We start from the raw sequence: 135,136 nt of genomic DNA on the forward strand, positions 1-135,136 counted from the left end.
CCAGCGCCGCGGCTCAATGGTCTAATCCTCCGCCTTGCGGTGCCGGCACACCGGGTTCTAGTCCCGGTCGGGGTGCCGGATTCTGTCCCGGTTGCCCCTCTTCCAGGCCAGCTCTCTGCTATGGCCCGGGAGTGCAGTGGAGGATGGCCCAAGTCCTTGGGCCCTGCACTCCATGGGAGACCAGGATAAGCGCCTGGCTCCTGCCTTAGGATCAGTGCAGTGCGCTGGCTGCAGTGCGCTGGCTGTAGCGCACTGGCCTCGGCGGCCATTGGAGGGTGAACCAGCGGCAAAAGGAAGACCTTTCTCTCTGTCTCTCTGTCTCTCTCCCTCTCTCACTGTCCACTCTGCCTGTAAGAAAAAAAAAAAAAAAAGAAAAGAAATCTTGATGTGAATGGAAGGGGAGAGGGAGTGGGAGAGGGGAGGGTTGCGGGTGGGAAGGAAGTTATGGGGGGGAAGCCATTGTAATCCATAAGCTGTACTTCGGAAATTTATATTCATTAAATAAAAGTTTCCAAAAAAAGTCACCGTATTAATATTAAGACGTTTGCCTGGGGCTGGCACTGTGGCATAGCAGGTATAGCCACTGCCTGCAACACTGGCATCCTATATAGGCACCAGTTCGAGATCTGGCTGATCCATTTCTGATTCAGCTCCCTGCTAATACACCTTGGAAAGCAACAGAAGATGGCCCAGGTGCTTGGGACCCTTCAACCACATGGAAGACCAGAAGGAAGCTCCTGGCTCCTGGCTTTGGCCTGGCACAGCCCTGGCCATGCAGCCATTTGGGGAGTGAACCAACGGATGGAAGACTTCTCTCTTCCTCTCTCTGCGTAACTCTGACTTTTAAATAAATCCTAAGAAAAGAAAAAAGACTTTTGTCTCTCAGTTTTTTTAAAAAAATATTTATTTATTTATCTGTGAGGTAAACTTACAGAGAGAGAGAGAGAGAGAGAGAGGTCTTCCATTCACTGGTTCACTCCCCAGATGGCTGCGACAGCCAGAGTTAGGCTGATCTGAAGCCAGGAGCCAGGAGCTTCTTATCAGTCTCCCACGCGGATGCAGGGGCCCAAGCACTTGGGCCATTCTCCGCTGCTTTCCCAGGCCACAGCAGAGAGCTGGATTGAAGTGGAGCAGCCGGGACTTGAACCAGTGCCCATATGGGAATCTGGCATTGCAGGCAGCAGCTTTACCTGCTACGCCACAGCGCGGACCCCACCAAGGCTTTTTTTTCAAACCATTATCTTGGAAGCAAAGTGCAATTTTGCCTCCAGGCCGGCCGTGACAGCCCTGGGAGCACCGTGAAGTCGGGGAGATGTGCCCAAGTCCCCAGAGGGAGGGGCAGCTATTACTGGGTTGTCAGCAGGTTTAGACGCAGTTTCTGGAACTTTCCTCACCGCACCCCTCAGCTTTGTCCTACCAGGAGCCCATTCTGTCCTTGTTCGAGGACAGAGCAGAGTGAGTGCAGCCCATGCTGGGCCCCAATGCTGACGGGACACCTGCGGCAGGCAGCCTGCCCGTCATCTTGATAGTGCTTTCTCATCAGACGCATTTAACCGCGATGCTAACCTGAGCAGCAGACACCACCCCATTCCACTGACAGGTGAACTGAGGCCCGGAGACTTGCCCAGAGGTCGCACAGCCCCCAACAGCCAGAGCTGGGATTTGAACCGAGACCTGTGGAACCCAAGGTCTATGCACCAGGGGAGACAATGAGGCCGGTGGACTCCAACCACTTTACAGAGGATCCCAGGCCAGATAAGGGACAGGCCCTCCAGCACGGCCCAGAAACACCCACGAAAGACCAAGAGTGCCCCTGACTCCCTGGCCTCGGAAGGGAAGTGGGGGTACACGGCCTTGTCTGGCCCCAGGCTGCTTCCTAAATCTGAATGGAGCAGGCAGGGTCACCCAGCTGAGCGTTTGGCGCCACCTGCTGGAGAGAGGGTAGCAGCACCTTCCTCCAAGAGGCCCCTTCTGGGAGTGGGAGTGGGAGGGGACCAGATCAGCTCCTACACTTGACACTGTGATCAGGTGTGGGGATTCCACCTGCTGCTAGAACCTCAGAGAGTGGCGGCTAAGAGGCTCAAAGCAGGGACACGACCTGGCAAGTGTGGATGAGTGGTTACCAAACCTTTGTGCGTGTGTGTGTGTGTGTATGGTGTGTATTTATCAACATGATTTCTTCATTTGGAAGACACAGTGACAGAGAAGAGACAGAAAAAGAGATCTGTCATCCGCTGGTTCACTCCCCCAAGTGGCCACGACAGCCATGGCTGGCCAGGCAGAAGCCAGGAGCTTCATGCAGGTCCCCGTGGGTGGCCGGGGCCCAAGCACTAGGGCTATTCTCTGGCTCCCTTCCCAGGCGCATTACCAGGAAGCTGGATTGGAAGTGGAGGCCAGCGCTGCGGCTCACTAGGCTAATCCACCTCTGGCGCTGGCACCCCGGGTTCTAGTCCCGGTTGGGGCGCTGGACTCTGTCCCGATTGCTCCTCTTCCAGGCCAGCTCTCTGCTGTGGCCCGGGAGGGCAGTGGAGGATGGCCCAAGTGCTTGGACCCTGCACCCACATGGGAGACCGGGGGTGGGGGGGCGGCGCCTGGCTCCTGGCTTCGGATCGCCGGCCATTTGGGGGGCAAACCAATGGAGAGAAGACCTTTCTCTTTCTCTCTCTCACTGTCTAATGCTGCCTGTCAAAAAAAAAAAAAAAAAAAAGACTATAAAGGAAGTGGAGCAGCCAGGACTCGAATCGGCGCTCCAAGGGGAGGCTGGTGCCGCAAGCCGCTGCCTAGCCCGCGGTGCCACGCCGCAGCCCCGGCCTCTTCACATGGCTCCTGGGATGGTGGTATGCGTTCTTCACCACCCAGTGTGTGCCCGGAACTAACCTTTTGCCACTCCACTTAAAGGGCAAGCACTTTAAGACACTATCCTTCCCTTCAACCTCCTCCCGCCTGCTCTCCTTGTTACATATTCAGTTAGATTAAACTCCCCGCGTAGAAAGTCGGTTTTTTTAAAACAGCTGTCTTTCATGTGTGTCCAGGTGCTCCTCATTTCTGGGCCTCCCCATGCCGTGAGGAACGAGTCCCCCCTTGTCGCTTTCCCTCCAGTCTGGAGCATTTCATTGTGCAGACTGTGTTGGGATCACTTTTCTCGGTTCTTTCTTGTCTGAAGTGGTATTTTTTTAAAGATTTGCTTATTTATTTGAAAGTCAGAGTTACACAGAGAGAGGAGAGGCAGAGAGAGGAGAGGCAGAGAGAGAGAGAGAGGTCTTCCATCCAATGGTTCACTCCCCAATTGACTGTACCGATCTGAAGCCAGGAGCCAGGAGCTTCTTCTGGGTCTCCCACACAGGTGCAGGGGCCCAAGGACTTGAGCCATCTTCCACTGCTTTCCCAGGCCACAGCAGAGAGCTGGATCGGAAGTCGAGCAGCCGGGACTCGAACTGGCATCCATATGGGATGCCGGCACTGCAGGCCAGGGCGTTAACCTGCTGCACCACAGCGCCAGCCCCAGGAGTCTTTCTGTTATCCTCCTCACTGAAGGAGATGTTAGCTGGGTGTAGAAGTTGGTGTTAGCCGTTGTTTTTCTTTTGGCCTTTGAAAGGGGTCATTCCATTGTCTTCCAGCCTCTGCTATTTCTGACAAGGAAGCAACTGTCAATCTCTACCCAGATTTCCCCAGCTGTCCCCAAAATGACATTGTAGGACTGCTCACTTGAAATCAAGATCCAAAAAGCGGCCGGCGCCGTGGCTCACTAGGCTAATCCTCCGCCTTGCGGCGCCGGCACACCGGGTTCTAGTCCCGGTCGGGGCACCGATCCTGTCCCGGTTGCCCCTCTTCCAGGCCAGCTCTCTGCTGTGGCCCGGGAGTGCAGTGGAGGATGGCCCAAGTGCTTGGGCCCTGCACCCCATGGGAGACCAGGAGAAGCACCTGGTTCCTGCCATCAGATCAGCGCAGTGCGCCGGCCGCAGCGCGCCTACCGCGGCGGCCATTGGAGGGTGAACCAACGGCAAAAGGAAGACCTTTCTCTCTGTCTCTCTCACTGTCCACTCTGCCTGTCAAAAAATTAAAAAGAAAAAAAAAAGAAAAAAACAAAAAGCATCTTTATATTGTGTTTGGTAATTCCATCTTTTTAATCTTTTAATCTGAAGAGCTCTTTGTCCCCAACACTGCGTGTGTACATGTGTGTGAGTGTGTGTACATGTGTATGTGTGCATGTGTGTCGTGCACATGTGTCATGTATGTGAGAGTGTGCATGTGTGTGCGTGCACGTGTGTGACATTGACATTGACTTTTGAAGGACTGGGTCATTTGTCCCACGGAATATTCCTCATTGTGAATTTGCCTGATTTTTTTCCTCGTGAGGGGAATTTCTTCCTTCAAAAATTTTTTAAAGGTTTATTTTTTTTTGAAAGTCAGAGTTACACAGAGAGAGGAGAGGGAGAGAGAGAGAAAGAGAGAGAGAGAGAGAGAGAGGTCTTCCATCCACTGGGTTCACTCCCCAATTGGCAGCAACGACCAGAGCTGTGCCAATCCAAAGCCAGGAGCCATCTTTCACTGCTTTCCCAGGCCACAGCAGAGAACTGGATCAGAAGTAGAGCAGCCAAGACTTGAACCGGTGCCCATATGGGATGCCAGCACTGTAGGCGGCGGCTTTACCCACTACGCCACAGCGCCGGCCCCCCTTGAGATTTAATTTGTTCCCATGTCCTCTAAACTTCCTGTGAGCTAGACACCAAGTCTGCCAGCCTCATTAGCTTCAGGTTTGTTATCTTTGTATTTTATAAGGTCTGATATTAATTCTTTAACTTAATTAATATGTTTGAGAGGAAGAGAGAACAGCACACAGCTCCCATCTGCTGGCTTCTGCCCCAAATGTGCACAGTGGAGCTGGGAGCTCTGTCCAGGCCCCCACATGAGTGGCAGGGACCCAGCCACTTGAGCCGTCACCTTCTGCCTCCCAGGGTGAGCATTAGCACGAAGCTGGAGTTGGGAGTGGAGCTGGGGCCAGAACCACACTCTGATATGAGATGCAGGCCTCCCACTGCTGCCTAAACTGCCAGGCCGAAGGCTCCCCCGCGACATGAGCTCTTTTGAGCTATAGTAGCACTTCATCAGCAGCCAAGACACGACTCAGGACGCCCACATCCCGTGACAGAGCCCCGGGACCGGAGTCCTGGCTCCGCTGTGCACCCTGGGAGCCAGCAGGGGGCAGGGCAGGTGGTTGCGTGCCTGCTGCCCACGTGGGAGATCCAGACTGAGTAGCAGGCTCTGTGCTCTGGCCCGGCCCAGCCTCCATGAGTATTTGGGGAGTAAGGCAGCAGATGGGAGGTCTCTCTGTATCTTTCTGCCTCTCAAGTAAATACATCTTCTTTGGCAAAGTTGCTCTTCTTTTACCTCTTAGGGTTGTGGAGGCAACTGAATTATCTGTGTTTGCTGGTGGCACGGAACATAACCGCTGGTGGGTACCACTGTTCTGGTTAGTCAGTTACACCTGCGGGGTGCGGCCAGACTATAGACGTGTCTGGTTTTTAAATTACAGGGCCAGCACTGCAGCGTAGCAGGTAAAGCCAACGTCTGTGATGCCGGCATCTCATACATGCACCAGTTCGAGTCCCGGCTTCTCCACTTCCAATTCGGCTCCCTGATAATGTGCCTGGGAAAGCAGCAAAAGATGACCTAAGTGCTGGAGCCCTTGCCACCCACATGGGAGACCCAGATGAAGCTCCTGGCTCCTGGCTTCAGCTTGGCCCAGCTGCCCTCCTTCTCCTGGCCCGATTCACATTCACAGGAAGCTGGCTCAGAAGCCAAGTAGCAGGGACTCTGACCAACACTCCCGAGTGGTATGCAGGAGTCCCAAGAAGGACCTAGCACAGCGGCACGCCCACAAGGCTTTCTCCCCTGTGAGGGCCGCAGCCACGTGACCCAGCGCGCTCACCGCACCACTGCCCGAGCAGCTTAAGGAGAGGCCGCACAGGTGGGAGCCAGGGTGCAGCCTGGCTGAGGGCAGAGCCAGGACTCCAGGCCTCGGAGCCCCGCAGCGGGCGCGGCTATCAGCGTCCCTGGCACTGCGGGGAAGGCCTGCTGCCCAGGTCCTGCACCTGCAGCCTCCGCCCTACACTCTGGCCTCGCACGTGGCCCGTGGAACCTGCCGCACGGCGGCCACCAGGCCAGGCCCAAAGCCACCTTGGCGATCCTGTCGGCACCGCCCTCCCTGTGTCGTGCAAGCAGCCGGTGCACCTCGCGTGTGTCGCGCGGGGTTTCCACCTGCGGCGCACAGCCCGGGACGGAGAGGGCCCAGGACGGCCCCTGTCTCCACTCAAGCCACAGTCCCTGCCTCCAGACACTCCTTGGCCACGCCCGCAGGCCACGCCCATCGCCCCGGGTCACCCACCGCCCCTCACCACCCTGCTCTCGGGTCCCCTGCGCCGTTCCAGCCCCCTCCTGGCTCCGCCCCTGTGGGTCTGGTCCTGCCCCACCCCGATGGCAAACCCCACCTCAGGCCACACCCACTCAGACCCCGTCCCACCGCGGCCCCGCCCAGGCCCTGGCTCTGGCTCCGCCCTCAGGCTCCAGTCTCCTCTCAAGCTCCGCCTTCTGATCCCGCCCAGGCCCCACCCAGTCACCTAACCTGGATCTCCTAACCTCAGGCCCAAGCCCCGTCCATGCCCCAGGCTCCACCCCATTCGACTCCTGGACTCCTGGTCGGTACGCGCCAGTCACAGCCCCCAAGCAGCTGGCCCTGCGTCCCCAGCACCTGCAGCAGGGCGCTGTGGGCTGCGATGCTACTGAGCCCACCCCGTCAGAGGACACAGTCCCCTGGGAGCAGGGAGGGGCACAGGGCTGGAAGTGGCTTGGCCCGCCCACCCCACTGAGCGAACGGGAGCTTCCAGGAGCTGCTGACGGCCATTCTGGAAGTGATAGCCCTAGGATGGCACCGGCCAAGACCCTCATCCTGGTTCTCGGCTGGACTGGGCCGTGTCGGGGAAGCCCACCCAGCGGGATCTGGTCCTCGTGAGCCCGGGACTCATGGGCTGCAGAAGGAGAGATGCAGCCTTTTGGTTTCCTTCAGTTTTAAATTTTGCCTGAGCTCAGGTGCGTTCCAGCTAAGCCCACTCACCTGTGCCAAGCCTTCTACCGAGGCTGTGTGGCCGGGCACCTCTGTCCAGTGGGTCAGTGCCCAGGCTAGGAGCCCACAAGTGCCCACGCTGTGCGAGTTCGGTTCCTGGCTCTGTATCGCACCTCTTCAAGCCTCAGTGCGCTCCTGTGTGGGAAGACCAGGCGATCCTCCCATAGCACTGCGCCGAAGACCTAAGATCATGTTTACAGGATAACTGATGAAGGACCCGGCGTTCAGCCAGCACTCGACAAATACCTATTGTCAGTACTCACGGCCAGAGGAAGGCTGGGGCAGCCCCTCCCTCCCTGACTGCCCTTTTTAGAAAAGATTGATTGAGGCCGGCACCGTGGCTCACTAGGCTAATCCTCCACCTGTGGCACCGGCACTCCAGGTTCTAGTCCCAGTTGGGGCGCCGGATTCTGTCCGGGTTGCTCCTCTTCCAGGCCAGCTCTCTGCTGTGGCCCTGGATTGCGGTGGAGGATGGTCCAAGTGCTTGGGCCCTGCACCCGCATGGGGGACCAGGAGGAGGCACCTGGCTCCTGGCTTCGGATTGGCACAGTGCCAGCCATAGTGGTCATTTGGGGGGTGAACCAACGGAAGGAAGACCTTTCTCTCTGTCTCTCTCTCTCTCTCTCACTGTCTAACTCTGCCTGTCAAAAAAAAAAAGTGATTGATTTATTGATTTGAAAGAGTGACAGAGAGGGACACTCACACACATACAGAGAGAGAGAGAGAGATCTTCCATCCACTGGTTCACTTCCCCAGTGGCTGGGGCGGGGCCCATCAGGTCTTCTCGTGGGTGGCAGGGGCCAAGTGCTCGGGCCGTCATCCACTGCCTTCCCAGCGCCATTCCCAGGAAGCTGGATCAGAAGCAGATGCAGCACTCAGATACGGGATGCTGGGGTCACAAGCTGAGGCTGTTTTTTTGTTGTTTTAGATTGATTTATTTATTTGAAAGTCAGAGTTACACAGAGAGAGGAGAGACAGAGAGAGACAGAGAGAGGTCTTCCATCCACTGGTTCACTCCCCAGTTGGCCGCAACGGGCGGAGCTGAGCACATTGAGCCAGGATTGAAGAGCTTCTTCCAGGTCTCCCACATGGGTGCGGGGGGCCAAGCACTTGGGCCATCTTCCACTGCTTTCCTAGGCCACAGCAGAGAGCTGGATCGGAAGTGGAGCAGCCGGGACTCGAACCAGCACCTCTATGGGATGCCGACACTGCAGGTGGTGGCTTTACCCGCTATGCCACAGTGCCGGCCCCGACCCCGGCCCCAGTCTTTGTGCTTTTTAGTGAATGGAAAGCAGTCCACTCTGTCCACTGGGGCGGGAACACGACTCCACAGAGCAGAGGCCGTCATTCAATTCCTTTGAGCATCAAGACAACCTCAGAGCTGGGTCAGAGACATCGGTTCTTTCCGGGAGAACTGTCCGGTGAGCTTTGTGGAGGTAGGGGCAGCGCACCTCTGAGTGCCCCCAGGAAACCGGTTAGGACTCGCATCTGGGACATCCCCACAGCCACGGGGCTCTTGGGCCCCCGGCCAGCCAGTACCGCCCCCGACAGAGCCATTGTTCTGATGCTAGCACTGTAGAGAAATTAGAGACTACCCATGTTCTCTAGAAGGTTCCAGGATGATTCCGGCATCCAGGCCGGGTGGAGAGCCAACGATGGGAGAGGCTGAAGTTCCCGAGCGCAACCTGCACGCGTGGCTAGAGGCTCCGCACTTGTTACCCAGCCCTGGTCCTGTTCTCCAGGCTTAGGACTTGCGTTTGAACCCAGTGGGGAGACACCCATTGACAGCACCCCCTTCCTCAGCTGGGCTCCCTGGGAAATGAGGACCAGGGTCAAGGCCACCTTGGCCTCTGCTCAGTGGCCCTGGCCCTGGGCTTGCTCCCCACCGCTCCCACCACCCCATGCATCTGCGGCCTCCCCTGCCCACAGCTCTCGGCCTCCACGTGCTGGTGGGGGAGGCGGGATTGACGGGAGGAGGAGGCGGGGTTGGGGGGTGCAGGAGGCCGCCCCCACAGCAGGCTGGTGGTGAGGACCATCAGCTCGGCCTTGCTGCTCCTCGCACCCTAGCCCCCGATCTCCCAGCGGTGCTGGGAGGAGACAGGAGGAAGACAGGGCCCCCCGAGCCTGAAGTTCCCCAGAATCCTCCCAGACATGGCATCCCGCGTAGACTGTGGCACCTGTGTGCTCCCGGGTGAGGCAGCTGCTGGGCCTGCAGGAGGCCCAGGGCTACCTCCTGCCAAGCCAGGTGTGGCGTTGAGAGCAGTGAGAGATTCCTTGGGGTCTTTTAGAAGCCAAAGCAGTGAGCTGAGCTCAGAGCCCGACTCCCAGGGCACACGGAGACGCCACTCCACCTGCTGCTGGAAGGACTCCCCCACTGAGCCGTGTCCAGCCCCACACCAGGTGGTGGACACACACCCTGCCCATCCCTGCCTGACCGAGGCCAGGAGGAGCGAGGCCTGCAGGGCATGGGAGGCCAGCAGCACGCGGGAGGCCCCAGGACGCGGCTGCAGGACAGAGCCCCGGGCCCAGCCGAGGCTGTGCCCCCGGATGACCAGGGGCAGGCTGACTCCAGGGACGGGGACCAGGGGCCCCAGCGGAGTTCAGGAAACAGCACCGAGCTCCCGGGCTGGGCAGCTGCACCCAGGGTTCCGGGGGGAACCTCATCGGGAAAGCCGGTTCCAGCCCCCACCCCGCCCAGCGTGCTGCCTGGGCGGCCTTGGTCCGAGGCCCCACCTCTTAATGCCAAAGGATACACCATTCTGAAGACGGGAAAATAGCAAGATAAACTCTAAAAAAAACTTGACATATGTACGTATGATAACTTAACACATTCATTTTGTATATGTCATTCAGAGAAAGAATTTTTCAAGCTTTTTTTTTTTTCCGTTCGAAAGGGTTTCCTGGAGCGCCGGGCGCCACCCCGGAGATCTCCGCGCCGCCCCCTGCTGGTGGCCGCGGGCACAGCGCGAGCGCGCGAACCCAGGGGCTTCCGGAAACCGGAGCTGCGCGGCCGAGCCCGTCATTTGCATACCCACAATGCACTGCAGGCCAAGCCGTTTCCCCGACCTTAAAATCACGAGTCCCCGTTTCTCCCTACCCACTTTTAGCCTAAACGAGATCGCTGTTGTGTGCGTGTCTGAGATAAGGCCGGGCTTCGGCGACTGCTGGGGGCTCCCAGTCGCCGTGAGAGAAATGGGGATGGCAGCGGGGTGAGGGCGGCGCGCGCGTGGTGCAAGGCATACTCTGGTTTCTCTTCAGATCGTATAAATCTTTCGCCTTTTACTAAAGATTTCCGTGGAGAGGAACAATTCTGAGTCGTTACCCAATTTTTTGAGGCCTTGCGTTTTGCAAGGCTAATAAAGGTGTTCTAAAGATAGTCGTAATAACTTACCTAATTGTTATTTCATACGTCCAGTCTTTATAGGTTTTTGCTGGGGTCAGTAGGGGCTGTTCTTGCTGTGCCGTCGGTCCTGGCATCACGCACTCACCGCTGTATCGCACAGCACTGAGTTCTGAGCTGGGTGGTCTCTCTCTGCACCCGGTGTGATCTCACCCCGTGCCCTATTCCTACCGGGGACGCAGCCGCTCGGTCTCCCAAAGCCGAGCGTAGCAGGTAAAGGCTGCGTCTGCAAGTGCCGCCATCCCATGTGGTCGCGGGTTCTAGTCCCGGCTGCTCCTCTTCCCATCCAGATCCAGCTTTCTGCTCTGGGATAGCAGTAGAAGATGGCCCAAGTGCCTGGGCCCCCGCACCCGTGTGGAGGGCCCAGAAGAAGCTCCTGGCTTCGGATCGGCGCAGCTCCGGCCATTGCGGCCATCTGGGGAGTGAACCAGAGGATGGAAGACCTTTCTCTCTCTGCCTCTCTGTAATTCTTCCAAATAAATATTTTTAAAAAATTTATTCACTTGAAAAAATATGTAATGGGGTGGAGGGAAGAGAGAGAGAGAGAGAGAGAATCTTCCATCTTCTGGTTCACTCCCCAAATGATTGCAACAGCCAGGGCTGTACCAGGCTGAAGCCAGGAGCCAAGAGCTTCATCCGGGTCTCCCAAGTGGGTGCAGGGGCCCAGGCCCCACGGGGCCATGATCTGCCGCCTTCCCGGGCGCATGAGCAGGGAGCTGGGAAGAGCAGATCGGCAAAGACTCTAATCAGAACTCTGATAACGTCAGCCCCACACATAGAAAATTTTTAAAAAATGAAAACAGGTTGTTTGTTGCAGTATTATTCATAACAGCAAAAATGTTATCAACAACCTGAATTCCCATGAGCAATGACTGGCTGAGTAGACCTCGTTATGGCCACACAACAGCGTCGAAGCCAGAAAAAGAGTGAAGACTGTCTCTATGAACTGATGTGATGTCCAGGATAAATGCATGAAGAAAGGGCAGGGTGTGTATAGTGAATTCGTCTTTGTTATAAAAGAAAATAAGAGGCCAGCGCTGTGGTGTAGCAGGTAAAGCCACCTCCTGCAGTGCCAGCATCCCATAAGGGTGCCGGTCCGAGTCCAGCTGCTCCACCCGGTCCGAGTCCAGCTGCTCCACTTCGATCTTCTCCCTGCTACTGCACCTGGGATGTGATGAGCTTCGGTTTAACCTGCTGTGCCACAATGCCTGCCCCCTAGCCTTTTCAACGTACAAATCAGGGACAATAAATATATTCATGTTACACAGTCACCACCACTGCTTCCAACATTTCTCACCACCCCAACAGAAACTCTGTACCCAATAACCCCTGCTCGCTTGCTCCCAGCCCCCGGTACCTCCAGCTTTCTCGGTCCTTTGCCTGTTCTAGATAATTCACATAAGTGACTCGAACAATAGAAGGCCTCTCTGGCTGGCATCGCTCACTTAGAACGTCCTTGAGGCTTGCCCACGTAGCAGCAGGGGTCAGAACTTCACTCCAAGGGCCTGAGTGGTGGCGGGCCGGGTAAAGCCGCCACTTGCAGTGCCAGTGTCCCATTTGGGTGCCCGTTTGAGTCCAGGTGCTCCGCCTCTGATCCAGCTCCCTGCTAATGGCCTGGGGAGAGCAGCAGATGGCCCAAGTGTAGGAGACCTGGATGAAGCTCCTGACTCCTGGCTTTGACCTGGCCCTGCCCCAGCTGTTGCAGCCATCTGGGGATGAACTCAGTGGATGGAAGAGCTCTCTGTCTCGCCCTCTCTCTGTAACTCTGACTTTCAAATAAATCAGTAGCTCTTTTTTTAAAAAAGACTGTTTATTTGAAAGTCAAAGTTACACAGAGGGGAGGGGGTCTTCCATCGCTGGTTCACTCCCCAATTGGCTGCAATGGTGGGAGCTGTGCCAATCTGAAGCCAGGAGCCAGGAGCTTCTTCCGGGTCTCCCACGTGGGTGCAGGGGCCCAAGCACTTGGGCCATGTTGTCCTGCTTTCCCAGGCCATAGCAGAGAGCTGGATCAGAAGTGGAGCAGCTGAGACGAACCAGCGCCCATCCGGGATGCCGGCACTGCAGGCAGAGGCTTAGCCTATTATGGCACAGCGCCAGCTCTGTTTCTTTTGAACGAAGATATTTGTTAGTGTTTTGTTTTTTGTTTTTTGTTTTTTGTTTTTTTTTTTTGACAGGCAGAGTGGACAGTGAGAGAGAGAGAGAGAGACAGAGAGAAAGGTCTTCCTTTGCCGTTGGTTCACCCTCTAATGGCCGCCGCGGTAGCGCGCTGTGGCCGGCGCACCGCGCTGTTCCGATGGCAGGAGCCAGGTGCTTCTCCTGGTCTCCCATGGGGTGCAGAGCCCAAACACTTGGGCCATCCTCCACTGCACTCCCTGGCCACAGCAGAGAGCTGGCCTGGAGGAGGGGCAACCGGGACAGGATCGGTGCCCCGACCGGGACTAGAACCCAGTGTGCCGGCGCCGCAAGGCGGAGGATTAGCCTGTTGAGCCACGGCGCCGGCCTGTTAGTGTTTTTTTTTCCTAAGACAGAACGACCGTGACTGGTTTCCCCACTCCCTAAAGGATTAGGCAATTCCCCCACTCCTCTCCTCGCGCCCCTCCTCCCTCTGTCCTCTCTGGCTTGCCATAGCCGTTGGCTGAGCAGCTGGGGAGGGTTCTTCGTCCACTCCTGCAGCTCCGGGGCGGGGGTGGGGCTCCAGCACATCTGGTGTGGGTCGAGGGTCTCTGTCCTCACCTGGCGCGCGGGGTGGGGGGGGTTGGGTGTGATTCCGCTCTCTCAAGCCCTTTTATCTTTTTATTTTTTTTTTAAGAATCAGATTTTGGAGCCAGCGCTGTGGCACCGGGGATAAAGCCACGGCCTGCAGTGCCGGCATCCTATATGGGCCTGGCTGCTAGTCCCAGCTGCTCCTCTTCCAGTCCAGCTCTCTGCTATGGCCTGGGAAAGCAGTGGAGGTTGGCCCAAGAGCTTGGGCCCCTGCACCCACGTGGGAGACCTGGAAGAAGCTCCTGGCTCCTGGCTTCGGAGCAGCGCAGCTCTGGCCATTGCAGCCATCTGGGGCGTGAACCAGTGGGTGGAAGACCTCTCTCTCTCTCTGCCTCTCTGTAACTTTAACTTTAAAAAAAAAAAAAAATAACTATGAGAGAGAGAGAGAGAGAGAGAGAGAGAGAGAGAGTCTTCCCCAGAGGTCTAAAACAGCCAGGGCTGGGCCAGACTCAAGCCAGCATCTAGGAACTCAACCCAGGTCGCCCACGCGGGCGGCAGGGACCAGGTCCTGGAGCCACCATCTGCCGGTGGTAAACCCGCAGAGCGAGCACCAGACGCGGAGGAGGAGCAAGGACTGGGACCCAGGCACTCCGATGTGCGCTGCAAGTGTCCCAAGCTGTGTCCCCACCTCTGAGACAAACGCCTGACTCCTCCCCCAAGTCCTCTCCCCAAGTCACAGTCCCTGGGACCCAACCACGAGTCCCCCCTGTTAACACTGAGCGGAGGGGAGGCGGGGGCGCAGGAGCGGCCTGGGGGCGGCGGGGCGGGGGCGTGCACGCCCTCTGGGTGAGTGGGGGGGTGTCTTCCCCGGCTGGGGGCGGCGGGGTGGGCGGCGTGCACGCCCTCTGGGTGGGGGGGTCTTCCCCAGCTGGGGGCGGCGGCGGGGCGGGGGCGTGCACGCCCTCTGGGTGGATGTGGGGGGGGTCTTCCCCGGCTGGGGGCGGCGGCGGGGCGGGGGCGTGCACGCTCTCTGGGTGGGTGTGTAGGGGGGTCTTCCCCAGCTGGGGGCGGCGGCGGGGCGGGGGCGTGCACGCCCTCTGGGTGGATGTGGGGGGGTCTTCCCCGGCTGGGGGCGGCGGCGGGGCGGGGGTGTGCACGCCCTCTGGGTGGGGGGGTCTTCCCCAGCTGGGGCGGCGGCGGTGTGGGCGGCGTGCACGCCCTCTGGGTGGGTGTGGGTGGTCTTCGCAGGCTGGGGGCGGCAGGGCAGGGGCGTGCACGCCCTCTGGGTGGGTGTGGGGGTCTTCCCCGGCTGGGGGCGGCGGCGGGGCGGGGGTGTTCACGCCCTCTGGGTGGGTGTGGGTGGTCTTCCCAGGCTGGGGGCGGCGGCGGGGCGGGGACGTGCACGCCCTCTGGGTGGATGTGGGGGGGGTCTTCCCCGGCTGGGGGCGGCGGCGGGGCGGGGGTGTGCACGCTCTCTGGGTGGGTGTGTAGGGGGGTCTTCCCCAGATGGGGGCGGCGGGGTGGGGGCGTGCACGCCCTCTGGGTGGGTGTGGGGGTCTTCCCCGGCTGGGGGCGGCGGCGGGGCGGGGGTGTTCACGCCCTCTGGGTGGGTGTGGGTGGTCTTCCCAGGCTGGGGGCGGCGGCGGGGCGGGGGCGTGCACGCCCTCTGGGTGGATGTGGGGGGGGTCTTCCCCGGCTGGGGGCGGCGGCGGGGCGGGGGTGTGCACGCCCTCTGGGTGGGTGTGGGGGGGTCTTCCCCTCTGGGGGCGGCGGCGGGGCGGCGGCGTGCACGCCCTCTGGGTGGGGGGGGGTCTTCCCCGGCGGGGGGCGGCGGGGCCTGGGAAGGTGAGGGCTTCTGCCCTCCCAGTGAAGCTCCTGGGCAACCAGGGGCCCAGCCCGGGAGCGGAGGCTGAGGCGGGGCCCGGGCGGCGCTGCGCCCGGCTGTGGCCGAGCTCCGGACACAGCTGTCCCCTGAGGGCCGCCTCCTGGGGTCCACACTGAAGGGCGGTCAGCAGGTCTCGGGGAGTGCCGAATAGAGAAGTTCTAAAGGAACGGATCCCCAGAGCGCGGCCAAGCCACACCCCGCCGGACTCGGTGCCGCGGCCTCCGCGCCGCCCCCTGCTGGTGGCCGCGGGCACAGCGCGAGCGCGCGAACCCAGGGGCTTCCGGAAACCGGAGCTGCGCGGCCGAGCCCGTCATTTGCATACCCACAATGCACTGCAGGCCAAGCCGTTTCCCCGACCTTAAAATCACGAGTCCCCGTTTCTCCCTACCCACTTTTAGCCTAAACGAGATCGCTGTTGTGTGCGTGTCTGAGATAAGGCCGGGCTTCGGCGACTGCTGGGGGCTCCCAGTCGCCGTGAGAGAAATGGGGATGGCAGCGGGGTGAGGGCGGCGCGCGCGTGGTGCAAGGCATACTCTGGTTTCTCTTCAGATCGTATAAATCTTTCGCCTTTTACTAAAGATTTCCGTGGAGAGGAACAATTCTGAGTCGTTACCCAATTTTTTGAGGGCCTTGCTTTTGCAGGGCTTATTAACGGTGTGCAAAATCAGACAACACAAAGCTTGTGAGTGAGGTAGTTGCTCTTACAGTTTTTTGGATGTAGGGCAGTTTTCTGGTAGTTAATGGGGTAAGTTCTTCTGCCTTTTTTTTGTTAAATGTTCCATTTGGGTGTAGGAGAGAAGCAGCACTTGGACTTCGAGCAGCCAAAACTCAATCCGGTGCCCAAACCCACTAGGGTCTGGTGGCGGCCCTGGTGGCATTCTGAGTTCTCTGTTTGCGGGGCGCTCACGGGGCGTTTCCAAAAGCCCGTGGCAAAGGGATTTAAAGATTGTATTTTGTTGCAAAAAGTATCTGAAAGTCATGGTTTGGGAAGGTTTGGGAGGCCCTGGTGAAGTAGGCTTGCCGTGGACAGTCGAACCTGAGTCTGCCCAGTGCTCTGGATCCGACCTCCGAGGGACAGCGGCCTGAGGGCAGGGGCGCACGTCCATCACCACCCAGAGTCCAGGCTGGAGGGAGCGACCAGGGAAAATTTGGGAGAGGGAGGTAAAATGAAACTCCCAGGGCAGGCGTTATGGCGCCGTGGGGTTTGGACAGCATCAGGGTGCCTGGGCTCAGATCCCGTCTCTGCTTAAACACAGCTGCCCGCTGATGTGCCTGGGAGGCCATGGTGATGGCTCAGGGGGGCCCTGCCACCCACATGGGACACTGGGATTGAGCTTTCGTCTGGCCCACCTAGGTGTTTCAGACATCTGGGGAGTGAGCCCTCAGGTGGAAGATTGCGCACGCTCTCTCTCTCTGCCTTTCAAATAAATACTTTTTAAGAGTAATAAACTTTTTCCTTTTATATAAAATTAAATGGAAGAGATAGGTACAGATGGAAAAGACCTAAAAGACATATTGACCCATCTCAGTGTCAGGAGCTCAATGGAAACAAACACTATTAAAGTTGACTACATGGAGCCAGCACTGTGCCCTTGCGGATGAAGCCGCCGCCTGCAGTGCCGCCATCCCATATGGCCACCGGTTCCAGTCCCAGCTGCTCCACTTCCCATCCAGCTCCCTGCTAATGTGCCTGGGAATGGGCCTCTGCACCCAATGGGAGACACCGAAGAAGTTCCTGGCTTTGGATTGGCCCAGCTTCAGCAGTTGTGTCCCTTTGGGGAGTGAACCAGTGACGGAAGACACCTCTCTCTCTCTCCCTCCCTCTCTCTCTCTCTCTCTGCTGCTCTGTAACTCTTTCAAATGAATAAATAAATCTTTTTTTTTTTTAAATGCTGACTCCATATGGGGCTGGTTTTGTGGCACAGTCGGTGAAGCTGCAGCCTAGAGTCCAGGGCTGCTCTGTGTCAGAGCCAGCTCCCCACTAAGGTGCCTGGGAAGGCGCTCGGGCCCCTGCCACCCACGTCGGAGACCAGGATCTCGTTTCTGGCTCCTGGCTTTGGCCTGGCCAGGCCCTGACTTGGCAGCCAAATGAACCAGCAGATGGAAGATCTCTTTCTGTCTCTCTCTCTCCCTCTCTGTCACTCGGCCTTTCAAATCGTAAAAATAAACCTTTTTTAAAAGATGAATACATTATGAGAGATCTTCATTTTCATTTTTTCAAAATATTTATTTACTTAATTGAAAAGCAGAGTGAGAGCGAGAGCTAGAGAGAGCTCTTCCATCCCCTGGTTCACTCCCCAAATGGTCGCTATGTCGAGCTAGGCCAGTCAGAAGCCAGGAGCCAGGAGCTTATTCAGGGCCTCCCACGTGGGTGGCAGGGCCCGAGAGCACCTGATCCACCTTCCGCTGCCTTCTTGGGGACATTAGCAAGGGCTGGATCAGACGCAGAGCAGCTGGAACCCAAACTGGCGTGCGATGCCGGCGCTGCAAGCGGTGGCTTCACCAGCTGCAGCAGAGCGCGGGCCCCAGGAAGCGTGTTTGGAAGACAAATCAGATCTGGCCACACGTCTGCTTCCTTATTTGTAGACTGAACACTGGGATCGAGAGGCCAGCCTATCATAACACCGCCTCCAGGTGCCTGGCGCCGGTGGACGGTCAGGAACGGGCTGGTGTGTGATCCGCTGTGACCGTGACACGGGTGCCTGAGCGGATCGCGGGAGAAAAGGCGAAGTTGCTCTTAGAGGCGGATGAAGCTGCTTTTCTGGCCCAGGCTCTCAGACCCGAGGGCCCCGGGTTTCGAAGCGCCGGTCCGCATTCCTCGGCCTCCTGCGGGTGGAAAACCTGAACCGATCAAAGCCCGTTTATTAATGCATGGCCACTCGCGGGGGCTTTCCCGCCTCTGACGGCGTTGGAACCTGCTAGTAGGCCCCTTTTACAGGTGGGGATGTAGAGTATAAAGCAGCTCACTTGGTTGAGGTCACACAATAATGCCAGAGCTGGACATGGGACCAGGTCCCCCACTCCCAGCCTGCGCGCCCTCCCCTGGGAGTGCAGCTCGGGTCCTCTTCTTCAACAAGCTGGCCTGCCCGCTTTTATAAAATGTAATTAATTTATTTATTATTTATTGGAAAGGCAGAGAGACATTGATGTCACTCGCTGTTTCACTCCCTCACCTCCTGCAATAGCAGGGGCTGGGCCAGGCAGGAACCAGGAACCTGGAACTCAACCCTGTCTCCCACGTGGTGGAGGGGGCTTGCTGCCTCCCCGGGTGTGTGTCAGCAGGGGATTGGGACGGACTGCAATGCCGCCGTGCCAAGGGGCATCCCAGCCACTGAGCCTCGTGCCGGCCCCTGGCCTCTCCGGGGACACCACGGAGCAGTCGTGGGGGTTCTGATGGCGCTCGTGGGCATCCGGGTGCCCGTGCCCTCCGCAGTGTTAGCAGAAGCCAAAGATAACCTGGCGCTGGGAGCTGGCAGATCCAAGGCCCTGGCTGCGGACTGACTTCCTTCTGACCTTGGGCAAGTTCCTGGGTCTCCGCTTTTCCCCCCTGGGACTCACTCTGTGAAACAGAGGCTGAGATTTCGACCGTCCCCAGGGAGGAGAAAAGAGATGTCCATGGAGGAACCGCGGCCGTGAGTCAGGGCTTGGCTGCCAGAGGCCAAGGGTGTGGGTGAGCAAAGCCAGCTCCGAGCCCACCACCCACTTTCTCCCCTTCTCGGCCTCTGGGCTTGAGCGCACCGAGGAGCTGGTGTTCCCTGGCCGCAGCCTGGGTCTCTGTAGTCTAGCGGGGCTCTGCCCACACGCTGGCCCAGCTGACACCTGTCACCCTTCAGTGTCCAGCTCCCAGCTACCTCCCTGCTCCTGGAAGCCAGCCCTGGAGGGTGGGTGCGCCGGCCCCAGGCCCTGCGGCCACGTGGCAGTGGGGTCATTATCCGGTTCCCCATTTGCCTGTTTCTGCTCGTGCTGGTCTCCGGAGGCTGGGACCCTGTCCGTGTTGTGCCGTCTGTGTTCCAGGGCAAAGGCTCACTCAAGGGGACCTGGGCGCTGTTGGGGGCTGGGGTCCCACTTCACATGTGTGAGCTCAAAGGTCAGATGACCCGCCGGATCCCGCAGCCGTCTTTTCTGAGCCTCCCCAGGCCCGGCCCGGCCCAGAGAGATTCCTGGACGGGAAAGGGGCAGCCTCTGCCCAGCAGAAATTGGACACGCAGCCCACGGCGGCTCTTTCTGGGTATGTCCACCCCAGCTTGGGCTGGTAAGGGGAGCATCAGGTCTGGGAGCTGGACGGGCCCGGGAACTCATCCTGGACGCCACCTGTTTGTGTGAGCTTAGTCCCTTAGTCCTGCTGACTTAGCAACTCAGAGCCTCAGTTGTCCTCATCCATGAAATGGGAATGAAATCCATCCTGCCAGGCAGATGGAGGGAGAGAGAGAGAGAGAGAGAGAGAGAGAGAGACTCTTCCTTTGCTGGTTCACTCCCCATTTGGCCACAACAGCTGGGATTGCTATGAGCCAGGAGCTAGGAACCGCTCCGGGTCTCCCACATGAGTGGCAGGGGCCCAAGGGCTTGGCCCATCCTCTGCTGCCTTCCCAGGAGCATTAGCAGGGAGCTGGATTGGAAATGGAGCAGCCACAGCCAGGATTCGAACCAGCGCTGCAGTACCGGAGGCCGCTGCGCCACACCCTGGCCTGGGAGGCAGCGCTGCCCAGCAGCACTGCCAGCTCCCTCCCGGGTGTCTTCCTCCTGCAGGGTCCTGCGCACCTGTGCCTGCTGGTTGTGGTCCCCACCAGCACCTTCCCCCAGCCAAGGCTGCACCTGCGCCTTGGGAGGCGGCACTGCGCACCCAAGGTGGGGGGTGTTGCAGGCTGCAGGAATTTCTCCTGATCCTGGAGGCGGGAAGTCTGGAGCCAAGGTGCCCACATGGCTGCTTCTGGGGGTGGGGTGGGGGGCTCCTCTTCTGCGCTTTTTTTTTTTTTTTGACAGGCAGAGTGGACAGTGAGAGAGAGACAGAGAGAAAGATCTTCCTTTTGCCGTTGGTTCACCCTCCAATGGCCACCGCGGTAGGCGCGCTGCGGCTGGCGCACCACGCTGATCCGATGGCAGGAGCCAGGTGCTTCTCCTGGTCTCCCATGGGGTGCAGGGCCCAAGGACTTGGGCCATCCTCCACTGCACTCCCTGGCCACAGCAGAGAGCTGGCCTGGAAGAGGGGCAACCAGGACAGGATCGGTGCCCCGACCGGGACTAGAACCCGGTGTGCCGGCGCCGCAAGGCGGAGGATTAGCCTAGTGAGCCGCGGCGCCGGCCTGCGCTGTCTTCTTGGGGCGTTCCCGTGTTAAGCAGAGAACAGGAGCACGCTGAGAGTGGGGGGGGGCTTTCACCAGGACACTAACCCCACGGGCCCCGCCCCCTCCCAAAGGCCCCACCTCCTAACACCGGGGACCAGGACTTCAAGCTGGGACGTTTGGAAGGACACAAGCTCTCAGCCCATAACATCGTCGGGAGAAGCCAGTGTGCTCTCGGAAGAATTCTCCGGAGGAGCCACGGGCCCGGGGTCTGTGTTTCAGCCTGGGAACCCGGGAAGCAGAACCTGAGCTTTGGCCTTTGGTGTGCAGGTGTTTACAGCCCGGGGGAGGGGATAGCAGGGAGGGAGGGAGGGGCAAACCAAAGGGCGAGTGGGGCACGGCCCTGGCGTGGAATCGCCACCCAGGGACCAGAGAAGCAGTGCTTCCCGAAGAGTGGGAGGGGCCAGAGCCAGCCAGGGGCTGCACAGGCTGCTTGACCACCCCCCCACCGCGCCGAGCTGGTTGCTGTAGCAACAGCCGTGTCAAGGGGGGGGGGCAGGCGGCTGGGACACAGGGCACAGAGGCTGCCGGGCGGTTTCTAGGGAAACCGTCTCCAAGCCAGCTTTTCGGGCGCCATTGCACTTTCCACACCTGATCCTAGGCCCTGATCAAGCCTGCTCGTGTCCCCAGGTGCCCGCCTTGCTCCCTGTGCGCTGCCAGCGGTGCCAAGCAGACCCGGCTGGCACCGAGAGCGTCCGGCCTGCGGCATCGCGTGTCTGCCAGGGGCCGGCCTGGAAGCAGTGCCCCCAGTGTGCTGGCCTCCACAGAGGAGCCCCGACGAGAGATGCGGGTCTGGGCAAGGCCTGCGCCTGTATCCAGCCCACCTGCACTCCACAGCCACGCGTGAGCTTGGACAGAATCACTCACCACCCAAGGTCCAGGTTCCTCACCTCTCAAACTGGGATCTTTCTCTTTTTTTGGAAATCGGAGTTAGAGGTCTTCCATCCACTGATTCACTCCCCAGATGGCTACAATGGCCTGGGCCGGGCCGGGCTGAAGCCAGGAGCTTCATCCGGGTCTCCCACACGGTGACAGGGGCCCAAACACCTGGGCCATGCTCTGCTGCTTTCCCAGCATTCTCAGGGAACTGGATCACAAGTGGAGCAGCCGGGGCAGGAACCGGCGCCCATATGGGATGGCAGCATCAACAGCAGCAGCTTTACTGCCACGACTAATGCTGGTCCCTCAAACTGGGATTTTAATCCCCAACAGCCGGCCAATGGGGGGTGAGGCGGCCGCAGTGAGGGGGGCGCAGCAGGGCCCTCCCCAGCCCCGACAGCTGGCCTCGCAGCAACGCCCAGACGGCCGGCCCCTTGGAGAAGGGGAGAAGCTGTGGGAAGAGCCATCGTCTGCAATGGGGCGAGGCGCGGGGCCTTCTGCTCGGTCCCTTCCAGGAAATCTCGGGCTTGGGGGCGGGGCAGGGGCGTGACAACCACACACACCAGTCTTGCAGTTTCACAGATCTTTATTTAAAAACAGAACAAAAAGCTTTGGTATTTCAAAACCCAACAATCATCAATCACCAGAAAGTTCACCAGCTCCCCCAGAGTCCCGCAGTACAAACCCACGGCCCCACAGGCTACGTCAGCGGCGTTGGCGCGGAGCCGCGGCGGGTAGCGGGGGGCCCCAGTGGGACACCCCCTGGCCTCAGGACCGCGGGGCCTCGGAGGGGGCGCCCCTGCCACCCCCATGACATCAACAAAATAAATTAGAAGTTCATCCAAGAAAGAACACATTAAAGTTAGGAAGAGACACCGTGGCTCCCAGGGGAGGCTTTGAGCTCTGCTTCCCGGGACAGAGCAAGGGGGCGTGGAAGGAGTGAGTTCAATTTCAAGTATTTTCCACATGGGTTCATTTTATTGAGTGGAAAGCGTACAAAAGCCCCCGGCCCTCCCCCACTCCCGCGTCCTTCCCTCCACAGCTAACTGGAGTCTCCGCACGCGTCTGCGTCCCTGGGCTCCCCCAACAAGGCACAAAGGGTGGGTGCTCGCAGCAGCAGGGCGCGCGGGCCGGGCGCCTGTGCAAATGGCAGCTGGAAGCAGGGCTGTCGCCTCCCTCACACGCTGGGATCTTCCTGTGCGGGCGACAAAACAAGCCGTCACCGTTCACCGCCACGCCTGCGGAGGCCACGGAAATGTCAACACGGAGACGGCCCTGGCGCCCCCACCTGGGCTCTGCCCCGGCCTCGGGCTCGGATCACCAGGCTCCGTGGCCCGTGACAGCGGTGTGGCTGTGTCCCCACCTGTGTGGGGAACAAAGGGGCACACAGAGCGGGAAGAGCAGAGAAGCCCCGCCCAGGGGGAGCAGCAGCCTGCCCCACGGAGCCCGCCAAGGCTACAGGCTGCTCCATCAGCACCCTGTCTCCTTTTCCAGGGCCCGGCCTGGGGCCAGAAACTAGAACCCAGAGGCCCCAAGGCGCCTGTGGCTGCGCTGGGCTCTGGGCACCTGGCGGGTGTCACTACCGTTCAGCAAAAGAAACTGGGCAGGGGGGTGGGGGTGGGGGTGGGGGTGCAGGGCTGAGCTCGGCTGAGGGGGGGCAACAGCTCCGCCCCTTCGGAAACACTTCCTGCAGGCTGGCTGCCGAGCGGCTCCCTTGGCCTTTCTCCGGAGAAGCCGGCACTCACAGGCACAGAGGAGTGGCTGCTCACACCGCAGGCAGCCCGGCCTGACAGCTCCCAGGGCACAGTCTCACCAGAACTGCGGCAAAGGCGTTCTGGGAGCCAGGAGGGGAATGGTGTTGTCCTGTTGTCCTGCGCTGCCGGGACGAACACCCGCCACTGATAAGGGGACCGCGTCCAGCTGGGCCCACAAGGGGACTGACTGAACCCCACGGGCAGGTCCTTGGGGCGGTGGGCCCCACAGCAGCTCAAACAGAGGCTTAAGTCCTGAGATGTGGGGGCGGGGGGCGAGGCGGGGCAGGGAACGGGCCTGGCCGTATCACAACTGGATTTCCACAGCCACCCCTTCCTTGGGATCCCCCCCGGGGGGGTCCACTTTCTTTTCTCTGATCTTTTAAATTTCCTTTATTTATTTGAAAGGTAAAGAAACAGTAGAGAGAGACAGAGACAGAGACAGAGAGGGCTCCCACCCAATGGTTCACTCTCCAAATGCCCACACAGCCAAGGTTGGCCCAGACAGAAGCTGGGCACCAGGAACTCCATCCAGGTCTCCACGTGTGTGGCGGGGACCCAAGCACTTGAGCCATCACCTGCTGCTTTAACAGGAAGCTGGTGCTGGGAGTGGAGCCTGGACTCAAACCTGGCACCCTGACACAGGCCATGGGCACCCCAAGTGACGGACCCCACACCTGCCCAGGGGAGGCCACTTTCTAACGTCCTCTCCCTCTCCAAACACACTCGCTGCTCTCTGGGTTTGAGGCCACTCCTGCCCAGGCCTCCACCCCCACCAGGCCAGGCCAGGCCGGACCGAGGCCCGGGCAGCGCCAGGGGCCGCCTACCTTGCTCCTGAAGAGGGGCTTGGCCCCGGGCCCGCAGTACTCGTTGTAGATGAGCTTGAAGAGGAAGAGGTGGAAGAGGGTGATGAGGGAGGCCACGCTGAACCAGAAGAGGAAGGGCAGCCCGGGGTCCTGCTGGGCCATGTGCTCGTCGTGGGCCAGGATGGCCTTGAGGTGCAGCGTGTGCCGCAGGTCCTGCAGGTGCATGAGGTCAGTGGAGATGTACAGCAGCGGCGTGATGGGCTGCGTCACCATGACCGAGAACGTCTGGCCGCCCGGCACGGAGGTCAGCTCCACGGGCTCGTCCAGGCAGCCCGCCTCGCAGGCGTAGATCTTGCCAGGCTGGCCGCGGGGCTCCACGGCCACGTGCAGGTAGGGCTTGCCCTCCGCGTCGGCGAGCACGGCCAGGTCGATGAGGTCGTCCTTGTAGCGGATGCCGTGCAAGGCGTAGCTGTTGTGCAGCACGTCGGGGTCGGCTTGGAACTGCAGGTGGTTCTCCGTGAACTGCAGCCCCCCGAAGCTCAGCACCATGCCCTGCAGGATGCCCGGGGCGCCCGCCCTCACCAGCCCCTTGCAGCCGCGCTTCTGCAGGGTGAGCCGCCACAGGTCAGACAGCTGCAGGATCTGCGGCACCGAGGACAGCTGCCCCGGCCACAGGTTCTCGGCGTGCATGGTGGCGTGGCCGCTGAAGCAGTGGTCTTCGTAGTTGAGCGTCGACTCCATCTGCTCCCGCTCTCTGTGGCTCAGGGAGGGGCTGAGCAGCGGGGCTGGGGAGCAGGAGAGCATGTAGTACAGGGTCAAGTTCACGGTCAGGCCGGAGGGCGTGTGGGCGTCCGTGATCTTCTTCATTTCCACTCCTGTAGCAACATGAAGGCTGCAGTTAAGGCGCGGGCGCCGGGAGGCGGGGGGGGGGGGGTGACACAGAGACCAGGAGCATGGGGACAGCAGCCCCAGTCTCCCTGCAGCGGGGGAGAAAGCCTTCAGCCCGTCCTACGGGACAGACCTGAGCCTGAAACCTAACGTCCTGCTGAAAGGCAGAAGGCCTCCTGCCCGGGCCAAGAACACAGACAGGCCACGGTCGGGCCCCCAGGCCGGAGCACTGCCCCTGGCCACATCCGCTGTCCCCTAGCCCTGCAGCGGTCAACGGCCTCCCAATTCAGAGGAACCTGGGTATCAGGTAGGTATTTCCCAATCTATGAATTCGCGACTCCAACAGCTCACCGCCTGCCCAGCACCCTCACCTGGACACGACAGGCGTGTTAAGCCTGACCTGGTTGGGACAGTTTCCGACCAAATCAAGCCTTCCCCGAGGTGTCCCCTCGACCGGGCTCGAGCCCCCAGGCTGAGGAGTTGTCCCATAGGTCCCAGCAGCTCCAGCTCCAACAGCGCCAGATGCACCCTCTGCTCGCTGTCCCCACACCCACCCGGGTCCCAGCGCCTTATGGCTCCACTGCGCCCCCTGCAGTCTACACTCTGACCTGTCTCTGACCCGCCTCCCGTCCCAGACAAGAGGACTTCACAGGACGCACATCCATGGCAGCCTAGGCGCGGATTTCAAGTCTTCACACCAAAGCACATCTCTCCTTTGAATTCCGTTCTCCAGGAATTCTGTGAAACGCCCTCGGAAGGGCACAAAGCCTCACCTACCCCTGCCCGACCTCGCTGCCCGCCGCCTTCCCCTCACACCTGGCTGCCAGCCGCACCGGCTGAGCCTCCAACACGGCCCCCAGGTCACACGGCCACTTCTGCCATTCAGGGCCCAGCCCGAGGGCTTCCTCCTCCGGGGCCGGCCGCCTCACTCCCACCTCCACGGGTCCCCTCCATCACACATCCCAATTCCCCACCAGAGCGCTCTTTAATCTACAAAGCTGTCCTGTGTAGTCTTTGTCTCCCTAATGTCTGCGGCCTAAGCAAGCACCAGAACGGGGACTTCGTTTTGTTCACTCAGGTGCAGAGCGGCCCCGGGCAAAACATCTGATAAACACTTGTCGCTCTCGGAGCAGCCCAGCACCAGGGCTCCCACAGCTGGAGCCCTGGAAGCCAAAGCCCCTCTCACCCTAGACGAGGCTTTCCAAGGGGAGCTTCCAGGTGGCGGGAACATGAGACGCCCCGACCTCCGTGAGAGCCACGGCCACCACGGCCAGGGCACGCGGGGTAGGGAGCCCTGCCCGTCGCCAGGCGGAGGGCGCAGAGGTGCAAAGGCTCCGGGGAGGCACCTGCTGCTCCGCCCTCCACCAACTGCCCCTCAACGCTGCCCACACCCGGCCCCACCAGCAGGAACACACCCACCAGGCTCCCCTTTGCCCTCTGCGGTAGCGCCAGCAGCTACTGCCCAATGCAGGCCACCTCCCGGGCCTGGGGGGCCCTCCAGGGTGCACGGAGCCTCACCTGGGCTGAACAGCTGAGCCCAGAGGCGCTGGTGGTCCTGCAGCAGCTCGGCCGCCGGCATCGCCAGCAGCTCCAGCATTTCTTTCCGCGCCGCGTCCTGCAGGGCCTTGAGCTCCTTGGCCGCTCTGCTTTTGAGCACCTGGGGGCTAAGGGGGCTGGACACGTGCACCACCCACAGCACCGTCTCGTCCAGCTGCGTCTTGGGAGCCACCTGCAGCCGGTTCACCAGCTTCTTGGCGGCCACCACCACCAGGTGCACCTGCCCGGTGGGCAGAGGCGTGGCCCGGCCCGAGTAGAGGAGGAACTGGTGGTCTCCGACCTTCTCCAGGGTGCTGGTGAGGGCCCTGGGGGCCGGCCCGGCCGTGGGCCCCACGGTCTGCAGCGCGGCCACGCGCTCCGTGGGGTTGTGCAGCTGCACGCGCTGCAGGTAGACGTGGGGCCGGCCCCGGTGCGCCAGGAAGTCCTCCTGTAGCAGCACACAGTCACGGCCCGACCCCGCGGCGAGGCCCGAGGCCGAGGCGGGCCCGGGGCCGGCGGCGGCGGGGCCAGAGCCCGGGGCCCCCAGCTGCAGGCACCGCACGCGGCGCAGCAGGCCCTCCCGCGGCAGCAGCACCGCCTCTCCCGCCTCGGCCACCGCGCTCAGCGGGCGCAGCTGCACGAAGGGCACGAAGTCCGGCGCCACGGCGGGCTCCCGCTCCCCGGGGGTCACCCACAGCCGGTTGGCGTTCACGTCCAGGGCCAGAAAGCCGTTGGCCACCAGCGCCGGCACGCCAGGGCCCAGCGGCACGGCCTCGCCTCGCTCGCGCAGGCCGCGCCAGGCGCGGGTGGCCGCCTCCAGGCAGGCGGAGGGCTCGGCGGCGCCCGGCTCGCCGCGGGCCCAGGACGGCAGGTGCAGGCCGCCCGCCGCGCGCCGCGCCCCGGAGCCCGCGAACCACAGCAGCAGCAGCAGGAGGCCGAGCAGGCAGAGGAGGCGGCGGGCCCAGCTGCTCGACAGCAGTCCCGGCAGCCCCTTAAGCCGCTGCTGCAGCCACATCGGGCCGCCAGGCGCGAGCGACGGCGCGGGGGCGGCCGCCGGGCCCGCCGCCCAGCCCACCGGCCCGGCCGCCCGCGCCTCACTCCTCGGCCGGGACCGCGGCGCCCGCCCCGACCTCCTCCACAGCCGCCAGGGAAGCCACCAGCGCCGCTTCCTCCTCCTTCTCGGTAGCCTCCGGCCGTCAAACGCCGCCAACCGTCAAGCGCTGCCCGGTATTTTGCGACAGATGTAAAAAGGGGCGTGAAGAGGGCGGGGAAGGGGCGGGGCGGAGAGGAGGGGCGGAGCCACAGTGCGGAGCCGTCCGGGGCTGGACCGCGAGTTCCCAGGGAAGAGGGGAGTTTTCCGAGCGCAGGAGCTGGGGCGGGCTGGGAGCCTCCATACAAGCCTGCCAAGTCGAGCACGTGCTTGGCCCCGTTTGCTACTGATGGATTCTGCAGCCCTGAGATTAAAAAAATTTTTTTCTGTAAAAATGATGATCCTGACTGTGAAAAAACTTCGTATGGAAAAGTACAAAAAAAAAAAAAAAAAAAAAAGAGCAGAACCACTGAAACTGGACTTCCTGGAGAGTTCTGCAGACGCCCCTTGCAGACCCTCTCGGCACGCACACCAGATGGACACGCAAGTCCAGCCCAGGACACCATCTCCTGGATGTCCACCCTGAGTTCTGACCTATTAAACAAGACGCCACAATCTCCCCTCTTGACAATGGCTGTAATTATGGATTCTCAGCGCAAAAGAGACGCGTTGTACACTGGTGGGGAAGCTCCATCTGAGCCCGGGCTGGGGGCCGAGGGTCTCTGCTTTGGTGGCTGGATGATCCTGGTGCCTCATGGTTGTTCGAAATTACAGGGTCACTTGAGGTGGGCTTCCTGGGGGCTGTGAACAGACTGGGGGCTGTGAGTGCCAGCGCCCCTTAGGAGGCGTCTGCCCAGGTGATCCTGCCCCATCCCCCCACCCCACAGTCTAGCATCAAAATTCTGAATCTCATTAGGAACTCACACACCCCACCCCACGGCCTACACTTACAAAGCCACCAGCCCGTCCATGGCCTTCGTGGGGGCAGCGGTGCTTGGGAGGCAGAGCGCGGGGACAGCCTCCATCCCAGCTGGGGAATGGGGGCGACCAGAAAAAATTTTAAAAAGCTCAGCTGGTTCTTGGCTCCCGGCTTCAGCCTGGCCCAGCCCTGGCTGTTGCCATCATTTGGGGCAGTGGATGGAAGATCTCTGTCATTTCAAATGAATAATGACAAATGAATTAACATGAAAAGCGTAACCTTTAAAAAGCACAAAAAGGTGCCAGGTGACCAGTAAGTCCTGCTCCTTCCTGGAGCCCAGCCGCCCACGCTGTCCCCGTGTGAGGACGTGGCCTCAGCTACGCAGTTTGCTTCCAGATACATAAATCTTCAAAAAGGTCATGGAGGATGGAATTAAGTTTCTTTTGGTGCACAAATATTTTGAAATCCATGCATGGTTTTTTCATAAATATGCATTTTCCATGACCTTTTTGAAAACTCCTTCAAAATTTTTTTGCATTGAAATAAACTTATTTTGAGTATATCTTCTAGGGGCCGGCGCTGTGGCGTAGCAGGTAAAGCTGCCGCCTGCAGTGCCGGCATCCCATATGGGCACCGGGTCGAGTCCCAGCTGCTTCATTTCCGATCCAAGCTCTCTGCTATGGCCTGGGAAAGCAGTGGAGGATGGCCCAAGTGCTTGGGCCCCTGCACCCGCATAGGAGACCTGGAAGAAGCTCCTGGCTCCAGACTTCGGATTGGCACAGCTCCAGCTGTTGCGGCCATTTTGGGAGTTAGCCAGCAGATGGAAGACGTCTCTCTCTCCTTTTCTCTTTGTGTAACTCTAACTTTCAAATAAGTAAATAAAAATATTTTTAAAAAGTATATCTTCTATGAACTTTCTGAAGCACCCTCGTATGAACATTTACATATTAATATTTTTCTTGTCACAGAAATTGTAGCATCATGATATATTCTTGGATCTTAGGTTTTTTAAAAAACATTTATTTATTTATTTGAAAGTCAAAGTTACACACACACACACACAGAGTCAGAGAGAGAGAGAGAGGACTTCCATCCACTGGTTCACTCCCCAGTTGGCCGCAACGGTTGGAGCTGGGCAGATCTGAAGCCAGGAGCCAGGAGCTTCTTCCGGGTCTCCCATGCAAATGCAGGGGCCCAAGCACTTGGGCTATCTTCTACTGCTTTCCCAGGCTACAGCAGGGAGCTGAATCAGAAATGGAGCAGCTGGTGGACTCGAATTGGTGCCCATATGGGATGCTGGCACTGCAGGCTTCGGCTGTACCCACTATGCCACAGCACTGGCCCCACTCTTACTTTTTTAAATTAAAGGAGTAGCCTGAATACCCTGAGGCCATTGCTCTTCTGTGACCAGCAAAAGTAAATCGGAAAAAGCAGAGAAGGTGAGAAAAGCTGAGGGGCGGGGCGAGGGGCGGGGCGCCGGAGTCTGCTCCCCCTCCCCCACCCAGGGGCCTCCCCTGGCCGGGTCTTCCTGTACCTCCCAGTCCAGCGAGTCCTGCGCCTTTAACTGTCCCCAGCACGTGTAGCACGTAGCTGGAGTAGCAGGAGTAACATCTGGGAGGCAGCCACTGCTGGTTAAAGAGACAGGCCCCTCCTTCTGGACGAAGCGCGGCCGGAAGGGAACGGAGGGAACAGAAACAGATACAGATGGGCAGAGGGCAGGCAGTGCCCAAGTCAATCCTTGGTTTTCCTCGGGGCACTTGGGCCCTAGGAGCCTCATAGCCCAGGATTTTGTATTTTTTTTTTTTCCTATCTGCGGTTTGTCACCACGGTTCAGTGGTTGTCCTTCATTCCAGCAAGAGGGGCGTCAGCGCTGGGTTCCAAGGCTGCTCCCCTCACCGCTGCCCACAGCACCTCCACTTCTCCGAGCCCCAGCTTCCCCAGTTCACGCATGGTGGCAACACGGAGCGAAGGCTGGCAACACCGAGCATGACCTGAGGAGCACTTAGACAACGGGACCAGCCAGCACGGCCTCTGCTCTTCCCCACGTTTCCTGCTCCCAAGGTCTGGAACCTTCATCTGTATCCTCCCGGATCCAAAACATCCGGTGTCTTCTGGCCCAGTCCTGTCCCCAGCTGCAGGGAGTCCCAGCTGCGGGCCCCAGGGGAGAGGCAGAGCCCCTGGATTCCACCCACGCCTCTTCCGTCTGCCTGGAGCTTGCTGCGGGTCCCTCTGGGCCTCGCTGACGCCATCTGCACTCAGCAAAACTCTGTGCAACCAGGCTGTCTCCACGTTCCCAGAGAGTGTCCCTCTCTCCTAAAAGGAACACGCGTTGGGGCCAGCATTGTGGCACAGCGGTTAAGCCACGGTCCAAGGTGCCAGCATCCCATATGAGTGCTGGTTCAAGTCCTGGCTGCCCTACTTCTGATCCAGCTCTCTGCTATGGCTGGGAAGGCAGTAGAAGATGGCCCAAGTGCTTGGACCCCTGCACCCACGTGGGAGACCTGGATGAAGTTCCTGGTCCCTGGCTTTGGCTTGGCCCAGCCCCCATTTGGGGAGCGCACCAGTGGATAGAAGACCCCTCTCACTGTCTCTCCTCTCTCTGTAAGTCCGCTTTTCAAATAAATAAATCTTTGAAAAAAAGAAAAAAGTGTTGATTTTGTTGGAATTGTACAAATAGAGTGTATTCATTGCAAAAAAAAAAAAGTATAGAAATAAGAAAATCAAACTACCTAGAAATCACTCAGTATAAGTTTATAGATATTTTAAAAAATCCCACAACCTGGAAAATCACTGTGAACCTCTGGCTGTAGCAGAGACAGCGTCTCTATGCCTGTCTGCTGAGACAATGGCATATTCACCGAGCAGGGCCACTGGGCAGCCAGTGCTGGGGTCAGCGTCCTGCCGGGCTGACCCTGAGTGCTGCTGACTTCCCTGTCCCTGCCCCCCACCCCACCCCGCCTTCCCCGGTTGTTTGTGACATCTGTGCCATCCCCTTCCAGGGGGTCCCCTGTACAGGAGCCGCCCCCCCCCCCGTTGCGCCCCCACGCCAGAGCCTCGCCGTGCTGGAGAGAGGCAGGGGTTCCTGAGAAGGGAGGGCTTCTGTCCAGCCGGGGATGCTCCTGCTGACTTCGGTGGGGGCCCCCTTGCTCCAGGGCCCTGGAATTTTGCTGGGCTCTGCGCATCTGGGAAGGGGCCCTACACACTGGGGCCCCGCAGTTTGCCTCCAGGGATAAAGGCGGATAAGTGGCTCCCTCACTGGGGCTGGGGGTGCGGATGCGCTGTTTGGAAAGGGTGGAGGGCTCTGCGCACACCGTGCCCACCCTGGCCCATTCCAGGCTGAGATTCCCGCCCCACCAACGCACTCACAGGGGGCTGCTTCCTGGGGGCCCTTCCCAGGCTGTCCTAAGCGCTACCGGCAACGTCGCCAGCCCGGACAAGACCCACGGAGCAGAGGCGCGAGCAGCCCCGCTTCTCGGGGGATCCACCCGAAGCCGCCAAGCCCGGGCCGGGCGCCGGGGGTCTCAGAACCTCGCCCTCCGCGCCCCCCAGGCTCCGTGCGCACCCGCAGGAAAACCCTCCCCGGCGGGCAGGGGCTCGGGGAGGGCGGGGGCGGGACGCACCGCCCCCGGGGCGGGCCCCGTGCGTGGCAGCGGCCCCGCCGGCCGCGTCGCCAAGTTTGCAGTCCTGCGAGCGCCGCCGAGCCGCCGAGCGTCCCCAGGCCCGGCCATGCGGCCCCTCCTGCTCCTGGCCCAGCTGGGCTGGCTGCTCCTGGCGTCAGCGAAGGGCGATGCGAAGCCGGAGGGTGAGGGCGCGGCGGCCGGGCAGGGGCCGAGGCGGGCGGGCTGGACCCGGGGTCGCCTGGGCAGGGGCGGCGTGAGCGGGAGGCCTGGGCTGGGAGGGGTCCGGGTGCCGGCGACTCTTCTCGGGGCCGCCGGGTCCCACCGGTGCGCCCGGGGGTGGGGGGAGAGGGTGCCCGCCGGAGTCCGGTGGAGCCCGGGGGCGGTGCTCGGAGGCTGCCGTTCGCGGAGTGCTGGCCAGGGCCTGCGGCCAGGCACCAGGGCAGCGCGATGGCTCCCTCGGACGAGGTTCCTTCTATAAGCCCATTTCTCAGCCGGCGAAGTGGACGGCCAGGGTTGATTCGCTTGCCCAAGGACGCCCAGTTTATGGGCCTTGGAACCGGGATCCACCCCGGTTCTGGGTCCAGCCTAGCCCGGAGCCACGGGCGTGAGGGGTCCTGGGGTGTTGTGAGTAGTGGAGGCAGAAGGTGGGGTTCACCCTTGTGGAGCAGCGTCTCCCACCCGTGTCCTCTCCCACACGTGGGCTGGGCTCCCCGCCAGGCTGGCCTTCCCCTCTCCAGTTTACACTGGGTCAGTGTGGAGAGTGTCGGGGGTTCCCTAGCCCTGGGGTGGTTGGTCCCCGGTCTCCTGGACTCCCCATCCAAGGGCTCCTTCTCCTTCCCCAAGGCAGACTGCATTTCAGCCCTGAGCGGGTGCCACTCTCCTCCCCTGCGTGGGCCTCCTCCAGGGCTGCCCACTGAGCACCCAGGAGCCCCGAGGGGGCAGCATAGACTGTGCGGAACCCCAGCCAAGCCAAGCCAGGCTGGCCATCCCTGCTCGTGGAGAACTTGGGAGCAGGGAGCCAGGGCCGGGGTGGGGGGGCAGTGGCACAGCAGCCAGAACCCAGGCTCTGCTGCTTGGCCCCGGAGAGGACTGGGCACCCCTGGGTGGTGAGTGCAGCCAGCCCTCCGGATCCTCAGCGTCTGCGTCCACAGATCCAGCCACCGGCAGACGGAAAAAAACCCACGCCTGTACTGACTGTTTTTCCTTGCCATGATTCCCTAAGCAACATAGCGTGACTACTCTTTACGTGGCATTTACATGTGCTAGGCTTCATAAGTCATTAGCGATGACTTACGGTCTGTGGGAGGACGTGTGTAGGTTATATGCAAATATTTTTATTGTTAAATTTTTTAAACGACTTTTTAAATTTTTTTATTATTTGACAGGTAGAGTTATAGACAGTGAGAGAGAGAGAGACAGAGAGGTCTTCCTTCCATTGGTTCATTCCCCAAATGGCTGCCACAGCCGCCGCTGCACTGATCCTAAGCCAGGAGCCAGGTGCTTCTCCTGGTCCCCCATGCGGGTGCAGGGCCCAAGCACCTGGCCCATCCTCCACTGCCCTCCCAGGCCACAGCAGAGAGCTGGCCTGGAAGAGGAGCAACCAGGACTAGAGCCTGGCGCCTATATGGGATACCGGCGCCGCAGGCGGAGGGTTAACCAAGTGAGCCACGGCACCGGCCCCTATTGTTAAATTTTTTTAAAGATTTATTTGAAAAGCAGAGTTACAGAGAGGCAGAGGCAGAGAGCGAGAGAGAGAGGGATCTTCCATCCACTGGTTCACTCCCAACAGCCGGAGCTGGGCTGATCCGAAGCCAGGAGCCAGGAGCTTCTTCCAGGTCTCCCACGTGAGTGCAGGGGCCCAAGCACTTGGGCCATCTACTGCTTTCCCAGGCCATAGCAGAGAGCTGGATCAGAAAATGGAGCAGCCAGGACTCGACCCGGTGCCCATATGGGATACCGGCACTGCAGGCGGCAGCTTTACCTGCTACACCACAGCGCCGGCCCTGTTTATTTATTTATTTTTTAACTTATTTATTTTTATCCATGTGAAAGGCAGAGACACAGAGAGGCAGAGATCCTCAAATCCATCCGAATGCTTGCGACAGCTGGGACTGGGCCAGGCCAAAGCCAGGAGCTGCAGACTCAATCCAGGGCTCCCCCGTGGCTGGCAGGGCCCCGTGGGCTTGGGCATCACCTGCTCCCGGGGTGCACATCCTCAGGGAGCTGGAACCGGAAGTGGAGCTGGGACCCAAAGCCAGGCACTGTGAGAGGGACGTGGTCTCCCGAGCGGCGTCTTCGATGCTGTGCCAGACGCCTGTCTCGCGTGCCGTTTTGTGTAAGGCCTTGGAATTTGGTGTCCTGAGTGGGTGGGGGTGTCCTGGAGCCGGTCCCCTGGGGATTCCCGGGCGACTGGACCTTCTTTGTGCTGTTGTGTGGCTTCATCCCCATGAGGTTCGGTGTTCTAGCTGCAAAACCGGTGATAATACCTCGCTCGCACTGCAGGGGTCCCATGGGATAAGGCCAGTGGGTGAGAGTTTGACCCTCAGCGGTGGGCATGATCTCCCTAGGCCCAGGGCTGCCGGCTTTCCAGGAGGCCGGCAGGGCCACAGGACAGGCCAAGAAGCCCGTGAGGGGCAGGCGGCGTGGCACAGTGGCTTAAGCCGCCATGGCTCGGGACACCTGCGTCCCATATGGAAGTGCCTGGGATGGAGTCCCGCTTCCGCTTCGGCTCCAGCTCTCTGCTGATGTCCTTGGGAGGCAGCACAGGAGGCCCGAGTGCTTGGTTTCCTGCCATCCGCTTGGGAGACCCAGATGGAGTTCCTGGCTCCTGGCCTTGACCTGGCCCAGTGCCAGCTATTGTGGACATTTGGGGGAGTGGACCAGTGCATGGAAGACCTCGTTGTCTCTCTGTCTTTTAATAAAAAATCTTTAGAAAAAAAAGTCAGTGAGGGAGACGCTAAGCCCAGGGCTGGGCTGGGAGTGTGTGCAGAGCGCCTGTGGCCTGGGTCCCCTGACTGGCCACAGCCAGAAGCCCCATAACCACCCCTCCTTTTTGCCCTGGGCTTCTGCTGATGTGAGCCTCCTTCCCCCAGGACAGTTCCCGGAGGAGGCCAGAGAGCGGCCGAACTGATGAGAGGGCTTCAGGTGCCCGACTCTCAGGGTGCTGCTGTGGCAGGGGCGGGCTCAGGATGGCACGTGTGTGGCCACGCAGGGGAAGCGCCCAGCAGAACCCGTGCACTCCCCAGGCAGGGCCTGATGCCAGGCCACTAGTGGGGTGAGGCCCTTTGCTCTCCTTGCTCCATTTACACCCTTTGACCAGGTGAGAAGTTATCAGCCCCATTTTGCAGGTGGGAAAACCGAGGCCCAGAAAGCTTAAACACGCCCATCTCTGGTTGTCGCAGCGCGTTGCAAGTAGAGTCAGCGACGGGGGCCCAGACCTGCTGGCCCCCAACTCTGCAGGCGAGGGGCTGCCGCCTGGAAATGCTGCCTCGGGGAGCCTCCTCTGCCCCCCGACCCGGCTGTGATGACATGTGCAGCCGGCCAACAGGCAGTCAGATGAGATGGTCATTTTCCCTGCCGGCCTCAGAGCTGCTCACTGACCCCAGGCCGGGGCAGCCCCGCACCCCCAGAGAGGCCAGCTCCCCCTCCCCCCAGCAGGCAGCTGGCAAAGGGCAGACACAGGGGCCGTGGCCTGGGTCCCAGTGTGGGGAAGGGGATTTGCTGTGGGGTCTTGGGGAGGGGGAGCCCTTGGCAGCTGGGATCCCCTCACCCGAACACCTGTAGACGGTTTTCACTTGCAGGGGCACCAGGCAAGGGGGACGCACAGCTCCTCACCTTGGCAGACCCCCCCAATCTGATGGGGGAGACACTCCCCTCTGGCCCCAGGGACCCTTGTGTCTGAGGGAGGAGACGCTGTCTTGTCCCGGAAGCTTCCAGACCAGCGTGAGGGTCAGAAAAGGCCTTTGACAGCACAGTGTGCAGACAAGCAGCGGGCCCAGATGCCCGAGCCCTCTCTGGCTTTGGAGAGACTGATCCCTGGCTCTCTGGCTGGGTCCATGGCTGTCCCTGCAGGCCTTGGCTTGGCCGTGTCCAGGGAAGGACAGCTGCTGGGGTCAGAGGCTCCCAGGAGGTCAGCTGGACTTGGGTGGGCCATGCTGCCCCACGGCAAGGAGTGGGTGCTGGGCACTTTACAGACATCAGCGTGTGCAATTGTCACGGGTCCCTGGAGGGCCCCTTGGTGTCCACGCACATGGGTTCCAGGACTCCCACACATCCCAAAACCCAAGGCTGCCCGAGTTCTGTACATAAAACAGTGTAGTGTTTGCAAGGAACCGACACACACCTGCCCGTTTACTTTATTTATGTATAAAGATTTATCTATTTGAAAGGCAGAACAAGAGAGGGAGAGAGAGGAAAAAGGAGAGAGGGAGAGACAGAGAGAGAGAGAGAGCGAGCGAGCTTGCATCCGCTGCTTCACTCCCCAAATGGCCAGGGCTGGGCCGGGCTGGAGCCAGGAAGCTGGAACTCCATCCAGGCCTCCCACGTGGGTGGCAGGGGCCCGAGTACTTGGGCCATTTTCTGCTGCTCTCCCAGGCACAATAGCAGGGAACTGGATCAGAAGAGGAGCAGCCGGGACTCCAACCAGCGCCCATATGGGATGCTGGCGTCACATGTGGAAACTTAACCTGCTGTACCCCAATGCTGGGCCCTCCCTTACACCTTAATTCATCTCTAGATGCTTGGTAACCCCTAATACAATATAAATGCTATACAACTTGTTGTTACACTGGGGCCGGTGTTGTGGCATAGCACGTGAAGCCACCGTCTGCAATGCTGGCACCCATGTGGGTGCCAGTTTGAGTCCCAGCTGCTCCACTTCTGATCCAGCACCTTGATAATGTGCCTGGGAAAGCAGCAAAAATGGGCTAGGGCTTTGGCCCCTGCACCCATGTGGGAGACTTAACTGGAGCTGCTGGCTCCTGGTTGGAGTATGGCACAACCCTGGCCATGTGGCCATCAGCAGGTGGAAGATCTCTCTCTGTCTCTCCCTCCCTCTCTGTAACTCTGCCTTTCAAATAAACAAAATAAATGTAAAAACAACCAAAAAACCAAAACCAAACCCCAAGCAGTTGTTACTCTGCATGCTTTAGGGAATGATGACAGGAAAGAAAAGTCTACGTGTTGAGCACAGAAGCAGCTTTTTGCCTACTGTCTTGGGGCTGCACTTGGTTGAATTGGACCTGCAGCGAGGAAGGGCCGGCTGTATCGCCGTTATCCGTGGTATCCGCTTTTACAGGCTTTGCAGGGGAGACTGGGCACGGAGGTTCACTGGCCTTCCCAGCAGTCTGTCTTTCCTATCCCATCCTTTGTCCATCTGGGGAAATCATTGCTGGACTTTGGGCAGCAGGTGGGGAAGCTGGGTGTTCCGGATGCCAGGCTGCTGTGGGCCCTGGACTTAGCCCAAGGCTGGCCGCAGCGGCAGACAGAAAGCAGGTGGGCGGGGCCCTGGGGCTCAGAAACCTGATCCTCCACCCGTCTCCCTGTGCTTGTCTAGGGCCCCAGCCGGCCTGCTGGTGGGTTGGAAAAAGGCCTTCCCTCATGACTGGTGACTGGCGTTGGGGTCCCTGTCTGGGGAGGCCTGAGAGGGGGCGTGGGGATGCTGCGGTGGGGGTCTCTGGCACTCGGAGATGCTGGGCTCTTGGGCAGGGCCACGGTGAGGCTCAGGGCGTGGGCGTCTGGAATGGCAGACGTGGTTTTCTGCAGGTTGTTCAGCCGCTCCGTGCCTGTCTCATCAGGTGGCGACGGTCAAACGGGATGACGGATGCCACACGCTTCACACAGCACCTGCACGTGGCATCTTTGCACCTGTCGCACACCATGCCTCGGGCACGCTCAGTCCCAGCCAGGTTGGGGGAGGGGGGCTGAGGAAATGAAGTGGCCCAGGCCTGGCAAGGGGCAAAGGAGCAGGTCTGCGCCCGGCTACCAAGTGCTGGGCAACCGGAGCGACCAGATGAGGGCATGAGATTAAGTAGGGCTTCCTGGAGGAGGTGGACCAGCTGCTTCTTGGCGGGAAGGCGCAAGTGTCGCAGTCAGGTCAAGGGAATGGGGTGCAGCCTGGGTGCAGGGGGGGAGTAAGAGGCGGTGCCAGGGTCTCTGGGGGTGGGGCCTGCCTTGTGTGCTGCTGTGAACACCTCCCAGACCCTGCATTGGAGCCAAGGGGCCATGGGCTGGGGTGGCGGTTCCCCAATATGGCCGACCTCAGAAATGACCCAGGGACTGCAGGAAAGATCCAGAGTCCTGGACCCACCTTGGACCTCTGGCCCCGGGGCCCAGGAATCTGAGATCCGATGGGATCTTCAGCCAGGGGTGTGGGTGCTGCATGGCCCAGGGCAGCTGGGGTTTCATGAGGTCCCAGGGCAGGCACCTGGCAGCAGGGAAGAGGCCGGCCGAAGGGGAAGCCGGTGGGCGTGGGGGGTGCAGCGTGGCCAGGGCCCGCCCCTCCAGCCCGGCCAGTTTCCTGGACGACAGATGGGGAGACAGGGATGGCCTGGCAGCCAGGGCCTGGGCACTGCACACAGTCAGATTAAGAGAGAGGACGTGGGTCCAGGCTTCTGGTGTGCACATCCCGGCTCCAGCCCCTGCGGCGAGGTCCTTCCCGGCTGTGCGCCTCGGCTTCCTACCGTCCAGCGCCCAGCGCAGGGTCCTTGCGTGCCAGGCGCTCGGCAGCGCAGGGGCTGGCGGCTTCCACTGCAGTAATTTGGATGCAGGAATTTGAGAAGGGAGCCCCGGGACCGCCCCGCCCTCGGCCCCTCCCCTGCTGCCTGCCTTGGCCAGCCTTTTCCAAGGGGCAGCTAGACTCTCACACTCCAGCTTTTTTTCATCTGTGAAATGTGACACCTTTCCTGTCCCCAGCCACCCCCTGTTGACAAGAGGGCCTCAGCTGGTGGCTCTGGCTCCCCTCACCTGGGGGGATGGGGACCCAGCCATCCTGGCAGGAGTCGGGGAGCCCTTTCTCCTCCTTCCCAGCCTCCAAGTCAGCCTCCACCACGGAGCACCCCCTCTCCATACCTGCCTGGTGCATTCGTGCCCCCTCCTGCCCCAGCAGAGGCCCCCAGCTGATGCCTGCCAGTCCCTGCAGGGCTGCCTGGCGCCAGCCCTCTGCTCTGGGGCCAGCGGTGGGGCTGCTTCTGTCCAGCCTCTGCCAGCTCTGACCAGTGAGACCCCTTTGTTCTCTGGGCTCAGGCGTCTCCTGACTCCCTGGGGCTGGGGAAGGGAGAGGCCTCACTTGCCTGCCCCTGGCCTGGCCATTTGTTTGTTCCGTTCACCCAGAAACCCATGAGCCTGGGACCCTCCACCGTGCACCAATGATGACAGCTGCCAGTGGGTCCTGCCTCTTGAGGCTGGAGGCCAGAGGACAGGAGCAATCTGAGAAGGCTTCACGGAGGCAGTGGTGGGGAAAGGGTGTCACTGTCAGTAGCCGTGTGCCTGGAGGAAGGTTAGAGATTGGAGACACGTAGGTAGCCAGGGCAGGTGAGGCCCCAGCTGGAGGACCTGCAGGGTGGAAGGGTAAGGACATCACCTAGCCAGATCAGGGAGGGCCTTGACTGCTGGGGCAAGGCCTCATTCAGCTGGTCCAGTGACCTGGGATGCGGGCACTGTGGTTATCGCGACTTTACAAGATGGAGACCGAGCCTCAGAGAAGCCGAGGACTTGCTGGGGGGCACACAGCTGGTAAGGGGAAGAGCCGGGATTCTCATCAGGCAGGCCAGCTCCAGATCGGGCTTCCCAGGTTTCCCAGAGCTGCTGGGTGGGGAATTTGTCCCAGCAGGTTCTGTTGCAGAGAGGAGCCACAGTGCAGAGTCTGGGAGAGGCCGCCTGTTAGAGAGGCAGTGACAGCTGCTCTGGCCCCAGGTCACGAGTGGACGCGTGAGGAATTTCAAGTCACTTTCTATCTGGACCAACTCAGCCTGGAGTGTGGTGTTGGGAGAACTCAGGGCTATGTGAAGCTTGGAGAGACCGAGTGTGGGGATGGATTAGTAATGTCTGCCCTGGGTGCAGGCATGGAGACGGTGCCTCTGAGCCTTGTGTTTGCCATCCCAGTGCTAACGTCCCACACTGGCTGGAGAGATGCCTCTGGCAGCAGCAGTTGGAGCACATGTTCCCCTGCCCTGAAAGCTGAAGGTGCAGACACCTTTCCCATGGCTGCTGCCTGAGCGGTTGGTCAGTTAGCAGGTGGAAGGAGCCCTGGGAGGGAATTGGGAGACCCAGCGGGGTGCTGGCGGCCACGCCTTCCTGCCTGCACTCTTGTGGGTTAATGCGTTGACGTGGAGATGTGCGAGGCCAGGATTTGCCAGGTCCCTGCAGATTGTGACCTCTCCCCTTGTCTGTCCATTTCCATCCACGCCCTCCCCTGTCCACAGACAACCTCTTGGTCCTCACCGTGGCCACTAAGGAGACGGAGGGCTTCCGCCGCTTCAAGCGCTCAGCCCAGTTCTTCAACTACAAGATCCAGGTAATGGGGCTTCCTGGGCAAGGCAGAGACTGCGAGTGGTGGTCGGTGGGGGAACCTGGGGGCCCACACACACCTCCCCACACACACTTCAGGGCCCCTGAGACAGACTTGGAGGAAAATGAGCTGATTTGGGGCTGGTGCTGTGACACAGCAGGTTAAAGCCAAGGTCTGCAGCATCGGCGTCCCATACGGGCGCCAGTTCTAGTCCTGGCTGCTCCACTTCCAGTGCAGCTCTCTGCTATGGCCTGGGAAAGCAGAAGATGGCCCAAGTGCTTGGGCCCCTGCACCCACATGGGAGAACCTCCTGGCTCCTGGCTTTGGATCAGCCCAGCTTTGGCCGTTGAGGCCATTTGGGGAGTAAACTAATGGATAGAACTCTCTCTCTCTCTCTCTGTGTCTCTGTCTCTCTGTGTCTCTGTCTCTCTTTCTCTCTCTCTGCCTCTCTGAAACTCTGCCTTTCAAATAAATAGGTAAATCTTTAAAAAAACAAAAAACAAATGAGCTGGTTAGGAGAGGAGGAGGCAGCAGGGCGACAGCCTGAGCCAAGTCTAGGAGGTGGGCGAACGGCGAGGCTGGGCTGGAGAGGGGTATGGTGGTGCTCAGATGTTAGCATGGGGAAGACTCAGGGGGTGGGGGCAGGATTCGAGGACAGGGCCTGGGAACCAGCATTCCCACAGACTCCCCCAGGTGAGCTTGGGAGGGACGTGGTGTGGAGACCTCGCATGTAGTGTGAACTCCTCCCTCGAGCAATGGAAGCCAATGGCCAGTCCCGCAGTGGGCTGGGCTCGGGGGCCTCTGCGCAGTCTGGGGACTGAGCCCCACAGGGGGACTGCCCTGTACTCAGCTGAGTGTCCCGAGTGCTTGTGGTGGGCCCTGGGGTAGAGCGATGAACGAGACACCCCAGGCCACTGCCTAGAGCTTGCCGTCTAGTGGCGCTGAGCCAGAAAGAAGGTGTGTTATTAGCTCACGCGAGTGAAGCTTGGAGCAGAGCGGGGCCTCAGGCCTCGCTGGATCCAAGGCTCTGAGCTGCAGAACAAAGGCTTTGTCTTTCCATCCCGGGAGCTGCTGTTTGTTTTCATTTGCTGATGTACATTCTTCACATGGTCGCCAGGTGACCGCCAGCCACACACCCACATACCCCATACACATACTAAGACAACCTATCCTTAGTTTTAAAAAGTCCCAGGGAAGGCTCTGATAGGCCATGCTTGGGTCACATGCTCACATGTGGGAGGGGCAGGAGGGATGGGCATTCTTATTGGCCAGGTGTGGTCATGTGACCGCTGGAGGCGCCAGGTCAGCCTCACACACATTCCCGACAGGGGAGGATTGGAGGTGCTGGGCAAACAAAGGCAAAGATGTTCCTGGTGCAGCTGGGGGTGGAGATTTGACCGGAAAAGCCTTTACCAGAAGCCGGTGCTAAGGGGTCTTTCTCTGCAGGCGCTGGGCCTGGGGGAGGACTGGCCCGCGGAGAAGGGGCTGTCGGCAGGTGGAGGGCAGAAGGTTCGGCTGCTGAGGAAGGCCCTGGAGAAGCACGCACACAAGGAGGGCCTGGTCGTTCTCTTCACTGACAGGTGAGCGGGGTGCAGAGGGAGAAGGTGAGAGGTAGCTCTTCTAGCCACAGGCTGCCACAGCCAGGTCGAGGCTAGCCAAAGCCTGGAGCCAGGAACTCCATCCGAGTCTCCCACGTGTGTAGTAGGGGCCTTCGGCCGTCTTCCGCTGTTTTCTCAGGCACACCAGCAGGGAGCATCCGGGACTGTAACCGGCCCTCCCGTATGGGACGCTGGCATTGCAAGCGGCGGCCTAACCCCTGTGCCACAGCGCAGGCCCCTGTCCGTTGTGTTTCAGATACCATGCTGTCGCACGCTTTGTAGACTAAAATGCCGACATAACTCACAGGCAGTGGGAAGCCAGAAGCTTCGGGGAGCTCACTTTCTTGCAGTGTCTCCGAGGGGTGTCTGTGTCCTGAAACGAGGCTCCCCCAGAGCAATGAGGATGACAGCACCTCACTCTAACTGGGGGTGCCTGTAGTCTTCAGGAGACCCATGAACCTCGGATAAAACCCTCTGGTGTAGGTAGCTTGCATTGTGGTGCAACAGGTTAAGCCGCTGCCTGTGATGCCGGCATCCCATATGAGCACCTGTTCGAGTCTGGCTGCTCTACTTCCCATCCAGCACCCTGTTCATGCACCCGGGAAAGCAGCAGAGGATGGCCCAAGTGCTTGGGCCCTGCCACCCATGTGGGAGACCTGGATGGAGCTCCAGCCCCAGCTGTTGCGGCCATCTGGGGAGAAAATCAGTGGGTGGAAAAATCTCTTAACTCTGCCTTTCAAATAACTAAATCTTAAAAACAGACAAAACCCCTCTGGTGTAGCCCTTTGTAGCCATTTGGTGAAAAGATGGGAGGGGCCACCTTCCTGAGACAGGGGCAGGACTCTGCCCTGGGCAGGAGTAGAAGTGTGGCAGGTGGACCACAGAGCAGACCCGTTTTCCACATGGGGGCCCAGGCTGGTGTGAGTGGAGGGCTCTGGGGAGAGCGGCAGCCCCTGGTCTGGGGAGAGCTGAGGCCTCTGGTCCCCCACGGGGCCCCTGCTCACCTCTGTGCCCCCTGGCTTCCCCCTGCTCTGGCCGCAGCTACGACGTGGTGTTTGCGTCGGGGCCCCGGGAGCTCCTGAAGAAGTTCCGGCAAGCCAGGAGCCAGGTGGTCTTCTCGGCCGAGGAGCTCATCTACCCGGACCGCAGGCTGGAAGCCAAATACCCGGTGGTGTCGGACGGGAAGAGGTTCCTGGGCTCTGGAGGTGAGAGACGGGTGCAGAGTGTGCGGCCCAGCAGAGGGGCCCGCCTCTGTGTCCCTCCCCTGCGTGGCATCCCGTGCGTGTGTCTAGGTCCCAAGCGTGGAATGTCCCAAACAGGGCTCTGGGTTTGGAACCTGCTCTCCGACAGGGGACGCCAGTGTCCTGGGTGGCAGCTTAACCCACGGTGCCACAGCTCCGGCCCTGAGATTCTGATTTTTTTAAGCCTAGATCTGCTCTAGAGTCACTCTCGGTTCTTCCCCTGTCTCCCTCCACCTCCTGTCCACTGGTGAACCACATCACCCCTCGCCTCCAAAACATCTCTCACCATTGCCCTGGGGGTCCCCACCCTCACTGGGCCCCCGCCATCTGCAGTGTCCCCTAACTGCTCTGCCAGCCTCTGCCACAGTCCCCTTCCATCCCCCAGCCAGCAGCCAGTGGGGTCTTTACAAAACTTACAGATGGGCTCGCGTCTCCACGACTTCTGCTGCACGGAGAATCTAATCTAGAGGCCCCCATCCAGCCTCAGCTGGGGGATCTGTCCCCAGAGGCCCCCGTCCGGCCCCAGCTGGGGGATCTGTCCCCAGAGGCCCCCGTCCGGCCCCAGCTGGGGGATCTATCCCCAGGGGCCCCCATCCAGCCTCAGCTGGGGGATCTGTCCCCAGAGGCCCCGTCCGGCCTCAGCTGGGGGATCTGTCCCCAGAGGCCCCTGACCATTGGCCCAGAGGGTGGGCACAGTTGGACACCCGGCCCCGCCTGGCCCATGGGTAGGAGTGTCCTGTTTCTCTCCCCTCTCTTAGCAGTCTGTGTGCTGGACATGGTGGCCACCTCACTATGCCACAGCTCAGCCTTCAGATTGCTGTGTGTCTAACCTTGGCCAGTCTCTGCCCTTCTCTGGGCTGTGGTTCCCAGATTATCATCTAAAAGGGGCTCCAAGCCTGTGCCCACCGGCTCTGCTCCCCGGGGGTCCCTGGTCCAGTCCTATTCACCACCTAGATGGTGCTCAGTGCTGAGGCGCTGCACTTAATTAATCTTTGTGGACGCGTTGGGAATTGGTCAGCCAGTGACATTGAGTGGCAGGCCCATTTCAGGTCTGCAACCCACATGTCCTGAATCCAGGAGGGCTTCTCAGAGGAGGCATGTTTGGGAATAAAGGAGTGGGAGGTGTTTGAGAGGAGAGGGGTCGGGGGAGGCCCCTGGCTTAGAATCCCTGCCCACCCTCACCCCCAGGCTTCATCGGCTACGCCCCCAGCCTCAGCAAACTGGTGGCCGAGTGGGAGGGCCAGGACAGTGACAGCGACCAGCTCTTCTACACCAAGATCTTCTTGGACCCCGAGAAGCGGGTAAGAGGCAATGGGTGAGGCTGGTGCTGTGGCTCAGTAGGCTAATCCTCAGCCTAGTGGCGCCGGCACACCGGGTTCTAGTCCCGGTCCGGGCACCGGATTCTGTCCCAGTTGCCCCTCTTCCAGGCCAGCTCTCTGCTGTGGCCCGGGAGTGCAGTGGAGGATGGCCCAAGTGCTTGGGCCCTGCACCCCATGGGAGACCAGGAGAAGCACCTGGCTCCCGGCTTCGGATCAGCACGGTGCGCCAGCCGCAGAGCATTGGCTGTGGCGGCCATTGGAGGGTGAACCAACGGCAAAAAGGAAGACCTTTCTCTCTGTCTCTCTCTCACTGTCCACTCTGCCTGTCAAAAAATAAAAAATAAATAAATAAATTTTAAAAAGGCAATGGGTGGACCGAGCAGAGCGGAGGGAAATCCTGACTCCCACCGGCCAGGCTACATGGGGACAGCCCCTCGGGGCCCAGTCCCCTGGGTTGGTGACTTTGTCCATTACAGCGACTCAGTGGTTTAGGAACAGCAGACGTTTCTTGGGGCCGGCGCTGGGGCGTAGTGGACTGAGCCTCTGCCTGCAGCGCCAGCATTCCGTGTGGGCACTAGTTCAAGTCCCAGCTGTTCCACTTCCAATCCAGCTCCCTGCTAATGGCCTGGGAAAGCAGTAGAAGACGGCTCAAGTCCTTAGGCCTTTGCGCCCATGTGCCTCAAGACCCAGAGGAAGCAGGAAGCTCCTAGCTTCAGATTGGCCCAGCTCTGGCCATTGTGGCCATCTGGGGAGTGAACCAGCAGATGGAAGGCTCTCCCCCCCCCCCCCCGCCTCTGTTTGCAACTCTGTCCCTCAAATAAATACATCTTAAAACAAAACAAACAAACAAACAAACAGGCCGGCGCCATGGCTCACTAGGCTAATTCTCCACCAGCAGCGCTGGCACCCCGGGTTCTAGTCCCGGTTGGGGCGCCAGGTACTAGTCCCGGTTGCTCCTCTTCCAGTCCAGCTCTCTGCTGTGGCCTGGGAGGGCAGTGGAGGATGGCCCAAGTGCTTGGGCCCTGCACCCGCATGGGAGACCAGGAGGAAGCACCCGGCTCCTGGCTTCGGATCGGTGCGGTGCTGGCCCTGGGGGCCATTAGGGGAGTGAACCAACAGAAGCAAGACCTTTCTCTCTGTCTCTCTCTCACTGTCTATGACTCTCTATGTTTCTCTCACTGTCTAATTCTGTCATAAATAAATAAATAAAACACAGTCATTTTTCATGCCACCAGTCCAGGAGGCTGGATGTGTGAACACAGTGGTGGGGTTCTCGGCCGTAAAGTGTGGCCATGGCTGCGGTGTTCATAGGGTCGCCGTGGGGAGTAAACTAGTGGACGTGTGTGGAAGCTGCCGGGCGGCAGTGAGCCCGTGGCAAAGCACTGAACGCTGTTTGTTGTCCTGCTTGTCATCATTGCAGCCGCGGGAACAGTGGGTCCCAGTGCTCGGCTGCTGGCCCTCGCCGGGCTCCCAGCTGCCCTGATGTGACAAGGCAGAGCGGGCGTGGGGAGGGGACAGGCGCCGCCCCGGGTGTGAGGGGCCCCGGTCCCTCCTGCAGCCCGGTGGCCTCTTTTCCGCAGGAGCGAATCAACATCACGCTGGACCACCGCTGCCGCATCTTCCAGAACCTGGACGGAGCCTTGGGTGAGCAGCCCGGCGTGGAGGGGTGGGCCCCGGTGCAGATGGACCCTGGGGAGGGAGGGAGGAGGGAGGGGAGGAGTCCAGGAGGAGATCCAGGCTGCTTCCTGTCTGGCTGCTGTGCTGGGGGGCTGTGGCCTTTTCCCTCCACTGCCCCCAGTGTCCCCAGAGACCACCAGTGTCCCCAGAGACCACCGGCATCCTGCATCCCTGGAGCAGAGCTGTGTGTGTCTCGGCGGGGGGCGGGGAAGGGGGCTGTTGTTCTGCCTGGGCGGAGCTGGGTCCTGCACACACTGGACCCCCCCCCTGCCCTCCTCAGCCTCACAGGTGGGCCTCCTCCCCCTCCTTTCCCGGCCCTCCCACCTTCCAGGTGAAGGGTTCTTGGGCTGGGGGTGGGGCCTGATGGACAACTTGGGAAGCAGAGAGGCTGCCTGGCCCTTGGGCCCAGCCTCTCGGCCATGGCTGGTGGTGACGTAGCTGTGCCACAGGTCTTACTAGCTGACCCCAAGCATGGCAAACTCCCTGACCCCTACCCCAGGGCCTCGGTTTATCTGTCTTTAGTTCCTGGTGGTTGTGTGGGGCAAATGGGCCCTTGGAGACCCTAATGAAAGCCTTGGCTCTTTTCCCAGAAATGTAGAAACGGGACACCCCCACCTGTGGTTCCCAGGGCTCGTGGTCCTACGTTAGGGAGCTGGGTCCCCGTCCCCTCCTGGCAGCCCAGGAGCCCACGCACAGGGGCTCTGCCCCCCCACGGCAGAGGCCTCTGGGAAGAAGAGGCCCCCATGCAGCACAGGAGGCTGCTCCGAGACATTGGTGGGGGCAGGTGCTGGGCGCAGTAGCTCGGATGCCCCTCCTTGGGACACCCGCGCCTGGTTTGAGCCTCAGCTCTGTTTGATTCCGGTTTCCTGCTAACGCAGACCCTGGGGGCCAGCAGTGAAGGCTCCAAGTCCCTGGGTCCCTGTACCCACGTGGGAGGCCTGGGTGAGCTCCTGGCTCCAGGCTTTGGCCTGGCCCGGCCCTGGTTGTTGCAGACATGTGGGGAGTGAACTAATAGATGAACGATCCCTCTGTCTCCAATCTTTCTTTTTCTATTTCTCTGCCTCTTAAATAAATTAAAATAAATAAATCTTTAAAAGCCAATTTTTTTTGGTACAAAAATCTTTGAAGTCCATACATAGTTTGTTTCATTTAAAAAATGGTTTATTTATTTATTGAAAGGCAGAGTTAGTGAGAGGGAGAGACAGAGCGAGATCTTCCGTCCGCTGGTTCACTCCCCAAGTGGCCACAATGACCAGGGCTGGGTCATGCTGATGCCAGGAGCATGGAACTCCATCTGGGTCTCCCCTGGGTGCAGGGACCCAAGACTTGGGCCATCTTCTGCTGCTTTTCCAGGCTCTTTAGCCGGGAGCTGGATTGGAAGTGAAGCAGCCAGGACCCACTACACCATAGCGCCCGCCCACATGATAGGCATTTTTCATGAACTTTTTAAAGACCCCTTGTATACATGAATTTACAAAAAAAAAAGTGCCAGAATGAACTTATCTTTTAATTACATTTCCACAAACTTTCAGAATCCCTACTGTTTCTTTCTTTGAGAGGCAGACACACACCACCCATATACAGAGAGAGAAACAGAGGGAGCTCCTGTCCGCCGATTCACTCCCCAAACCCTGAAGTGGCTGGGACTGGCTGGGCCAGAGCCGAGGACCAGGAAATCAGTCCAGGTCTCCCACATGGGTCCCAGGGACCCAACTCCTTAAGCCATCAGGGTGCACATTGGCAGGAGGCTGGGCTCAGAGGAGTTGGAGCCGGAAGTGGGAGCCGGGTGCTCCCGTGTGGGACGAGGGCATCCTAACTGCAAGGCACTGTCGCGTCTGTCAGCTGTTGCCGGCCCCTCTTCTTCCGTGAAGTCTCACAGCACATGTTGGATCCCCACTGCCGGGGCTCCCTGTGCCGGGACAGGGTCCCCGGTGCTGCCCCGGCCCCCTGGAATGTCTGGTGCACGCTCAGTCCCGCCTCCCAGACCCTCATATGTGGGGCTCGGTGGGGCTGTGTCTGGAGCTGGGATGCTCCAGGTCTTTGTTTTCTCTCTAGTGAGTGTGTGGGGGGGTGGACTTCAGGGGTCCCTGGAAATGAAATTCAAAGATAAGCTTATTTGGGTGCAAAAAAAACCCCAGTGGAAATCTGTGCGTAGTGTTTCCGTGAGCTTTGGGAAGCTCCCTGTCTGCACGGATGCACGAAGGGGCTGCAGTGGATTCTGGGGTCGCCACTGGCCGACTGTGGCCCCCACGGCTTGCCAGACACCGAGTCCCCCCACTCACCCCATGAAGAGGGGAGTGTGCCCATTTTACAGGCGGGGACACTGAGGCCTAAGGGGGTGGAGGGACTCGCCCAAGGTCAGAACCTGTTCAGTGCAGAGCTGGGATTGGAGTCCAGGCCTCTGGGCTGGACGCCGGACGGCATTGTGGTTTCTGACCCCTAGATGAGGTCGTGCTCAAGTTTGAAATGGGCCACGTGCGGGCGCGGAACCTGGCCTACGACACCCTCCCTGTCCTCATCCATGGCAACGGACCCACCAAGGTAGGGAGGGGCCCTGATCCTGCTCTCACTGTGAGCCCACCGCTGCTCTAGGCCCCCTGTGAGCTTCGTGCCCTCACTTCTAAGCCCCACTTGGAGCCTCTCTCCCTGCTGGATGGCAGACACAGGAGGCCACTGTCCCCCGCTAGGCCCACGCTGGGCTGCCAGAGCCCTCGACCCAGTGTCACCGAGGCAGAGTTGCATATTCTTTGAACATTTACTGAGTGTTTGCACTGGGGAGTAGGCATGGCCAGCCACGAGCGGGCAGGTGGCTCCTGTGACCATGGCACTTGTCATCCGTGGCCGGGAGCAGGGAGCAGGTGCGCCTGACTGGCTCTGGGGAACTGGCCGATGGCTCACCACCTGCGTCTGACTCACACGGATGGAGAGATAAGCAGGCAGATTTCCTGGCTCCCCCCTGGGGCTGCCCTGCTGGCACCTCCAGGGGATGGGCCTGGGAACCTGCATTTTACGAGCTTTTAGGAAATCCAAAGCAGGAGACTCGCTGGAGGCCCCCTTTTCCCCTGCTCTCCCTGGAGCAGCTGTGGTGGTCTCGGGCGATGAAACTCTCTCCAAGACCCCTTGGAGTGGGAGAGGGGTGGGTGTGGGTCCACCAGGGCCCCCAGCAGATGGGACTCGTGGCTGTGGGGGTGGGCTGACCCGGCTCCTTGCTGACCCCACATCTTCCGACAGCTGCAGCTGAACTACTTGGGCAACTACATCCCGCGCTTCTGGACCTTCGAGACCGGCTGTGCCGTGTGCGACGAGGGCCTGCGCAGCCTCAAGGGCATCGGGGTGAGGCTGCAGGGCCCGCCTAGGCCTGCAGGGTGCGGGGGGCTCTGCCTCCTGGGCTGTGCGAGGAGAGTGGTGGATTCTAGAGAGACTTGGTTGTTTCTGGGAGGTAAAGGGCTCACCTCCTGGTGTGGGGTTGCAGCCCCATCGCCACCCAATGCCCCCTCCTGGAAGCCTTCCCAGACTGCACAGCGCCAGCACCCCCCACGTTGCCTATGTTTCTGGTTTCTTCTGCCCAGTCCTGCAGCCCCTCCCCGGCTCACAAACCTCACATGTGTGGCTCACCTCAAATGCCATGGCAGCCCGGGTCTGTCCGGTGCTGTCCACTGGGTCCTCGCTCCACGCCGGGGACCCCATCGCCTGCTCCCTTGCACGCCTGCACAGCCTGCTTGGCACTGCTGACCCAGACATCTTGCTGCCAAGTCCACACACGCCTGCCTCTGGCTCGGGCCACCCTCAGGGCTGGGCAGCCGTGCAGCGTCTGGACCCTGGCGGACTCTGGTGCCTTCTCCCCGTGCAGGAGGAAGCCCTGCCCACGGTCCTGGTCGGCGTGTTCATCGAGCAGCCCACGCCGTTCCTGTCCCTGTTCTTCCAGCGGCTGCTACGCCTCCACTACCCCCGGAAACAGATGCGTCTGTTCATTCACAACCACGTAAGTGGCAGGTGCTACCGAGCCCTCCGAGGAGCTTACTGGGCCCCGTGCATAGAGGGCTGTGTCCCCAAATCACTCAGACTGGCCGGGCTGGACTCTCAGCAGCACCCCTTTTATGGGCTGTGTGACCCTGGGTGTGTTACTCAACCTCTCTGTGCCTGGGGGACGGCAGAGATGCCAGCTGCCTCCAGTTGCTGCAAGGGTTAAGCGGGTTGACAGGTGGCATGCACAGGGGGAGCACACGGGAGATGCTGTCAGCCGTCGTCACTGTCATTTCTGTCCCTGCCCCTTTAGTCTGTCCTAATTTGATAGCCGGATGGGTCTTCGTTCCGGGAGTGCCCTCTGGGGAGCCCGCCTGGATTCAGCGTTCCAGGCCCCTTCCTTCCTGCCGATCTTTCCTACCACATGAAGTCCCGTTTCTCGGCTCCTGCCTGGGATGCCGGGTCCTCTCCTGCCTGTTCTCAGGTGCTCGGTTCCTGAGGCTTTCTCAACTGCCCTCCCCGTGCCTGCCCCCAGGGACCCGTGGGCCCACACTTGCTCTGCTCTCTGCCTGGGCACAGAGACTCCTGTCAGCTGTGCAGGGGACCACTTGGAGACAGGAGAGGGGCGTGGCCTGCCCTGGGGAGGCCCGCAGCTCCCCCGGCGACAGTCAGCAGCACACCAGGAACTGGGGCTCTGGGGAGAAAAGAGAATTGTCACAGGGGTCTCTGGGGACCTGCTGTGTGCAGTGTTGGCCTTGCTGGCCACTTGCGGGACCCGTGAGCGGGGAGACTGAAGTGGAGACAGGTGAAGGGACTTGGCCAGGACCCCGAGCTCATCCTGGCAAAGCCAGGCTCTGGGGCCCCCGCTCTTGCCTCCTCCCGGGCTGGGCCGGGCCTCAGGTAGGGACTGCTGGTTTTCAAAGCTCTGCCACCGATCACCTGGTGCATCTTATAGCAACGCCGAATGCTGGGCACTGGCCCAGACCTGTGGGCGCGACAGTGTCTCTGGGATGTGTCCCCAGGGGTGGGGGAGGAGCAGTGTCCTGGTGACAGAGGCGCCCACGAGGCCCTTGGCTCACAAACCTCTCATTTGTGGCTCAGCGGGATGATCAAGGCGGGCCAGGGAGGGCCACTCCGGGCAGCGGGCCTGGCGTGGGCGATAGACTGGGGGTGGGACTGCGGGTGACCGAGAACATGCCCAGGGCCCTGGGGTGTCGCCTGTGCCCTCATCCCCGCCCGGCCCTCCCCCCCGCCCCCAGGAGCAGCACCACAAGGCGCAGGTGGAGCAGTTCTTGCTGGAACATGGCGACGAGTACCAGTCTGTGAAGCTGGTGGGCCCGGAGGCACGGATGGCGAACGCCGACGCCAGGAACCTGGGCGCGTGAGTGGCGGACCCTGGGTGTCCTCCCTGGTGGTGGCGGGCAGGGGGCTGTCTGTCGGAGCCATGGGCTGGGCCACAGGACTGCAGAAGGCTGTGTGGTCCAGCACTTCCTGTGCCTGGCGGACCTCAGACCTCCCGTCTGTCGAGTGGGGAGGCGGTCTCTGTCCTACACCCTCAGGGCTCCTGGGCAGGGCCGAGTGGCATTGTTTGGGCTCAGGGAATAAGTCAAGCATGCGGCGAGGGCTGGCAGGCTGGGATAGGCCAGCGCTGACAATCAGAGGATTTCTGATCTTTTTGTTTTTTAAAAAAGATTATTTGATTTGAAAGAATGACAGAGAGGAAGGGAAGGAGAGAGACAGATCTCCCACCTGCTGGTTCACCCCCTGCCCTGCCCCAAATGGCAAGGGATGGGCCAGAATGAAGCCAGGAGCCAGGAACTCCATCCTGGTCTCCCACATGGGTGGCAGGAACCCAAGGACTTGGGCCATCCTCTGCTGCTTTCCCAGGTGCATTAGCAGGGAGCTGGATGAGAAGTGGAGCAGCCGGGACTCGAACCAGCGCTCCGATGTGTGATGCAGGCATCCTAAGTGGCAGTTGAACCTGCTACACCACAACACCACCCTCTTTTTTTTTTTTTTTTTTTTAAGTTTTATTTATTTGAAAGGCAGAGTGTGTGTGTGAGAGAGGTTCTGTCCACTGGTTCACTCCCCAAATGCCCACAACAACTGGGGCTGGGCCAGGCCAAAGCCAGGAGCCAGAGCTCCATGTGGGTCTCCCATGTGGGTGGCAGGGACCCAAGCACTTCAGCCATCATTTGCAGGATAAATAAAAACAATTTTTTCATTTTGAAAGATTTATTTATTTTGAAAGAGTTTCAGCGAGAAAGGAAGAGGCAGGCAGATCTTCCACCTGCTGGTTCACTTCCCGGATGTCTGCAGTGGTCAGTGCTGGGCCAGGCCAGAGCCAGGAGCCAGGAGCTCCATTTGGGTCTCCCACATGGGCACCTGGGGCCTAGCACTGGGTCATCTTCTGCTGCCTTCCCAGGCTCACTAGTAGGGGGCTGGATCGGAAGTGGAGCAGCAGGGACTCGAACCAGCAGCCATGTGAGGTGTTGGCGTTGCAGGTGGTGGCTGCGCCCACCGTGCCACAGCGCCGGCCCCTCCTGGGGTGCACTTGAGCCGGAAGCTGCATCGGAAGCGGAGGTGGGACTTGGTCCTGGGCACTTCCACGCGGGATGTGGATGTCTCGGAGCCGGCTTAGCCTGCTGCACCACAGTGCCTGCCCCTAATTTTGGATGTGAGCCATGGAAGAGTCAGCCAGGCTGGGCTAGAGGTGGGCAGGCTTCCCCTGAGGCCCCCACAGCGGATCCGTGCAGTGGGGCCTGCGGCCTGTGGCAGCCACCGGCTCTGCCCCGTGTCACCACCGAGCCTGTGTGGCTGTATTCCAGCTATGTTTATTCTGGGACACTAAATTTGACTTTCACATCATTTCCACGTGTTCTTTGGATTTTCCCCTCCCCATTTAAAAACCTACAGCCCATTCTTAGCTCACGAGCTGGACAGACCCAGGCAGTAGGAGAGCTGGCACCGTGGATCGTGGGTTGCTGGGCCTCGGCCCAGATCAACAGGAAGAACACAGGCTTGCAGGCCGTGGTGTACAATAACCGAGTCCCCTCCTGGAGGCAGCGCAGGGACCTGGACGGGAGCCGTGTGTCTTCTCAGGGCTTGGATTCCAGTTGCTAAGCTCTGGGCCTTCGTTTGAGGAGCACAGTCGCCTGGGATGTGTGTCCTGGAGTCAGGAGGGAGTCATTTTTTTTTTTCTTAAAGGTTTGTTTATTTGAAAGGCAGAGTTAGAGAGAGAGAGAGAGGGAGAGAGAGAGAGAGAGAGAGGGAGAGAGAGAGAGAGAGGGAGAAGTGTCTTCTATCTGCTGGTTCACTCCCCAAAAGGCCACAACAGCCAGGACTGGGCCAGGCCCAAGCCAAGAGCCTGGAACTCCATCCGGGTTTCTCACAGGAATGGTGGCGCCCCAAGCACTCGGGCCACCTTCCTTGCTTTCCCAGGTGCATCAGCAGGGAGCTGGATCAGAAGTGGAGCCACCGGGACTAGAACCGGCGCCCATGTGGGATGCCAGCCTCACAACATCAGCCGGGGTGGAGGCTGCTGGTGCACGGAGAAGCCAGATGTGGCCCCAGCCGTGGGCCGCCTCTGAGACCAGCCCTGATGACCCTGCACCCCTCCCCTCACAGGGACCTGTGCCGGCAGGACCGTACCTGCACCTACTACTTCAGCATGGACGCCGATGTGGCCTTGACCGAACCTGACAGCCTGCGGCTGCTCATCGAGCAGAACAAGTGAGGCTAGGGGACAGCTCTGGCAGCCCGGCCCTGGCCTGGCACAGCTCAGGATAGGCCTGGGCCCGGCATGGGGGCCCCTCCCCCCAACTCCACCCCTCTCCTCCTTTCTCAGCCTTGCTTGTTCCCCTGGGCTGTGGGACCCCCACCCTGGCTAGTCCGGATGCTGGTAGATAATGGCACCTTTCCTGGTTCCCAGCCACCCTGTGGGAGGAGGCGGCTTCCAGCTGAGCCAAACCTCCCTCCGGGGCCAAGGTCCTGCCCTGGCCCAGGGAGGGACCTGGAGATGCCTGCGTGCAGGTGGGAGGACACCCCCTTCAGGTGGGCCTCCGACTGCCCGCGGGACCCCCTCTCAGGCGCTGCTGTCCTCAGGAACGTCCTGGCCCCGCTGATGACCCGCCACGGGAGGCTGTGGTCCAACTTCTGGGGGGCGCTGAGTGCGGATGGCTACTACGCGCGCTCCGAGGACTACGTGGACATTGTGCAGGGACGGCGTGTGTGAGTACCTGCTGGCGGGGCAGCACCGCCCCCTGGCTGCCCCCCCGGGGCGTGCAGTTCCTCTGTCCCCCAACTTGCTGGCTGTCCTTGAATTCCCGCCACGGCTCAAGCAAGGAAAACGCAGCAGTCAGACACACGGCGGGACTTCCCCACGGGCGTCCCAGGCCCTCCCAGCAGTGTCCCAGGCCCCTGTCCTGCCCTCCCAGCTGGTGGCCTCCAGCCTGAGGCCCCCTCCGTCTTCCTCTCCTGCCTCAGCGGCGTCTGGAATGTGCCGTACATCTCGAACGTCTACTTGATCAAGGGCAGCGCGCTGCGGGCTGAGCTGCACTCCCCCGACCTGTTCCGCTACAGCAAGCTGGACCCCGACATGGCCTTCTGTGCCAACCTCCGGCAGCAGGTCAGCGGGGCCGGCCGGCCGCAGGGGCCCTTTGCGGGGGGCGAAAGGTGGGCCTCCAGCTCTGCCCCTCCCCTCGGGTTGCCTTGTCACCATGGCCTTGGGAGCTCCCAAGAGAGGCGCGCGGGGCATCGGGCGTGAGACCAGGGTCTGGGGGAGCACCCATCAGGCCTGCTGTCCCCAGGAGGTGTTCATGTTCCTGACCAACCGGCATTCCTTTGGCCACCTGCTGTCCCTGGACAACTACCAGACCACCCACCTCCACAACGATCTCTGGGAGGTGTTCAGCAACCCCGAGGTGAGGGCCAGGGTGGGCGGGCACAGGCAGGAACCCGGTGATCCTGTGGCCAGAGGCGTCGCCGTCTCAGAGCCCCTGGGTCCCTTGATTTCCTGCTTTCTCCCCAGGGGACTTGGCAGGGTGCAGAGGGCATGTGAGAGACAGCGCCATCTAGTGGAAGAGGGGCCAGGTGTGGCCAGCACTTGCCATCAGAGGAGACATTTGTAACAGCGTTCCTAGGGGTGGGGAGCTATGACAGATGCAGGCACACGCACGCACACACGTGCATATGTACGGGGGACACCTGTGTTCCCCAGGCGTGTATTCGCTCACTCACAGTTCAAGGGGCTCACGAGGAGAGCCCCACTTGGAGCCTCCCGGGAAGCTGAGCTCGGGGAGTGCAGCTGGCTCAGGCCAGGCCCTGGCCCCAGCCCACTTCCTGCTGCCCGCCCACAGGACTGGAAGGAGAAGTACATCCATGAAGACTACGGCAAGGCCCTGGCGGGGAAGCTGGTGGAGATGGTGAGGGGACCCGGCCCCTGGACCCACGCCTTCGCCTGCCAGGGACAGAGAAGCGAAACCTGCTGAGCGGGCAGAGGCGCCTCTGTCTGCTCTGGCTGTGCCTGGTGGGGGGGTGGGGGGAGGGCGGTGATGGCCCCATCCCCTGAGTCTCCCCAGCCCGAGCCTGCAGGGGCCTCTTCCCTGGCCCAGGCTACAGAGGAAGACTCCCCAGCGAGGTCCCTGGCTGGGGCGTAGAGTGGGCACTTTTTCCCACTCGCACACCACCAGCTCCCTGGAGCCGTGGGCCTCTGCCCGTGGTGCGCACTGTCCGTTCCCAGTCCTGGCTCCAGTGGCTGTGTGACCTCAGCTGAGAAAGGCCCTGAGCTCCACCCCCGCCTGCCTTTAGCAGCGCACTGTCTGTCCAGCATCCGGCCTGCTCCCTGGGGACACACGAGGGCTCCCAGACTGGCTTTGGGGGGGCTGCCTGGACCACAGGAGGGGCCCTGTAGCAGGTTCTTTAGAGCCGGGGGGAGGTGGGGTGCCACCCCAGGCCCCTGTGACAGAGTCCCCTCCCTTCCCAGCCTTGCCCAGATGTCTACTGGTTCCCCATCTTCACGGAGGCGGCTTGCGACGAGCTGGTGGAAGAGATGGAGCACTTTGGCCAGTGGTCGTTGGGTGACAACAAGGTGGGGGCCCAGGTGCCGGGGCTGCCCACTTCCTGGGCTGTTCTGGCTGCTTCCACAGTCTCGCAGGGACTCGCCGTGGGGGGCCGGCAGGGTTGTAGCAGGCAGTCAGGAGTAGAGAGTGGGAAACTGGAGATGGAGTGTCGGCCCCAGGCTGCTGCGGGACTTCTGCTGCCTTAGGGGAAAAGGGTGCGGGGGCATCGGGGGGCTGTGGCAGGTCCGAGGTCATCAGACACAGAAGTGGGCCACTGGCATGAGAGCCACGTGTCCTTTGAATCCCACACCTGCGCTCCCCTTGGGAAGTTCAGGCACCATTCTCGAAGCGATGTATTTATTTATCTGTAGGGCAGAGAGACAGAGATTGCCCACCAGCTGGTTCAGTCCCCAGGTGCACACACCAGTCAGGGCCCAGAACTCTATCCAGGTCTCCCAGGTGGGTGGCAGGGACCCAGGTCCTCGAGCCATCATCGACCGACAGCCTCCCACGGTGTGCGTTAGCAGGAAGCTGGATCGGAAGCAGGGTGGCGGGGACTCGATCCAACATTCCGGGACGGGAAGCAGGTGCTCCAAGTGGCAGCCTAACGCCCGCCCCTGCCACGCTCTCTCTGGTCACTTGCAGGACAACCGCATCCAGGGTGGGTATGAAAATGTGCCAACCATCGACATCCACATGAACCAGATCAGCTTCGAGCGGGAGTGGCACAAGTTCCTGGTGGAGTACATCGCCCCCATGACGGAGAAGCTCTACCCCGGCTACTACACCAGGGTGGGCGCCGGGGGTACAGCCAGCATGGGGGCAGGGTGGAGTGGCCGGCAGGGGAGGGGAGGGGCCTGGAAATGGGTCTCCAGAACAGAGGTCAGGCGGGAAGGACACCCCTCTGCCCTCGCCTCCGACCCCGCCCCCTTTTGAGTCTTTCCTCCTCGGTGTCATTAAGCTCCTGTAGCAGCCCACAAAGAAGCCCTCCGACCTCTGAGCCGGACCCCTGAGCCCCTACCCATTCCCTCCCTCCGACACTGGTGGATCTGTGCCTGCACCCCGGGCTCCCTCCCTCCCTCGTTCCTCCCTCGGTTTTCTGCAGCCGCCCGGGTGAGCCGGCTGCTCACCCCTGTCTGTCCATTAACGCCTGCTCTCCCCTGCCCCCACCCCCACCCCGCCGTGGCGCAGGCCCAGTTCGACCTGGCCTTCGTGGTCCGCTACAAGCCCGACGAGCAGCCCTCGCTGATGCCCCACCACGATGCCTCCACCTTCACCGTCAACATCGCCCTGAACCGGGTTGGCGTGGACTATGAGGTGCACAGGGGCGGCGGGGAGCAGCTGACAGGACGGGTGGGGCACAGGACCCAGAGCCTGAGACTGGCCTGCAGGAGGGGGCGAGGTCTTCAGGGGAGGGGCCGGGCAGTGTTGGTCTGGGTGTGGCTGGAGGAGAGTGCCCAGGAAACCAGAATTGAGAACCAGCTGTGGTGGTGACCTCTGGGCCCCAGGCGTGGCCTCTGCATCAGTGGGGGTCAGCGGGGGACCGCCCGTGCATTCATTCATTCCTCCAGCAGGATTTTTCTATTTTACCTATTTTTTAAAAAAGATTTATTTATTTATTTATTTATCTGAAAGCACAGAGAGAGAGAGAGAGAGAGAGAGAGAGAGAGGGAGGGAGGGAGGGAAAAACATTTTTCCATCCACTGGTTCACTTCCCAGATGGCTGCAATGGCCAGGGCTGGGCCAGACTGACACCAGGAGCCTGGAGCTCCATCCAGGCATCCCAGGTGGGTGCAGGAGGCCAAGGACTAGGACTGCCCTCTGCTGCTTTCCCAGGCATGTTAGCAGGGAGCTGGATCCGTAGGGGAGCAGCCAGGACTCAAGCCAGCGCTCTGATAGGGGAGCTGGCGGTGCGGGCTGCAGCCTAACTGGCGCACCCCGACGCCGCCCCAAGCTGGACATTTTTTTTTTTTTTGACAGGCAGAGTGGACAGTGAGAGAGAGAGAGACGGAAGAGAAAGGTCTTCCTTTTTGCCATTGGTTCACCCTCCAATGGCCGCCTCGGCTGGCGCACTGCGCTGATCCGAAGGCAGGAGCCAGGTGCTTCTCCTGGTCTCCCATGGGGTGCAGGGCCCAAGCACTTGGGCCATCCTCCACTGCATTCCCGGGCCACAGCAGAGAGCTGGACTGGAAGAGGGGCAACCAGGACAGAATCCGGCCCCCCGACCAGGACTAGAACCTGGGGTGCCGGCGCCGCTAGGCAGAGGATTAGCCTAGTGAGCTGTGGTGCCGGCCCTAAGCTGGACATTTTAAAGTGTGACTGTGCTGTGGACTAGGCACGGTGAAGGGCTGCCGGGGAAACAGCTCCCGTTTTCTGAGTTTACAGCCATCAGGCATTGCCTAAAACCGGGGGTTCTCAGCCAGGAGCCGCTTTTGCCCCTAGGGCACACGGGCAGTGCTTAGAGACATTTTTGGTTGTCGGAGGATGAGAGTGCTACAGACAGACATCTCGTGGCCAAGGTCAGGGGTACCCAGGACAGCGCCCGCCCCCAGCAAAGTGTGCTAATGGCGAGGCCGGACGTGACCCCAGGCTCCTGCTTGTGCCATCTCTTTCATTCTCATCACTCTGTGCCGTTTAGCCTCCATTTTACAGAAGGGGAAACTGAGGCGCGGGCTGGTCACCAAGCTAACGACGGGTGAATTGGTGCAGGGCTGAGCCCAGGGCCAGAGTGCTTGGTTGTTTAGTCTTTGCCTAGTGTCTCCCTCAGGCAGCCGGTGGCTGTCCCCCTCCCAGGGCGGAGGGCTGTGGTGGGACAGCTGGGAGAAGACTGGGCAGTGCGGGAAGGGCCCAGCTTCCTGTCGGGGCACTGACACTTCCTGTCTCCTAGGGTGGGGGCTGTCGCTTCCTGCGCTACAACTGCTCCATCCGAGCCCCAAGGAAAGGCTGGGCCCTCATGCACCCCGGACGGCTCACGCACTACCACGAGGGGCTCCCCACCACCAAGGGCACGCGCTACATCGCCGTCTCCTTCGTCGACCCCTAATGGGCCAGGCCCCGCCCCCTGGAACCTTTCCTCTTGGCTGATGACCACTGCCCAGCAGCTCCCGGAGGCCTTGGCGTCCCAGGGAAGCCGGCCCAGCCTCCAGGCTCCTGACCTCCCGTGGCCCTGGGAGCGCCAGTTGGAGTGACAGGGCGCAGGCCGGAGGCGGGGCCCTCTGCGACCTTGGGACCTTGCTCGCCCGCTCTGTTCACTTGATCACTTTGGAGAGACGCCCTCCCTGCCCGCCCGGCTGCCTGAAAAGCAGAATTCCCTTCCCACGCTTCTTTCTGGGGGCCAGACTGGAGAACAGGGCTAGCCTGAGCTGCCTGGACAGACGCCAGGCCCCGGAGCGCCTCCCGGGGTGGCGGCGGCCTCGGTGACTTCTGCTGCTAGAGTCCTGAGACCTGGATCAGCTTACAGCCCCCCCCTGAGCCGGAGACTGCGGAAGCCCCTTCCTCCAGGGCTCCTGTTGGGGCTGCGCACTGCTGTCCGCTGGAGACAGCGACTCCGAGAACCTCCCGGGAGACGGGAAGGGCATTTGTGTGCCACAGCTCTCGATCCTGAACGTGACTTCTGCTGGGACGAGGGCCACGGACGTGTCCACACACTGCCACGGGTCATCCTGTCGCTGGTCCCTCCAGACAGAGGGCCAGCCGGTCAGAACTAGAGTTGCTATTAAAGGTCTTTCCGACCACGGAGTGGGAGATGACTGGCGTGGGCGGGAGGGCGCCTACAGGCAGAGGTTTTTGGAGCCGTGATGGGTAAGAAAGTCCGTGTAGCAGCCTTGGCGACTTCTGTGTCCCGAGCCCAGGCTTGGGCTTGCTCTGTTGGTTCTATTCCGGAAGGCCCGACCGGGAGTCCGGCGCTGGCTGCCTGGGGCGCACTTGTTCATGGGCTGCCCCGTGCCCTCTGAAGCCTTCCTGCGAACATGAAGCCGGACCAACAGGGAAGAGTTCTGTGCCTGGACAGATGCTCTGGTGGCACCGATTGCACTGCAGAGCCCTGCTCAACCCTAAGAGCCGACGCCTGCCCGCCCCATGCTGTGGGCTGGGCGCTGCACACCAATATCGGGGGTAGGGGCTGGGATTTCCTTTCTACAGTGAAGAAACAGGCTCAGAGAAGCCAAGTGATGGGCCCAAGGTCACACAGCAAGTCAGTGGCCAGGACAAGGATTTGAGTTAGGATTTCAGTGACCAGAGAAATCTGATCTTCCCCTCACTGTGCCCCAGGCCCTAGGCAGAGGTGAGGTGGGGACAGAAAGAACCTAATGCAGTTGGCTGGTAAATGCCACAGTGGCTCTAAGAACCGAGTAGCAGCATGGGAGCGGGAGGGCCCGGCTGGCTTGTGCAGCACAGGACTCCTGCGCCCCCAGGGGTGGGTTGTCACAGCTGGGGAGGGGGAGCCGCGGGGATGCTCCTAAACATCTTGAAATACACAGGACCGCCCAGCCTTCTGCAGCCCCACGAGCGGGTGGTGCTCAGGATGACAGCAGGTGCACTTGGGCTGCGCGCAGAGGGGACGGCGGAGGGCTGCTGGGGGGGGGGGGCGGACTGGGCGGGTGGAGGGGCCCAGTCTCCCAGGTGTCTCGGAGTTCTGTCGCTGTGACTGCATGCCGCAGACCAGGCAATTTATAGAGAACACGGGTTTATTTAGCTCTCGGTTCTGGAGCGGGGAGGTGCAAGAACAGGGCGCCGGCACCTGGTTAGGGTGGTCTTGCTGCAGCGTGGCATCATGGGGCCCTGGAGGGCGTTGCTGCATCATGGCGTCATGGAGGCCCTGGAGGGCGCCTCCAGTGTGCGGGCTCTGCGCGCTTGTCCACATGGTCACTAATCCCATGGCCACCTGCACCACCCCGTGCAACCCCAGTGACCCCCAGAACCTCACCTCCACATGCATGGCTTAGGGGGGACTACGTTTCCCATGCATGAGCTTTGGACACACTCAACAATCGCACCGAGCTAGGAGGAGCCGGGGCTTTATCTGGGAAGCAACTAGAGCATCCAAGGGCTTGGAAGATTTTTAAGTTTTTTTTTTTTTTTTTTTTTTTGACAGGCAGAGTGGATAGTGAGAGAGAGAGAGAGAAAGGTCTTCCTTTTTGCCGTTGGTTCACCCTCCAATGGCCACTGCGGCCAGCGCATCTCACTGATCCGAAGCCAGGAGCCAGGTGCTTCTGGTCTCCCATGGGGTGCAGGGCCCAAGCACTTGGGCCATCCTCCACTGCACTCCCGGGCCATAGCAGAGAGCTGGCCTGGAAGAGGGGCAACCGGGACAGAATCTGGTGCCCCAACCGGGACTAGAACCCGGTGTGCCGGCGCCGCAAGGCAGAGGATTAGCCTGTTAAGCCATGGCGCCGGCCTTTTTTTTTTTTTTTTTTTTTTAGTTTTTTGCTTTTAAAAATTCGGGGCCAGCACTGTGGCACAGTGGGTTAAGCTGCCTGTGGCACCAGCAGCCCATATCAGCACCGGTCTGAGTCCCGGCTGCTCTGCTTCCAAACCAGCTCCCTGCTATGGCCTGGGAACGCAATGGATGACGGCCCAAGTCCTTGGGCCCCTGCACCCGCGTGGGAGACCCAGATGGAATTCCGTGCTCCTGGCCCAGCCCTGGCTGTTGGCAATTTGGGCAGTGACCCAGCAAAAGCAAGATCTTTCTCTCTCTCTCTCTGTCTGCCTTTCAAATAAATACATTTTTAAAAAATTGGCTTGTGGTGAATCCAAGCAGCACAAATCCATCCCTCTCTTCCTCCTCACCCCTGGCTGCTGCCTGGTACCGTGGTTCTCTGGATCCCCTGGAGCTGTCTGCGTGGGCACAAGCACGGAGGTTTGGGTTTGGGGTTTTCTGCACTCTCTCCTTTGCTGATTACACATGCCTCTTGTGTCCACCAGGAAAAAGTCTATCAGGATAGGACTGGGTGGCGTGAGAAAGGTCTCTGCTCAGCCCTGCCCGGCGGCCTCCCCAGCAGTCCCGGGAGAATCTTGTCCTTGATGGGGTGGAGTCAGGCCCTCAGCGGGGCAGGGGGAGCCCGGAAGCCCGGGGCTGGGTTCTGAGCAGCCAGGGCCGAGGCCCACACCTGCGAGGAGGTGTCCGGAAGAGGTGACCCGGATGCGAGAGTTCAGGAGGGAGCGACTCCAGGCCGCCACCGTGACTTTGGCCAGATTCTGCCAAAGAAAAACGAAATGGGACTGACAGTTCCTGCCCTTGATGGTCCGGTTTCTGCTGCTAAGAACGCAGGACCGCAGACCGGGTAGACTTCAGGGGAAAGGGGGTTTATCCGGCTCATGGCTCTGATCCAAGGTGGAGGGGCCGCGTCTGATGTTGATCTCACTGACAGAGCCTCGAGGCCGTGAAGCCCCCAGGACTCACCCACGGGGGCCCCACATTTGGGACCTCGCCTGACCCTAGTCACCTCCGGAAGAGAATTAAAAGTTGCAGCCTCATAAAACCGCACAGTGGGGATGAAACTCCAGCGTACATTTCAGGGGGGATGGGCCACACTCACGCAGTCACAAGGTTCTCCCGGAAGCAGGCCAGGGCGAGCCACGCCCCAGACACAGGCCTGGCCACACCTGGGGCAGGGGCTGGGCGTGGGCTGCTCCGAGGGCGGTGGAGCTCCCTCTGACCCACCTCCCAGGAGTCCCGGTTTGCCTCTGGGGGCTCCTTGTAGCACGAATCTACCCAGGGTTTGGAGAAATCCACTGCCGACCCCCAAAGTGAACCACTGTTGTCACAGCTACACGGTGAAAAGGAACACCAGGTGCAGTTAATTTAGGGAATACAATTCATCCCACCCCATTTATCCCACATGGGATCATTTCAACACATCGTCAAAACACAGGCACCAGCAGCTGCGCGTCACGCACGTGGGCTTGGCGGCTCCCCCGCGAGGCCAGGCCCGCAGAGCCGCTTGGCGGCTGTGTCCTGGCGCCTGGCACACAATGAGGGCCCAGTGGGCCGACAGGAGAGCTCGGGGGCCGGGGGCGTCTCTGCCCTGAGCCCCCGGCCCTGTAGCAGGAGCTGTATCCCTGGGGGCTGCTCTTCGGGCCTCAAAGGCAATTGCAGGGCGGCAGGCCCCAGCTTGTCCCTAGATGAGTCACTTCGCCCTGAGGGCTTAATCCTCATAAACACGCTTCTGTAGATAACAAAACACAAGTCTGAATTCCAGAGCTTGGCGAGGCCATGGGGTCAGGCTCCGGGGTCACAGATGAAAGAGCGGGAACCTGTAATCCACGCCCTTGTGTTTTTTTTTTTTTTTTGTCTCTTGACAGTTCGAGGCTCCTCCCTCCCGTCGGAACTACAACTCCCATGATGCAGCGAGAAGCCAACCCCGCTACGTCATCATCCGAGGACGCCCTGGAGTGAACTGGAGCGTTGAGAAGCCTGTTGAGACTCAGAGGCCGGGGCCCTTGAGGCTTAGGAACAGTGGGGTCGAAGTGGCTGAGCGCGGAGTCTGCGGGCTCACTGCGGCCCAGCGGCGAATCTGCTGGTGACACGCGCGTCCCCCCCGCCCCGCCTGTGCCCACGGTGGCGCTCCTGGTGACGTTGCGGGTGTGATGGCCGCCGCGAGGCTGGGAAGGTGAAGGTGAGAGGGCGAGCGCGCCGGGGCGGTGGGGCCGGCCCGGCTCGGCCGGGAGAGCCTTGAGCATCCTAGCGCGAACGGGTGGGACGCTGGGGCTCCCGGGGTCCCGGCTTTGGGCAGACTGACGTCCCTACGCTTCGTCCTCGCCGCTGGGCCCTCCGCGGCCCGGAGAGGAGGGGGCGGGACGCGGGGCTGGGCTCGGGGGCAGGGCCCCCTAGAAAACTCACCGCTCCCGCTTTCCCAGCCTTCACGGCCGCGTTCCGCCTCCGCGCAGCCCCCACTTCTCGTCCAGCGTCTGGTCAGGGCGGGTGCCCACGTCCATCCCCGGGGCGCCCGCCCTCCCCCTCTTGGGGCGCTTGCTGCTCGGGGGTAAAAAGCGGTCGCTCTGCTCGTGCGGCTCCTCCGCGGACTCCGGGCCCTGGAGGGCGAGGACTGCTCCCTCCCCACCCCTGACCCCAGCCCCTACCACGCCCCCAGAAGGCTCGCAGAGCGCTGAGAAATGAGCTGGATGCTGGCAGGCAGGAGAGCCTGGCCCCCTCCCCGGTCCCGCATTGCCCGATCTCTCTGATCTCCCTCCTCCCCGAAAGGGCTCCCCAGGGCCGGGAGGGGGAGGCAGCCCCTTGGAGTTGAGAACACGCGAGCTTTGGCGTGGCGGAGAGCTGGGTTACTGCCTTCCCCGCCTGGCTACTCCTCTGTCAGCCTTCCAAGCCTTCCCGGCCGCTGTTGGCCTCGGAACTGGGAGCGCCGGGCGTTATTTACAGCGGCTGCCACGTGGTGGCCATCAGCCAGTTCCACTTTGCTTTCCTCACCGCAGCCCTCAGTCCTCAAGCCCAGCTCGCCTCCCTCCTCGCCTCTCGCTCCGCACACGTGCGGGGTACTCCCTGCTGCCTCCCGCCGGCCCGTGGCTGACCGTGTGTGTGTGTTTGTGCACCCCCACGTCTGGTGTCGTGTGCCTCTCGGGCACTCCTGACCGTGTGTGTGTGTTGTGCACACCCAGTGTTGAACCCCCACGTCTGGTGTTGTGTCTGCCTCCCGCCGGCCCGTGGCTGACCGTGTGTGTGTGTTTGTGCACCCCCACGTCTGGTGTCGTGTGCCTCTTGGGCACTCCTGACCGTGTGTGTGTTGTGCACACCCAGTGTTGAACCCCCACATCTGGTGTTGTGTCTGCCTCCCGCCGGCCCGTGGCTGACCGTGTGTGTGTTGTGCACGCCCAGTGTTGAACCCCCACATCTGGTGTTGTGTCTGCCTCCTGCCGGCCCGTGGCTGACCATGTGTGTGTTTGCACGCCCAGTGTTGAACCCCACGTCTGGTGTTGTCTGCCTCTCGGGCACTCCCTCACGTGCCAGCCCAAGCTTCCTGGCTCCGCAATGAGTAAGCCTCCCTCGGGCGGGAGTTTGTTTGGCTCTCAAGCGTGCTTGGCGGTGTTTTGCCCGTCACTTCGGGATTGGGGGGCGGCCCGTTGACATCTCCCTTTTTCCTTCCTGCAGGTTCGGGCTGGTGGAGTCAACACAGCCGTCGCCTCGATCTGAGACAGGACAGAGGACCGGGCGCTTTCCATCTTCTGGGCTGCAGCCATGTCCGTGATGCCCACCCTGTGAAGTCCGTCACCGTCCAAAAAGTGAGTGGTGGCGGTGACTTGTGGCGCCGTGGACCTGGGCTGTGCTCTGGCAGTGCCCGTGGCGAGACTCGGCCAGGGTCCTGTGTGTGGAGCTGAAAATGCCACCCTCTCTCCGTCCCACCCCAGCGGAGGGCTCCGCTGGCTGCCGGGAGAGCGGTCTGAGGGCTGACGGTCGGAGAGTGGCCTGGCTCTCCTGAAGAAGCGGTCACTGTCTCCCTTGCTTGCTCCTCTGCTGGCTGTCTCCTCCTCCCCCTCTGCCGGCGGAGGTTGGCTTCTGATCACAGCTCCTCTGAGAGTGCTCTGTCCCTTCACCCCGTGTGCCTTGTGTTTCCATTTCTCAGCTCCTCCTCTGTTCCAATTGAGCCCGCAGACGGTCGCGGATCCATTTTCTTTTCCCTGCTAGGAGTTGCTGTGCATAGAACTGGGTAAGGAGCACGTGTGGACTCGGCCGGTGCTTGGACCCAGACACGGCTCACGGGGAATCCGCAGCTGCCGTCCCCACGCCCGGATAACTAATCCTCCTCACTAATGGCCTGTGCTGAGGCAAAGCTGTTCGCCTTGGAGTGCTCCATTTAGAATTCGCTTTGTTTCTGGTTAATACCTGTTAATACCACGCCCCTGGCACTTTTTGGCTGGGTGTAGGCAACTCCCAGGAGGAAGGGCCCTTTCCCAAAAGCTTGGTCCTCAGACTGAAGCCTGCTTTCTAGAACTTTCTTCACTGAGCACATTTCTGAGATGCGGCCTTCAGTACAGCGCGAAGAATCGCATGTCTTTATAACAGAACTTCCTTCCCAGGGCCTGCGCTTCCCCCAGTGGCGGGCGGATCGCAGATGGTGTCTCACACACTGGAGCACCACGGCCCGCACGCTGAAGCTCTCTGAGCGCTGGGAGGCACAAGAGCTGGCAGAGTGCTGTGGCTGTGTAACTGACGCTGGACGTGGACTGGCTCGGCTGCGCGTGGGGGCTGGGCTGCCCAGGCCTGTGGCGAGCCCTGTGGTGAAGCAGAGATTATCAGGGCTTTCCAGAGAGGGAGCAGGAACACAGCGGCCGCCCACCTCCCCGCAAGGGTGGGGAGCCAGCAGGCAAAGCCCCGAGATAGCGGGGGCCCTGTCTTGGCTTTTCTGCATGTGATTTACAACTTCGGCCTATTTGTGTGCATATATATGTCCAGTTTGCTCTTTGAAAGGAGTAAGTGTGTTGAACTCTTGATTGATTCAGCTCCAAATACTAAGAGACACTCACCAAAGCTGCTTTTTAAGAAAGGGGATGGTGTCACGGAGCGGGTGGTGCTCGGTTCGGGTCTGGACGGACAGCAGGTGCAGCACGAATGCAGAACCTCCCCTTGGCAAGGGGCGCAGCAGGAGAGTCGGCCAGAGGGGTGGGCGGTGGTTTCAGGCGAGGGCCTTGACCGGGGGCGCTCCTACACCAGCCGAGCTGCTGTTAGGCCTTGTAGCCCCCAACCACTAGGCTTTTACCAGTGTGCATGCCTTTGAATCTTGAAGTTACTGAATATGCTCTTGGCTTCGTTTCCTTGGGGCTTGCAAACAAAGACCAGAACTTCAGAGCTCCTGCCTCTGAAGCCCAGCGGATACCAGGGTATCTGTATCCTGCAGCGAGTCTCCTGTGGGGCTGGGCGCTGCCGATCCTTGCCCAAGCCGTCTCCACAGGAGCTGGTGGGGCTGCCTGCCCTTCCCTGAAGGCTGGCTGTGGGGAGTCACGTGGTCTTGCTGGTAGGGTCTATGACTGCTGTTGCTGTAGCTCATGGACTGGCACCTCTGAGCCCTGACCGAGAGCTAAGCACGTTGCGTGCGTCATCTCCAGTCTGCTCGGGCTGTGTGCTGCCTTGCTGTGGTACACAAGGCCAGGCTCTGATAGGAAAGAGTTACACGCGCAGTTTGCTCCCAGCGCTGCCCGTATTGAGGGCAGCCCTGCGTCATGCTGCATCCCAGACCCCATTGCTTTCCTTATGATGACTTCCGCCTGCCACTCCCCCTCTTCTCTGAGAGTCTTACATGCTGGGCCCCGCTGAGCCTAATTGCCCTCCTTTTCTGCTCTGGAGGAGCCAGAGTGTTACGCTGTTTCTAAACCTCTCCCAGAGCACTGCTGTGTTCGAAGGCCCAGGCCTGTGGGCTCCCTGCTGGGAATACATCTCCCATAGCTGCGGCGTTGTACTGAGGCGGAAGGTGGAAACGGACGTGGGGTAATCATTGGCATTGCAAAAGAACTCGTAGATTTGGGCAGCGCACGCGGGTTGCTGGCTCCCTGGGCGTCTGTCGGGCTTTCTGTCCTCTCTTCGGGATGGTTCCTATGAGCCAGCTCTGGTACTTGGTCTCTGCAGTTTTTCCAGATGTTCTTTATGCGTCTCAGAACCTTGTTCAGCACACTTGTGGTGCCATTTAGAAGTGACTCATTGCGCTGGTGGACAGCTAGAAGTCAGGTGTGGGGAGGGTGGGGGGCCAGTGGAGTGGCCTGGGGGGAGCGCTGGATCCAGGCCCTCACAGTGGTGCTACTACCCCTCGTCCTTTTCCCTCTGACATCCCAAGATAAGCAGACTCTGCTGCCAGAGTCGCTGTCTCCCGGGGGACATGATGGGCTTCCCAGCTACACCTGGGCGCCACCTGCTCTGCCTCTTTGCCTTTGACCAAAGACCTCTAGGACCTTAGCGTTAAGTCTCACAGCCCTAACGTGTTGTCACTGTGTGAAGAAAAGCCTGCAGAGACCCGTGGGTGACAGCGCTTACACGAGGGGGTGCAGCTGACACTCTGGGGTGGTTTCCTATAGTGCATGCGTGAAAGTGCTTTAAAAGTTCAAGGAACATGGAACTAAAAAGATAAGTTTATTTTAGAGCAAAAAAATTGAAATCCATGCATAGCTTTATAAGGTGCATTTTTCCCCCTTTTTTTTTTTTTTAAGATTTATTTATTTGAAAGGCAGAGTTATAGAGAGGCAGAGGCAGAGAGAGAGAGAGGTCTTCCATCTGCTGGTTCACTCTCCAGATGGCCACAACAGCTAGAGCTGCACTGATCTGAAGCCAGGAGCCAGGAGCTTCTTCTGGGTCCCCCATGTGGGTGTAGGGCTCCAAGTACTTGGGCCATCTTCTGCTGCTTTCCCAGGCCACAGCAGAGAGCTGGATTGGAAGTAGAGCAGTTGGGCCTTGAACCGTTGCCCATATGGGATGCCCACATTGCAGGCGGTGGCTTAACCTGCTACGCCACAGCGCCAGCCCCTTTCCCCTGACTTTTGGGAATATTCTCATCTTACACTAAATGAGACAAATTCATATTTTTATTTTTATTTGTTTATTTATTTTTTGACAGGCAGAGTTAGAGAGAGACAGAGAGAAAGGTCTTCCTTTTTGCCGTTGGTTCACCCTCCAATGGCCGCCACGGCTGGTGCGCTGTGCCGATCCGAAGCCAGGAGCCAGGTGCTTCTCCTGGTCTCCCATGGGGTGCAGGGCCCAAGCACTTGGGCCATCCTCCACTGCCCTCCCAGGCCACAGCAGAGAGCTGGCCTGGAAGAGGAGCAACCAGGACAGAAGCTGGCGCCCCGACCGGGACTAGAACCAGGGGTGCTGGTGCCACAGGCGGAGGATCAGCCTAGTGAGCCGTGGCGCCGGCTGACCAATTCATATTTTTAAATAAATTGTGGAAGTAGACCCCGCACCTGAAATCACCCTTCCTTGTCTTCCTCCTCCAACAATAAAGACAAACCGTGTTAGGAATTAGGACCACTGGGCTCTTGAACAGCGGAGTGGCCAGGAGAGGGTGATGCGAGTTGCTGACCTTGCACATTGCAGCTACTCTTTGTGCTTTTTCTTGGGTAGATGATGTTCAGAAATAAGTCAGGCGCTGTGCCTTAGCAGGTAAAGCCGTTGCCTGCAGTGCCAGCATCCTATATGGGTGCCAGTTCGAGTGCTGTCTGTTTCACTTCAATCCAGCTCTCTGCTGTGGCCTGGGAAAGCAGTGGAGGATGGCCCAAGTCCTTGTGCCCCTGCACCCGCATGGGAGACCTGGAAGAGGCTCCTGGCTCCTGGCTTCGGATTGGCTCAGCTCCAGCTGTTGCAGCCATTTGGGGGGTGAACTAGCGGATGGAAGACCTCTCTCTCTCTCTCTGCTTCTCCCTTTCCCTCTCCCTCTCTGTAATTCTGCCTTTAAATAAATAAATAAATCTTTAAAGAAGGGGAAAAAAAAAAGTCAGAGGCTGGTGTTGTGGCCCGGTGGGTTAAGCCGCCGCTTGCGATGCCCGCTCTCCATGTTGTGGTGCCGGTTCAAGTCCAGGCTGCTCTGCGTCCCATCCTGTCTCCTGCTAATGTGGCCAAGGAAGCAGCAGATGATGGCCCATGTGGGAGACCTGGGTGGAGCTCCTGGATCGAGCTTTGGCCTGGCGCAGCCCAGCCATAGTGGCCATCTGGGGAGTAAACCAGGGGGTGGGAGATCTCTGTTTCTCTGTTTTTCTCTGCCTTTCAAATAAATAAAACTTTTTGTTGTTTTTTTTTTTTAAAGAAAATTCAGATTTCTGTCACACTTTTCTGCTTGAGACTTAGGGGAGGGGTTCTGTGTGCGTCACTGTCGGGGCCTGAGCTCAGGGCCCTGGCTCCAGCGTTGTGTGCGCGTGCCGTGCGCGTGTCAGGAGGTCTGGCCCAGATGGCCTCAGAGCCCCCTTCCTAGCCGTGAGCTGCTGCTCCCTCGCTGTACTCGGCCTCGTCCTGGAGGGCTCTGTATTCTCCAGGGAGCCCTGAGTGGTCCCAGTCCTCCCTGTCGCCCCCTGCCACGCCCAGCAGGTGTCCCACGGTGTCTTCGCGGGCTCGCTCACGTTGTCTTCTCTTGCAGCGCCATGTCCCTGCTCTTTTCTCGATGCAACTCCATCGTCACAGTCAAGAAGGACAAGAGACACATGGCTGAGGTGAATGCGTCGCCACTCAAGCACTTCGTCACCGCCAAGAAGAAGATCAATGGCATCTTTGAGCAGCTGGGGGCCTACATCCAGGAGAGCGCCACCTTCCTGGAAGGTGAGCTGCACACCGCTCCGCTGGGCCCATGCTTCCCGGTCGAGATATTAGGCTGTGGGATTGGGGGTAGGGAGGTGCAGCCTTGCTCGTGGGGAACTTGTGCCCAGGTGGGCTGGCACCCCAGTGGTGCTCTGCTCTTGGGATCCTGTGGGACTGGGCTCTGGGAAGGCTGGGCGGGGAATGCACCATTGAAGAATTCAGTAAGAATTCCACGTGTTTTGTTTCATTGAATCGTACTGGGTAGGTGAGTCTTGTCCCCATCTAAAAGGCAAGCAGACTGAGGTTGGAGATTTGGCTAACACCTGTGAGTGACCGAGCCCCTCTTTACCCGGGTGAGGTCTCCCACTCCATGGTCCGGGGCGTAGCCCAGGCACTATACGGGCGTTGGTTGTCTCTGACCAGGGTGCCTCTCCGCTATTTTTAGATGGTGACAGGCTATGAATAGGAAGCGCTTCACCTTTGCCTTTTGTACTAGTTACTAATTCGAGCCCAACCTTTCATCCTTGGTGGGTCAACAGGAAGGACTGCTCCCTGAGCCCTGCGTGTCTGGCGCCAGCTCACAGCTGCTGGCTCCCTCCCTAGATGGACACCTTGGCTGCAGGTCCTGGGTCTGTGAGGACCCAGCAGCCGAATCTCGGGGGCCCCTGGGTTCCACGTTTGTGGCCGAGGGCCTCAGGGAGACCGGATTTTCAGGTTCTTGTCAACCCCTACCTCCATTGGCCACCTTCCCTCCTCCACCCTGCTTTCACCCAGAGCCCCTGGGCTTATTGCTGAACAGGCCAGGCTGCTACACAAGGCTCTGTGAAGCCAGGGACTGTGTGTCCTGTTTCTTCTCTCCCTGTACCCTGCCCTGTGCAGGTTTCTTTATGCAGGAGAAGGTGTCCCCTAAATATTTACTGAGTCAAAAAATCTCAACGTTCAAGTTGTGTGGTCACTGGCTGCAGCGACGGCAGGTCACTCGCTGTTTGTTCAGCAGTAGCTTTAGAGGGCCTGGCCCTGGCCCAGGCGTGGGCATGCAGAGACGAGACCGGCACCCGCTCTGGCACCCTGGCTCACCTCCTCGGACGATGCTGTGCACAGACAGGCCTCGGGGAGGTGCTGGTGCGATGGGTGCCCTGCTCACCCTGTTTGTGAAAGTGGTTAGGTGGATGGGAAAGACCTGGAGTGGCCTGAGCTGTGGTTAGGATTGCTCGGGGTCCAGAGGGGATGGTTCTGCACGTGGTGGGGACCAAGAGCTTGGGGGTCTGCTGGCTCCTGCTTTTCAGCCACATACTTGAGAGCCAGCTTCTTCCAAGGGCTGTTCCCAAGGCTGTGCTCACGTGCCCAGATTAGGGAGGGTCTGGGTGGGTCTGGGTGGGGGTGACTGAAGGACACGGTGAGGGGCCTTGGTTGGCTTGGTCACTTCCTGTCATGGTCGTAGCCATAGGGGGCACCTGCTGGGTGTCTATGACATGTTAGTTGCCATGCTCTGGAAGTTTTGAGAGTGTTCTCACGGCTGGGGCGTGTCTGGCAGGAGTGTGCCAAGGGCCAGAACCCATCCATACCCCTGCCAGCTGCAGCAGCTGGCTGGAGCAAGTGTCGCCGGGGTGCTGTCAGCCTGTCAGGGCACTGGGGGAAGCCCAGGTACCCATTCACTTGGCCAACGTTTGTGCACCTCCTAGTACTGGGTCCAGATAGCAGCCCTCTTGGGGCAGGCGATGCAACACATGGGAGCTAGATGGTTAGGCAGTGTGAGGTGATGTTGAGACAGAGTGCAAGGTGCTATGGGTGCATAGATGAGGAGGACCCAATTCAGGTTGGGGGGGGGGTGCAGTCAGGGAGGACGTAGGAGAAGCTAAACTGCCCCAGGTGGTGCATGAGTTCTTCAGGGGGTGGGGAAGAGGGGGAAAGGGCAGGGGGAGGGGTTGGTGAGTGTGTGGATGTGGTGATGTGGAGAGAGGCCAGCGGGGCCCAGTCCCTCAGGAAGGACCACGTGGAGCACGCAGAGTGGTTGAGAGCCCGCGCTCCGGAGCCAGGCCGCCTGGTTCACCTCCCCCGGCTCTTTCATTACTGATAGCTGTGTGGGTAGCCGGGGTCAAATGAGACCTAGTCTGAAAGGTGACCAGAACAGGGCCTGGCGTATGGAGAGAATGTTGAAGTATTCGTTAAGAAAAAGACACAGTAAGGGTTAACACAGCCAGCATCCTTAGCACGTGGAGTTTTATTTCATTTGCTCTCACAGTAGTCACAGGAAGTAGATGCTACTGTTGTCTCCATTTTCTGGATGAGAAAACTGAGACCCACAAAGGCTCACAGAGTCAGGAAGTGGTAGAACCAGTGCGGGAGCCCAGGTGCCCTGCTCCCAGGCTGGTGGCGCTCCTCTGATCATGTGGTAACCCGCTGTCGGTCCCCCCGCAGACACCTACAGGAATGCCGAGCTGGACCCAGTGACGACGGAGGAGCAGGTTCTGGACGTCAAAGGGTACCTGTCCAAAGTGAGGGGCATCAGCGAGGTGCTGGCCCGGCGGCACATGAAAGTGGCTTTTTTCGGCCGGTGAGTCCTTGAAGCCCTCACGGCGTCCTCCTTCCTGGCCGGCGGGGAGGGAGGCCCTGCGTGCAGGATGCAGTCAGCGCCCGAGGTAGGGAGCTAGAGTGGCCCGGTCCTTGCGGCCTTTGTCTTTCTTTTCTAGTTGTAGTAAAGCCCGTGTGACAGAACCTAGCGTCTCAGTTGTCTTAGGTGTGTAGCTGAGTGGAAGTGGACCCACACAGTGCAGCCAGGCTCCAGCATGTTTGCATCTCGCAAAACCGGAACTCTGTCCCCAGGAGACGCTGACTCCCCATCCTCCAGTCCTGTCTGGAATTGACTTTTCTGGGTGTTCATGTACGTGGAATTACACGAGTCCAGCACTTGTCTTTTGGCGACTGACTTGTTTCATTTGGTGTAACGTCCTCTAAAGTTTGTCCGCACACGCACATCAGGGACTGGTTCCTTCTTTTTTTTTTTTTTTTTTTTTTGACAGGCAGAGTGGACAGTGAGAGAGAGAGAGACAGAGAGAAAGGTCTTCCTTTTTTTCCATTGGTTCACCCTCCAATGGCTGCTGTGGCCAGTGCACCGTGCTGATCCGAAGCCAGGAGCCAGGTGCTTCTTGTGGTCTCCCATGCGGGTGCAGGGCCCAAGCACTTGGGCCATCCTCCACTGCACTCCCGGGCCACAGCAGAGAGCTGGTCTGGAAGAGGGGCAACCAGGACAGAATCTGGTGCCCTGACCGGGACTAGAACCCGGTGAGCTGGCGCTGTAGGCAGAGGATTAGCCTAGTGAGCCGTGGCGCTGGCCTTGAGCATCTTTTTTTAAAGATTTATTTATTTGGGCTGGTGCTGTGGTGTAGCGGGTAGAGCTGCCACCTGCAGTGCTCACGTCCCATATGGGCACCGGTTCGAGTCCCAGCTGCTCCACTTCCGATCCAGCTCCCTGCGGTGGCCTGAGAAGGCAGTGGAAGATGGCCCAAGTGCTTGGGCCCCTGCACCTATGTGGGAGAGCCGGAGGAAGCTCCTGGCTTCAGATTGGCTCAGCTCCGGTCATTGCGGCTACTTGGGGAGTGAACCAGCAGATGGAAGACCCCTCTCTCTCCCTCTCTCTGCCTCTCTGTAACTCTGCAACATTGCCTTTCAAATGGATAAATAAATCTTTAAAATAAAAAAAAAATTTATTTATTTATTTGAAAGAATTACAGAGAGGCAGAGAGAGAGAGAGATCTTCCATCCACTGGTTCACTCCCCAAGTGGCTGCAACGGCCAGAGCTGGGCCAATCCGAAGCCGGAAGCCAGGAGCTTCTTCTGAGTCTCCCACGTGGGTGCAAGGGCCCAAGCTTGGACCATCTTCCACTGCTTTCCCAGGCCACAGCAGAGAGCTGGATCAGAAGTGGAGCAGCTGGGACTTTGCTGCCCATAGAGCATGCTGGCGTCACAGGCGGCAGCTTTACCAGCTATGCCATGGTGCCAACCCTTTTCTCATTTTTAAAATTGGGTTGTTTGTTTTGCTGTTGTTGAGGGTTTTTTTGTTTTTTGGTTTTTTTTTAATATTTATTTATAGAGCCTCTGCTGTGACGTAGTGGGTAAAGCCACCGCGTGCAGTGCCAGCCTCCCGTATGGGCGCCGGTTGGAGTCCTATCTGCTCCACTTCCTATCCAGCTCTCTGCTAACGTGCCTGGGAAAGCAGTAGAAGATGCCCGGTCTTTGGGCCCCTGCACATGCATGGGAGACGCAGAAGAAGCTCCTGGCTCTGGCTGTTGTGGCCATGTAGGGAGTAAACCAGCAGTCAGAGCTCTCTCTGCCTCTGCCTCTCTGTAACTCTGTCTTTCAAGTCAATAATTACTTGAAATATTTACTTCAAACAAGTAAAAAAGATTTACTTATTTGAAAGGCAGAGGCAGAGAGAGCTTCTGTCCGCTGGTTCACTCCCCAAATGGCCGCATTGGCTACAGCCGGGCCATTCCAAAGGCAGGTGCCAGGAGCTTCTTCCAGGTCTCCCATGTGGGTACGGAAGAACAGGGATCCAAGCACTTAGGCCATCCTCCACTGCCTTCTCAGGCCATAGGAAAGAGCTGGATCAGAACTGGAGTAGTCGGGACTTAAACCAGCACCCATATGGGATGCTGGCACTGCAGGCAGTGGCCTAACCCACTACCCCAGAGAGGCTGCCCCTGTTGAGGGTTTTTTTAAAAATATATTTTGAATACTTGTAAGTATATTCTGTCATCCCGTAGGTTGACTTTTCACTCTGTTGATTTTTTTTTTTCCCTTTGGAGTTTAGCTCTTTAAAAAATTTTTTTGCTTTATTTTATTTGAGAGTGTCAGAGAGAGAGAGAGAGAGAAAGAAACAAAGAGATCTTCCATCCACTGGTTGACTCCCCGAAAATGGCCACAACAGCCAGGGCTGGGCCAGGCTGAAGCCGGGAGCCTGGAGCTCCATCTGAGTCTTCCACGTGGGTGCCAGGGCCCCACGCACTTGGGCCATCTTCTGCTGCTTTCCCAGGGACCTTAGCAGGGAGCTGGATCAGAAGTGGCGCAGCAGGGACTCAGGTTGGTCCTCTTACGTGGGGTGCCGGCATTACCTGATGGCTTAACCTACACTACAGTGCTGGTCCCCCTCTATTGATCTCGTCCTGTGGGGCACAGAAGTGTTTTTATTTGGTGTAGTCCAGTTTTTCTATTTATATGTTTCTGCCTGTGCTTTTGGTTTCATATCCAAGAAATAACTGCCAAGTCCAATGTCACGAAGCTCCCTGTGTTTTCTTATAAGAGCTGTCTAGTTTCAGCCGTCAGGTGCCCTTCTTTTTACACCCCAAGGTCTTGTAGACACCTGTAAGAAAATTAAAACCCAACGCAGGGAAAGAAGACGTCTCAGCCTGAGGAGTGGTCGCTGTCCCTAGTGACCGGGCCCTCAGGTGTGGCCTCAGGTGGGCGCTCCTCTGGGCTCTCATTTCTGCATCTGGACCTGGGAGGTGTGGCCCCGTTAGGTGAGCCAGCCGGCTAGCAGGGAAGGTCTGCAGTGAGTGACGGGGCTGGGAAGCCCTAGCTCAGCCGAGAGACTGTGGACGCAGACTGAACTTTCTGAGACCCAGCGCAGAAGCTGAACTCTTCTCAAGAGGCAGAATTTGGAAAAGGGATGTGATAGGTCAGAACGCTAAAGGAAGCTTCCCGTTAGCCTGGAGCTGGCCAGGTGAGGAGGGCATGGTGGGAAGAGAGCAACGTGGCCCTGTGAGGAAGCGGAGGACGCTGGGGTGTGTAGCTGAGGTCATCGAGGCTGAGGGAGACAGCCCTGGGGGCCAGCGAGCGGTTTCAGACAGGCAGTCCCCGGGTGTGAGGCTGAGAGGCGGCTGCGCCATTCAGGGCCAGGTTTGGCGTCTGGGTGCTACCCTTGTGCCGGTCGAGAATGGTCTCACGGCACTTACGGAGCCAGGGTCATGGCAGGCCCGCCCCAGGTGGGTTGTCCATGGGGTTTTATGAGCAGAGCGCTGGCTGTGGGCCCTGATCCAGACTGTGAATGCTGGAGGCGGAGTGTCGGACCTCCCTGCTGGTAGCCGCCTTGTGGAAACCAAAGCCGGCAGCGCGTCACTGACAGCCACGGCCTCCGCAGGACGAGCAACGGGAAGAGCACCGTGATCAACGCCATGCTGTGGGACAAAGTGCTGCCCTCCGGCATCGGCCACACCACCAACTGCTTCCTGCGAGTGGAGGGCACAGACGGCCACGAGGCCTTCCTCCTCACCGAGGGCTCCGAGGAGAAGAGGAGCGTGAAGGTGAGCGGCCCTGCTGGCTCCCAGCCTGCGTGCTGCTGCCGGGGCCTGGGCTCAGGCCGTCAGGGCTGGCTTCCCCTCTGACAGGGCTGATCCCGCCTCTAAAAGAGGACAGCGCCTCCTTGTGGTGAAGTGTGGGAAACCATTTGAGAGCAGCTTTGCTTTGTTGCTTTTTTTTTTTTAAAGGACTTATTTATATGAAAGACAGAGTTACTGAGAGGGAGAGGTGGGGCGGGGAGGACAGATTTTCCATCCGCCAATTCATTTCCCAAGTGGCTACAACTGCCAGGAGCCAGGAGCTTCATCCAGGTCTCCCGTGCGGATGCAGGGGCCCAGACTCTTGGGCCATCTTCCACTGCTTTCCCATGCGCATTAGCGGGGAGCTAGATTGGAAGTGGAGCAGCTGGGATTCAAACTGTTGCCACAGTGCCAACCCCAAGACCAGCTTTCCTGGGGACGTTAAGAGCGCTTTGGGAGGGTCAGGAAGGTGGAGCACCAGGAACGAGGGCGCCCAGAGGGCCTGTAGCTGGCCTCTGCACCAAGGAGGGGAGCGGCTGCCTGCTGTAGGCTGGGTGTTCCTGTGCTCTGTGATTCCGACGGGGCCACTCGGGCTTTTCTGAGTGGCAGCTACATTCCTTTGTGAAGCCACAGCTCATTTTGGTTATAAAGAATTAACCAGTGGAGAACAGACTGAGCTCTGGGGTGACATCCAGGAAAGAAGCTCAAAAGAGGACTGAGCAAAGTTGGTTCTGCCAGCGCCTCCCAGCCCTCAGCCTCTGTGTAAAATGGACGAGGAGGTGCTGGGAGGCTGGGCGGCAGCGCCGGCCGCTGTGCTGTGTGGCAGCGGCGCGTGGGGCCTCTCGGCCGGGCGCCTCCTCCTCAGCCCGCTCTCTCCTCCGGCCGTCAGACCGTGAACCAGCTGGCCCACGCCCTCCATCAGGACGAGCAGCTGCACGCCGGCAGCCTGGTGAGCGTGATGTGGCCCAACTCCAAGTGCCCCCTTCTGAAGGACGACCTCGTGCTGATGGACAGGTAAGGGGGCGGGCCTTCCCAGGAGGCCCCGGGCCCTGTTCCCGCACTACTTAAGTATCACTGCCTCCTGGGCTTCCTCTAAGGGGTGCTTGTTCTACCCAGGGGCCCGGCAAATGTCCAGGGAGGGGCTCTCAGAGAGATGGGAGGGTGCCCAAGATGGGGGAGGGTCTGAACCTCAGCCCCTGCTCTTGGGTAGTGCGGAGGGGGCTGTGGTAGGGGAGTTGGCGTGAGGTGGGTACTGTGGAGGGGGCTGTGGTGGGGGAGTCAGTGTGAGGTGGGTACTGCGGAGGGGGCTGTGGTGGGGGAGTCAGTGTGAGGTGGGTACTGCAGAGGGGGCTGTGGTAGGGGAGTTGGCGTGAGGTGGGTACTGCGGAGGGGGTGTGGTGGGGGAGTCGGCGTGAGGTGGGTACTGCGGAGGGGGTGTGGTGGGGGATTTGGTGTGAGGTGGGTACTGCGGAGGGGCTGTGGTGGGGGAGTGGGCGTGAGGTGGGTACTGCGGAGGGGCTGTGGTGGGGGAGTGGGCGTGAGGTGGGTACTGTGGAGGGGGCTGTGGTGGGGGAGTCAGTGTGAGGTGGGTACTGCGGAGGGGCTGTGGTAGGGGGTCGGCGTGAGGTGGGTACTGGGGAGTGGGTGTGGTAGAGGCGCTGGCGTGAGGTGGGTACTGCGGAGGGGCTGTGGTGGGGGGTCGGCGTGAGGTGGGTACTGCGGAGGGGCTGTGGTGGGGGGTCGGCGTGAGGTGGGTACTGCGGAGGGGCTGTGGTGGGGGAGTGGGCGTGAGGTGGGTACTGCGGAGGGGCTGTGGTGGGGGAGTGGGCGTGAGGTGGGTACTGCGGAGGGGCTGTGGTGGGGGAGTGGGCGTGAGGTGGGTACTGGGGAGGGGGCTGTGGTGGGGGGTCGGCGTGAGGTGGGTACTGGGGAGTGGGTGTGGTAGAGGCGCTGGCGTGAGGTGGGTACTGCGGAGGGGCTGTGGTGGGGGAGTGGGCATGAGGTTTTGATTCTCTTGAAGGAACACTTCGCCCCTGCTTTGTGGACAGTCTGACTGTACCAAGCAATACAGGATTATAGCACCTGCCTCGACTCATACAAATACAGAACTTCCATTATAATCTTATGCCCCCAAAGTAAAACAAGTTACTTCGTTTTTACGAAAGTAATAGTGGTATAATAAAGAGTGCACATCCAGCCCCTTGGGGCGATGTGAAGTGGAAGTTACCCCCCCCCCCAGGGCTGGGCCGGATCTCTCTCCCCTCCCCAGCGTGGCTGCCCCCCAGCGTGGCTGCCCCCCAGCAGAAAGGACACGGCTGGTGCTGTGTCTGACCGTGCTGGTTACCTCTGTGCCCCTAGCCCGGGCATCGATGTCACCACAGAGCTGGACAGCTGGATTGACAAGTTTTGCCTGGACGCCGACGTGTTTGTGCTGGTGGCCAACTCGGAGTCCACCCTGATGCAGACGGTAACGCCTCCCCTGCCTCCCCTGCCTCCCCTCGCTCCCAGGACTTGGCTGGGCCGGCAGCTGGTGGGGCCTTGGCTGGCCCAGCCCCTCCTCCACTGAGGTCTTGTTCCCTGTCTAGGAAAAGCAGTTCTTCCACAAGGTCAGCGAGCGGCTCTCCCGCCCCAACATCTTCATCCTGAACAACCGCTGGGACGCGTCTGCCTCAGAGCCCGAGTACATGGAGGAGGTGGGTGCCGTGGGGCAGTCTGGAGGCTGTGGCCCTGTGAGCACCGGCCCCAAGGGCCGCTCCCTGCGCTCCTGGGGCACAGGTGTTTGACTTCCCTGACTTCCTTTCATCGCCAAAGATTCCCCAAGTATTCCCCAGGTCTCCGGTGGCTTTGAAAATGCCCCCCACCCTTTCCCAGGTGGATCCCTCAGTCAGCGCTCTGCCCCAGGTCAGGAAAGCAGCCCCAGCGCAGTGGCGTGGCTGTTTGGGGCCAGGTGCTCCTTTTGTTCATAGTTACTCAGTACGACCTGGCCCGCGTAGGATGACGTCAGGAGAGAAGAGCAAAGATGATTGGTTCTCACTGACAGTCACAACTCAGCTTGATGAGTGTGAAAGGAGAGAGAGGGCAACAGATGAGCAGTGATGGCTTTGCTCGATCAGGTACGCACGCCTGCGGGTCAGAGGCCACGCTCTGGCCTGCACGGGGCGTTGAGACTGCAGTGGGCTTCTTAGCCGTCCTGGTGACGCGTCTCCTCCCCTGTGAGCTGGGCGTCCCGAGGGTGAAATCTGTTGGAGGCACCTGACGCTTGGTGGGCGTCTCCACTCGGCTCTCAGTGGGACCCCAGGATGTGAGCGAGGAGGGATTTTCTGTCTAAGGCCCAGGGAGGACTTGGTTGGTCAGAGCGAGCCCAGGCTTAGATTTCTTGCCCTGCGAATTTCATTCCTTCTGGGGCCCCCCAGCGAGGCAGGTGAGGTGTGAGGGAGCGTCCCTGCTGTATACACAGGTTCCTACTGTATACATGGAGAGTATCTTTGACAGGCCATGTTCCAGGAAACCCCCGGGAAGGACACTGGTCCCCAAGCGCGGGGGCTGGGGAGCAGTGGTGGTGGGAGACCTTTCACTGTGTGCACCCTGGCACGTATTCTAGAGAGAGGCGGTCCAGGGAAGGCTGTGGCTCTGTCAGAAGAGCCGGTCACATACACTTGCCTGTTTGGGCTCCAGGTGCGGCGGCAGCACATGGAGCGGTGCACCGGCTTCCTGGTGGACGAGCTGGGTGTGGTGGATCGCGCTCAGGCCGGCGACCGCATCTTCTTCGTGTCTGCCAAGGAGGTGCTCAATGCCAGGATCCAGAAGGCCCAGGGCATGCCCGAAGGAGGTAACCATGGGAACAGACGGCCCTTCTCTTCCCTGATGTCTGAGTGTCTGGGCTCTGGCCAAGTCAGTCAGTCAGTAGAGTCGCTCTAAGGACAGGAAGCTGCAAGACCTGGAGCCAGGCTCCCTTGGCTGTCCTGCCGGTGTCCAGCCAAGTGCCTGCTGGTGGCGGCTTTCGGGGTGGTTTCTACGTGGCCTGTTTATCTCCCCACTGATGCCGTACACTCCTCCCAGGGGGCGCTCTTGCTGAAGGCTTTCAAGTGCGGATGTTTGAGTTTCAGAATTTTGAGAGGAGATTTGAGGTGAGTCCTTTGGTGCTGGTGTCTGGTAATCCTGTGCCTTCTGAGCTCTCCCTGGCTGCGTCCAAGCAGTAAAAAGGCAGAACCTGGCCCTTGGCTACAGGCGCCGGCGGCCCCCAGCTCCCTCAGTGCCTGGCCCTTGGCCCAGGCGCCGGCGGCCCCCAGCTCCCTCAGTGCCTGGCCCTTGGCCCAGGCGCCGGCGGCCCCCAGCTCCCTCAGTGCCTGGCCCTTGGCCCAGGCGCCGGCGGCCCCAGCTCCCTCAGTGCCTGGCCCTTGGCTCAGGTGCCGGCGGCCCCCAGCTCCCTCAGTGCCTGGCCCTTGGCTACAGGCGCTGGTGGCCCCCACCTTCCTCAGTGCCTGGCCCTTGGCTGCAGGTGCCGGGGGCCCCCAGCTCCCTCAGTGCCTGGCCCTTGGCTCAGGTGCCGGCGGCCCCCACCTTCCTCAGTGCCTGGCCCTTGGCCCAGGCGCCGGCGCCCCCAGCTCCCTCAGTGCCCTGCCTGTTCCAGGAGTGCATTTCTCAGTCTGCGGTGAAGACCAAGTTCGAGCAGCACACGGTGCGGGCCAAGCAGATCGCGGAGGCCGTGCGTCTCATCATGGACTCTCTGCACATCGCGGCTCAGGAGCAGCGGTAAGAGCCCAAGGCTGCAATCAGCCAGAGAGGGCTGCCGAGAGGTGGTGCGCTGTGCCCCGGCCCAGGCTGTCAGGCCGTGCCTGGCTGGCAAAGCGCAGTCGCTGAGCTCCCGTCCAAGGCCCTTCCGCAGCTACCAGAACACCTTAGAGCCACGTGAACGGCCTGGTGAGGTGGGCGGCTGGGTGCCTGGGCCCCCGTGGCCTGTGCAGCACAGTCGTTGGTGTCAGAGACCTCTGTCTGCACCTGTGGAGCACGGCGGCTCTTCTCAGAGCCTGGACACGTGTTTTGAAGCCATCATTTTTGTGAGAAACTAAAATACAGCAAATAACAGAGAATGATATAATACACTTGCTGCTTCCAACCAGAATTGACAGTGTTTGCTTTATATTAAGTTATAGCAGTCTCACCTCTCACTGAAAAAGTACTCTTTTTTTAAACATTTTTTTTAGAGGAGAGAGAAAAAGAGAGAGAGGTCTTCCATCTGCTGGTTCATTCCCCAAATGACCACAAGGGTGGGGCTGAGCCTGGCACTGCTGTCTCCCACGTGGGTGGCGTGGGTCCGTGCACTTGGACCGTCTTCCTTGCTTTCCCAGGCTCATTAGCAGGGAGCTGGATGGAAGCAGAGCAGCTGGGATGCAAGCTGGCACACACGTGGATGCCGTGTTGCAGGCAGTGGCTTAGCCTGCCATGCCACAATGCCGGCCGCCACACGCTCTGAATATATATATATTTTTTGGTATGAGCAAACACTTATATATTTTTTTTTTTTTTTTTTTGACAGGCAGAGTAGACAGAGAGAGAGAGAAAGGTCTTCCTTTACCGTTGGTTCACCCTCCAGTGGCCGCCGTGGCCGGCGCACCATGCTGATCCGATGGCAGGAGCCAGGTGCTTCCTCCTGGTCTCCCATGGGGTGCAGGGCCCAAGGACTTGGGCCATCCTCCACTGTGCTCCCGGGCCACAGCAGAGAGCTGGCCTGGAAGAGGGGCAACCGGGACAGAATCCGGCACCCCGACTAGGACTAGAACCCGGTGTGCTGGCGCCGCAGGCAGAGTATTAGCCTATTGAGCCGCGGTGCTGGCTGCATTTATTTTACTGCACTTCAGTTATAAGAAAATAAGATTTCTAAGTGACTCAACCGTAGGCAATCCTTTGAAAGGTGGCTTTCCTCTGTCACGCCAGCTCGTTATGTCACTAAGATGGACCTGCTAGAATCTGATTGTTTTAAGTAAACACAAACGGGAAGAGTCGAAGGTTCGCTCGGATACAGCGTCAGGGTCCGCACTCTCCCAGCTGTCTCGAGCTGTGTCCTGAACGACGGGCAGCGGTGCCTCCTCCTTCTGTCGGGGGTCACTCTGGGCAGGTCGCTGCACCAGCTCTTCTTCTTCTCACCCGTTTTCTCCTTGGTCCTGGTTGGTCAATGACTTGGTTATTTTTGCCAGGCTTCCTGGTTTTGAGTTTATGATATTAATTAGTGCCAAGGTTCCAAGTTCTGGGAACATTTCAGCAAAATTGACACAGTTGTAAGATTACCGTAAGCTGTATATTCACTGTTCACTTTAAGTTTTTGCAGGTGCCGCATGTATGGGATGGGGGGCATCTTCCGCTGGGTTGTTTCTGCTCTCTCTGCCTTCACAAGCCCCACCGCAGTGGGCATCTGCCTGTGTACCCCTGCGTGGCTGCGTGGACCCTGCGGGAGTCAGGCCTCGGGGCAGCTGCTCTGCGGTGGAGAGTCAGCCTTTTGGGTTTTACTTTGCTGCTCTCCACCACAGCTGTGCCCCGTTCCTCCTCCCAGCGGCGCTCTCTGTGGGAACTCCCATTTCCTTAGCTCTCGCCGGAACTTCAGACGTGGTCGCTTGGGCCAGACTTCCTGGGGAAAAGTAGTTCTGCTTTTTATCGTTGTCGTGAGCACTAGTGAGGTTGAGCTCTGGAACTTGTCCTAAAACCCCTTCAGTACCTCCCCACTGTCCCTCCCCCATCTTCTCGCAAGTGCAAGACCGCCAAGTGCAGTGGCCGCTGTGGTGTCTCCCTCCTGTCCGGGAAGGGGAAGGCCGTGCCCCGGATGTGTGGGTGAATCCCTGCTCGGGCCCAGTGGAGGGAGGAGACCTGGCCTGGGTGCCCCGATCCTGCTTGCTGCTTTGCTTACCAGGTGGGAAGGCGGATCCTCTGACGAGGCCTCTGTCTGCAGGGTTTACTGCCTGGAAACGCGTGAGGAACGGCAAGACCGGCTGAGGTTCATCGACAAGCAGCTGGAGCTCTTGGCTCAGGACTACCGACTGAGAATCAAGCAGATTACCGAGGAAGTGGAAAGGCAGGTGAGAGACGCGGAGGTTGCATGGTGAGGAGGCTCCACCAGGGTGCTGGCAGCAGATCGTCACACAGCCTCGTCTTGGAGCCTTCCCAGTTTTCCAGAAGGAAGTGGTGGCCCTGATTCGAGAACATGGAACGTCCCCTTGGGTTCCTGGGCAAGTCCCCCGCCACTGGGCCTCTTGTTCCCCTTCTCAGACGGGTGTCTGCGCAGCCAGGAGACCAGTGTCTGCGGGAAGGCTGTGGGAGTCTCCTGGCGCGGCAGGATGGGGCCACTCTCTGACTGGACACTTCCTCTCGCTGCAGGTGTCCACCGCCATGGCAGAGGAGATCAGGCGCCTGTCCGTGCTGGTGGACGAGTACCAGATGGATTTCCACCCTTCCCCGGTGGTCCTCAAGGTTTATAAGAACGTGAGTCACAAAGCAGCAGGTGCTCTTGGCGGGTCCCCTCCCCCTGCAACCTGTCATTCCCTTTGCTGTTGGGTGGAGTCACCACGCAGAGCATGGAAGCGCAGTCGGGGAGACAAGACCGGCGCTCCCCAGCCTCTGCAGCCTCCCGGACGGTGCGGGCGGGACAAGCCCCGAGGGCGGGGGTGCTGCTCCTCCTAACCCCGCCCTTCTGCTTGCAGGAGCTTCATCGCCATATAGAGGAAGGCCTGGGCCGGAACATGTCTGACCGCTGCTCCACAGCCATCACCAGCTCCCTGCAGACCATGCAGCAGGACATGATAGGTTAGCGCTGCGGAGAGCGTGGGGCCCGGGGCGGGGGACTGCCCGGAGGTCAGAGTGGGAGGCCAGGCCTTCCTGTCTGTCATCTCTGGTGAGGACTCAGCGCTGTGCCTTTGAGTTCCGGTGTGCGTCTTGTGAATTTTTTTTTTTTTTAAGATTTATTTATTTATTTCAAAGTTAGGGAGAGAGAGATCCTTGTCTGCTGGTTCACACCCCAGTGGCTGCAATGACCAAGGTTATGCCAGATTGAAGCCAGGAGCCAGGAACTCCATGCTAGTCTCCCACGTGGGTGGCATGGTCCGAGCACTCGGGTCATCTGCTGCTGCTTTTCCAGGCACATTAGCAGCAAACGGGGTCAGGAGTAAAGGAGTGAACTGGCAAGTTCAAAAAAATTGGAAATTTTTTAAAAAATGTATTTATTTGAGAGGCAGGTTACAGACAAAGAGAGGGAGAGACAGAGAGAGAGAGGTCTTCCATCTGCTGGTTCACTCCCCAAATGGCCACAATGGCTGGAGCTGGGCTGGAGCTGAGCCAGTCTGAAGCCAGGAGCCAGAAGCTTTTTCTGGGTCTCTCACATGGGTGCAGGGGCCCAAGGACTCGGGCCATCTTTCAGTGCTTTCCCAGGCCATAGCAGAGAGCTGGATGGGAAGTGGAATAGTCAGAACTCAAGCTGGCACCCATATGGGATGCCGGCACCGCAGGTGGAGGATTAACCTCCCATGCCACAGCGCCACACACTGGCACTCGTGTGGGGTGCTGACATTTCGGGTGGTACCCCAGCCCACTGTGCCACAGTGCCGGCACCTGTGAATTCATTCTGTACGAGAATACTGCAGAGTTCATGGGAAATGGAATGAAAACATAGATTAATTTTGGTGTAAAATGTTTAGAAATCTGTGCAGACAGTATGTCTTACGAAGTTCATGGAAGTGTGTATTACAGAAAAACTGCATGGGTTTCAAAATTTTTTTGCACCAAAATAAACACACAGGCCTCGTTCGGGCTGTGGTTTCTGTGCGGAGCTGTGCTGCATCCTTGGCAGGAGCTCGCGTGCCCTGGTTCCTGGGGGCGTGGCGCCGGCGTGGCAGGGCTCGGCTGACCCGGCTCTCCCGGTTTGTGTCCCGGCAGACGGCTTGAAGCCCCTGCTTCCTGCATCCATGCGGAGCCAGATAGACGTGCTGGTGCCTCGCCAGTGCTTCTCCCTCAGCTACGACCTGAACTGTGACAAGCTGTGTGCCGACTTCCAGGAGGACATTGAGTTCCATTTCTCCCTCGGGTGGACCATGCTGGTGAATAGGTTCCTGGGCCCCAAGAACAGCCGCCGGGCCTTGATGGGCTACAACGACCAGGCAAGCCAGGCTCCTCACCCCAGGGGTGTCGCAGTGCACACCCATCTCTGGACAGGGCCCTGGGGTCCACAGTGTGGGCACCGTGCTGAAGTGAGCAGGCGTGGCCGTGGCTGCTGCTCACGGTGCCGGCCGTGGGTAGCTGCTGTGTGGGGGAAGAGCTTCCTCTCCCGTCTGCTGCTTGCGGGCTCATTTCCCCTCCTCTTGCCTTTCAGAAGGGATGAGCCGCCCTGTGTGTCCCTGTCCTAGCTCCCCAGCCTTGAGGGTCACCGAGGGTTACCGCGATTGAGGCTCGGCACACTCTTCTCACCCCTGTGTCATTTCTCTCTCCAGGTTCAGCGCCCTGTGCCTCTGACACCAGCCAACCCCAGCATGCCCCCGCTGCCGCAGGGCTCACTCACCCAGGAGGAGCTCATGGTCTCCATGGTTACGGGCCTGGCCTCCCTGACGTCCAGGACCTCCATGGGCATCCTGGTTGTTGGAGGCGTGGTCAGTAGCAAGGCCTGCCCGGGCAGGTGGGGAGAGGGGTGGGTGGCCTAGCAGGTCTTGGCAGGCTGTTGTGGATGGCTGTGTGGCCGGAGCCCCTCACAGAAGTTATCGATCCGTCGAAGCCTCCCTCAGCCAGCGGGACACTTGGGTTGTAGCTTTCCTGTTTCCCACGTGGGCGGATTGACAGTGGCTTGTCAAGGACGCCCAGCTAGGATTTGAACCCTGGCTCCGTCTGACTATATGGCCACGCTCTTTCCCCGTAGGGCCTGTGCTACTTGGTGGGGTGGGAATGGCCTGAGGTTTTGGCAGCTTGGTTTTTAAGAGGAGTGGGCGTGAAAGAAGCCTTCTCATTTGTAGCTGGGGAGACCAGAGCAGAACTTGGCAGCTGGGTTGTGGACCCTCAGCTCTCCAGCTCTGCGTTTGTGGCCCTGGCCCCTCCTCCCCCCCACTGTCAAGGCCTGGGTGGCAGGCTGCCCTCTGTCAGCGAGGTTCCCCCTGCCTCGGGCTGAAGACGCCCCGGTTGCTGCGGGGTTGTGCACACCCCGGGGTGTGGGCACATTCTCTTTACTGTGGACACTGGAGTGGTGGAGCCGTGGCACAGGGAGTGGCACTCCCAGCGTTGGGACGAGGGTGCAGAGCAAGGCCCCTTGTGCCTGCACTGCAGGTGGCACGTTCCCTGGTCCTCAGGGACCCGGCAGAGGGCCATGGGCTGAGGTGCGGTGCTTGGCAGTTGTGCCACCATCGTGCAGCGTCTTTTGCTCAGGGCGTCCTGTGAGTGGGCGGACCCCGCGTGTCTGTCACGTGCTCAGGGTGTCCTGTGAGGAGCCCGCGTGTCTGTCACGTGCTCAGGGTGTCCTGTGAGTGGTGGGAGCCCACGTGTCTGTCACATGCTCAGGACGTCCTGTGAGTGGTCGGAGCCCGCGTGTCTGTCACGTGCTCAGAGCGTCCTGTGAGTGGGCGGAGCCCGCGTGTCTGTTACGTGCTCAGGGCGTCCTGTGAGTGGTCGGAGCCCGCGTGTCTGTCACGTGCTCAGGGCGTCCTATGAGTGGTCGGAGCCCGCGTGTCTGTCACGTGCTCAGAGCGTCCTGTGAGGAGCCCGCATGTCTGTCACGTGCTCAGGGTGTCCTGTGAGTGGTCAGAGCCCGCGTGTCTGTCACGTGCTCAGAGTGTCCTGTGAGTGGTCGGAGCCCGCGTGTCTGTCACGTGCTCAGGGTGTCCTGTGAGTGGTCGGAGCCCGCGTGTCTGTCACGTGCTCAGAGCATCCTGTGAGGAGCCTGCATGTCTGTCACGTGCTCAGAGCGTCCTGTGAGGAGCCCGCGTGTCTGTCACGTGCTCAGAGCATCCTGTGAGTGGGCGGAGCCCACGTGTCTGTCATGTGCTCAGGGCGTCCTGTGAGGAGCCCGCGTGTCTGTCATGTGCTCAGAGCGTCCTGTGAGGAGCCCGCGTGTCTGTCACGTGCTCAGAGCATCCTGTGAGTGGGCGGAGCCCGTGTGTCTGTCACGTGCTCAGGGCGTCCTGTGAGTGGTCAGAGCCCGCGTGTCTGTCACGTGCTCAGGGTGTCCTGTGAGTGGTCGGAGCCCGCGTGTCTGTCACGTGCTCAGGGTGTCCTGTGAGTGGTCGGAGCCCGCGTGTCTGTCACGTGCTCAGGGCATCCTGTGAGTGGGCGGAGCCCGCGTGTCTGTCACGTGCTCAGAGCATCCTGTGAGGAGCCCGCGTGTCTGTCACGTGCTCAGGGCATCCTGTGAGTGGTCGGAGCCCGTGTGTCTGTCACGTGCTCAGGGCATCCTGTGAGTGGGCGGAGCCCACGTGTCTGTCATGTGCTCAGGGCGTCCTGTGAGGAGCCCACGTGTCTGTCACGTGCTCAGGGTGTCCTGTGAGGAGCCCGCGTGTCTGTCACGTGCTCAGAGCATCCTGTGAGTGGGCGGAGCCCACGTGTCTGTCACGTGCTCAGGGTGTCCTGTGAGTGGTCGGAGCCCGCGTGTCTGTCACGTGCTCAGGGTGTCCTGTGAGTGGTCGGAGCCCACGTGTCTGTCACGTGCTCAGAGCATCCTGTGAGGAGCCTGCATGTCTGTCACGTGCTCAGAGCGTCCTGTGAGGAGCCCGCGTGTCTGTCACGTGCTCAGAGCATCCTGTGAGTGGGCGGAGCCCACGTGTCTGTCACGTGCTCAGGGTGTCCTGTGAGTGGTCGGAGCCCGCGTGTCTGTCACGTGCTCAGGGTGTCCTGTGAGTGGTCGGAGCCCACGTGTCTGTCACGTGCTCAGAGCATCCTGTGAGGAGCCTGCATGTCTGTCACGTGCTCAGAGCGTCCTGTGAGGAGCCCGCGTGTCTGTCACGTGCTCAGAGCATCCTGTGAGTGGGCGGAGCCCACGTGTCTGTCACGTGCTCAGGGCGTCCTGTGAGGAGCCCGCGTGTCTGTCACGTGAACGAGGAACCAGGCGTGCAGGGGCCTGCTGAGCTCATGCAGCCCGCATGGTAGCCGCGTGACTGGGAGCTCTGAGCCCTGTGGTCTCGGGCCCCAGCCGGGTTGCCGTGAACCATGCTGTCACACCCCAGACCAGGGGAGCCCGTGCTTGAGGTGCAGCGTCGGGGCCCTCAGGGCGGCGTTGCTCAGAGCACGCCAGCACGCACCCAAGAGTTCTGCTTACCTGGGCCCGGGCTCTGGGCCCCACCTCCTGCTTGGTGTCAGCCGCGGAGCCGACACCGGGTTTCCCCCGTTTCCAGCTGCCCCTGGGGGCTCTGAGGAGACACCCGGGCTCCGTGGCTGGGGCTCTGGAGACAGCCCTGGCAGGGACAGGCCCGGGAGCACAGGGCTGGGTTGGAGAGAGCTTCTGGCTGGGCTGACCGTGTGCCTCTGCAGGTGTGGAAGGCGGTGGGCTGGCGGCTCATCGCCCTCTCCTTCGGGCTCTACGGCCTCCTCTACGTCTACGAGCGTCTCACCTGGACCACCAAGGCCAAGGAGAGGGCCTTCAAGCGCCAGTTTGTGGAGTACGCCAGTGAGAAGCTGCAGCTCATCATCAGCTACACGGGCTCCAACTGCAGCCACCAGGTCCAGCAGTGAGTGCCCCGCCCGGCCTGGAGACCATCAGCAGGGGAGGGGGCCCCTCAGGGACGCCTTGCATCCTGGGCTGGGACAGTAGGATGCTGGTGCCCCGGGGAGGAGGAGGGGACGAAGAGGGACTCTGGTGGAGGAGTTTGTAGAGGTTCCCTGCAGGGCGTGGGCCACGGACGGAGCAGCGTGTTCCTGCAGGTGTCTCCGGTCAGTGGGAGGCAGCTGCGTCCTTGTTTGCGTTGCTGTGTGGCGCACCAGTTGGGGGCGTCACGCACTGAAGTTTCCAGTGTTCCTCTGACCCTTTGAGGCAGCGCTGTTTTCCAAGCTGGGGGGGGCTGAGCCTCGGGCAGTCGTGCGTCTCCTGCCGTTGGGCTGCTGAGCCGCGGCAGAGGCAGGACCCGAGTGCTGCTGTCTGTGCCCGGCCGGGCTGTGCTGCTTCCCACACCGTGGAGATGCCGGGGGGGCGGGTGTTAGGGTTCGTCCCAGAGGCGGCACGGGTAGGAAAGATTCTGCAAACGAGGCTTGGTTCAGGGCACAGCCATGGCAGGGAGGTGAGCAGGCCCAGCTGCTGGCCTGCTCTGGGGGATTTGGCCACCGTTGGCGTCCTGTGCAAACAGGGGTGCCCGGTTGACTTCCTGTCCCCACCAGGGAACTGTCTGGGACGTTTGCTCACCTATGCCAGCAAGTCGACGTCACCCGGGAGAACCTGGAGCAGGAGATTGCCACCATGAATAAGAAAATCGAGGTCCTCGACTCACTTCAGAGCAAAGCGAAACTGCTCAGGTGAGGCTGGCCCGGGGCCGAGCGGGCGGCCCTGCTGCCGGTCCTGTCCGGGGCACGGACACAGGCCTCTCTAGCGAGGATTTGCTCACTTGTGTTAGATGTTTGCCAGGCCCTGCTGGGCGTGAGGACCGGCCCTGAAGGCTCTCGCTGCCTCTGGCTCCTGCCCTCAGGTCACTGCAGCAGGCGGCCGCCCCGTGAGGCTGCAGCTGCAGGGAGCGCCTCAGGCACTTACGTGCTGCTCCGCTCCACCCTGCCCGCCCCGTGAGCTCGGTCAACTCCGCTTCCTAAGTGGGAAGATGGGCAGCTTGTCCAGAGGCCCTTAGGAAATGGTCCGGCTAGGACTCGAGGCCCCCTGTGCCCGGTGGCCCGACACCCTGTGTGTGCGTCTCCTGGCAGCGGGCTGGCCCTGTCCCTGCGTTCCACTGAGTCCCTCTCAGAGCCCAGGAAGGGGCAGTAGCATCATGTTTCCCCATGGGGATGCTGGTTTCCGGCTGGACTGGCAGAAGCAAGATTGAACCATCTCCCGAGCCACGGAGTTCCCTCAGCAGCTTGCCAGGGAGAGTGCCAGTGTGAGCCAGGAGTCCTGGGGTCTGGTCCCGCTCAGCTTTCCTGTGTCAGTGTTGTCATGAGCAGTGGGAGCCAGACTTCATGACGCAGTCACAGAGCTGCTGGTGGGAGGGCTCTGCTAAAGTCCTCAGCTTGTGGTGACATCATGTGGGGACCCTGTGCTTCGTGCCCCGGCCCTGACTGCAGAGGCCTGCGGAGTGGCCAAGCCAGAGGGTTGGTGCATCAGAGGGCACTGGCTCCACCCCTCCAGCCTGGCCTGTGCGGATGTGCCCCTCCCCGGCCCCACCCTGGGACAGCTGCTCCCCACTGGGGACTCTCGGGCTGTTGCTTGTCAGCCTTGGGGACACGGCTGAACCTGGAAAGGGCCACGTGTCAGCTCCCAAGCCCTGGCCTGACAGCCAGGGAGACACAGCTCCTGGCAGTGCGGTAGGCAGTCCCCCGGAAGCAGACACCAGGCCTGAGGGTCAGGAGAGCCCAGAGCACAGGACCTGGCAACGTTAGTGACCTCCTGGCCATCACAAAGTAGGCGGGGTAAGGGAGGGTGATTGAGGACCCCTGTCACGTGTCCTTGGGAAGTGGCTCGGTGTTGCAAATGAACCGTTTCTTTGCAGGAATAAAGCTGGTTGGTTGGACAGCGAGCTGAACATGTTCACGCACCAGTACCTGCAGCCCAGCAGATAGTGGGCAGCGTGGAGCAGAGCCTGCGCAGAGAAGGGCGGGGCCATCAGTCCACAGCACCCAGGGTCCCCCAGGGACACGCGCAGCTCTGGTCCCTGCCACTGCCGAATGAAACACCCCTATGTCCACTGTTCCGAGCCCTCAGCACTAGTCATTTCCCCTCTGCCTGCTCTGCAGGAGGATCTGCCCATCCCCCCACCCTGTGGAGACCTGACCACACCGGGCACCCGTGGGCCGGGGCGCCAGGGCCCCTGTCTGCTTTGTCAGCCTCCCCTGACAGCATCAGTTGGTGACTTGATGCGGTCTCAGATGTCAGCGATTCAGGGTGACTGACCGGACCTGGCACGTGTTAGGCAGACACCCTCAGCTCCCTGTGGCCCTGCACACCTGCCCTGCTCGTGCCCCAGCATGCCGGCAGGGAGGCTGCACCGGGGCGCTGGGCGGTCTCCCCAGAAGCCTCGGGAACCATCGAGAAGGCCGTGCGGCTTGGCTGGGTTTGGCCCTCCGGCCGCTGTGCGTCCTCCCATTTGCCACTCTTCTGCTGGTCTTGAGACCTCAAAACTGAGGCAGGCCCAGCGCCCCAGAGGAGGGAGGGACGCGCAGGGGCTGAGGAGGGGGACGTGGAGGATATGGGATGCGTGTGGTGCCGTGGGAGGGGGAAGCCATCACGTGATCAGGAGGGACGCGTGTCCCTTCCTCTGCTTTCATCCCTCGGCCCGTGTGGTCCTGGAGAAAGCTGGCCTGTCCAGGTGGTTAAAGAACGTAGTGGGAGGAAGGTGGGGGAAGGTGAGCATCTTGGTGGCAGGCTGAGGGGAGCCCTGCCCAGGTCGGCTGGACACTGGAGTGGAAAACAGGAACCCCGATGGACCTTGCTGTGTGAGGCGTTCCCAGGCCTGGGCCCCATCCCACCAACTTCACTGCACCCCGCTACAGCCCTGCAAGGCACTGCCCACCCCTCCTTGGCCGCGGTGCTCTGGACTTCCCCGTGCCAGGCTCTGCAGGTGGCCAGGAAACAGGGAAACAGCACCCCTGCCCTCCCTCCCCAGCGCCCAGAGCCTCACGCCGACCTGGCAAGTGTTTGTTGTCTTCATCAGCCTAGGGGGTTAAGTGCCTGGGAAAAGCCGGATCGGGCTCCCAGGCAGGGCAGACCCGTCTGGTTGTGTCGTGCTGGCCTTGTCCCAGCAGCATCCATCTCGGGGAAGTGAGTTGGTGGCCTCCGTGCAGGTGATGTCCGCGTCCCCTCTTGTCCTCAGGTGCTGGGTCTGCCTTGGCCTATGGCCTGAGAGATGGACTTTGTCAAGGGTGACGGGCGATGGGACAGGGTTTTGAGCGGGGCCAGGCCTGGGTGGGTGGGGTCACCTCACACCATGTCAGGAAAATCAGTATCACACAATTCCAATGAATTTTGTGCTCTTTTTTGAAAAAGTTATTTAGAATAAACATGGATTTTTTTCAACATAGCCCCTGGGGAATGAATGAAATCTGAAGCTTCTTACACAAGTCAAATCCGGGCACTGAAATCCACCCTTTCTGAAAGACGCGTGGCCGGAAGCACTTTACTTTAATGCTGCTACCTTTGTTCTCTGTTGTCTGTGCGTTTGCTGGAGTGCGAGGCGGCCCCCACACAGTGGTTCTTCTCCAGTGTACTTGCCTGAACTACTCCTGTATCATTGCTCATAATATTGGAACCTGAAATAAAATCTAGTTGGAAACCTTGCATCAGACCTCTTCCCGTCAGTTCTAGGTTCGGGGCAGACTCCTGGGCTTGGAGGTGACGGCGGCTGTTTCTGGGGAGTTCCCACTGCGCCTTGCTCATGGGCCCCTCCTCAGTCACGGAGAGAATCAGACTGGCAGAACAAGGGACGTCACCGATCTTTAAGGCCAGGAGCTCCAGAGAGATTTCTTTGCCACTTTATTATAACTGCAAACCAGCTTTCACTTGGCACGACTCAGGCCGGGCCGCCCAGCTGCCCTCGGAGGATCTGCGACCTTTGCTTTTCCTTCTCTCTTCGCAGGGCCCTCAGGCGTGGGCCAGGGTGTGATAGTTTCTCTGTCCCCGCACACCCGTTTCAGAGGCCGTGTGGCGTAGCTGACGGCAGCCAGCTGCTCCTCCCAGGTTCCCAGGCCACATCCCCCAGTGTCCGTGACAGTCCCATTTTTCCTGGCAGCCAGCACTGAACAGCTAGGAAACCCCTCCTTGTGTCGCCTGTTGGAACACGTGCTCAGAGTTTTGCTTAGTGATAGCTGCCAGGCATCCAGATGACTGTGGTGCCGAACCGGACCACAGGGAAAACGTGAACGAGAGCCCTGCCCTAGCACAGCCCATGCCCTGGTCTGCCCTCTGCCTTCTGGGGACAGAACTAACAACGCCACTGGAACCCTAGGCAGGCATAGCGCTGGGACTGTGTTCACTGACCAGCATGCACAGCCCCAACGTGGAGACGAGGCTCAGAAATGTTAGGACTGGCTCACCTCGGCAGCTGGGGTAGAAGGGGGTGGAGCCCATGACTTAATTTCCCCAATCCCTGTGGCTTTCAAACTTTTTTTTTTTTTTTTTTTTTTGGACAGGCAGAGAGAGAGAAAGGTCTTCCTTCTGTTGGTTTACCCCCCAAATGGCTGCTATGGCCGGCGCTGCACCGATCCGAAGTCAGGAGCCAGGCGCTTCCTCCTGATCTCCCACACGGGTGCAGGGGCCCAAGCACTTGGGCCATCCTCCACTGCCCTCCTGGGCCACAGCAGAGAGCTGGACTGGAAGAGGAGCAACTGGGACGGAATCCAGCGCCCCGACCGGAACTAGAACCTGGGGTGCTGGTGCCGCAGGCGGAGGATTAGCCTAGTGAGCCGTGGCACTGGCCTTCAAACTTAACCTTTTTAAAAAGCATGTATTTGAGGGGCCGGCACCTGCAGTGCCACCATCCATTTGGGTGCTGGTTCAAGTCCAGGCTGCTCTACTTCCGATCCAGCTCTCTGATGTGGCCTGGGAAAGCAGTAGAAGATGGCCCAAGTCCTTGGGCCCCTGCACCCATGTGGGAGACCCGGAAGAAGCTCCTGGCTCCTGGCTTTGGATCAGCGCAGCTCTGGCAGTTGCAGCCATTTGGGGAGTGAAACATCGGGTGGAAGACCTCTCTTTCTCTGCCTCTCCTCTCCCTGCACAACTATGACTTTCAAATAAATAAATCTTTAAATATATATATATATACCTTTAAAAAAGTATATATCTGAAAAAGTGCTTCTATCTACCGGTTTACTCCCCCCCATGCCAACAGCTGGAGCTGGGCCAGGCTGAAACCAGGAGCCAGGAGCACCATCCGGGGGTCTCCTATGTAAGTGGCAGGGACTCAGGTACTTGGGCTTTGACCTGCGCCTCCCAGGAAGCTGGCTGGCAAGCAGAGTAGCTGGTACTTGGTGGGATGCCAGCATCCCAGGCGGCAGCTTAGCCCGCTGTGCCAGAACACTCCCCTCAAGCTCACTTCTTACCCTGACCCAGAGTTATAAATACAGTCACATAGGACACACGACCATGGATAAGTGAAATAAGTTTTTTTTAAAAGGAGTTGCCAGTTTTCTGCAATGCATGAGAAGTTTCTGGTCTTAGCAAGATGCTGTTTACAATGCACTCGATTGCTGTCCAGCTCCTGCCCGGGGCCGCACCTCATGGCTCACTGCGGCCCGTGACCTCCTCCCTGTCACGGCCAGACTCCTCTCTGGCTGCTCAGACTGCCTCAGCTGCCCCTGGGAGTTCTGGGAAACGCGGAAGGCTGGGGTTTCCGCCTGCAGTGATCATGTCTGTGACGTTCATCACAGAGTCCGGAGCCGGGAAAGTTCCACTGTCGCAAGCGCTGGGGAGGGGGAGAGCCGGGTTCTGCGAGCGTCCCCCCTGAAACGGGCCCGCGTCACAGACGCCGGCCGGCTCACTGTCCTCGTGGGCGCGGTGTTCTGTCTCTGAGTTAGACTCAGGCTTGAGATAAGAACAAGCAGCTGTTACTGAGCGTTTAGCCCGCAGTCACACGTGTGGACCGTGCACGCAAGAGCCCAGCCTGTAGTTCAGCAAAACCTTCGAGCGCCTCACAAGTGCCAGGCACGGTTCCAGGCTACTGGAGATACAGATGTGAGCACAGCAGACAGAAGGGCGCTGCCTTTTTTTTTTTTTTTTTTTTTTTAAGATTTAGTTACTTTATTAGAAAGGCTGAGTTACAGAGAGGCAGGGCTGTGGGGGGAGGGTCTTCCATCCTCTGGTTCACTCCCCAAATGGCTGCAACGGTCAGAGCTGGGCCAATCCGAAACCAGGAACCAGGAGCTTCTTCTGGATCTCCCATGCAGGTGCAGGGGCCCAAGGACTTGGCCCATCTTCTTTTTTCCAAGACCATTAACAGGGAGCTGGATCAGAAGTGGAGCAGTCAGGATTCGAACTGGCATCCATATGGGATGCCGGCACTGCAGGCAGTGGCTTTACCTGCTACGCCACAGCGATGGCCCCAGAAGTCTCTGCCTTTATGGACTCTATGTGGGTGAGGCAGATAGCAGGCAGCATGAACTGGGTGAAAAAGGGAGATGTGGGGCTGGCATTGGCCTGCAATCCCAGCATCTCCTACGGGTGCTGGTTTGTGTCCCAACTGCTTCCCTTCCCATCCAACTCCCTGCTGATGGCCTGGGAAAGCAATGGAAGATAGCTCAAGTACTTGGGCCCCTGCACCCTCGTGGGAGACCAGGAAGAAGCTCCTGGCTCCTTTGGCTTGGCCCAACCCTGGCGATTGTGGCCATTTGGGGAGTTAACCAATGGATGGAAGACCTCTCTCTCTGTCTCTGTCTCTCCCTCTCTGCAACTCTGCCTTTCAAATAAATAAATCTTAAAAAAAAAAAAAATGTGGGCAGTGTAACAATAGTGTGCTTGGAGGGGCCCTCCCTGGGAAGATATTTTAAGAAACAAATGAGGAAGTGGGGATGATGTCATGAGCCACCTGGGTGGGGCTTTCTAGGCAGAGGCAACCACATATGCAAAGGCCCTGAGGTGAGAGCCTGTGGAGCGTCCCTGAGAAGCAAAATGGGACGGGTGTGGTCAGAGCACAGCGCGGGATGGAGAGAACAGTTCCTTGTGGACGGAACTGGGGGTGGACTCGGTGTCCTGCAGCCAAGGGCAGGACTTCGGCCTTTTCTGTGAGCGAGGTGGATGACTTGGGGACTTGAGCAGAGTGTGCCGTAGCTGACTTACCTCTGCTCGAGGCTCTGGGCTGCTGTGTGGACGGCAGAGGCTCTGGGCTGCTGTGCGGACGGCAGATAGCAGACAGGTAGGACGGAGCAAGGCGGCAGCCTGGAGGTGACTGCGACTTTCCCAGCAGGGCCGGACGGTGCTTCGCTCGGGGCGCGTGTGGAGGAGGTGGTTCAAGGGCATCGGTCCGGGCCGCCTTTTGATGAAGCCACCACCTACGGGTAGCCTGGAGACTCAGATCCACCTGCTGGGAACACACATCCCAGCTCTGTACGGATAATTTCTTACACTTTTAGTTGTTTTCTTTTTATTATAAATCTTTTTTTTTTGAAAGTTTTATTAGTTGATTGATTTGAGAGGCAGAAGAAGAGATGGAGGGGAGAGAGAGAGAAGAGCGAGAGAGAGAGAGGGAGAGAGAGAAGGAGAGAGAGAGGGAGAGAGAGCGAGAGCCCTTCCACTGGTCACTCTCCAGATGCCCACAACAGCTGGAGGTAGGCTGAGGCCAGAGCTCCCCCTGGGCCTCCCAGGGGTGGCAGGGCCCAAGCCCTGAGGCCGTTATCCGCTGCAGGGTGTGCGTGAGCAGGAAGCTGGCCAGAGCAGAGGAGCTGGGACTGGAATCAGGCACTCCAGGGGACGCAGGCGCCCCAACCGGCAGCTTAGCCCGTGCACTGTGCCACACAAAACCAACCGACGTTTTCCCCTTAGCTTTATAAAGGCCCACGAATAGGACGACTGGATCATAGGATGTGGGCGTGTTTAACTTTAAAACAATACAGCTTTATTGAGGTGTAATTTCCATACCCCAAGTCACTGCTCCTAAGCGCACGATTCAGCCGTGTTAGTAAACTGACGAAGTTGTGCAGTTGTCCCTCAGCCCCGTGTGACAGCTCCCTCGAGCTGGACGCAGTAACTGGGTCCCCACCCTAGACCCCAGGACCCACGCGTCGCCCTCTGCCCCCGCTGGTCTGGGGCGTCTCCGCTGTTCCCGTAGCAGGTGTCTGAGGCCCGCCACGAGGCATGCCCTTTTATGGCTGCAGAGTGCCCCTGTGAGGACGGGCCACACCGTGGGATCCCTTAGGAGGTGGGGGGTATTTGGATTGTTGCCGGCTGGGGGAGCTGTTGGGAGTAGAGCCGCTGGGAACATTTGTGAACCAGGCTCTGGGTGGGCATGTCTTCACTTAAACTTTTTTTTTTTTTTTTAATTTCCTTACATTTTATTTGAGAGGCAGACACAGAGGTCTTCTGTCTCCTGGTTCACTCCCAAAATGCCTGCAACAGCCAGAGCTGGGCTAGGCCAAAGCTGGGAGCCCAGAACACAACCCGGGTCTCCAAAGTAGAAGGCAGGGACCCGATCACTGAGCCATCTCTGCGGCCTCCCATGATGCTCACTGGCAGGAAGCCGGGTCAGGAGTGGAGCTGACATGGAGCCAGGCCCCCGCCGTGGGTGCTGGTTCCTAAGCAGCGACTTTCAGACCACTGCCCAGAGCCCTGAGCCTGTTCTCCCTTGTCCCTGGGGCTGGAACTGCTGTGCCCCACAGGCTTTATGCTGAACTTTTTTTTTTTTTTTTTGACAGGCAGAGTGGACAGTGAGAGAGAGAGAGAGAGAGAGAGAGAGAGACAGAGAGAAAGGTCTTCTTTTGCCGTTGGTTCACCCCCCAATGGCCGCTGCGGCCGGTGCACCGCGCTGATCCGAAGCCAGGAGCCAGGTGCCTCTCCTGGTCTCCCATGGGGTACAGGGCCCAAGCACTTGGGCCATCCTCCACTGCACTCCCGGGCCACAGCAGAGAGCTGACAGAATCTGGCGCCCCGACCGGGACTAGAACCTGGTGTGCCGGCGCCGCTAGGTGGAGGATTAGCCTGTTGAGCCACAGCGCCGGCCCTTATGCTGAACTTTTAAAAACGCCGCCGAGCGGTTTCCCAAGGTGCCAGCACCGTCTGCATGCCCGCCAGGAGTCCGTGCAGGTTCCAGCCTCGCCCCGTCCTTGCCAACACTGGGGACAGTGAGTCTTGTTTTCCACACATAGTTACAGATCAGCAGGACGGTAGTGGGTGCTCCCTGTGGTCTTAGCTCACCTTTGCCTAGGGAATGGATCCCAGAGCAAGAGAAGACTCCGTAGGAGGCCTGGGATGCAAGACGGAGCTGTGGGATTGTGGGAGATAAGCATGGCTCATTCAGGGGCCGGCACTGGGTAAAGGTCGGTCTGCCGCGGTGACGCCAGCCTCAGGGCTGGCACTGGGTGCGGTAGGTTGGTCTGCCGCGGTGACGCCAGCCTCAGGGCCGGCACTGGGTGCGGTAGGTCGGTCTGCCCCTGGTGACACCAGCCTCAGGGCCGGCACTGCGTGTGCTAGGTCGGTCTGCCCCTGGTGACACCAGCCTCAGGGCCGGCACTGGGTGCGGTAGGTCGGTCTGCCGCGGTGACGCCAGCCTCCCATACTGGAGTGCCAGTTCTAGTTCTGGCTGCTCCGTTCTGGTCCCAGGTGCTCCAATCCAGCCCCTGCTAATGCGCCTGGGAAAGCAGCGGATGGTGGCCTGAATGCCTAGGCCTTGCACCACGTGGGAGACCCGGATGGAGCTCCTGGCTCCTGGTACCTGGCCCAGCCCTGGCTGCTGCCGCCGTTTGGGGAGAGGAGCAGCAGGTGAAGACTGATACTGTTCTCTGTCACTCTTCCTCTGAAATCAATCAATCAATCAATCCCTGAAAAGAAAATGAAGCTGCGTGGGGCGTGCCGGCCTGGAGCGGAGGCTTGTGGGGCCAAGGTCTGCAGGTGCGTCTCTGACTCCTGTCCATCTTCTTTGGGGAAAAGTCTGTGCAATGCTTACGCTGATCTAGAAAACTGGGCTGCTTTCCTATGAGTTTTTGGGAGTTCCTCATATAATCTGGATATAGATTCTTCTTTAGTTATGAGACTTGCAAATATTTTATCCAGTCTAGTGGTCTTTCTCTAAACGATGTCTTTCAGAGAATAAGTTACTAATTGTGATATTGCTTATTTTTTTCTTTTATGGGTTGTGCTCTTGGTCGTCCAAAAAATTTTTGCAGCGCCAGCGCGGTGGCGTGGTGGGCTAGTCCTCCACCTGTGGCTCCGGCATCCATATGGACGCCGGTTCGAGTCCCGGCTGCTCCACTTCCGATCCCGCTCTTTGCTAATGGACCTGGGAAAGCAGGGGAAGGTGGCCCAAGTGTTTGGACCCTGCACCAGCGAGGGAGACCCGGAGGAAGCTCCTGGCTTTAGATCGGCCGGCTCCGGCCGTTTTAGCCATCTGTCTCTCCCTAACTCTGCCAAATCAATCAATCAATCAATGTACACCAGGACTCTGGTACAACGCGGGCACTCGATAACGTGGACCACAGCAGCATCGAGGGGTTGCCCGCAGTCCTTAACTTCCAACAACCCCGGAGACACCCAGCACCCGCGCCAAACTCGGAATCTGCGGCCGCCGAACCCTGTGTAGACCCCGGTCCGCGCCTGACCAATCACAGCCTACCTCACAGAGCCCCGCCCCGTTCCGAAAACTCGTCCTCCAGTAGGCTCGCAAGTCCACCAATCAGCTACGGAGCTCCGCTGTTGGCCCGCCTCCACATTGAAACCGTCGCGGAGTAACGCTCGCCTGGGCGTCCTGTGTGCGGCTCACATCTGACCAATCAGGGCGGCCAGACGAGGCCCCGCCCCCACGCCGTGCGTCGCGCGCGGGGCGGGGCCAAGCTCGGGGCCACGCTCGGGCGTTCCCAGGTGTTGGTGAGTGCCGGCCCCGCGGGGCCGAGCGCGCTAGGCGGGGTTCGGCCGGGGGCCCACGGTGCGGCTGCGCGAAGGGCTCGCTGGGCAGGGACGGGGAGGCCGAGTGCCCCTTTCCGGGGGTGCCGCCTGGGGCGTCGCCCTCGCGGGGCAGCCTCGCAGCGCGGCCGGAGCCGGAGGACGGCGGTGCGGGCCGTGCCCGGGCCCCTGGCGCAAACGGGGACGCCGGGGCCGGGCCGCTGGGCCTCCGGGCTGCACCTGCAGAGCCGGCCGCCCTGCCCGCCCCCTGTGTGTGTGGAGCCCGCTGCCCAGCGCGCGTGGGCCTCCCCGTGTGTGTGTGGAGCCCGCTGCCCACGCGCCGCCCCGTCTGCGGGGAGGCCCCACGCGTGTTCAGGCTCCCGACGGCGAGAGGGCCGAGCGCACCGGGGTCAGCGGAGGGGCGCGTGCTGGGGGAGGTGCTCGGAAGTCTGGGCCTCGGGCGCCGAGGGGCGTGGGACGCCCCCTCCTCCGGCCGCGGAAACCCCTTACAGAGGCGGCGCTTGGACCCCGTGGGGCCCAGGGCTGGGAGGGAGGAGTGGGTCCGGGCCATGGGACGTGGAGCCGCGCATCGGCTCTGCGCCTTGCTGGCCGAGGGGCTCGGGGTACGCAGCTTAGCCCTTTCTGGAGCTTGGTTGTTTCTTGGATGGAAAGAGAGGGAAGGAGGCGAGCGGGCAGCCGGGGTGGGGGGTGGCACCCACCAGCTAGGAAGCTTCGCCCAGGCCAAGGTCACGGTTAAGGTTGTGCGGCTGGACTTGCTCTCTCGGCAGGTACTGGGACATAGCCTGGCCGTGTGCGCCGTGGTAGATCCAGGGCCAGCCAGGGGCCAGGCACGGTGCTGAGGGTCCCGTGTTTAACCCGAGCCGCAGCCTGGTGAGGCAGGCGAGGGGCCCAGGCTGCGGCGATGGCCAGACCACACAGTTTGATCCCAGCGCCTGGCGCCGGGGACCCCTCCTCAGCCCCGTGCCCTGTTCTCTGACTTCAGGAGGAAGAGCTGGGCCCGGGGTCCGGCGCCGAGGACGTGCTGTGGCCCCCGGAGCAGCCACGCTGGCTGTGGGCGCCCGAGCCCGGCATGGTGGAGACGGAGGAGCTGGCGCGGCTGCGGCGGCTCACCCTGCAGCTCCTGAGGCAGCTGTGGGCCGGGCAGGACGCCGTGCGGCACCTGGTCGCCCAGGCGGCCTTGGAGGTGGGTGCCCTCCACGGGACCCCAGGTGGGAGGACGGGGCTGCCTGGCCCTCAGGCAGCATCCACGCCTCCAGGGTCATCTTGTCCAGCAGGCCCGATGTGCTAATGATGGGAAGACTGAGGCCTGGGGGGCAGTGGCCCGGACACTCCAGTGCCGACCCTGGAGCAATTCCTAGGCCTTGGTGGGTGGGCGCTGGCGGGGTGTCCCTGGGTGACTGGGCCGCCTTTCTCCAGTCTAGCCTGGACTCCAGCAGCAGCTACAACTCCAAGGCGTCTCTGTCCCCGGAGACTTCCTCGTCCTCTTCCAGGGCCTGCAGCCCACCTGACGCCCAGCAAGCTGACCCCAGTGATGTGGCCTCGCTCGGCAGGGTCAGCTCCAGGGTGACCTCCCTCCCTCCTGCCAGGTGCCAGCACCAAGCATCCCTGGGCCAACCACGAGCCCGCTCGGCACCCTTGCTGCCCATCACGGACTCCAGGGACCCAGAACCTTCTGCAGGGCAGGGTGATCTGGGGTCCCAGGAGGCACAGGCCCCAAGGTCCGTCCTGGCTCAACCAAGCAAAGTATCCAAGGTAACAAGGGGGAGCAGAGCATCCACAGGGGAGCTCCCTTGAGACTCAGTTTCCCTGTCTGACAAATGGGCTCACAGGCAGCCCCTTGCGGGATGAGAAGCTTCTAGGACACATTGTGAGTTGTGTCCAGCTCAGCCCAAGTGTGCGATGAGTGGCCGTCAGTAGTTTCTCAACACTTTGGGAAGATGGCGGACGAGCCCACCATATGGATGGGAAGACTGAGGCTCAGAAGCTAGGCTTGTCCAAGCCATCTGTGACGCGGGGCTAACTTCCATCTTGCAGCTCTGGAGCTGTCAGCTGAGCTCTGGGCCCCAGCCAGGGTTTAAGCTAGGACACAGCTCGTGTCTTGCCCCAGAGTGGGGCCTCCTTTGAGCCTGGCCTGCTGGCCCAGCCCCTGCCCCTCTGTCTCCAGCCTCAGTCCACGGTGACCTTCTGCGAGGACTCGGAGGTGCCGGAGAGCAGCTGGCGCCTGAGGCCATACCTGGGCTATGACTGGATCGCAGGTAAGGCCACCCCCGGGAGGGGGAGGCAGAGGGGAGGCGTGGCTCGTCTGGGCTCCCGCCTGTGCCCCCGTTTCTCCTCCTGGGGGGCACCTTCTGGGCCGTGCGCGCCCTCTTGGCTGTGGGCACAGAACCGGTGCATCTGTTGGATGCCTGGGCGGGCGAACCAGCTGCTCTCTGAGCCTTGTGCACCTGCAGGCCTCCACTGCTCTCTTCACCTTTATCCCAGCTCATGCTGCCCACAGCAACCCGGTGGCCTCTGCCCTTGTGTCTGTAAATAGAGCTTAGAGTGGACCCCGAAGCCACTTTTGGGGGTGCAGGTTAGTGGCATTGAGTGCACTCACACGACTGGGCAGCCATCGCCCCCATCTGCCGCCGGGACCTTTTCCTCCTCCCCAGCCAGAACTCCGGGTTCAAACCTCCTCCCGGCCCCTGGCAGCCGCCGTCTCAGCCTCTGACTTGCTTTTGTGAGATTTATTTATTTGAAAGGTGGAGTGACACAGGGAAAGAGGTCTGCGGGTTCACTCCCTAAGTGCCCACAGCAACCAGGGCTGGGCCGGGCTGAGCCAGGAGCCGGGAGCTGCATCCGGGTCTCCCACGTGGGGGCAGGGGCCCGAGCCTCTGGACCATCGGCTGCTTTCCCAGGTGGACCAGGAGGGGAGCAGCCAGGACTCGGCATGGCAGGCCCAGGTATGATGCAGGCGTCTCGGTCGGTGGCTTAACAGCGCCTGCCCCGCCTGTGGCCTTGCTCTAGGAAGCTCACGTAAGTGAAATCAGACAGCTGACCTGCTCCGTCTCTTTTTTTCCCACTTAGCATAATGCCCTGAAGTTCATTGGTGTTGCAGCTATTGTCAATCCTTTTTTTTTTTTTTTAATATTTATTTATTTGAAAGGCAGAGAGAGAGAGGTCTTCCAGGTCTTCCATCCACTGATGCACTCCCCAGATGGCTGCAATGGCCAGAGCTGGGCCAATACGAAGCCAGGAGCCAGGAGCTTTTTCTGGGTCTCCCACGTGGGTGCAGGGGCCCAAGGACTTGGGTCATCTTCCATTTCTTTCTCAGGCTGTAGCAGAGAGCTGGATTGGAAGTGGAGCAGCCGGGACTGGAACCGGCACCCTTATGGGATGGTAGCACTGCAGGCGGCGGCTTTACCCACTACGCCACAGCCCCGGCCCCATCCCTTCCTTTTCAAGACTGGATAATACCCGCTGTATGTGTGGAGTGCACTTCGTCTTCACCCACAGTGGATGCCTTGTTTCCATTCTCTTGGCTCTTAGGAATAAGGCAGCTGTGACCATGGCTGGAGGTGCTCCATTTTGTTTGTTTATTGTTTGTTTTTAGAATTTAAAATTAATTTGAGGGGCTGGCATTTTGGTGTGGCAAGTTAAGCCTCTGCCTGTGATGTGGCATCCCCTGTGGGTGTTGGTTCAAGTCCCAGTTGCTCCACTTCTGATCCAGCTCCCTGCTAATGCACTTGGGAAAGCAGCAGCAGATGACCCACGTACTTGGACCCCTGTACCCGTGTGGGAGACCTGGAACAAGCAGTGGGCTTCCAGCTTCAGCCTGGCCCAGCCCTGGCTGCTGCGGCCATTTGGGGAGTGAACTAGCGGATGGAAGACCTCTCTCTGTTTCTCATTCTCTCTGTTTCTCTCTATCTAGCTCTGACTTTCAAATAAATCTTGAGGGGCCGGTGCTGTGGCGTACCGGGTAAAGCCACCGCCTGCTGTGCCAGCATCCCATATGGGCGCTGGTTCAAGTCCCGGCTGCTCCACTTCGAATCCAGCTCTCTGCTATGGCCTGGGAAAACAGTAGAAGATGGCCCAAGTGTTTGGGCCCTGCATCCATGTGGGAGACCTGGAAGAGGCTTCTGGCTCCTGGCTTCGTATTGGCCCAGCTCTGGCCATTGCGGCCATCTGGGGAGTGAACCAGAGGATGGAAGACATTCTCTCTCTCTCTCCTTTCTCTCCATCTGCCTCTTTGTAACTTCACCTTTCAAATAAATAAATAAATCTTGAAAAAAATGAATCTTGAAAAAAAATTAATTTGAGAGGCAGAGAGACAGACAGTTCTCCCGTCTGCTGATTCACTTTCCAAATGCCTGCAGTAGCTGGGGCTGGGTCAGGCCAAAGCCAGGAGCCAGGAACTGTGTCTGGGTCTCCCACATGAGTGACAGGGACCTGAGTACCTGAACCATCACCCGCTGCTCCCCAGAGTGCCCATCGGAGAACCTGGAATCAGGAACAGAGCCAGGGCTCAGAACCTCCCAGTCTGATCTGGGAGGCGAGTGTCTAACTGCTGGGCCAAACGCCCCTCCCTGCTGAGCGTCTGACACAGTAGCCAGGACGCGTGTTGAACCGGGTGTGAGATCGTGTCGCTGCGCTGCTCCAACCTCAGGGGCTTTCCTCAGCACTTGCTGCAAAACCCAGAGTCCTCGCCCCGCCTCGGGCACCGTCGGCCTCTGCTGGCCCGTGGCGTGCCCTGCCTGCCTGCCTGCCTGCCGTCTCCCCCTGCTGGTTCTGGCACCTGCCGTGCTTGGCCCTTGCTGTTCCCTGGGGGACTCACAGCTGCTGCTTCCCTTCTGTCCTTGGAGGCTCAGCTCCAAAGGGGCCTCCCAGGAGCAGTGTAGTGCGCTCGGGCAGTGCCCCCACCTCCGCGCCCTGCCCCCCCCCAGGGCATTCTCAAAGATTGTTTCTCAGACAGGAAGTGCTCCTTCTCCAGGGGATTGTGAGAACTGTTGTCCCTGATGGCACGGCCTGGGACCCTGGGGTTGCTGGGCTCCGCCTCCTTCCCAGGTAGTCTGTCCCCCAGTCCATTAGTGCCTCTTGTTGACCCTGCTTTCACCAGATTTCCAGAATCCAGTGCTGCTCTCCGCTGGAATGCCTGTCGCCGCCTCCCAGCTGGCACCTGTTAAAATACGTGGCTCAGGGGGCCGGCGCTGTGGCTCAGTGGGTTAAAGCCCCAACCTGCAGCACCCACATCCCATGTGGGTGCCGGTTCGAGTCCCGGCTGCTCCACTTCCAATCTAGCTCTCTGCTGGTGTACCTGGGAGGGCAGCGGAGGATGGCCCAAGTGTTTGGGCCTCTGCACCCATGTGGGAGACCTGGAGAAGCTCCTGGCTCTTGGCTTTTACAGCCATTTGGAGAGTGAACCAGCAAACAGAAGATCTCTCTGTGTCTCTCCTTCTTTGTCTCTGTAACTCTGCCTTTCAAATAAATAAATCTTAAAAAAAAGAAAATACATGGCTCAGGACTGGTGTAATTGTGCAGCAGGTTAAGTTGCAGTCTGCGTAGCTGGCTTCCCGTGTGACACTGGTTCAAATCCTGGCTGCTCAGCTTTTTATCCAGGTCCCTGCTAATGTGCCTGGGAAAGCAGTGGAGGGTGGCCCAAGTGCTTGGGCCCCTGCACCCATGTGGGAGACCTGGAAGAAGCTCCTGGCTTCTGCCTGGTCCAGCCCTGGCTGTTGTGGCCATCTGGGGAGTGACCTGGTGGATGAGAGACCCGTGTGTGTCTAGGCCCCTGCCCTGCTTTCTTGCTCCTCGGCAGGTGTCACCATTCAGTAGTGTAGCACAGATTTCTTTGGTGACAACTTCATCTGTTGCCACGTTAGAATGTCAGCCTTGGGGCTAGTGCTGTGGCACAGTGGGTTAAAGCCCTGGCCTGCAGTACCGGCATCCCATATGGCGCCAGTTCGAATCCTGGCTGCTCCACTTCTGATCCAGCTCTCTGCTGTGGCCTGAGAAAGCAGAGGAAGATGGTCCAGGTGCTTGGGCCCCTGCACCCACGTGGGAGACCAGGAAAATCTCCAGGCTCCTGGCTCCTGGCTTCAGATCAGCCCAGCTCTGGCCACTGCTGCCATTTGGGGAGTGAACCAGCAGATGGAAGACCTCTCTCTCTCTCTGGCTATACCTCTCTATGTAACTGTCTTTCAATTAAATCTTTTAAAACACAGATAAAATGTCTGGCAAAATGAACACACTACTAAAAAAAAAATGTAAGCCTCCCAGGGCCCATGTGGCACAGCAGGTCAAGCTTCCTCCTGCGACACTGGGTCCTACATGGGCACCAGTTCATGTCCCCACTACTGTGCCTGGGAAAGCAGTGGGAGACGTCACAAGTGTGTGGGCCCTGCCATCTCTGAGGGAGACCCAGAAGGAGCTCCTGGCTCTGGCCTGGCTCTGGCCTGGCCGTAGCAGCTATCTGAGGAGTGAACCAGCAGATGGAAGATTGCTCTCTCTATATATCTAACTTTGACTTTCAAATAAATAACTTGGGGCCAGTGCTGTGGGTTAGTAGGTAAAGCCCCGGCCTGCAGTGCGGACATCCCATATGAGCGCCAGTTCTAGTCCTGGCTTCTCCACTTCCGATCCAGCTCCTTGCTAATGGGCCTGGGAAAGCAGCAGAAGGTGGCCCAAGTGTTTGGGCCCCTGTACCCATGTGGGAGACCTGGAGAAAGTTTCTGGCTCCTGGCTTCTGCCTGGCCGTTATGGCTATTTAGGGAGCGAACCGTGGATGGAAGACTGCCCCTCCCTCTCTAACTCTGCCTTTCAAATAAATATTTAAAAAAGAAAGGAGGAAACCTTAAAAAAAAGATGTGAGCCTGCAAGGGCGAGGGCTCTGTCGCCCTGCCTCACCGCTGTTTCCAGTGTGAGGCATCCTGGCCGTGGCGAGGGAGTAGGTGCTGAGATAGAGCCCGTGGCCACAGCGGATGGAGGGGCCTCTCCTGGTCAGTAGGGGGCAGAGCAGGGTTGAGGCAGGTGCACCATGGTGGGACCTCCCCAAGCCGTGGCCAGGGCAACCCGGCAGCTCTCTGGTGCTTTGGCCTCTCCAGGGTCCCTGGACAGCAGCTCTCCTGTCAGCAGCAAGCCCGAGGCCTTCTTTGCAACACTGCAGAAGTTCCGAGAAGCCAACAAGAGAGAGTGCACGTCCAGCCACTCTGAGTGAGCGGGGCCCGGCGAGGGCGGCTGGCGGCTCCCGCCCTCCCATCTGCCCCACTCACCCCCTCTCATCCTCACAGGCCCGGGTTCTTGGGTCTACATGAGAGCGATGGCGTGGATGGGGACCACGAATGTGAGTGTGAGCCCTGCGCCAGGCTGGCAAGGAGCCCAGCCTCTCTCTTCCCTGGCCCCGAGCCCCCTCGTCCTCCACGTCCCAAAGCAGCCTCACTAGAGATCTTGGGGCCCCAGGGAGGCCCCTGAGATGTGGGACGGTGGCCTGGTAGGGGTGGGGGGAGCTGAGGCCTGCTGACCCACCTCGCCCCTGCTGGGACCCCGTTCCAGCTCCTGAGAGCCCTGGGAGGACAGCATACCTCCACCCCTGGGACACGGGCCCAAGACCAGAGCCACTGTAGGACTTGTTTCCCAGAGGGGCAGCCCCATGGGCGGGAGTAGCCGGGGCTGCGGGCCACTGAGGCAGCGTCCGCTGGGCCCGCAGGCGTGTACTGTTACCGCGTCAGCCGCCGCCTCTTCCTGGTGCCTTCGGATCCGGGCACCCCCTGCCGCCTGTGCGGGACCCCTCGGGAGCAGCGGGGCCCTGAGACCCTGCTGGAGCCGGCGCAGGTCAGGTGAGTGGCGGAGCTTTGGGGCAGCCATGAGGGGCCTCAGCCTGGGGCTGCTGGCTTTGAGGGGGGAGGATGGGCCTGGGGCTGGGGGAGGTGCCTCAGCAGAGGCCACTGCTGTCCCGCACAGGGTGAGCGTCCCGCTGTCCATCCTGGACCCCCCGCACCAGTACCGCATCCGCAGGCGCAAGAGCTTCGATGCCTCGGACACACTGTCCCTGCCCCGGGTGAGCAGGTCCGGGGCGTGGGGCGGTGGGAGCGAGATTGTCCCTGGCCCAGCTCAGGTTCCCAGGGATGGCCACAGAGCGAGGCTGGGCTCGGGGAGGGCCGGTACCTGCAGTCGGGTGCTGGGTTCCTCACCGGTTCCCCAGGCTGCGCCTGCTCCCCGAGGGAGCCCTGGTGTGCCGCGGTGGAGCACTGTGTACCCCTGGGCACAGTCCTCAGGGGCTCAGGGCACTGGTGGCGTCCTGCCCTAGGATGAGGCCGAGGGCCAGATACCTTGGTGGAAGAGCCGGGACTTGAACTCCGGTCTTAACGTTTCCGCTGTGCTTCCCCTGGATGTCGTTTCCTGTGTCTTCGGTCAGGACAGGAGTCCTGGAGCCCCCACCCACTTCTGTTGAGGCTGGAGGAGGGGAAGGGGTACCGAGAAAAGTCAGTTTGTTAAATGGGTGTAGCAGTACATGCTTGGGGGTGCTGGGCTGAGTGGGCAGTTCAGTAAAGTGATCAGTGTTGGGTGCCATCGGTGTCTGTGTCCAGGGAAAGACCAGGCCCTGGGTCATCCGGGGTACACAGGCCCCTGTCCTGGGGGCGACCCCCACTGCTCAGGGCTTCCCTCCACCCTGGTGGGGGCACAGTCCTTCCCCCGGGGCTGTGTCCAGCCAGTGGGACCCTGCCTCAGGCCAGCTCTCTAACCCCTGCCCTCCGCAGCACTGCCTGTTGGGCTGGGACATCCTCCCTCCCAGGTCAGAGAAGGGCTCCGCCCCTAAGAGTCTGGACCTGTGGTCGTCGGTGTTCACCACAGCCCAGCACCGGAAGCTGTCAGCTGCCAGCCCTTCCCGCCTGGTATGGCCCGGGTTGTGTCCCAGCCTGGGGTGCCCCTGGGGGGCATGGTAGCGTGGAGCAGGCCCGAGGACCGTAGGGTCCCCTGGGGGACTGGGTTGGGGCAGGCAGTGCAGGGGTCCGTCCCCTGGGTCTCTACCGCCCCCACCACCCGCCCTGCTCCCCCCAGGAAGGTGGCTTTGGCTCTAGGAGCCCCGAGGGGTCGTGGCTGGAACTGAAGTGGCTCCTCTGCTGTCTTCCTATCACCAGGCGTTGCCAGCGCGGGGTCCGGCCCCCGCCCCAATCTGGTCACATCCCCGGCGCCCCCAGCCCCACGCCGCTCAGCAGAAACAGCCCTGAGGACCACGGCGTGGAGCTGCTGCTGCTGCTGCTTCGGGCCCCTCTGCTCCAGCGGGGGCTGCCCACGGATGGAAGCCTCTGCCGGGCTCCGCTCGGGTGGGCGCGAGCCTGTCTCCCTCCTGGGATCCGGAGAGGCCAGGCCCTGGGCAGGGAGGCGAGGGTTCTGTGACTGTAAATAAAGCGTGCTGACTGGGACAGCTCCGATCCCTGTATGTGCTGGGTCTGCCCTGCCCCTGAGGCGCCTCACCCTCAGCCTGCCCGCCTCTCCCCTGCGGGCAGATACTGACCAGAGCCTGGGCACCGAGTTTGCTTCCTGCCGCCCTGTCACGGGCTGTGGCGGCCTCGGTGTGGACGCCACGACTCAGTGTCGGGTCAGTCACAGGGGTGTGCGTTCCTGGTGCTTCGTCGTGCCGGCCACAGGGAGATCGGGGCAGGGGATGGCTGCCTGCAGGCCAGGGGCATCCTGGAGGTTTGCACACAGCTGAGACTGACAATGGCTCTCGGGATGAATCCAGGAACCGGAGAACGCCCCTAACGGGAGTCTCCCTGAACCGGACTGGTGAGAACGTGTTCGAAGTTCAGGCGATGGAGCCGACAGGGTCCAGGCTGGTGGTAGTCTTCGTTGGGGTGTGATGGGAGAAGGCCATGTCTCACGGTAAGAGTGGCCTCGGGCAGTGGGTGCCTTCTTGTGCAGTTAACCTGGTAACACAAGTCGCAGCAGCCGGAGCAGCCACTGCAGGAGACGTGAAGATCGGGACCTTGGAACAGCCACGCTTGCCGTCCAGCAGTCTGGGTACCCGCAGGCGGCGTTAGCCGCCCCCGCCCACGCCTCACGAGTCTCCTCCCGAGCTGTTTCCTTCCCGTGTTGGGTGGCAGTGGCAGCCGGACGGGCTTTCCCTAGCTGCACCGTTGCGGGAAGACAGGTGCAGCGTCTGGTTCTGTTGAGCACCAAGCGCGGGCAGCGAGGCGAGCTCAGGCCGCGCGGGTTGCATGGGTGCTGCCGTTGAACCCAGCGTCCTCTTCCAGCCTTTGGAGAATGGCGTCTAACTTCAGAACCCCAGGGAGAGCTGATCGGCTATAACGTCCAAGGCTTCCCCCCAGTTCATGGCTTAGCTTCCAGTTCCGTACAGCTGGTGGCCCGCTGGCGCGGGACAGTGGAAACTGCCGCCTTCATCTGCTTTGAGATTGGCTGAGTGTGGGCGGTCCTGTGCTGAGAGCTCCTTGGGGAAATCTCTGGAAAGCAGGAGTGAGCTGCACGGCAAGGCCCGAGCCAGCACGGAGGCAGAACGGGGCCAGCAGAGGCCCTTGGGGGTGGAAAAGAGCCGTCCGGGGGTGTTTGTGGGGAGGGTTGTTAACTGCCTGTAGTGTGTAGGCCCGAACCAAGGTCCTCGTGGGGCCCCTCCCAGCCTGCAGGAAGGGCGCTAGTCCTGGCGAGTGGAGCAGGAATTTAACCAGCTTCAGTCCGGGACAGCAAAGCAATTGCTCAGACCCAGGCAGGCAGTCCCCGATCTGGATCCCGATGCCTGCTCGCCCACCACACCTTCGGTGGGAGTCGCTGGGGAGGTTTCCTGTATCCTGTTTCTGGGGAGTGGCGGTGATGTCCAGAGGGTCAGAGCTGTCTTCCTGGGGACATCGGCCTGAGGTTAATGTAGTTGTTTCCTGATTTGGGGGCATTAGCCCACATGTCACACTTCTCTGGTTTTCTGTTGGAGCACAAGCCTTTGCTAAAGCCATCCACAGACTGTCCCATGGGTTTTCCTAGAAGGAAGAGGATAGGGTTAGGACAGCAGGAAACAGGGAAAGGGGTAAAGCTTCCTGATGGCAGAGAGGTTGGTCCATGAACTTGGAAAGGCCATCCCTGACTCTGGTGCTGTTGTGTTTACCTGGATGTCTCCAGCAGGTGTGCGGTGCCGGGAGTCTGGAGGGGCTCTCTGTGGAGTGGAGAGATGTGAATGCAAAGGGTCTCATAGTCAAGGCCCTGACATTGTTCCCCAGAGAAGGAATTCTGGGGCCGGCACTGGTGTAGTGGGCTAAGCTGCCACCTGGAGTGCCAGCATCCCTTATGGGCAACAGTTCGAGTCCCGGCTGCTCCTCTTCCGATCTAGCTCTCTGCTATGGCCTGGGAAGGCAGTGGAAGATGACCCAAGTCCTTGGGCCCCTGCACCCACATAGGAGACCTGGAAGAAGCTTCTGGCTCCTGGCTTTGGATTGGCGCAGCTCTGGCCATTGCGGCCATTTGGGGAGAGACCTCTCTCTCTCTCTCTCTCTCTCTCTCTCTCTCTCTCTCTTGCTTCTGCCTCTACTCTGTAACTCTGCCTTTCAAATAAATAAATAAATCTTAAAAAAAAAAAAAAACCACTTAATATGGCCCCTTCCAGTGGAGTGCCAGGGCGGGTTATTCTGGGGTCATTTCTCAAAGACCCAGAGTTTGAGCTGATGGGAGGTGTGGTTGTCATCAGTTTGAGGGGTACAAAGGGGCTTTTTTTTTTTTTAAAGATTTACTCATTTATTTGAGAGAGAGAGTTGCAGAGAGGTAGAAAGGATTCCATCTGCTGGTTCACTCCCCACATGGCCACAAAGCCAGGAGCCAGGAGCTTCTTCTGGGCCTCCCATGTGGGTGCAGGGGCCCAAGGACTTGGGCCATTTTCTACTGCTTTCCCAGGCCACAGCAGAGAGCTGGATTGAAGTGAAGCAACCAGGTCTTGAACTGGTGCCCATATGGGATGTCGGCACTGCAGGTGGTGGCCTTATCCACTATGCCACAGCGCCAGCCCCCAAAGTAATTATCTTTTTTTCTTTTTTTTTTTTTAAGATGTAATCCATTTGAAAGACAGAGTTACAGAGAGGTAGAGACAGAGAGGTCTTCCATCCGCTGGCTCACTCCCCAGATGGCGGTGACAGCTGGAGCTGCGCCAATCCAAAACCAGGGGCTTCTTGAGCTTCTGTGTCTCCCACGTGGGTGCAGGGGCCCAAGCACCTGGGCCATCTTCACTGCTTTCCCAGGCCACAGCAGAGAACTGGATCAGAAGAGGAGTAACTGGGTCTCGAACCTGCGCCCATATGGGATGTTGGTGCTTCAGGCCAGGTCTTTAACCTGTTGCATCACAGCGCCAGCCCCCAAAGTAATTATCTTAACAATTTCATACTGGCTGACGTCGCATGAAAACGGGCCAGGCCATTTCCTTGGTGCTCAGTGGCTTGTTCTGCCTGATGCTGAGTTGGCCGTTTTATGAACCAACCAGTTTCTTTCTTTGAGTTCCGGGAATTCTTACTCAGTCCGATGGTGCGGTCTGAGGGCTGCCTGAAACCTAACTTTCTGTTAATCTCCTGGAGGACTGCACCCTCCGGCTGAGCGTCGCTCAGGAAAGCAGCATCTGCGAATCTCGTCATTCAACAAGATTTTAAAGGCCGTGGTTGGCAGGGGTGGCGGTGCCACGGATTAAGCTGCTCTTGGGACACCCATTTCCCATGTTGGAGCCTCCTGCTAATGGGCCTGGGAAGGCTGCAGATGGTGGCCTGAGTCCTTGGGTCCCTGCCACCCACGTGGGAGGCCCAGAAGAAGCTCCTGGCTCCTGGCTTTGGATTGGCGCGGCTCTGGCCATTGCGGCCATCTGGGGAGTGGACCAGCAGATGGAAGACCTCTCTCTCTCTCTCTCTCTCTCTCAACTCTGACTTCAAATAAATAAATCTTTAAAAGAAAAACAAAATGTGCCTTCTAATCTTGGCCTACTTAATCACACGTAAGATTCCTGTGGCAGGATTCGTCTTTTACGACCACTCTGCACCTTGTCACCATCGCGTTTTGGGGCCTCCTACTTTTTCCTCGTCACATTTTGGAACAAGCCGTGATTCTACTGTAGGATGAAGTCTCCCTCTTCTGAAGGATCCTCAGCCTCACAGCTTCTCCTCACCTCCCTCGGATGCTTGCACACGGGATTTTCCTCTCACCCCCAGTGGGTTTGGTTGCATGTGGTGATCAGGATGCAACACTGAATCGTTGGTACAGGTTTCCCTCAGCTCCTGCCGTCCGTTCTCGGTGATAAGAATGTCAAAACCATGAAGAGAATAGAGAAATGAAAGAACAAGTTGGGCTTAGAATAGAGAAATGAGGGAGCAAGTCCTAGATCGCTTGCTGACAATAGCAATATCACATGAATACTTAGCAAACCGTTTCAACCATTAGATAAAAACTTAAGAAAACATTTACCAGAAGGTCCAATGCCTTCTATAAATTTTAAGAATCATGTATTTGAAAACACCTCTTAAATATCTAACATGGTGTAGTTTGTTTAACCAGCTCCCTCATTTCTCTATTCTAAGCCCAACTTGTTCTTTCATTTCTCTATTCTCTTCAAGGTAGGAAACTAATTCTATTATGAAGGAATCTGTAGGACGCACAATTTAATCTTTAGACCTTATAAAAGAGATGGCTAACATTTTTCTGTAATAGCATAGCCAAAATAAGAACTTAAATAATAATCTCATAGCTAGATTCACTTCGCCATCAGCGAAGTATACAGTAAGTAGAAAAAACCTCCCTTTCAGACAAAAGGGAAAGAAAGTTTTAAAGTGAGAATATAATTTTCCTCATGGGCATTGTCTACGTTAGAAAAACTACTACAGAACATGCCTGTGACTATAGACTTGTAGTTCAGGCCACCGAAGATTAGAGATGGGACTTGGGCACTCCCTTGACTTGCATCCTCTGGTCTGCTTTAACACAAACCAGGAGGAAAAGAAAGCTAGGCATCAGAAGCAATGGGTGGCAGGCCTATTACTGGCTGATCTGTACAGTGATCTGCCCTCAAGGAGACCCAACAGGCCAGTCCACTGCAGTGACTTTCAATGTGGTAAGCCTGGGCTTCAGCAGAAGTCAGCTTGTGAAGAGCCCTGGCAGCTCTGCCAAGAGTTGGATCACTGGAAATGGACCTGCCCTGGAGTCGAAGGATGCCCAGGTCAGAGCCACAGATCTTATTGGCTCTAAGCTGAAAAGCCCTTCACTCAGCCCAACTTCCAAGTGACCACTGCAGCTGAGGGGATGGTCAAGTAGGGTCAGCAACATTGCAGGCAGAACTGTAAATTTCTTGTTAGAGATGCCCCCTGCCTTTACCTGGCCAGCTCTCCTCCCAGGCCAGCCAAGTAATGAAAGTCAACAGAGTGCCTTCCCCTAGGAGGTTCACACCTCCCTTAGGATATACCCCATGTGAAGAGATAGATAGGTCTGGGCCTCTTAACTTACAAGGCCTAAAGCCCACCAGATTATTATCAAGCCCCTTCTATCAGGTTCTATTTGCCTCTCAATCAGAAAACTTAATTGTAGCTTAGACAGCACCTTTCTTAGCACATCTAATAATGACTCTGTCCTTTGTTCTAGACCCTGTCTAGCACACTTGGGCCTCATTCCTTTGTAATCATAACCTCTACTCTACCACCAATGGCTCTACTCCCAACCTGTGTGTACTGATGGTCCTCTTCCCCACTTAATGCTGTATAATTGTTCAAACCTGGTAAATGCCACTCTTAGGATCATTGGTTACTATCCTCACTCTGTCTTTTATGACCTTGTCTAAATATGATCAGAGTCGGCAAACTTGGAAGGCTTCCATAGCCTTGGCAACTCATGACGACAGCCTAGGGTGGTTACTGGCGCCATAAACTAGAGTGTCAATTTGTTGGGTCAACAACAAGAGCCACAGTGCACTTGCTCCTCATGTGGGATCTCTGTTCTTAATGTGCTGTACATTGTGATTTAATGCTATAACTAGTACTCAAACAGTATGTTTCACTTTGTGTTTCTATGTGGGTGCAAACTGTTGAAATCTTTATACTAAATTGATCTTCTGTATATAAAGAGAATTGAAAATGAATCTTGATGTGAATGGAAGGGGAGAGGGAGCGGGAGAGGGGAGGGTTGTGGGTGGGAGGGAAGTTATGGGAGGGGGAAGCCATTGTAATCCATAAGCTGTACAGTGGAAATTTATATTCATTAAATAAAAGTTAAAAAAAAATTAAAAAAAAAAAGAATGTCAAAACCGTGTGGTGGGAAGGACGTCTTAGCTTACATGTGTTTTCTTTTTAGCAGCTGTGCTTGGATTCCTTATAAAGACGAGAAATGAAACAGCCAGGTCCATTTTTATTTTATCCGAAAGGCAGAGTTACAGAGAGAGCGGGAAAAGGAAAAAGAGCTTCCACCCACTGGTTCACGCCCCACATGGCCGCGACGGCTGGGACTTGGCCACACTGAAGCCAGGAGCTTCTTCCAGGGCTCCCATGCAGGTGCAGGGGCCCAAGGACCTGGACCATCCTCTGCTGCCTTCCCAGGCCATCAGCAGAGAGCTGGATCGGAAGTGGAGCAGCGGGGACTCAAACCAGCGCCCATATGGGATGCCAGCACTGCAGGCAGCGGCTTTACCCACCATGCCACAGCGCCGGCCCCCAAACCAGTTACCATCTTAAGTTTTCTTGCTGACGAATTTTGGTATATACTGAATGACATAAGCTTATTTTGCCAGTAAACCTAGGTAGCAAATTGCTCATATAAACTCTGCTAAGTTTAATTTGTCTCAAGTTTTTGTTTTAACGCCATCCTAATGGGTGTGAAATGCCGCTCATTCTGGTTTTGATTTGCATTTCCCTAATGGTTAGCGTTGTGAGGCCTCATTGCATGATTTCAAATGCTTGTTGGCCATTGTGTGTCTTTAGAGAAGTCCGTTCCAGCCCTTTGCCCAGTTTTAAATTGTTTTTTGTTATTCCACAGCTGATGCACAGAGCCTTTAAATTAAATCTACTTACAGCTGTGGGAGCCAGTGGCTTGGATAGAATTTCTTTTTTCTTTTTTTTGACAGGCAGAGTGGACAGTGAGAGAGAGAGACAGAGAGAAAGGTCTTCCTTTTGCAGTTGGTTCACCCTCCAATGGCCGCCGCGGCTGGCGCGCTGTGGCCAGCGCACTGTGCTGATCCGATGGCAGGAGCCAGGTGCTTCTCCTGGTTTCCCATGGGGTGCAGGGCCCAAGGACCTGGGCCATCCTCCACTGCACTCCCGGGCCACAGCAGAGAGCTGGCCTGGAAGAGTGGCAGCCAGGACAGAATCCGGTGCCCTGACCGGGACTAGAACCTGGTGTGCCGGCGCCACAAGGCGGAGCATTAGCCTGTTGATCCGCGGCGCCGGCCTTTGATAGAATTTCTTTTTCTTTTCTTTTCTTTTCTTTTTTTCTTTTCTTTTCTTTCTTTTTCTTTTTTTTTGGCAGGCAGAGTGGACAGTGAGAGAGAGAGAGAGAGAGAGAGAGAGAGAGAAAGGTCTTCCTTTACCGTTGGTTCACCCCACAATGGCTGCTGCGGCCGGCGCTGCGCTGATCCGAAGCCAGGAGCCAGGTGCTTCTCCTGGTCTCCCATGCGGATGCAGAGCCCAAGCACTTGGGCCATCCTCCACTGCACTCCCGGGCCACAGCAGAGAGCTGGACTGGAAGAGGAGCAACCGGGATAGAACCGGCGCCCCAACCGGGACTAGAACCCGGGGTGCCGGCGCTGCAGGCGGAGGATTAGCCTAGTGAGCTGTGGCGCCGGCCTGGATAGAATTTCTTTGACCAGAGGGAGAAGATACTCTAGAAACCATTATGTACAAGAAAAGTTACAAAACCGTGGCGGGCCAGGGTCAGCTCCCAGGCCACGTGTGTGTGCAGAGCGTTGGCCTCGCCAGGCTGTTCAGGCTGGAACGCTTTAAGCATCCAGGAAATCGTCACAAGTGGTTGCCCTGGAAAAAACCCTCCAAGGCTTTCAGTCTCTGCTCCCACTCGGTTCCTTGGACCGGAAGCTGCAGCGCCGGGGCTCCGGACGCCCTGCGTCTTATCCACCCTGCAGAGACTTTGGGTCGAAGTCTCGCCCGCGCTCCGTGCTGCACCCAGCAGAATGCCACTGCTTAAGCCCTGCCCCTCACTGGCTGCGAGAGACTCCTGGTCAGGGATGTTGGAATGCGGAGTAGGTCAGAGCTGTCGTATATGTGTATATTCACACTCTCGCCCCTTCCCAAGGCGAGAACCCCCGAACCCCAGAACCCCCGAACTCCTGCCTGGGTACCAACTGCCGTGTCTGCTCCCTGGGGTCCCCTGAGCTCCCAGAACTGGCCAAGGTGCCTGTGGTCCAGGTCCTGCAGCCTGCCTTGCTCCACCCAGCTGGTACCCTCAGCTGCAAGATCTTTTTCTTTTTTTAAATTAAATTACTTTAAGACAGAGGGGCAGAGAGGGGAGAGAGGGGAGAGAGGAGAGAGAGAGAGAGAGAGAGTGACAGAGAGAGCTTCCATCCAGTGGTTCACTTCCCAAAGGTCTGGGTCAGACTGAAGTCAGGAGCCAGGAACTCTCTGAGTCCCCTACGTGGGTGCAAGGGCCCAAGCACTCGGGCCATCTGCAGCTGCTGTCCCCGGCGCGTTAGCAGGGAGCTGGATCGGAAGCGGAGCAGCCGGGACTTGAATAAACACTGATACGGGAAGCTGGCACTGAAGTCGGAGGCTTAGTCGGCTGCGCCTCGGTGCCAGCCCCATCCGTGAGATCCCTGGGGCGGGGACTCAGCCTGTCTTTGTCCTCCTGCTCTGCCAGGGCCGTACGCAGCTCACGGCACGGGTGACAGACGTTTGGTAGCACCGTGACCCAGCGAGGCAGGGAGGCAGGAGTCTAGGTTGTGGGGCCTGCAGGCTGTGTCTGGGGAGTCGGCGCTGGATTCTGGCTAGTGCCGGCTTTCAGCGCGCCGGGTCACCCTGTGTGTCAGGCAGATGGTAGCAGGGACAGGGAGGTCCCCACCAGCACAGGCCCTCAGGGGACTCTGCAGCCTCCCGGGGTGGGGGTGGAGCTGGGTGGGGACAGCCAAGACTCCCAGCGCTGCCAGTCCCTGGGGGTGCAGCTGGGAGTGTGTGATCCCAATCCTACTGCTGTGGCCCTCAGAGACCACTAACTTCCCTGACGCCCACAGCTCCGGAGGGAGGCTGCGTGGCCGCCTCCTGCCCCTGTGACCCAGGTGAAGCACGCACAGCACGGGAACACAAACCCTGCACTCCCCACAATGACCCCCCGCCCCGGGCGTTTGGAGTGGGACGGTCTCAGAATTTGCAACATTTTGGTTCAACAAAGCTTCCTACTTTGGAGCTGCCAGTGCTGGAGTCCCTGGGTTTGAGTCCTGCCTTCCCTTCTGATCCAGCCTCCGGCTGAAGTGCACCCTGGGAGGCAGACGATGGCGCGAGGATTTGAGACCCACCCTGGTGGAGTTCCCGGCTTCTGGCTTCAGCCAGGCCCAGCTTTCGCTGTTGTGAACCTTTGGGAAGTGAACGAGCAGATGGAAGGACCGACCCCTCCTCTCTCTCTCTCTCTCTCTCTCTCTCTCTCTCTCTCTCCCCTCCCTCCCCCCTCTTCGCTCCCTCCCTCCCTTCCTACTCCTCTCTCTCTCTGTCTTTCAAACAAAATCTTACAAAAACAAGAAAACCCCACTCAGATTGGAGAAGCAATTTCTACTGAACACGTGTTGAGACACCAGGACTGTCAGCAGCTCCTCTGTCCCCAGGGACACCCTGGCTGCCCTCTGTAGTTCAGCCTGGCTCGCTCCTCCCCCCGAAGACAGAGTGAAAGAGGGAGGGCCTGACGTCCGGACTGAATGGCCGCGTGCAGACAGCATCTTTCCAGGAGTTTTCGTGGCTCAAGCTCTGAAGACGTGGGGGGGAGGGGGGCTGGGGGAGCCCAGAAGCTTCCCCCTGGGCAGCACCAGGGGCTGAGGGCGCACGAAGTCAGGAGGGGAAGCCCAGGCCCTACGGGCTTGTGCTGTGGCTGGTGGGGTGGCGTGAGGTTGGGGCCTCAGACAGCGGGCACTCGAGTGGCTAGGGTGGCCTCTGGGGACATCCCCCTGTCGTGGCTCTGAGCTGGCCCTGGCCCCCATTGTCTGTGGCCGAGGCCTGCCGAGGTTTCTAGTCCTGGGGACCAGAGACCTTGGTGGTAGAGGCAGGAATGGGGAGGGCTATGAGAATTTTCCAGGTCTCTGATCTGATGGGGGGGTACAAAAATCCTGGCTCAGAGGGGGCCCCCGTTGGAAAATTCCCACACATCGGCTGGTGCCGTGGCTTAACAGGCTAATTCTCCGCCTTGCGGTGCCGGCATACTGGGTTCTAGTCCCAGTTGGGGCGCCGGATTCTATCCCGGTTGCCCCTCTTCCAGGCCAGCTCTCTGCTATGGCCCGGGAGTGCAGTGGAGGATGGCCCAAGTGCTTGGGCCCTGCACCCCATGGGAGACCAGGAGAAGTACCTGGCTCCTGGCTTCGGATCAGCGAGATGCGCTGGCTGCAGCGGCCATTGGAGAGTGAACCAATGGCAAAAAGGAAGACCTTTCTCTCTGTCTCCCTCTCTCTCACTATCCACTCTGCCTGTCAAAAAAAAAAAAAAAAGAAAAAAAAAGAAAATTCCCACACATCCATAAGTGGGAGGGGCAGCGCCAGGGAACGCCCTCCCCACCCAGGTCGGGGCAGTGTGACTGAGCCCTGGACCAGGAGCCACGTGCTGCTGCCCTGGCTGATACAGGGCCCTGCTCCTGTGTGACCACTGGGGTGGGGCCCCGCAGGGCTGCGTGCCCAGGAGGGTCAGAGGCCTGGGAACCAGGCAGGTGCTTCCAGGACTCCTTGGGTGGGGACCTTGGGGACTTGGGACCTTGTGTGACATAGCCTGGGAATAGAGCTAACCCAGGCCAGGAGGTGGCGAAGGGGCCACCGTGTGCAGGGTGATGACAAACGACCACAGAGACACTGCCAGGACCACAGCCTCCCACAAGATCCCTGCGGGGACATCTGCCCAGCGGCTGCTGGAGCGGGAGCCTAGAGGACATTCTGAAACAGGCACAGAGAGGTGGGGCGATTTGCGTAAGGCCACACAGCCAGCAACGGATCAAGCCAGCGTTTCATCTCAAACCACCATGGACTCCAGAGTCTGGGAGAACCCTGCCGGAGCTGGCTTTGGGCTGGGTTCCAACACAGCAGGGAGCAGTGGCCAACCCTAGGCTGGGGAGGAGGAAGACCCTGTCTGTGGCCGCTGCACCAGGACTCCTGGCGAGTCGCCCCTCTGAGCCCTACTCACCCCTGCAAGGGGGCGTAGCTGCCCAGGCTGCTGTGAAGAGGTAGGGGGAGCCCTTCATGCTTGGCTGACACCACACACGCACACACATGCACACACACATGACCTCCCACCCTTGTGGGCACCCTTGCACACGCCTCCCTCTTGCTCAACCCCCACCCCCCATGCAGGCACACGCACACGAGCTGCAGGGCAGAAGCCCGTGGCCCCGGCAGCGCGGGCCCCAGAGCTGAGTCATTGCCCCACCTCTGGGCCGTGTTTCTTTCACGGAAGCCAACGTGTGCTTTTCTGGGGCCGAGAGCTTCTCACTCAGTTTCTCTCGGTCTCACTTTTCGTTCTGACTGCAAACGGTTTTTTCTCGATCTCTCTCTCTCTCTCATGTGGTTTGCACAGCGCCGGGGCTGTAGCTGAAATCCCGCACCAGGGGCCAGGCCTTGTCGTGGGGGTCAGCACCCCTGGGCTGGGGAGGACGAGGCGGGGGCTGAGGGCTGGGGGAGCACCCGGGGGGCGTGGCCAGCGCAGGTGCTGAGCCGCCTGCTGCAGGGCACCGGGGGCGCCAGCTGCTCCCGCAGCGTCCTCTATACGGACACCTGGGCGCCCCAGCTGGGCAGCCCCCCCCCCCCCAGCCACCGGCTTTGGGGGTCTCCCAGCTGGCTGAGTCTGGTCTCTGCTGGTGGAACAGTGGGGAGAACCTGGGACTCCCAGCAGGTGGCCTGTGGGGGGGGGGTGGGGGGGTAGGAAAGAGAAAGAAAGCTTGGGAGGAAGCCGCTGCCAAGCCCGCATAGAGACGTTTCCCGCCCCAAGCCCTGGAGCGGCCTCTTCTTCCACAGATGTTCTGGATTGGGGGTGTGGCCTGGAGAAGCGTGAGTGTCAATGGCGCTTTCTCCTGTGGTCCGTTGTGAGCCTGGACAAGTCACCTCTCAGCTCTATTTCCTTCCCACAAAGCGGCTTTTATTTTGCATTTAAAAAAAAGTATTTATATAGGCCGGCGCCGTGGCTTAACAGGCTAATCCTCTGCCTTGCGGCGCCGGCACATAGGGTTCTAGTCCCGGTTGGGGCACCGGATTCTGTCCCAGTTGCCCCTCTTCCAGGCCAGCTCTCTGCTATGGCCCGGGAAGGCAGTGGAGGATGGCCCAAGTCCTTGGGCCCTGCACCCGCATGGGAGACCAGGAGAAGCACCTGGCTCCTGGCATCAGATCAGCGCGATGCGCCGGCCACAGCAGCCATTGGAGGGTGAACCAACGGCAAAAGGAAGACCTTTCTCTCTGTCTCTCTCTCTCACTGTCCACTCTGCCTGTCAAAAAAAAAAAGTATTTATATTTACATGAAAGGCAGAGAGAGAGAGAGAGAGAGAGAGAGAGAGAGAGAGACAGGGAGATCGATTGGGAGGTCTTCCATCCACTGGTTCACTCCCCGAATGCCCACAGGAGCTGGGGCTGGGCCAGGCTGCAGCCAGGAGCCAGGCGCTTCATCCAGGTCTCCCAGGGGGCTGGTGGAGGCCCAAGCCCCTGCACCTGCTGCCTCCCAGGGTGTGCATTTGCAGGAAGGTAGCGCTGGGAGCAGAGCTGGGACCCCGACACAGGCGCTCCACTACGGGATGCCGGCACCCCAGGCAATGTCTTTACCCCTGTGTAGGCAGCCCATAAACAAGTCATAGACAAGTCAAGGTCAGTCGTGGCTTGTGGAATTCCTGGGATGAAGAAGTCCCGTACTCCCATGCTGAAAGAGAAGGATCAAACAAGAACACTCTGCTAAAATTAACTGTGTTATGACTGTGTTGGAGAAAGCCTGCTAAGTTGCTTGCCTGTGTTGTTAACTTCTGTGTTGCCTTGAGCTGCAGCTGGTTATGTATAAAATATCGCTGAGACACTGGAATAAACGAGCCTTGATCAGACTTTTGTCTTGGCTCCGTTCTCTGCGCCCTCGTCCCTCTTTTCATTCCCACTCCCTCCTTCAGGTTCCGTTCGACTGGTGCGGCTGGCCCGCATCACCCCTGCACTGAACCCCTGCCCCTAAAATGGCTTTGATGATGTCTAATCCCTGGGGTACGACGTGGGGCTACCTTAGCTCAGGCAGATCAGAGCGCTACCGGGGGCCGGTGTTGTGCGCAGTGGGTTCACAACGAGCGCTGGTTCAAGTCCAGCTGCTCCACTTCCGATCCGCTTCCAGCTAACGGGCCTGGGAAAGCTCGGGTGCTTGGGTCCCTGCCACCCACGTGGGAGACCCGGATGGAGCTCCAGGCTCCTGGTTTTAGCCTGGCCCAGCGCTGGCCATTGCAGGCATTTGGGGAGTGAACCAGTGGCGTTCACATGCTGGGGCCTTGCCCTCGGGGAGGCTGTGTTTGAAGGTAGGGCCTTTGGAAGGCCGGTTAGGGGTCAGTGAGGCCAGCGGGGGCTTCGTTCAGTGGGACGGTTGTCTTCCTGGGACGGGCAAAGGGCACCTGGCGTGCACACAGAGAAAAGGCCTTGTGAGGCCATGGTGGGAAGGTGGGGGAGGGGGCAGCCAAGGAGAGGCCACCTGCTGGCCCCTTGATCTTGGACTTCAGCCTTCAGATCTGTGGGAAAATAAAGGTCCCTGCTTGTTAAGCAACCCAGCTGTGACCTTTGGTTGCACAGCCCCGGCAGGCTAAGTCCAGGGTTGCTGCAGGGTGAGTGTCCCTCCTCCAAGTGCTTGGGCCTGATAATGTCTCGGACTTCAGGTCTTCTCGAGTTCACTGGTTCCCTCCTCCAAGTGGCTGCAACGGCCAGGGCCGGGCCAGACCAAAGCCAGGAGCCCGGAGCTCCATCCAGGTCTCCCACGTGGGTGCAGGGGCCCGAGCACTTGGGCTGTCACCTGCTTCTTCCCAGGCCATAGCAGGGAGCTGGATGGGAGGCAGAGGAGCTGGGACTTGAAGTCGTGCTCGGGTTTGGGGTGACGGCGTCACAGGCTGAGACAGACCCTGCTGCGCCCTACTCCCCTCCCCCCACGATAATTCTCTGCAGCGTTTGCAGTGTGCCTGCAACCTGACGTCAGGGCTGGGGTTTTCCACGTGCACTGTCGAGGGCGGTACCCAGAAGGTTCAGATTCTGGAGCTCTTTGGATTTCAGGCGTTTGGATTAAGAATGTGCAGCCCTGTGGCCGTAGCTGGTGAGGACCTACTGCCTGCTCAGTTGCAGGGGTTCCTATCCTTGTGTGCACAGCGAGGCCTTGGAAGCCGGACAGCGTCTCCGCTGGGTGGGGAAGCAGCCTGGGCCCGTGCTCCCCTAAGGAGACCGCTGAGCAGGGGGGGAGGAGAGCGTCTTCCCACAGAGGCACAGAGGCTGCTCCAGTCATCAGGGGTTGGGGAGGGGGCCTCCTAAACTATGCCCAGCCCTCCCCTGGGCGCCTCCACCAGGCCCCCGGTGCCCAGCCCTCCCCTGGGCCCCCTCACTCGCCCCCTGGGATGCTCAGCCCTCCCCCGGGCGCCTCCACTCAGCCCCATGGGATGCTCAGCTGGGCTGCAGGTGGGATACCAGTTGAATCCGGGGTGGGCGCTGGGTGCGGTGCTTCAGTTGCTGTGTGGGACCCTCGCAGCCCACGCCGAGAGCCTGCTTGAGTCTTGGCTTCTCCGCTTCAGATCCAGCTCCCTGCGAGTGCACATCCTGGGGTGGGGGGGCAACAGGTGGTGCTCAAATACGGAAGTCCCTGCCACCCGTGTCGGGGACCCAGATGCAGCTCCTGGGTTCTTTGCTCCGGCCTGGCTCAGTCCCAGCTGTTGCAGGCATTGGGGAGTGAACCAGTGGATGGAAGCTCTCTTGGTCTGTCTGTCGTCACTCTCTCGCCTTTCAAATAAAATGAAAATAAATAAAAGTTTTAAAAACTAAAACAATTTTTTAAAAAAAGATTATTTATTTGAAAGGCAGAGGTACATATAGGCAGAGGCAGAGGGAGAGAGAGTGTGTGTGTGTGTGAGAGAGAGAGAGAGACAGAGAGAGAGAAAGAGAGAGAGAGGTTTCCATCTGCTGGTTCACTCCCCAAATGGCCACAACAGCCGGAGCTATGCTGATTCTAAGCCAGGAGCCAGGAGCTTCTTCTTGGTCTCCCACATGGGTGCAGGGGACCAAGCACTTGGGCCACCTTCTACTGCTTTCCCAGGCCATAGCAGAGAGCTGGATCAGAAGAGGAGCAGCTGGGACTTGAACCAGCACCCATATGGGATGCCGGCACTGCAGCTGGCAGCTTTACCCACTATGCCACAGTGCTGGCCCCTAAAACAAATTTAAATCCATCTGGGTCCTTGTCCCTTTAGCAAGGGGATCTGTGAAAGGGTGGCAAGCTAAAGCAATTGCTTGGTAAGCTGTCAGTGTAATGATTCCATATTCGTCATATCGATTGCTACCTTATTTTGTTATTGCATTCATTAATTCAATGTATAGCTCTTGTGCCAAGCCCTGCTGGAAGATAAAGCATGGGAGACAGCAGACGGAAGTCCCTGTCCTTGGAGTGCTTGCTCCAGCGGGAGTCCTGGCACCCGAGGGACCGCCTGAGCCAGGCGCACCTGCCGCTGTGAGGCTACTTAGTTTATCGGTGGGGCCGCGCCCTGCCGAGAGGGCCGCTCACTACAGGGCCCCCGACAGTGCACGGAGAATGCCCCTGATGAGAAAGGAACTTCGCACAGATCTCAAAATAACTTCGCTTCTTAATCCCGTTTCCCCCAACACTTTTTGGAGTCCCTGCCATCCAGAATAGATCCGGGTCGCCGCAGCGCTTGGGCAGTGAGCATGCTGCAGCTTCCTGGGTGACGCAGTTGGCATTGCCTTTCAGTGATGCGTGATGCCGTGAGGCCGTCCGTGTTCCCATTGATGGATGAGAAAACTGAGGCCAAGCAAGGTTAGGGCTCCAAGTTGTTTAGCTCTGTCAGGGACGGAGGGGTGTGAATCCAACTCTGCCTGACTTTTCCAAAATACTTTTTTTTTTTTTTTCGGAGCAGAGAGACAGGCAGAGTTCCCATCTGCTGTTTCCAAATGCCCATAGCAGTGACGATGAGGCTGGGCCACAGCCAGGAGGCAGGAACTCAACCCAGGCTGCCCACTTGGGTGGCAGAAACCCAAGCAGCTGAGCCATCGCCACTCCTCCCCGCGTCGTCCGCAGCAGGAGCTGAGCACCGAACCCAGGCTCTCACGGGGACGCGAGCGGCTTAGCCAGCAGCCCAACACCTGTCCCCTCCAGAGACGACTTCTTAGAGCGACACCGATGACATTATTAGCACGAGCTTTCGCTTCCTTTCCTTTCTTAGGCCGGAGCTCTGATCGCTGACGACGGAGGGTTTTCTGCGTGCGGCTGCTCTCCCTGGGCGTGCTGGGCAGGTGGCGGGGACGGGCCCCGCTCTGCAGGCGTGCGCTCTGGGTTCCGCCTGACCTGGTCATTCTGAAATCAGGGGCCCCTCTGGGGCCAGGGGCAGGCCGGGGCGCGGCGAGGCAGGCTCAGAAGCGGGGCTGGAGATGACTCACCTGTCTGTTTGTGACCCGACTCCACTTCTCGGTCTGATTGGGCTGCTGCCGGGCCGAGCCTCCTTCCTTCTCGGTGCTGAGTAAGCAGCCCGCGCCGGCCCGCCCGCCTCTGGCCTCCGCCAGCCCCAGCTCTCTCCCCTGCCCCGAGCAGAGTTCGGGCCCCTGGGGCTGCTGGAAGTCCCCCCACTGCCCTCGCGAGCTCTTCCAGCAGCCCCTCTCTCTGCTGTTGTTGTTTTCCCCCAACCAGCTCTTAAATGCCATCTCCCCAGAGAAGCCCTCCCTGACTACCGCGTCCACTGACCGTGGTCTGCTCAGGCAGCCCTTGTCACATGCCGCAGCAGCCGTCCCGCGCGGCGCCGCCTCCCTGTCGGCTGCGGGCAGCTCCATGCTTCCAATTTGCAGGCCCAAAGCCTCCACGCCCCACTTCCTTTCCCATTCATAGCATGAGCGAAGCCCGTCAGCTCCACGCCAAAGCTCATCCAGAACCTGGCCCGGTCCCCACTGCTGCCTCCTGCTCTCCCCGCTCCTCTCCTTCCCCTTCCCCCAAGGTATCTGGGGGCCACAGAGCGGCATGAGAGAGCTTGGAAAACCCGAGTCAGTTCATTCTGCTCAGGACTCCCCAGCGGCTCCATCTCACGAGGGGAAAGGCCCACGTCCTCACGGCAGACACACAACCCCCACCTCCTGCTCTCAACGCCTCACCCGGGCTGCCGCGCTCCTACCACAGGGCCTTTGCACAGGCTGTGCCCACAGCCTGCTATGTTCCTCCCACTTTCTCTCGCCCCATCCTCTCGTCTTTGCTGAGTGTTTTATCTAAGTGTGTACACCCCACCTTCCTTCCTTTCCCGGAGTTTAGTGTCGAGCACTTGTCCCTTTTTCATATGCTTCTTTGTCTTTGTTGCTGGAAGGCAAAAGTTCAGCAAGGCCCTGGGCTCCTTGTGCAAGTCCAAGCCGGGGCCACGGCTGCCCTACCCACTGCCAAGTGTGAGCCACTGCCCCAGGCTGCTTTTGTGGGTGACATTGTCTGGAGCCACCTGGTGCGTGCTTGACATGCAAGCCCCAGCCCAGGAGCACGCAGGGCCCCCCGGGAGCGGTGTGTGGGCGGCAGCACACCCTGCTTCCGGGCCAGGCTCCCCTGGGTTTCCACGCTGTTTCCTTGGACATCAGCAGGTGGTGTCCAGGTAGTGGATGGAAAAGCTGTGCTGAGCCTGGGAGTGTGTGTGCTAGCACAGATGTGCGTGGGAGCGCGTGGGTGCGCACGCAGCATTTCAATGGTCTGGCTGGCGGCTCCCCAGCCCTGCTGTTCCACGGCCACACAGACCCCCGGGACCCCCACCTCCCTCCTCCCTCCCTTACCAGGTCTGAACCTCTGGGCCGAAAGATGAAGTCGCCAGCAGACACGATAGAGCCAGTGGAGGCGAAGGAACTGGGTCGGGGTGGTCCCCTACTAAGTCCCCGTGTGACCTTGGCCTCTGTCTACACTGGGTGGGGGAGGGGTGGTTGGAGGGGGACATCCCCACCAGCTTCCTCTCCCCGGGCCACTTGCTGACGCGAACCAGAACTCTGAGTCCTGGGGGTTGTGTTGGGTTTTTCTGAGCCTGGGTGGGAGCCCGGAGTCTCCAGGTCCAGTGGAGGCCTGAATGAGGACCCTGCTTCAGTCTGCGGGCTCCCTGCCTGCCGAGCCTTGGGCCAGACCCGGCCTGTTTGGGCCCAGAGAGGGTCCTGGGCATGGGGCTGACCCCCCCACCGCCCCAGCGGTGCAGGAAATCCCAGCAGGGGGTTCTGAATGAACTCTGGCCGCCGGGGCGGCTCCTGCAGGCGTGGCGTGGTCTTCCGGGTGTTGCTCTCAGAGCGGTGTCTGCCTCTCAGCCTCCACGTGGCTCGTGTCTCTCGCGTGGCCGGCGCCGGGGAAGGGGGAAGGCAAGGCTGGAGCCGCCAGGCCTCCCAGGACCCTGCCCTTGCCCATTCATTCATCCCAAGAATCTCCGTGAGCCACGCCCATGCACCTCAGTGGCCAGGGGTGTCCCTGTGCCCATGAGCCCGGTCCGGGCCGGGAAGCTGTGCTGGGAGTGATGGCGTTTCTCACTGCGGTGTGCGTGCCTTGAGGCAGCGTTTGTGCGATTTGCTTTTATGCAGTTTCTCCGGAGTGTGATTGACATGAGGAGAATGGAAAACGATCATGGAAAAATGGAATGCAATGATAGTTTAGGGGCAGGTGTTGGCCCAGCTGCTTGGGGTGTCTGCACCCCACATCTGAGTGCCTGGGTTCAAGTCCCGGCTCCAGCTTCCAATGCAACTACTAAGGCCCAGTGCGGGTGGCAGTGGTGACCGAAGCAGTGGGGTCCCAGCCACCCGCGGGGGAGACCCAGTCTTGGCTCAGCCTGGCCCAGCCCTGGCCATTTGGAGAGTGAGCCAGTGGGTGGGAGCTTCCTCTCTCTCCCTCTCTCTTCCTCTGTCTCTCTCGGTCTCTGCTTCTCGAGTATAAAAAAGAGGTAAGTTTATTTTGGTGCAAAAACTCTCAGAATATTCATAGAGAAATGCACATTATGAACAATCTGCATAGATTTCCAAGTTGTTTGCCCCAAGTAAACTTCCCTTTCATTTCATTTCGCACACACTTTTCCAGTGCCCTGCACAATAAACTTGACCTTCTGAAAGCTACGATGTTGTAGGTGGTAGCGTTTGTCCAATCCATCAGCCCAGCAAGGATGGTGCATCTCGCCGTCGCCCCGTCAGAGGGTGAGCATTTTGGAAGCTGGGAGAACAAGGTTTCCCAGCAAGTGCCAAGGTCCTGTGACAGGGACAAGCTTGGTGGCACTAACGCTGTAAACAGGCTCGTGGGGAATGTGACTAAGGGGCCACGGTGGACTAAAAGGTATGAATCCCAGTGCTCGACACCCTGTGGGCGGGAGACAGCAGCCTAGACCCTCACAATCCTTGGGCTGTGTTCACCAAGGCTTGCTCGTTCTCTCTTTTTTAAAGATTGATTGATTGATTTGAAAGGCAGAGTTACAGAGAGAGAGAGAGAGAGAGAGAGAGAGAGAGAGATCTTCCATCTGCTGGTTCACTCTCCAAACAGCCGCAACGGTCAGAGCTGGACAGATCCGAAGCCAGGAGCCAGGAGCTTCTTCCAGGTCTCCCATGTGGGTGCAGGGGCCCAAGGACTTGGGTCATCTTCTACTGCTTTCCCAGAACATAGCAGAGAGCTGGATTGGAAGTGGAGCCGCCAGAACTCGAACCAGCGCCCATTGGGATGCTGGCACTGTAGGCGGCAGCTTAGCCCACTACACCAGCCCCTCCACCAAGGCTCTTTGGAGAAGCAGGCCCGTGGAGGGCGGGGCCACCCACTGGTAACTTAGGGGGAGAGACAGAAATAGAGAGAGCGAGAGATCTTCCATCCACTGGTTCACTCCCCAAATGGCCACAAAGGCTGAGGCTGGGACTGGGGCTGGGTCAGGCTGAAGCCAGGAGCTCCTTCTGGGTCTCCCACGTGGGTGCAGAGCCCGAGCACCTGGCCATCTTCTACTGCTTTCCCAGGCCATAGCAGAGAGCTGGATCAGAAGTGGAGCAGCCAGACTCAACCTGGCACCCATAAGGGATGTAGCGGCTCAACCCACTGCACCAACATGCTGGCTCCTGCTTGACGCTTTCTTGGAAGTTCCGAGTTACTTACATTGTGATTCGAGGGCAGAATGCCGGAAGGGGCTCCTGGCTCCTGGCTTCGGATTGGCACAGCTCTAGCCAGCCGTTGCGGCCAATTTGGGAGTGAACCATTGGATGGAAAACCTCTCTCTCTCTCTGCCTCTCCTCTCTCTGTGTAACTCTGGATTTCAAATAAAATAAACAAATCTTAAAAAAAAAAAAAAAAAAAGAAGGTCAGCGCCGCGGCTCAATAAGCTAATCCTCTGCCTGCGGCGCCGGCACCCCAGGTTCTAGTCCCGGTTGGGGCACTGGATTCTGTCCCGGTTGCCCCTCTTCCAGGCCAGCTCTCTGCTTTGGCCTGGGAGGGCAGTGGAGGATGGCCCAAGTCCTTGGGCCCTGCACCCCATGGGAGACCAGGAGAAGCACCTGGCTCCTGGCTTCGGATCAGCGTGGTGTGCTGGCCGCAGCAGCCATTGTGGGGTGAACCAACGGAAAAGGAAGACCTTTCTCTCTGTCTCTCTCTCTCACTGTCCACTCTGCCTGTCAAAAAAAAAAAAAAAAAAGAAAGAAAGAAAGAAAGAAAGACAGACAGACAGAAAGAAAGAAAGGAAGAAAGAAAAAGAAACAGCATCGCAGCCCTCCGCGGCAGGTATTCCGTTCCCATCTTGTGGGTGAAGGAGCCGAGGCCCCAAGTGAGGAACTTGCCCGAAGCACACAGATAGCAAGTGGCAGAGACAGGATCTGGCCTGCGGTCGTGTGGTTCCAGGGTCCAAGGCAGCCCGGAGTGGAGCTGGTGCGGCCTGCAGGCTCCCCGGCCCCCTCTGCCCCTCGCCTCACATGAAGGGGACTTGATGAGAGTGTGGATGCCCAGGCCGGCATTTTACACATGGGGGTTCAGAAGGGGGGAGGCCTCGGGCTTGAACTCGGGGCTCTAGACTCCCCAGCCAGGCTCCCCACACCTGCAGCTGCCGCTCGCTGAGGAAGTGGGCACGGCCACTGTGTGGCTGGCAGGCTGTGTGTCACCCACCTGACATCACCAGAGGGCCTGCCCCCTGCCCACAGCCGGCGGGGGATCCCCAGGCCCCGGGTGCTCGGCTGCCATTGCGAAGGAAGAAGCCGGGGCCCCTCTCCTCCTTGCCTGTCCGAGGGTCCTTGGCGCCCAGGGCTTGCTGCCAGCCTCAGGGGGCAGGGGAGGAAACCGGCGCACCTCCCCCCCCCCCCCCCCCGCCATGCTCCCAAGCTCCTGGAATTCACACGCGTGCCCCGTGCCCCCTTCTGCTCGGGCAGAGCCACCGGTGTAGCCAGAAAACATAGTGACTTTTGAGCCGGGTCCTGTGGTGTCCATCACTCACCTGGACTCCCCTCCCAGCCACCACGCTGCTGGGAACACTTGGGCAGTCCCTTGGGACGCCCGGGAGAGGCTGGCTGGGAAGCAGGTCCTCCCGCTCCAGCCTAGCAGGGAGATGGCTCCCGCCCTGGCCGACACTGTGACTGCAGCCTCCCGAGAGATCCAGAGTGGGAGCCCTGGGAATCGCCATGCCAAGCCTCCCCCAAATGGAGGACCCACAGACGGCACGTGCCCCGGGAATAACCTTGTGCTCAGATCCCAGCCCCACCGCGCTGAAGCTGTGTGACCTCAGGCAAGTCACTTAACTATTCAGAGCCTCAGTTTGTCCATCTCTAAAATGGGGCTACTACACTGACTCGAAATGCTGGGGTGAGGATTGGATGTCCAGGGACCAGCACTGTTGGTATTGCATGGAGGGTCACCAAGGGCAAGGCTGAGGGTCTACAACCTGCCCTGTCCCTTGGCCAAGCTGGAGAGACTGCACTCCTGTACCTGGTTTCCAGCCAGGCTTGGTCTCTGGGTATTCTGTCTATGAGTATGCATGGCTGGGGTTCACCCATGTGTTGGGGAGCCCCAGATGTTTACCACCAACTCCGAGGGGTGAATTCCCAGGGGCTGGAGTGTCTTGGACCTCAAGAGGGTGAGGAGCGGTGGGGGCTTAGTGAACAGGGATCGGCTGTGGCCAGGGGTGGCCCACAGAAGCTCCTGGTGGGGGCTCCTCCTTCATCAGGGACCACAGGAGAGGTTCCGGGATTAGCAGCCAGGCCCAGGGGAGAGGAAGGGGCAGGCATCTCCCCGAGGGGAGGGGCGGTCAGCCTCCCACCTGCCTGCTGCTGAGGGAGGGGGTGGTGAAACCGAACCCTTACTCTGCTGAGGGTATCTGGGGGCCGGGCTTCCCAGCTGCTGGGGAAGCCCCTGGATTTCCTGTACCCAGCGGGGCCCTGCGTCTTGAGCAGTATCCCGCCAGCGACATGTGTCCTGCTTCCCCCCCCCCCCCCTTCCAGGGCCTCCTGCTGTGCCCGCCTGCCTCCGCCTTGCTGAGCTGGGGCTTGGTCTCTCCAGCTGGCTCTGGGAGCCCCTGTGACCCCCATGGGACCTGCCGCCGCCACCCGTCCCCATCCCGGGGCCTCGGGACTTCCCCTGCGCTCCTCAAAGCACTTTCACGCCCGGGAGGGGTCACGATGTCTGAACCCTGCCTGCCCCAGGCTCCCCCCGGGGATGTCTGGAGCCTGGCTGGAGCCCGGCTGCAGCCTGCCACGCTGGCCCTGGCTGCCGGCTGTGCCCTCTCTCCAGCTGCCACGTGGGCGCTGTCCTCGGTGCTCAGGGGCCTGGGGCCGGGGAGAGGGGCTGTGAGGTTCCCAAGGAGGCGCCCGGAGAAGATGCAGCCGGGCTGGGGTGAGGAGCGGCCCCACAAATCAGAGGAGTTGGTCTCAGCCTTGAGCACTGCTGGCGGTGGGGGGCCCTGGCTGGGCGCATTCACTACTCTGTGCCTCAGTTTCTCCCCCTGCAGAATGGGCACAACCATCGGATCTTCATGAAGTGTCTGTGGGGAATCAGGCGCTAACACCAGGTACCTCTGAGCACTAAGTGAGCACTTGGTGAGCTGTTATTATTACAAATTCTGAGGCGACAAGGACTCTCCCCGAACACACTGGGCGTCCACGGGATTCTGTGCAAAGGAGGGGCTGGGGGAACCGTGTGGGCTGTGGGAGGTCCCGTGGAGAGCCCACGCCGGGGGCCGGCGGGTGGAGAGCCGTCTCCGCAGCCCCTCTCTGCGGGTCATTTTTAATGGATGTGTAGTATTCCATTAAATGCATGCACTCCCATTTCACTCTTCCCTGTTGCTGTGACTCTCAGGGTATTTCCAAGTGCATAAGTAACATGTTAGAAAACAGTGCTGTATTAATAGTTTCTTCTTTTTCTTTTTCCAGTTGAGCTATTTCCCCTGTTTTTCTTCACCAGGGTGAAATGATTGAGCCAAAACTGGTACTTTTTTTTTTAACTTTTGCTAAGAATTGCCATCTTGCTTTCTGAAAATGGTTGTGATGGTCACCAGCACAGCGTGAATGAGTGTTCTGGTTTCACCACAACTCTGGGTTTGGATTTTACAAAATTGTTTTTATAAAGCAAAAGCAAAAAAAAAAAAAAAATCCCGATGACTTAATAGGCTTAAAGCTTAGAAAAATTGCATTAGTTTGTATCTCTTTGGTTACTAGAAAGGCTGAACTTTTACAACACGCAGTTAATTTTTTAATTTACATTTCCTCTTGTGTAGATTTTTTTAAAAAGATTTATTTATTTATTTATTTTGGACAGGCAGAGTGGATAGTGAGAGAGAGAGACAGAGAGAAAGGTCTTCCTTTTGCCGTTGGTTCACCCTCCAATGGCCGCTGCGGCCGGCGCATTGTGCTGATTCGAAGCCAGGAGCCAGGTGCTTCTCCTGGTCTCCCATGCGGGTGCAGGGCCCAAGCACTTGGGCTATCCTCCACTGCCCTCCTGGGCCAAAGCAGAGAGCTGGCCTGGAAGAGGGGCAACCAGGATAGATCCGGTGCCCTAACTAGGATAGAACCTGGTGTGCTGGCGCCGCAAGGCGCAGAATTAGCCTGTTAAGCCACAGCGCCGGCCAGATTTATTTATTTATTTGAAAGTCAGAGTTACACACACACACACACACACACAGAGAGAGAGAGAGAGAGAGAGAGAGAGAGAGGTCTTCCATCCACTGGTTCACTCCCCAATTGGCCACAACAGCCAGAGCTTCGCTGATCCGAAGCTGGGAGCCAGGAGCCTCCTCCAGGTCTCCTACATGGTGCAGGGGCCCAAGGACTTGGGCCACCTTTTACTGCTTTCCCACACCATAGCAGAGAGCTGGATGGGAAGAGGAGCAGCCGGGACTCAAATCGGCGCCCATATGAGATGCCGGCACTGCAGGTGGTGGCTTTACCCAGTGCGCCACAGTGCCGGCCCCTGTTGGTTTGTTCTGTGCTTAGCAAACATTTATTTATTCAAAACAATATTTCCGCTACAGTAGAAAGTTCCAGGCCAGGAAGCAGATGTCCCTACCTCCCTCTGTGAGCCCCACCGACAGGTCACTCGCATGGTCACTGACCTCACTGTGGGAGCACCCAGAGACCGCAGGAGAAGCAGTTTCTCCAAGAATCCAAAAGCTCGGGAGGATTGGCTGTGAGGTTGTCAGTCGTCAGAAAGGTCCTGGTGGGAGGTGGGCCCCCCCAGCAGGGGCTCCCAGCAGAGCGAGGCCTGGCACCGGCACCCTGCGGCACAGGCCCAGGCGCAGGAAGGGGCGTTCCTTGGGAAGGGGTGATCCTCGGGCGTCCCGGGCTCCGGGCCAACAGCTGGCCGGCCTGTCGTCAGAGCACCTGGGACAGTTTTCCTGTTGCTGCGCCTCAGTTCCCATGTCTGAAAAAAGAGGAACAGGCCCCGCAGACACTCAGTTCAGATGTGTTGGATGTAGAATGCTAGGATCAAAGAGAACCGGAGCAATGGGGGAGAGCTGGAAGGGAAAACCAATCCCTCAGCAAGAATTGAAGCAGAACCAAGAATGCCAGACACCTCCCCGAGGCCTAAGACTCCCAGAGGGCAGGGGACCGAATATTCTGTCCACTGTCCCTCTGACAGTTCCCTCGCAATCCACCCATCCATCATCCATCCACGTCCATCATCCATCTACCCACACACTCATCCACCCACCCATCCACCCATCCATCCATCCATCCATCCTCCCTCCATCCTCCACCCATCACCCAGCACCCACCCATCACCCTCCTCCCAGACTCATCCCCAGCAGGTGCTATGAGTGGGATGGGTGTGTGGTGGCTTTCTCTGCAGTGCCCACTCCAGGGTCCCTTCCAGAGG

At 59.6% G+C, this 135,136-nt stretch overlaps 4 protein-coding genes and 2 non-coding genes across 7 annotated transcripts; 5 read left to right on the forward strand and 1 right to left on the reverse strand.

Annotated features, from left to right (window-relative positions):
• The first annotated feature begins 10,358 nt into the window (after positions 1–10,358).
• Positions 10,359–10,475, forward strand: LOC133761243 (U5 spliceosomal RNA). Its single transcript, XR_009866041.1, has one exon. It is a non-coding gene; the product is annotated as a U5 spliceosomal RNA (small nuclear RNA).
• Positions 10,476–15,637: 5,162 nt separating this feature from the next.
• Positions 15,638–15,754, forward strand: LOC133761244 (U5 spliceosomal RNA). Its single transcript, XR_009866042.1, has one exon. It is a non-coding gene; the product is annotated as a U5 spliceosomal RNA (small nuclear RNA).
• A 6,147-nt stretch (positions 15,755–21,901) lies between these two features.
• Positions 21,902–27,349, reverse strand: KIAA2013 (KIAA2013 ortholog). Its single transcript, XM_062190451.1, has 3 exons — positions 26,290–27,349; positions 23,905–24,758; positions 21,902–22,521 (listed from the first exon to the last, which is right to left on the reverse strand). The coding sequence occupies exons 1-3, from the start codon at positions 27,320–27,322 to the stop codon at positions 22,504–22,506; spliced, it is 1,905 nt and encodes a 634-aa protein (XP_062046435.1). The 5' UTR covers positions 27,323–27,349; the 3' UTR covers positions 21,902–22,503.
• A 4,647-nt stretch (positions 27,350–31,996) lies between these two features.
• Positions 31,997–60,104, forward strand: PLOD1 (procollagen-lysine,2-oxoglutarate 5-dioxygenase 1). Its single transcript, XM_062190452.1, has 19 exons — positions 31,997–32,118; positions 40,357–40,448; positions 41,889–42,022; positions 43,082–43,245; positions 44,470–44,582; positions 46,181–46,244; positions 48,721–48,818; positions 49,509–49,610; positions 50,128–50,259; positions 51,500–51,621; positions 53,868–53,972; positions 54,345–54,470; positions 54,726–54,867; positions 55,049–55,162; positions 55,598–55,663; positions 56,224–56,328; positions 56,945–57,091; positions 57,491–57,616; positions 59,187–60,104. Exons 1-19 carry the CDS (start codon positions 32,043–32,045, stop codon positions 59,340–59,342), a joined length of 2,184 nt encoding a protein of 727 aa, XP_062046436.1. The 5' UTR covers positions 31,997–32,042; the 3' UTR covers positions 59,343–60,104.
• Positions 60,105–63,714: 3,610 nt separating this feature from the next.
• On the forward strand, positions 63,715–93,248 carry MFN2 (mitofusin 2). 2 transcript variants are annotated; one of them, XM_062190455.1, is made up of 20 exons: positions 63,715–63,915; positions 65,400–65,530; positions 65,872–65,955; positions 70,360–70,538; positions 72,936–73,071; positions 76,654–76,816; positions 77,721–77,845; positions 79,190–79,298; positions 79,417–79,524; positions 80,507–80,660; positions 80,891–80,958; positions 81,462–81,583; positions 83,772–83,898; positions 84,197–84,301; positions 84,520–84,622; positions 85,748–85,968; positions 86,299–86,454; positions 89,312–89,508; positions 90,152–90,286; positions 91,465–93,248. In XM_062190455.1, exons 4-20 carry the CDS (start codon positions 70,364–70,366, stop codon positions 91,532–91,534), a joined length of 2,274 nt encoding a protein of 757 aa, XP_062046439.1. In that variant the 5' UTR covers positions 63,715–63,915; positions 65,400–65,530; positions 65,872–65,955; positions 70,360–70,363; the 3' UTR covers positions 91,535–93,248. The 2 variants fall into 2 exon arrangements, with proteins under 2 accessions (XP_062046439.1, XP_062046438.1); XM_062190454.1 differs by lacking the exon at positions 65,872–65,955 and having other exon boundaries at positions 63,716–63,915.
• An 8,246-nt stretch (positions 93,249–101,494) lies between these two features.
• Positions 101,495–109,904, forward strand: MIIP (migration and invasion inhibitory protein). The gene is made up of 9 exons (XM_062190456.1): positions 101,495–101,694; positions 101,928–102,263; positions 102,676–102,766; positions 107,591–107,699; positions 107,777–107,829; positions 108,193–108,322; positions 108,447–108,543; positions 109,244–109,378; positions 109,625–109,904. Exons 1-9 carry the CDS (start codon positions 101,581–101,583, stop codon positions 109,712–109,714), a joined length of 1,155 nt encoding a protein of 384 aa, XP_062046440.1. The 5' UTR covers positions 101,495–101,580; the 3' UTR covers positions 109,715–109,904.
• The last annotated feature ends 25,232 nt before the right edge of the window (positions 109,905–135,136 follow it).

The sequence above is a fragment of the Lepus europaeus genome, chromosome 5 (assembly GCF_033115175.1).
Source record: "Lepus europaeus isolate LE1 chromosome 5, mLepTim1.pri, whole genome shotgun sequence".
NCBI lineage: Eukaryota > Metazoa > Chordata > Mammalia > Lagomorpha > Leporidae > Lepus > Lepus europaeus.

Bases quoted from the DNA above. Each gene is read 5' to 3' on its own strand.
- MFN2 (XM_062190455.1), top strand. From the start codon at position 70,364: ATGTCCCTGCTCTTTTCTCGATGCAACTCCATCGTCACAGTCAAGAAG. The intron at 73,072-76,653 runs GTGAGTCCTTGA...CGGCCTCCGCAG, and splicing joins AAAGTGGCTTTTTTCGGCCG to GACGAGCAACGGGAAGAGCA. The intron at 79,299-79,416 runs GTAACGCCTCCC...TTCCCTGTCTAG, and splicing joins AGTCCACCCTGATGCAGACG to GAAAAGCAGTTCTTCCACAA.
- KIAA2013 (XM_062190451.1), bottom strand. From the start codon at position 27,322: ATGTGGCTGCAGCAGCGGCTTAAGGGGCTGCCGGGACTGCTGTCGAGC. The intron at 24,759-26,289 runs GTGAGGCTCCGT...ATGTTGCTACAG, and splicing joins GGCTCAGCTGTTCAGCCCAG to GAGTGGAAATGAAGAAGATC.
- PLOD1 (XM_062190452.1), top strand. From the start codon at position 32,043: ATGCGGCCCCTCCTGCTCCTGGCCCAGCTGGGCTGGCTGCTCCTGGCG. The intron at 44,583-46,180 runs GTAAGAGGCAAT...TCTTTTCCGCAG, and splicing joins TCTTGGACCCCGAGAAGCGG to GAGCGAATCAACATCACGCT. The intron at 55,664-56,223 runs GTGAGGGGACCC...CTCCCTTCCCAG, and splicing joins CGGGGAAGCTGGTGGAGATG to CCTTGCCCAGATGTCTACTG.
- MIIP (XM_062190456.1), top strand. From the start codon at position 101,581: ATGGTGGAGACGGAGGAGCTGGCGCGGCTGCGGCGGCTCACCCTGCAG. The intron at 101,695-101,927 runs GTGGGTGCCCTC...GCCTTTCTCCAG, and splicing joins TCGCCCAGGCGGCCTTGGAG to TCTAGCCTGGACTCCAGCAG. The intron at 109,379-109,624 runs GTATGGCCCGGG...TCCTATCACCAG, and splicing joins CTGCCAGCCCTTCCCGCCTG to GCGTTGCCAGCGCGGGGTCC.